The 123,985-nt window shown below is 42.1% G+C and overlaps 2 protein-coding genes and 1 long non-coding RNA gene across 18 annotated transcripts; 1 reads left to right on the top strand and 2 right to left on the bottom strand.

The window, feature by feature from the left end:
- The first annotated feature begins 14,747 nt into the window (after positions 1-14,747).
- Positions 14,748-72,474, top strand: KAT2B (lysine acetyltransferase 2B). 8 transcript variants are annotated; one of them, XM_084858345.1, is made up of 18 exons: positions 14,748-15,340; positions 32,649-32,775; positions 35,305-35,450; positions 36,033-36,122; positions 39,481-39,662; positions 40,979-41,170; positions 47,726-47,832; positions 49,875-50,000; positions 54,104-54,240; positions 56,603-56,814; positions 58,546-58,672; positions 59,840-59,950; positions 61,225-61,368; positions 62,461-62,575; positions 63,908-63,944; positions 67,085-67,148; positions 67,231-67,315; positions 70,315-72,474. In XM_084858345.1, exons 1-18 carry the CDS (start codon positions 15,011-15,013, stop codon positions 70,506-70,508), a joined length of 2,526 nt encoding a protein of 841 aa, XP_084714471.1. In that variant the 5' UTR covers positions 14,748-15,010; the 3' UTR covers positions 70,509-72,474. The 8 variants fall into 8 exon arrangements, with proteins under 8 accessions (XP_084714471.1, XP_084714478.1, XP_084714475.1 ...); XM_084858352.1 differs by having other exon boundaries at positions 67,090-67,142; positions 70,315-72,473; XM_084858349.1 differs by having other exon boundaries at positions 67,090-67,148; positions 70,315-72,473.
- On the bottom strand, positions 54,282-66,773 carry LOC146344836 (uncharacterized). The gene is made up of 3 exons (XR_014792324.1): positions 66,694-66,773; positions 58,759-58,894; positions 54,282-56,282 (listed from the first exon to the last, which is right to left on the bottom strand). It is a non-coding gene; the product is annotated as an uncharacterized LOC146344836 (long non-coding RNA).
- Positions 72,475-74,220: 1,746 nt separating the features above from the next.
- Positions 74,221-89,649, bottom strand: SGO1 (shugoshin 1). Of its 9 annotated transcripts, none has more exons than XM_084858358.1 (12): positions 89,582-89,649; positions 89,131-89,223; positions 83,536-83,684; positions 83,265-83,458; positions 82,552-82,656; positions 81,555-81,622; positions 80,632-80,662; positions 80,502-80,547; positions 77,380-78,252; positions 76,172-76,339; positions 75,061-75,244; positions 74,221-74,862 (listed from the first exon to the last, which is right to left on the bottom strand). In XM_084858358.1, exons 2-12 carry the CDS (start codon positions 89,175-89,177, stop codon positions 74,724-74,726), a joined length of 2,004 nt encoding a protein of 667 aa, XP_084714484.1. In that variant the 5' UTR covers positions 89,178-89,223; positions 89,582-89,649; the 3' UTR covers positions 74,221-74,723. The 9 variants fall into 9 exon arrangements, with proteins under 9 accessions (XP_084714484.1, XP_084714485.1, XP_084714480.1 ...); XM_084858359.1 differs by having other exon boundaries at positions 82,570-82,656; XM_084858354.1 differs by having other exon boundaries at positions 80,502-80,662.
- Between the last annotated feature and the right edge of the window lie 34,336 nt (positions 89,650-123,985).

Genomic DNA, 123,985 nt, shown 5'->3' with positions numbered 1-123,985 from the left:
TGGACAGCCGACACCAGGTAGGGTCTGCCCTGGGACAATTTTGTGGGGTGGTGGTGGAGATTGCTCCGTTCTGCCACAGACTCCAGGGATTCACTGGAGTCTGTAGCGGAATTCTCTAACATCCCTACTCTGCAGATATGCTGGACCACAACTCCTATTATCTGTGGAAATTATAGGCATTGTAGTCCAACACAACTGGAGGGCAACAGGTCAGGTTGGGGAAGGCTGCCATATGGCCATCTTGGCTAAAAGCCATTGATAGACCTATAGACCATGAATTAGCTGAATCCCTTTTAAAAGCCATCTAAGCTGGTGGCAACCACCATACCTTGAGGCTGGCAAATTCCACAAGTTAATTGTGCATTTTCTAAAGAAGGACTTTATTTTTTTTGTCTGTTGTGAATCTACTGCCAACCAATTTCATATGGTGACCCTAAATTCTAGTATTTTGAGAGAAGGGGAAAATGTATCTCTTTCCATACTCATATCCCCACTCCTTCCTTGTCTTTTTTTTTTTTAAGTCCCAAACACGGTTGCCTTTCTTTAGAGGGAGGCTAATTTAACTTTGTATTGAGCTTTTCAGCACCTCCTTTTCCAGTTCTCCAACACTCTCTTTGAGATGAGGTGTCAGGAACTGTGCACAGTATTCCAGATGCAACCACACATTTACCTAAGGTATTACAATCCTGTATATTTTATTTTCAGTTTTGCCCCCTAATAACCCTTAACATGGAATTTGCCTTTTTCACTGCCACCACACACAGAGCTGATGTTTTCATTGAGCTATTCACCATGATCCTGACATCTCTTTCTTGGTTAGTCTCTATATATGTAAAATCAGGACTTTTTGTCTCCATGTGCATCACTTTATTTGAATCATTGGCCATGGTGTTGTACATTCACCCAGTTTGGAAACAGCCTTTTGGAGTTCTTCACATTCTCCTTTGGTTTTCACCATCGTCAATGTTTTTGGTTTCAGCTGCAATCTTTGAAGAGATTAAATAGCAACAATCCTAATACAGGACCTGGAGGGACTCCATTCCTTACGTAGCACTATTGAGAGCTTTCAGATCTTGTTCTATCAGGGACAGACGACTCACCTCTACCTGGAACAATGCATACATTGGGGCACCACATTCCATGCATCTCCTCCATGATCTGGAATTTGGGACAGCTTGAAAATCTCATTTCAGGGTGGCATTAGACTTTACAAGAGATGTGAAGCTGTAGTCTGTCTGTGTTTCTTTTCTCTTCCTCATAATGTCTGGCATAATGCAGCATGTGGCAGGCCAGCATAATGTGCATTTCCCTGCCTCAGACACCATCAGTTGTGTGAGTTGGTGGCAATAACAGATGCAACACAATGATGTCATACCCACTGTTGTGTTATACTAGATCAGCCTTCTCTAACCTGGTGCCTGGTACCAGATGTTATGAAGAAGAGGAGAGAAAGGAGTGGAAGTAGCATCATATTTTTCCCCTCCAGCCTTCTCCCAGACCACAGGGTTTTCATGACAACCCTGTGAACTGGATGAGTCTGAGAGACTGTGATTGGCCCATTGAGCACCAGAGCTGAGCAGGGATTTGAACTTGAGTTGTCTTGATCCTATCACAATGTTCTGCCCACTATATTAGGGGTGGGCAGAAGGTAGATCTCCAGATGTCTGGGACTTCAGTTCCCAGAAATATCCCTGCCCGCAGGGACAATGGTCAGGAATGCTGGGTGCTGAAGTCTAAAATATGTGAAGAAATACTTTCTGCCCACCCTGCATTACATCCCATGGCCTGCTGGAGCATCTAGTCCTGCCTTAGGAAAGTAAACTTTTCAGGAACAAATTACATGTTATGTTAAACACAAAGGGTTGGATCCAGACCTGCTGTTCCATGAACAGAAAGGCCTTGGATCCAGCAGAGGATCCTACTGGATGGAGGAGGGAGGCTAATTTTGCTGATTTCCCCTTCTCCCTGTATCACCACCTCCCCTGATGTTCCAGAGGGTTCCCCAATCTTTTGGAGAAGATTTTTAGGGATACTGGGGGTTTAGCGGGGAGAGGAAATTGGCAAAATGTGCCTCCCCGCCCCCACACACTTCTGCCCACAGGAGTAAACAATTAGCGAAGTTTGGCTCTGGGCCAGTCTGGATCCAGCCCTTTGTTTTCTGATGCATACATTGTTTTGACCTTTTAATAGCAGCCATGGCAGTGAGGAAGGCAATCGAGATTATGACCGTGGTGCACAGCCAGAGGGCTTAACCTTTTCCCCATGTGCAGCCATCTTCATGAAAACTGCTCCCTCTCCAAAGTTGCTGCTTGATATGGGAGGGAAGGTTCCACTGGCATCTTGTATAGCAAAAGACAACATCCTTGTATAGCAAAATTTGAGAATGTGTGGCCAGTGTCTACAAGAGGCTTTTAGGAAATGTTGATGTGCTTTGCACAGATTATCAACCCTGATTTTGTCACACTGGGCCATTCACCCAACGCGTCTTACTGTGCAACTGTGTTGTAGGAATGGAGCAGGCCTGGGAGAGGCCAACTTTCCAGGGCATGGAAGGAAATCAGAGCTTCCTTGGAATTTTGCATATTTTCTTAGGGAAATATCCGAACACTGAACATCTCTGTATCTAGGTAGACTTCAGAGGCCACTTCTGCCCTGTAAATGTTTAACACACTTGTTTCACCTTCTGACTGTGAGCTGTCCTCATTGTGAGTTTAAATGATCGCAGGACCTTTGAGCACTTGAAATTGCTTAAAAATTAAACACAAAGGAGCATGTTGCTGGAAATGGATTTTTGCAGGCCAAGTTTTAAAAAAAATGTAACTGAATTAGACTAATTCAACTGATGTTACTGTTAGACATTTTTCTTGTTTATTTCTTGTATAACAATATCCTGCATTGCAACAAGCAGAGGATATGAATGGTGTCAATAAATCATGACCAAAAAAAGCAATGGCATGACTTATACATCTATTCTAAATATATTTACTTGGAAGTAAATCACCTACGTTTTAGTAGACATATTTCAAGGTAAACCTGTTTTTAGGATTACAGCTTGAACAGATGCATGTTGACTCACAAGTCCCACTGAGTTCAATTAGACTTCTTCCCAAGTGAGCTTACATAGATGACATTACCTTTGCCTGAGTTTCCTCTTTGTGGTTTTTCTGATCTCTTACAACTCTAATGTCTTCAGTATATCTTCTACAATGCAAGTCTGTGTTGATGCAGAAGTAATCTCACTGCATTCAATAAGGCTTTCTCCCTAATAAATCTGTTTAGAATTGCAGCCCTAATGTAGCATTAATAGAGGAAACACAGTGCAATACAAGTCTATTTGGAAGTAAGCACCATTGAGTTCAATGGGATTTACTCCCAGGTGAGTGTGTATAGGATACCAGCCTCTATACACACTTACATTAGAGTAAACCTTAGGTTTCACTCCTATACACGCTTGTTGTTGTTGTTGTTGTTGTTCAGTCGTTCAGTCATGTCCGACTCTTCGTGACCCCATGGACCATAGCACACCAGGCCTTCCTGTCCTGCACACTCTCCCGGAGTGTGCTCAGGTTCATATTCATTGCATCGGTGATGCTATCTAGCCATCTCATCCTCTGCCATCCCCTTCTCCTTTTGCCTTCAGTTTTTCCCAGCATCAGGGTCTTTTCCAGAGAGTTTTCTCTTCGCATTAGGTGGCCAAAATATTTGAGCTTCAGCTTCAGTATCTGTCCTTCCAATGAGCACTCAGGGTTGATTTCCTTTAGGATGGACTGATTGGACCTCCTTGCAGTCCAGGGGACTCGTAAGAGTCTTCTCCAGCACCACACTTCGAAAGCATCAATTCTTCGGCACTCAGCCTTCCTTATAGTCCAGCTCTCACAGCCATACATTACTACTGGGAAAACCATAGCTTTGATTAGACGGACCTTTGTTGGCAAGGTGATGTCTCTGCTTCTGACTATGCTGTCTAGGTTTGCCATAGCTTTCCTCCCAAGGAGCAAGCATCTTTTAATTTCATGGCTACAGTCACCGTCTGCGGTGATCTTGGAGCCCAAGAAAGTAAAATCTGTCACTGCTTCCATTTCTTCCCCTTCTATATGCCAGGAAGTGATAGGGCCAGATGCCATGATCTTTGTTTTTTTAATGTTGAGTTTCAAACCAGCTTTTGCACTCTCCTCTTTCACCCTCAACAAGAGGCTCTTTAGATCCTCTTCGCTTTCTGCCATTTAAATCTGTATTTTAAACTCCTGTACTGCTGCTAGGTTTTATTGTGGTTGTATTGTTATATTGTGGTTTTAATGTTCTATATATTTTAAATTGTTTTATTGTGTGTTGTTTGGTTTTAGTTTTTGTGAACCGCCCAGAGAGCTTTGGCTGTTGGGCGGTATAGAAATGAAATAAATAAATAAATAAATATTAGGGTGGTATCATCTGCATATCGGAGGTTGTTGATAATTCTCCTGGCAATCTTAATTCCGACCTCTGATTCATCCAACCCGGCATTTCTCATGATGTACTCTGCATATAAGTTAAATAAGCAGGGTGACAATATGCAGCCTTGTCATACTCCTTTCCCAATTTTGAACCACTCGGTTGTTCCATGTCCGGTGCTTACTGTTGCTTCTTGACCCTCGTACAGGTTTCTCAGGAGACAGGTAAGGTGGCCTGGTACTCCCATCACTTTAAGAATTTGCCACAGTTTGTTGTGATCCACACAATCAAAGGCTTTAGTGTAGTCAATGAAGCAGAAATAGACGTTTTTCTGGAATTCTCTTGCTTTCTCCATGATGCAGCGAATGTTGGCGATTTGATCTCTAGTTCCTCTGCCTCTTCGAAACCCAGCTTGTACTTCTGGTCGTTCTCGGTTCGTATACTGCTGAAGCCTAGCTTGTAGGATTTTGAGCATCACCTTGCTGGCATGTGAAATGAGCGCAATTGTGCGGTAGTTTGAACACTCTTTGGCATTGCCCTTCTTTGGAATTGGAATGTAAACTGACCTTTTCCAGTCTTGCGGCCATTGCTGAGTGTTCCAAATTTGTTGGCATATTGAATGCAGCACTTTAACAGCATCATCTTTTAGGATTTTAAATAGCTCAGCTGGAATACACGCTTACCTGGGAGTAAGTCCTCTTGAACTCAATGGGACCTATGTCTGAGTAGATGTCAATATTCAACTTTAATTCATATCCCTTTGTGAGAAAATTATAAGATGAATGTTATACTTGCTACCCCCAATGTATCAGCCTTCCCCAACTTGATGCCCTCCAAATGTTCTCCCAGCATTCCTGATCGTTGGCTGTGTTTGTTGGGGCTGATGGGAGTTGAAGAACAAAACATCTAGAGGGCACAAGTTTGGGGAAGACTGGTAAATATATTTTCATTGGGTTGGAACCATTTGACCCATTGAAAACAATGGAGCTTAAATAAGTCATAGCCACTGAATTCACTAGATCTACTATAACTATGATGACTATGTCTGGTTCCAACCCACAGTGTATAGCCTTTATGGTAGGAAAATCAGTCAAGATTATTGGTGTAGTCAAAGATGAACTAAATCTTAACAAAGCAGGTAACACATTGACTCCACTGTCAACAAAGCTTGCAACACGAAAGGGTTTTCAGGAACAGCACAAATTTAGCAGCAAAATTATCAGGGCTTGTTTTAGGAACAGAGAACTGCCTGACCTTGGTGAGAACTAGTAGCCAGAGATTAAAATGTCCTGCCCATGGGAATCTAAACTAAATAGTTTTACTGTCAAGATGAAGGTGCAAATGGCCAAATAATAATTTTTACATTACATTCTGGTCAGGTAAAGCCTAGCTAGCATATTCTGGATCTTTCCAAATTCTTAACACAGGGGTAAATAAAAACAAAACCATATGTTTTACCATCATATGTTAATGTAGATACAGCACCAGTAGTGTGACACCTTGTCCAGCAACCAGGAGAGCTGTATTACTGTTTACACATTTTAAAAAAAGATGCCAGGGAGGGGAGTTGCCAGAAAGAGGAACTGCACAATGTCAAGAACAGTTAACCCCCCCCCCCCAACCAACAACAACGACAGCCCCAAAATGTTCATGAAATAGTCGGGCATTGCTGTCTTTACAGTGCAACAGGATTCGTTTGGTGTGTTTTTTTTGTTTCTACTGCACTGTGGTTACTCTTCCAGTATTCTAGATCTTTCTTTCCAAAACAATGCTGTTGGCAATTAGGAAAAGGCTAGCTTTGCAACAGCTGACTTACTAGATCAAAGCAGAGCTCCAAGATAAAAGAAAGATAATATCTGCAAACAGAGCAGAACAACAGCAACAATGAAAGGGGTTCTAGTCTTTCAATTGTAAAAGACAGCGATATGAAGTATCTAACAGTGCAAACATGCATATGTCTACTTAGAAGTAAGTCCTGCTAAATTCAGTGGGGCTTACAGGTAACTGATCACAGCCTAGATGATTTTGCTTTAGAAATAGGGAGAAGATTCGAATGACCCTAATAATTAGAATATTTGGCATAATTTATGGGTTTTTTTTTCAGTATGGTCAGAAAATGCTTTAAGGCTGGGGCACAGAACCTCTTTCAGCTCTCAGGGGCTGAATTACAGTGGCAGGCAGGACCAAAGGTAGAAGTGGGGATGGGGGTAAGATACCAAAAATTACAGCATACTTTATCGTAAAGCTCTTACTGGCAGTAGGGGTGTCGGAGAAGAAATCCTCAATGGAATCAAATGAATTTTGGATTTCTATTAATCCAACCTGCAGATTCCACAGTGGACTGGCTTTTCCTGAATTGCATGGATTCCATGAACTTGTGGGCCTTTTTCTTTTTACTTACCAGAATTTTACTCAAATTTTGTAGAAAAATATGTATTAAAAAAAAAAAGGTTGAAAATATGCATTTCTCCCACAGGCTAAAGGATGAAAATGTGTATTTTCGGGGAGAGCTGAACATTTTAGGGAGTTATTTGCACATTTTTGCAAGGGCGAGTTTGTGCAAATGTGGGAAATTGGCGAATAGTCCGATTCCGCCAATGAGTGGACGACAGAATGAAAGGCACCTGACAGTCTGTGAAACACAGATGGAACAGATTTTACACAATCCATACATCCCCCCTAACTGGCAGTAGCTAAGCTTTAGGAGAGGTTGAAAGGAGAATGGGGAGAAAACTGCATAAAAGCTGGTAAACTTCCCAACAACTGGTGGTTTGGGAAAAGGATGGAGCTATTTAAAGGTGGCATGGCCATTGGGGAACCTCAGAGGGCCAGATTTGGCCAGGCCTGAGGTTCTGTACCCTTGCTTTAAGGCCTCCTCACACAGAATACAACTACACAAGTACCATGCAGAGGTGCCTTAAAAGTGTCTTCACACAGTAGCTGGTCTGCACAGTGAGCTGCTTCATGTCTGTTGGCTACTATGTGGATAATCTGCCTGATCGCAGCTTGGCCTGGCATGGAGACAGAACACACACAGTATTTACTGATCCATGTGGAGACACAGAATGTAAGAAATAGCTCAACTCAAGAAGAAGCAGTTCTGCACAGGCAGTTCTTAGCAAGCTCCACACGGAGCATAGACGGAGTGGTCCTAAACTGACCTGTTTTGGTGTCTCCAGTGGTGGCAATATGACAATTACTTACTCCTAAAGCATTAGCAGACTGACGGACCCTGAGATAAACATTTGGCAGAGCAACGCAACAGAAAAGGAGGAAACTAGGCCTGTAAACCATTTGAAGAAATCTTAATTAATCAATGAAATTTGCATAAATCTGCATACAAGGAAAAGCAATCATTTTGAAGCAGAATGCATACTTCCTTTATTTTTAGATGAGGCATGTGCGCATCAGAGCAGGCGTATTCTTAGAAGATTCTCTTGGATGTGAAAGAAGGGTAAATGACTCTTCAGAATGGTGCTTGCTCTCTGCAGTTTTCAAAGTATTTGTATTAAAATACTAGTAAATAGGCCAGGCTTCGCACAGGTTGGAGGAGCCTTTGCTTAGATACAGCGAAGCCTTCAGGCAAGTGTGCACAACTGACAGAGTTGGACGCATTGTACTCACCCCATCTGAGCAAAGCTATGCCTGTTGGCACCCTTAGGCACAGTGCTGAGGAAGACCCCTACAGCAGCTCGAGGGAGCAGTCTGTCTACTCCATTCCCCTGAGTGGGGGGCTGCCCCTCAGCAGGAGGAGCGGGCAGGTGTATAACTCTCAGTCTACTAATCTCCCCTGACTTCAAACTGTTTGGACTGCAAGGCTATGGGCTGGTTAAGGAAGTCTGGTCCTAGTGGCAGAAGATGCTAGTGGAGGCTTCAACCTCAAGAACACATTTAAGGGCACAATCCTATGCAGATAGGCAGCCGCCTCTGAACTCAGAGGCTATCGTCTATCCAATGCAGGGCAGGAGAAGCACAGAGGGGATCATTCCCTTTGCAATTCTCCGGCCCTGCATTTCTGGCTAGACAGCTGATCAGCTGATTTCAGCTGTCTAGCCATGGGAGGGCGGAGCGGGGGAGGAGGCTGCTGGATGACACATAGGATGTGTCGTACCGGCACTTCTGCCCTCCCTGCCCCAGAACACCCCATTTTGGCCACTACGTGCTCCTCTTGCAAGCGTGGAGCATGGGGCTGTTCTGCAAGGCAGTGCGGAAGTGGGGAAGGTTGGTTCTCCGGGAACCAACCTCGGAGTATGGACTTTGAGGTCGGTTCCCAGAAAACCAGATATTCTATGGCCGTCTAGCCGCTGACTAGTGGCCATAGGATTGTTCCCTCCATTAATTAAAATTAATGCATTTTTTAAAAAAATATAACTCCAAAGTTATATAACACCTCTAGGGTTCCCTTAGTATGCATGCCAAGTTTCAGGTGACTAGGTTTTACAGTCTTGACCTATGGCACACACGGACAGACACACATCATATATACATACATACATACATACATACATATATATATATATATGATGGCTACCCCAAGGCTCTGGAACTCCCTTCCCAGGGAGGCGAGAGTGGCACCCTCCTTGGTATGTGTATGGGCCCCAGGAGTGTAGTCAAATCACCTGTAGTGTTAGAGGGGCCTAGAGATCCATAATGCTTGCTTAAGTTCATTATTAGTGCAATTCCCTTATTAGTAAGCCTCTGACCATGTGAAGATGAGTCAACTAATGAGTGAGACTGTTATCAAGCACTCTGCCTGGGAAGCAAAGTTTGTTTACATGTGGCTGTGCTGAGAACCAAGTGCTGTTAGTCTATGCTGGGAATGAACGCTAGGGGGCGCTTGCTGCTGTTATGCTGCCTGATTGCTAACATGTATGCTATAAAACCCATTGTACCCCATGGCTCTGGGTTCAGAGAAGCTATCTGATCCAACCACTGGGTATGCCTGGGTGCTGTAATTTACTCAATAAAGTACTCCTTTACCAGTAAACCTGGATCTGATTTATCGCTATCTTGGCACCTCTACATTAAGAGGTTGAAGCCCATGGCCGGGGCAATACAGTATGTTTCCGCAGGCAGGCAAAAACTTTTTTGTTCTGGCAAGACTTTGGGGATAGATAGTCTAGGCCTGTGAGAATATGATGGAGTAATACTATTGTTTATATTGTTGCTGTCTTTTAAATTTTTGATATTTTATACAATTTTAATATTGATGATTTAATTATATTTTTTAACTTTTGTATATTTCTGTTTATATGTTTTAACCATAAATGTTTTTAATGTTGTAAAGCTGCCTTGAGTCCCATTATTGGGAAAAAGGCGGGATATACATAAATGTTTATATATGTATGATTCATGGTGGTACCTTTTTAGCTGCTTGAAAGTTTTTTTTAAAAAATGATTTATTTGACCAATTAACTGATTAAACACTGCAGCCCTATAGGAAACCAAGAGCATACATGGGAACCAAAAAAGCGATGAAGAAAATATCAATGTGAGATGAAGGGTTCTGGGAGCAGGAAGTGCAGGAGGCAAAACATAAATAAAAAAATGGATTTATGGCTCAGGTTTCAGAAAAAAAAACTTCAGCAGCAGATTATTGATATTTAAATCCAGCCACAGGGGGAATAAAGGGGATTATTTAGTTTCGTTTTTAAATCATGTCAATGAACATGTTGTGTTTAGTGTTCTCAACAGAAGTTCATAAAAGATATGTTACTGCAATAAACCATTTTCTTTTTTTCTTTCTCACATTTTCTTCCTCCAAAGAGCTCGGGATGGCATGCAATGCATTATGGTTACAACGGTCTTGTAAGGGGCTGAGAGAGCAATTCTATGGCCCATAGATGGCATGTGAGGGGCCATACAACGCTAGGGATTCCCACCTTCTGAGGCCATATTCAGAGCTACAGTCTCAGAGGGAGAAATCTGAGCAGGGCAGATCCCCCCTCCTCCCAGTTTTCACAGCTCCTGTCCCAAGGTCTGAAGCTCCACATCAGCTCCTCTCCCATCCTGTTCCTGTCCTCCCTATACGGGGAAAAGAGAGGCCATGGAACCACCAGATCCACTGACCTATCAGCTCCCACCCCTACCCAAGTAACAAAGTTACTCATAGGCCTTTCTAATGTTAACTGCAGTTTGGAAGGGAGGCCAGAAAAAGCCTCTGTCATTCCTCTTGCCCTGTCTGGCTCTTGCTAGCAGGGCTTGGGATAGATGGAAGGCTCGAAGATCAGAGACTGCTGCCTAATGGGCATCAGTTCAATAGAATTACACCATTAGGCTGTATGTGTGCGATTTGACAGGTTCAAAATTACCCAGGGAGCCTCATGGCAAGTGGGGACTCAAGCCCAGGTGTGTCCAGTGGAGGCTGGTGGCGCCATTGTCAGTGAGTGATGGATCTGCTCTGGATTTCAGTCAGAACCAATCAGAACTCTAAAGGAGCTATCCAAGGTGAGAAGCTCTTGCTGGCCTTGGACAGTTCCTTTAGAGCTCTGACTGAAACCTGGAGCAGATTCACAGCCCCACTAACGTCGGAGCCACCAGCCTCCACTGGGTGTATATGATCCAAATCCAACAGTCCAACTTCTCTAACAACTGCATTTCAGCCACCTCTTTAATGATAGGGTATGGACTACATTTTCCATCCCACATACAGGTTCCCAGTGTCCATACAAATGATGTCCATGCACACCATACAGTGGGTACAGGCTTAATCTTCATCTTTACTACATCCAGTGGTGTTCAATCCTTAATCTTGACACACATTAAAGTAGTAAACTGTATAGTTCAATGCTTCTTCAACAAAAAATATTTTTAAAACCTTTTAAGTCTTTCTGCAATCAACTGTTTTCTCATGGTTTGTATGGCCCACTGTTACTGGGTGAGCCGCTCTCTCTTGGCACAGAGTCCACGTAAAATAATGATTTGTGGTTCCTCAAAGTGGGCCTTTTGTGCTACGGTGTTCAGTCCTCAGCCCTAATACTGTACTCTCAGGATATGCTAAATGACAACTTTCCTCAGATTCTTTGTGTTTTATTTTGTACTGAGTGAAATTCTGTAAAAAGCATACCTCTGGCTTCTAGAAAGTTGTGTATTCTGCAGAAGCCATTTCTCTCTGTTGCTGTAGCCCCCTAGCACCGGATTGGTGTGTTTCCAGTGTTTACAGTTATTACTATAGTAACTGTATCCTTAGCCACTAAGATACTGTTCTGATTTGTCTGTTATGTGGCAAGGTGTAAAACTGCTTCCGTATTTTCTGCTGCTTTTGCACAGATTCTGTATTTTCCTAGGGATATGGCCAAGAAGTACCCTGATACAGTCATGCATCTGATGAAGTGGACAATGTTCACAAAAGCTTATGACAGAATAAATATGTTAGTCTTTCATGTGCCACAAGAGTCGTTGTTCTTTTTAAACTGTTACAGTTGCTTTGTGAACACATCCTGAGGCATTCTGCTGAGTGCATGGTAATGGAAAGTTCGGCTTGTTAAAACCATCCACAAGTGCAGCTTTGTTATACCGATTTTATTATATTCAGCAGTTTATAAATGCCACAAAGAAATACATTAATACTTCTCAGTATAAGCAATTGCAACAATCACCTCATGCTGACAAAGTGGCCATATCAATTCAATGGGCTGAATCCACATTCAGTCATACTTAGAGCAGACCCATTAAAATCAGTGGGGTTTAGTCATGACTAACTTATGTCCCATTGGTTTCAATGAGTTTACTGTAACTATGACTAACCCTGGATCCACCTCAATATGTTTTGTATCATACTTTGTTAGAACAAATGGAACTCACATTTCCTCTTAGTTAGCTGTAGTGCCACTTAAGATTATTTATGTCAGTTCCTCCTTCTGTTTCTCATTGATTAAACCAATTCACAGGAATTAATTTATTACAGATGTAACAGTGAAGACTGTTTAGAAACTGTTGCTAGTTCAGAATACAGCTTCTAGGTTATAAACTGTGGCTGGGTTTGTTTGTTTTTAAACATTATGCTACTGCTTAAAGAACATCACCACTGTTTTTGAGCTCAGTTCAAAGGGCTGGTGCTTACCTTTAAACCTTATATAGCTTGGAAGAATGTTTGCTCCAATATTAACCTGCTGATATAGCGGTTTTTAAAATTGAATGTATTGTTTTGTATTGCTTTCATCTTCTTTTGTCTTTATTCTGTACCCCACCTTGGGAGGCTTCCACCTTTAAAGGTGGCCTAAAAATAAGTACAAATAAGTAAATTTATTGAGCCCGTTCTCCAGATACCCCTATCACCTGAGAGAAGGTGAGTGGCAGCCAAAGAGAGGCCTATCTCAGTTGTTGTTGTTGTTATTATTATTATATTTATTAATTGCCCATCTGGCTGGTCACCCAGCCACTCTGGGCGATGTACAGCATACAATAAAACAGTTTAAAACAATAAAATTCTACAATAATTGTGGCACTCTGTTTATCAAATTCCTTCCCAGGAGACGTTTGCCACATGCAAACATTACTGTATTTTTGGCACCACACAAAGGCTTTTCGTGTGTGATTTTAAAATGTTGTGATTTACTATTATTGCTGTGAGAGCATTATTGAAAGGTGGTAGTATATACATCTTTAAATAATGGGAAAACTCTCCAAATTAAGGGCATCCAGAAAAGTTCACTACAAGGATGACTTCTATGCAGCGTGGTAAGAATGTATAAATTATACTATACAACATAAAGAAATAATGCAACCACCTCAACTCATGGAATCTTATGGAAATATTTATCAGGTTAAAAGGACGTTATGAACAGATCTGTACGTAAGCAGTAGGATGTACAGATGCTTGTATGTTGTAACCGAGTGGCTGATCTCATTGCGTTCCCATGTTGTACTACATCAAGTCTATCCTTTTCTGTGCTTATTTTGAACCAAGCTTATATACTCAAGAACATTGGGTGTATCTTCCTTGGGTGGTCCTGTAGTTAGTGTTTTTTTAGAATGAGATTTCCAGCACCTCAGCTCTGCTGGCCCTCCTACTCTTGGTAGGTTTTGTCTGCTTACAGATGGGTTGGGGCTTGGTGCTTCAATCCTTTCTCATTTATCCAAACTGCTGCACTTCTCAAGGGAGAATTCCAGTTATACAGTTTTGAGTTGGGTGTAGAAACTGTAATGAGAAGCTGCACATCTCCTATTACAGGGCTCCGCGAAAGAGTGCAGCTCTTCCAAGAGCTGAAACATGGACTCCCAGCAGAGACCCCCTCAACAGGAGCTGGGGCATTTACAGTCAGTGGCAGGTTCAGCCCCTTCCCATGGTCACCAGATATTTTGGACTACAGCTGCCATCAGCATAGCCAATGATCAGGGATGATGGAAATTGTAGTCCAACACATCCGGAGAGCACTAGATTGAGGAAGGCTCCAAATAAGCCCACTTACTGCTATGGATGCACTCATTTTCTCACAGAAGATACGAGTTTCTAACCCAGCTTTAAAACAAACCAAACATCTTTATTCATTGTATGTCAAGCACATTGATAGAGATAAGGAACGGGTACCATGGAATATTCTCAAAAAAGGAAAGGTGCCTTCCTTCTCCCGTCCTAAATGTCAAGCTGTCCGAAACGTGTGCACGTAGGAGCGCACGCTCGGCCTTTGCCAATCCGTAGACGCGCGCCTATCGCTAGAAACAGGTCCGCGAGGCGGTTTCGCCCGGTGGGAAGGCCTCCTGGGACCCCTTCCGCACCTGCCCCCGGCATTACTTCTCCCTTCCCCGTTCGAAGACTGCAAGTCGGCTACGCGGGCGCGCGCTGAGCAAGGGGAGAGAAGTCCCTAGGCCACCTCCGGGAAGAGGGACGCTCCAGAGCAGCTGGCACAGTCGTCTGTTGCGCACACGCACGCGCGCGCTGCGGCACCTTAAAGACTGCCAGCGTTATTGTGGCACATACGCTCGCGTGTCACAACACATCTGCTAGGCTTCAAGGCGCCAGAGGACTCTTCTTTTCTGGAAAGGATTCTTTACACCCCCTGAGGGCCGCTGAAGCGGAGGGAGTTTGCAAGCAGAACAAAATCCCACATTATCATTATTATTCTCATTCCCTCTGGGACTGTAATTCTCGGCAAGCCCGTTCACGCCACAGCGGCCACCACAGCCTTTTAAAACGCGACCGAAGCGGGGGCCAAACGGGCGGCAAAGGCGCTGGAGCGTCTTATGGCGGCGGCTGTGGTGCTAGGCTAGGACTGTTGGGGACGCCACTGCGCTGCTGCTTTGCTTCCTCGGCGGAGAAGGAGGGCTAGGCCGTGTCGCCGCCGCCGCCGCCAGGGCTTTCCCTTCTGCCGCTGCCAGACAGTGACAACCCAGCCAGGATCCCGACAACAACATGTCCGTCTTTCCCTCCCTGCTGGCTTCTTAGCGGGCGCCTCCTCCTCTCCCCGGCAGGACCCGCCCGCGGTGTGGCCTGTCCCCTCCCTCCTCGGGGAGCAGCCGGCGGCAGCAAAGCAGAGAAAGGGGAGGGTCCAGAGCGCTCGACGGGCGCACGGAGCCGGGCACCGAGCGAGCCTGGCGGCGGCCACAACGCACCCAGCGAGCCTCCTGCCGGCCGGGCTGCGGCATGTCTGAGGCTGGCGCGGCCGGGCCGGGCTCCGCCGCTGCGGCCGCAGGAGGAGGAGGAGGAAGCAGCGTCGGGGGCAGCGGCGCCGGAGCGCTGCAGCAGGGCTCCCCGGCCGCGGGAGGGTTGGCCGCTTGCGGACCCGCCCGAGCTGTTATCGCTGCAGCCGCCGCCGCTGCTACTGCTGAGAGCCCCGCAGGAGGAGGCAGTGGAGGTGGCGGTGGCGGCGGCGGCGGCCCCGGCTCGGCTCGCATCGCGGGGAAGAAGGCGCAGCTCCGCTCCGCACCCCGCGCCAAGAAGCTGGAGAAGCTGGGCGTCTACTCCGCCTGCAAGGTACCCGCCCGGCCCGGGGGTGAGGGACGAAAAACACGATAAAGATTAAGGGACGGGAGCGACGTCCGTCCGCAAACGTCGCCCTGCTCGGTTCTGTCCATAGGGGGCGCCCAAAGTTGCCGCTGCTGTTTTGCAGTTGCCGTCGGAAGAGGCGATGCGGGAGCGCCCGGCTCCGCCGCTCCCGGCTCCTTTGGAAAGCGGAGCAAATGGGAGGCCCTTCAAACGGACCGACGGGGCTGAGGTGCGTGTGCGCGCGCACGCACGCACGCACGCGTCACCGAGTGTCTTGCTGCCCGCCTTAACACTTTGTGTTAGCCTGGCAACAGGTTTCTCGGCAGGGAAGTAGAGATTTCCTGGATTTCTTCCTCCTGCGCCCAGTTTTGCTGCGTGCCTTCAAGATCACTTAATTCGGATTAGTTACCCCTGAACCCCTTAGGGTGGTCCAAAAGCGGATTCTCCCTTCACACACGCGGACACACGCCTTTTTGTTAACATCCATGAAACGGGGCTGTGGCAGTTCTAATCTGTTTTGTTGTGGAAATAGGGGCGGTAGTTATTCTGGATTAATTGGCTCAGAATGCAGTGATCAGAAGTAATATACATGCTTCAAAAGAACGGGTGTCAGGAATCAGATCTGCTTGGAAGTGAAATCATTTGGCCTTGAAATGTTTATCCTTAAGTACCACATATGTGGGACAGATTGTGGTTACTTAGCTGGTAAGGAAAAGCACTCTGCATGAGTTTAGTGCTGCTCAGTTCCTCAGTAGTGTTGTATGCCCCAGCCCTGGCACTGAAAATATATTTCAGAGCTGACTGAAATTCAGCCTTCCCTATACCTTGTCACAAGCTCTATCGGCTCTCTGTCTACAAAACTGTATCACTCAAAGCCCCGTTACCAAGCACCTCAATTTAGTTCCCTCCCCTGACAATTTGCAACACAATTGCCCGTCTTATCCCTCTCTATCCTTGCAGTTTCTTCCCCCTTAATCCCCAGTGCAAGAGTCAGACTATGTTCCTTTGTTGTAACCATTTTACATCATCCTGTGTCACCCATTTCTACATGACCCATTTCCAATCGATTGCCCTATACAATGCCCTTCCTATAACCCACAGCACCTGCCCCACTCAGTTTTGCCTGCCTAACCCTCTACTGACTACCCTCTGCAAATGGCCCTTGTGGTCCCCTCCCTTCAGCCTCCTACCTTGCCATCCCTTCTCTGTATCAATATCCCTGTAGTGCCAGGTCCACCATTTGACACATATGGTTGGTCGTAGTCTGTGTTATTTTGGAAGGAGCCTTTTTTCTTAAGTACTAGAAGGGAAGGTTTGCACAAGAGTGGAGTGGTTTGGCTTCAGTTCTCTGCACTAGTGGGAAAAGAAACCAATTTGTGGGCAGTCATATGGGGACTCAAGTCGGAGACTGCATGTCAACGAGGCAGGATGTCAGTGCATCCTTTGGTGAAGTTGATATCTAAAGAGATGGCAATAACAGGGAGACTATTGCATTTTCCAAAGACAAGAACACTCAGGCCCAGCAGGATATGCCAGCAGTTGTTTTTACTATGTTATTTGCTTGGTAAAATGGTGCCACAGCTGCTTGTCATGTGAGCACAGGATTCGGCACTGAGACAAACCGTCCTTTAAGCGCCTGCTGTGTGTGCGCGTTAAGAGATAAACAATCCCTCCTTTTTGTTTTGTTTTTTGCAAGAAAGCCATTCCAACACTCTGCATCCAGTTGTGTGCAGTGCCAGGGTACTTGGGGGAGGAGTGCAGAGAAGGAGAAGCATGGATTGGGGACTTGCTGCTGTAGCTCCTCCTGCTCTCTCCCCCCCCCCTTTCCCTCTGCCTGCTCTTGGCAACAGAGCCTTTGTTTTGACAGGATGACAGCTGAAGGAGGTGGGGACTGTGGCTTGTTCCTTCTGCAGCCTGTGGCTGACAAAAAAACAAAACAAAAAACTGGATTATCAATCATGTGAGGTCAGAGAGCTCAGCAGTCAGGGAGCACATCCCAAGGATCTTTTCTCTCTCTCTCTCTCTCTCGTTACAGTACAAAGAAGCTAGTTTAAGCGAAGTACAATTTATTATTTATTACATTTTCATTCTGCCCTTCTTCAGAGAAAGTCAAGGTGGTGTATGTGTTCCTTCCCTTTCCCATTTTATCCTGACATCAACCCTGTGAGGTAGGTTAGGCTGAGATCTGGAGATTAGCCCAAAATGAGTGGGGATTTGACCTATGGTCTCCCTGGTGCTAGTCTGACACTCTTTAACCACTACACCACGCTGGCTGTCAATGACCTGGTTCACATGTAGCATTTAACTGTAGGTTGTTTAACCCATAGTTAGTGCTGGCTGTGTGATAATTAGCAACCATGCTGCCTCCCTTGTCACTTCCACTTTCAATCAGCAACAAACCATAGGGGATTGTTGGGTTAACACCGGGTTGTTTAGCCCCTAAGCAACCCAGAGTTCTGGGTTTGGACGTCATGATAACCCAGGAACTTGGTTGAAAGCAGAAGCAATGAGTGGTGCTTGCTTGCCGCCACTTGGCTCCAAAGTTCCTGGGTTAAACAGCCCAGGAATGGTTATGACATACAAACCTACATGTATAATAATAATAATAATAATTTTAAATATATTTTAAAATAATAAGAACAATAATATGTTTAAAAACATTTGGAAGTGATGAGTACTTTTGGGTCACTTCACACACTCTTTTTAGATGTACGCTAAGATTGTTTAAGCGTACAGCTAATATTGTATTGTGTGAATGAAACACGCATATTTGTAAACAGCTGTATTATACAATTTCCACAGGGTGCCAATATTAGTGTGCCGTAGTAAAAACAACAAAGAATTTTGTGGCACCCCTAAAGAGTAACATATTTACTCTTGCATTAGCTTTCATGGATTAAATGTATTTATGTACATATTTTCGAGCAGGGGTAGGCAACATGGTGCCAACAGACCGCAGTGTGCCTTTGGACACCTTGATGCCCACCAAGGTGCCCTACCCCTCCCACTTTTTTTTTTTTAAATGACAAACTTTCTTACTGGGAGCTACAGTTGCTTCAAAGCAAAGTGAGGGCCTGTAGCTGCTCCCATCTCTTTTTTCCATGAATGCCTCTGGTTCAGAGGGGGGCTTAGAGACATTCTTAGGAAATGAAGATAGCAGGTGGCTCCAGGCCAGTGCATTCATCTGCAGTGCGCCCATGTTGTGGTGGTGCCCAGGGTAGTTTCTGAAATTGCCAAATGTGTCCACAGGCCCCCAAAGGTTGCCAAAGCCTGTTTTAGAGAGACAGGATTGGCAGCAGTCTCTTGTGCATATACGTGATGGCAAACCATGGTTTACTGCTACATAATAACTCAGAATGTTCAGTGTATGTAATGAGTGCTGTTTAGTACTTTCAGTACTCTGAAGTTTAATACTACACAAATGTTTGGTTTTTCACCGGACCTGTTTTTATTTAACAATAGCAAATGCACCCACCTTTACCTGGGTTGGAGCAGCCCTTAGTTTGATACAGTGAAGCCTTCAAGTAAAGTTACGCAGCTGTTAGAGTTCAACACACTGAATGAAGACATGCCTGCTGGCATCCCTAGGCTCACCCCCTGCCATGGTACACCCCTATAGACCCCCGAGGAAGTAGTCTGCCCACTCCATTTCCTTGAGGAGGTTTGCCCCAAAGCAGGGGGAGTGGCAGGGATATAACTCAATTGCTCAGCCTATTAATCTCTCCTATCTTCAAACTGTATGGACTGCAAAGCTGTGTGCTGGTTAGGGACGCCTGCCTCTAGTGGCTGATGGTGTTACTTAAGGTTTCAACCAATGGACACATTAAAATTAATGCATTCTAAAAAAACAACATATCCCTGAGGCACCCCCGCCCTCCAAGGTCCCCTTAGAATGCTTCCCAAGTTTCAGATGTCTAGGTTTCATGGTCTTGGTGCTATGGAGTGGACGGATGGCCTGAGAGACAGACGGAAACACATCCTTTTCCATCATTATAGATTGAAATTGCTTGGAATAAATAGCCACGTCAACATGGGATTTGGCAGCACTGAAAATCTACTTTCCAATGTACATTAACACCACAGGAAATAACTTAGACGCAGCCGCCTGATCACTGTGCTCTAAAAAGGGAAAGTAACAAATGGAGAGTTAACCTCTGTGTTTTTACCAAACGAGCAATATAAATAGAGGTATAATGTTGGTAATAATTGCATTGGCCCGGCTTGCATGTCATGGCAGTTATCGTGAATGAACCTGATAACTTTAGCTTCAGAAGCAGCTAAACCACCCACAGACCTTCCGTCTATAGTTTACTTAATGTTATGTGCAAACCATGATCTCTGGCTTGTCTCTCCCCTGACAAGCCAAGAAACAGCCCAACAGCAAACTATGGATTCTTTCTCTGGCTTCTTGGGGGAAAGACAAGCCAGAGTTCCTGGTTCACATGTTACACTAATCAAACCACAAAAGGTCCATGAGCTGTTTAGCCACTTCCATTTGTAAACAAAAAATGAGGGTTGTGATATATGAACTGGGCCATTGAGGCTGGGGTGCTAGGCAGAAAGCAACAGAATTAAATTTAATAGGGATAAATGCCAAGTTCTGCACCTAGGAAAAAGAAACCAAATGTACAGTTACAAGATGGGGGATACGTGGCTCAACAACACTACAAGCGAGAAGGATCTTGGAATTGTTGTCGATCACAAGGTGAATATGAGCCAACAATGTGATGTGGCTGCAAAGAAAGCAAATGCTATTTGGGGCTGCATTAATAGATGTATAGCTTCCAAATCCTGTGAAGTACTAGTTCCCCTCTACTCAGCACTGGTTAGGCCTCATCTGGAGTACTGTGTCCAGCTCTGGGTGCTACACTTTAAGAAGGATGCAGACAAACTGGAGAGGGTTCAGAGGAGGGCAGCGAAGATGATCAGGGGACTGGAAACAAAGTCCTATGAGGAGAGACTGAAAGAACTGGGCATGTTTAGCCTTGAGAAGACTGAGGGGAGATATGATAGCGCTCTTCAAGTACTTGAAAGGTTGTCACAGAGAGGAAGGCCAGGATCTCTTCTCAATCATCCCAGAGTGCAGGACACAGAATCATGGGCTCAAGTTACAGGAAGCCAGATTCCGGCTGAACATCAGGAAAACCTTCCTGACTGTTAGAGCAATATGACCATGGAACCAACTACCCAGGGAGGTGGTGGGCTCTCCCACACTGGAGGTGTTCAAGATGAAGCTGGACAGCCATCTGTGAGGGATGCTTTGACTTAGATTCCTGCATTGAGCAGGGGGTTGGACTTGATAGTCTTATAGGCCCCTTCCAACCCTACTATTCTATGATTCTATGAGACATCAAGAGCTAGTTAAATTAGCAGAACAGCACAATATTTAAAAGCGGTATAAAGTATTTTAAATGAATGTATGTATGTTCTTTGGTACTCTGTAATGCACCATGTAAACCGAGGGCATTATATATACTAGGGGTCCCCAACCTTTTTGGACCCTTCAGCACATTTGGGAATTTGAGAAATGGTTGTAGGCATCAAAATGTCTCCCACATAATGGCTGCCGTGGGGGCCTGGCTAATCAAAAGTGAACTAAAGAGGTGGTGGTGGTGGGGAGAAATAGTAAGGCTAGATGCTGGGGGGGAGGGGGAAATAGCAAGGCAAAGGGGTAGAGGGGAGGAAAAGGGCAAGGCTAGAGGCTAGGAAGGGAGAGAAAGAAGACAACCCTAACACTATACAGGGTTTTTATTTAAACATTTTTTGAAGGGTGCATGGAATGGAGAGTTTCATGGATGCTGTTGAAGTTTCCTGTAAGTGCCATGACTCCCACAGGCACCGAGGCGGGGACCCCTGATATATACAATGTGTGTGTGTGTGTGTGTGTATGTACACACACACACTCACCATATATACCATGCCATCAGCATGCATACATGGTGCTTTACAGAGTACATAAGGACAGTTTCTTGCCCCAAGGAGCTTCCAATTTAAAATCTGACACAGTGGAAACAGCATACGAATCAGTCTCTCCCAATTGCTGTTATGTGTCTAATATTCCAGCAAACATTTTTGGTGTGAATGGTGAGTGTTTGCTAGTATTTGCAACCCCTCTTGCCTGCTACTCTGATGCCGTTTCTCTTCTTTAACTGCTTCATTTGGTCCCTGGGATTGTGATCCCAGACAGCTGGGGATCATGTAACATGATGACATAATGATGGCATATGGCCAGTTTGATTTGCCTGTGTGGCAAAGTCATGAAGCCAGTGCAAAGTGAAGCCAATGCTTTCTGCCCTGAAGTCAATTCAGAACACGGGGAGAAAGCATTGCCTTCATTCTGAATAGGTGCCAGGGAGAGAGCCATATTAAAAACATTTTCAGGCCCCCTCCCAATAGTTGTTTGAAGGGGGGCATATTTTTTGGCATAGGGTTGAAAATGTTTGAAAAATATACCCCCTTGGGGCGTAGCATTACTTGCAAACGTTACATTCCATAGGAGGAAATGGCAAACACTGATCAGGGTTCAAATTTGTGTTGTGTTATGAACTCATAGAAGTGAGATACTTCATTGGATTGTTGTGAGGGAACAAAATAAGAAATACTTTGTACACTTGCAGCCTACTTCTAAACATGTTTATTTAAAAGTAATTTATATTGGCCCTGTTCATGTGTAATGGCGGCACATTGTGGTAAATTAACCCAAGATTTGTTGCGGGACATGCTGCTGTCTTTTTGAATATGCAACCTCTGATTAGCCCAATTGAAGGTTGTTCCATGGCGTGCAAACCCAGACACTATGGGTTAATCATGGGTTAAACAACCCAAAGTTAACCTAACAACTAATTATGTGAGAACTGGGTTATGTAGGAACCAGGTCGTTACATGAGAACTGTGTCACTGAATTGAGTATGATTGAAGTATGATACAAAGTATGATTGAAGCCTTTAAATGCTGTAGTAGATGTGCTGAGATACAGAGGTGCTCATAAGTTTGGGCAGTGACACCCCCAGTTGTGTAGACATTGTGTCTACCCCAGTTGTGAAGACATTGTGAATCTACACAATGGATTTCATTCCTCTCTGATCTGAGTGGTTAAATGTGAGATGCCTCTAATGCTATTCCTAATTTTTTTGGGAATACCCAAGGCTAAATGTCAAGTCAGGAAATCCTTTCAAACTGTTTCTTTGTAGGCTAAAGTGAAAGCAAGAAAAATTAAGGGCTGCTGTTTCTGTTTTGTAACAACTGGCAGGCATTTGTATGTATTTGTGCAATGCCTGCAAAAGATTTGGAAATTCAAATGATAACAAATGATAACGGAAGGTTTACTTTATTTGTCTTGGCTTTGGCTCTTTTGGGGGTTGATTTCAAAAGTTCTCAGATATGAAAATTTAGAGTATCTGCAATCATGCATTAAACATAAATGCTGTTGGAAATGAACTATCTGTCTGTCTGTCTGTCTGTCTGTCTGTCTAATCTTGTACCTTGTATCCTGTTCATTTGGCAGCAGCCATTAGGATGAAATATATTAAATATTAATCTTTTCAACTTTGTTACTTGCTTACTCAGTATTAAGACTTAATACAATAAAGACAATTATGACTAAAGGGACAGGACAATTCAGAGGGGATTGTGGTAGCAGGGAAGTGGTTGAATGAGTTAGCTTATTGATGGAAATTGTAGGCCAGAACATCTGGAGTGCCACAAACTGCCTGGTTCTGGCATGTCTGGGGACACAGGAATAAGCCTGAAGATAAGTCTTTCCCAAGGAGAAGTTGTGAGATATCGCAAAGACAATTTACTTTTGAAAGTGCTTCAAACAAACAATGTCCACTGATTCTGTTCTGGCTTTTTAGTAGTTTAAAACAGAGGACGTATCAGTAAGATTTTTCAAAATGTATGCGGAGAATGACAAGTGTCTCCTGAGGAAGGAAATACATTTCTGAAATGTGTCAGGCTTATTAAAGTATTTTCAGGCGCCTGAGAATATCTTCTCTCTTGTTTTTTGACACAACTTGTGCCTTTCCCCATCGTTGGTTTTGTGATCTTGAAAGCAGGCCACATGACTTGTAACTCACCAAACTGAATATAACCCACCAGCCATGTATTGTAGCTTGCAAGATGCTTGGCAACCATCTCCTTCCCTCATTTTTGCAGTTCTGAAAAGAAATTTAAAAAATGGGAGGATTATTAAAGTCCTGGTGGGCTGCGACATGGCTGGTGGGATGTGTTTGGCTTGGTGGGTCACAACCTTTACAGGCCTCCCTAAAGGGCCAATACTTTTCTTTTTGTAAAAAATACATATTGCCACATGGAAACTACACATTACTACATGTGTTTGCTGGAAGTGACAGATGGCAGGGAGATAGAGTGTAGTTATGCCAACACAGGCCTTTTGTCATCCAGTTGGACTTATTTCTGGCTTTGAGTTATGGGTGGGGGTGGGGGATAGTTAATTCACTCCCACATTTGAGTGCCCAAACAGTTCATGGAACTGCCCTCTGAACATGTATGTAGCGCCACTCCTCTTTCTTCCTTCAACTCACTTCTCAAAACCTGACTGTTCCACATGGCCTTTGGCTTATCTCCATTCTGCTCATTCCCAACAGTAGCCATATTTTCAAGAAGGCTATGTTTGCACATCACACTAAACCAACCTTCCCCAACCTGGTGCTTGTCAGATATGTTGACTACAATTCCCCACATCTCCTGCCAGCATGACCAATGCTTGGTGATTAACTGTAGTTAATCTTAACTATGATTAGTTTAAACAAGCCAGCTTCAGCAACTATGGTTTGAGGTTGGCTTGTTTGAAACTAACCATAGTTAATGTTAACTAGCTTGTTTGTCCAGATGATGTGACAAAGTGCAGTTAAGCATAGGTGGAACTGGAAGCTTTCTAGTGTCTCTCAGCTTTGTGGGAGGAGAAGAAAGGGGAGCATGAAAGCCCGAGGCTTGCTATGGCTTGTTTCTGCATGCTAAACTATGGTTTAGCACAGTTTTCTTGAACTTGGTGGCTTGCAGATGCTGGGGGTGCTGGGAGACTACAACTCCCAGCACCCCCAGCTGGCATGGACAATGGCATACCCACATTCTTCTCTCCCTACCTGTGTCTCCTCTTTCCTTCTATTATTTCTCTGTCTGTTTTAGATTGCAAGCTCATCAGGAGCAGGGGCCAGTCTATGTTGCCTTTGTAACTGGAAGTCACCTTGTACACCAGGGGTGGGCAGAAAGTAGATCTCCATATGTTTTGGACTTCAACCTCCAGCATTCCAGCACGGGCCATGCTGGCAGGGGCTTCGGGGGTTGGAGTAAAAAACATCTGGATATCTGCCTTCTGCCCATCCCTGTTGTACACTGATGGTGCAGTATAAATAAATTACAACATCAGTCATGATACTGTTCCTGAACAAAAAGAACTGTATACAGAATATGATAAAAGGCAGTGCATAAGTATATTTATCCCAGTCCATGTTGGGAATCTCACACCTTCATCTACTTTCTGATCCTGATGGTGAAGAAAAATAACTCCTAACAATTTTTATATATTAGTAAGTGATCCACACTTTTTAAATATGTGGATATGAAACTGTGAACAAACAAGCGATGTGAGTCTTGGAGGTGACCAGAAAGTGGATGACAGTGGGCGAAATTTTCTTGGAAAAACAGAGTAATAAAAATAACCACACATACAATGCCTCCTGCACTTTTACCAGGTCCCTTTCCATCATTTTTAATGGCATTCATTTAGCTGTGTGAGCATAATACAAAGAACGTGCACAAAAGTTGACAGTTTTAATCATTATGAACAGAAAAAACTCAGCCACACTTGTATGTTCATGGTGTGCTCTGTAGGCACTAGTCTCATACATTTGAATGAAGTGAACACACAAATATTTATAATCTTGCTCAGCATGACATGTCACAAAAGAATTCAAACTTGGGATGCTTACGTAGAAAGAAATAGCACTCGTCCATTAACATCCATTAGACTTTTAATAAAGATGCAGGAGGGGACCCTCCCCCCCATCCATACTTGTGTTATAGAATGAGAGGTGACAAGAATTCTCAGAATCAGATCTTTAACTGCCACTTCCTAAATGCTCAAAATTCTTCACATATATCTTTTCAGGACTTTTTCACTCACACAAAAGGAGAATAAAAGCTTCTGTGTACATTTTTGACTGAAGCTCAGTTTCCCATTGGCTCATTTTGCACATTACACTAACCTGGGCCTTCCAGTTGTTTTGGACTACATTTCCCATATGCCATGGCCAGTATGATCCATAGGCACAGATGATGGAATTTATAGTCCAAAACAACTGGAGGATACAAGATTGCGGGGGGGGGGGGAGCTGTGCTACATCATAGTTTAAATGAGAATGAGCGTTGGAATTGTGCCCTCTCTCATCCCTTCATTCAGCAAATAGGATTTAGCAAGTGGTTCAATCTTTACCAGGGTGAATGATCCCTCTCTAATTCATTTCTTGGCTCCCTTAGAGCTAAGGAAGGCATTTACAGAACTATGCTTCCAGACTATGCCTTCGGCATACCTGGATAGAAAGTATACAAGTGTTCCACCATGCCAACGCCTTTGTATATGTGGGGTTCCACAAACAGGGGACATTATTTATTATGTGTGTGCGCACGCGTGTGTGTGAACTGTATAGCAGTCCTAGGAAAAGGGTTCTTGCACCTTTGCTGGGAGGAATGTCTGATAGAACGTTGACTGAGCAGTTGTACAAACTACTTGTAGATATGGATCCTTATGTAACTAATCAAGTAGCCTTATTTGCAGTGGCTGCTAAAATATTAGAGCAACGGTCCTAAAAACTGTTGCTGTAGATTCTGCACACGAGGAACTGATTTGAGCGGCTTGTTCAACCCTTTTTTCTGTAATTGTCTCTCTTTTGTTGTGGCAGCAAAATTGTAAGAACCTGTGGTTATATATAATAAAATAAACTGAAATCATAGTTTAAATGAGAGTTTGCACTCTTGGGTCCCCTCTCCTCTTCAGGAGTGGCTATGAGGAGGAGATCAGAAGCTTTCACTTTCACATTTAAACTAGCCAGTGTTCCTTGTTATGTCCAAACTCAGAGGAACTCTAGTTGGTGTAAACAAGCCAAAATCATACTGGGGTTAGGACCGTAGGAAGCTGCCTTATACCAAAACTATCTAGCTCAGTCCATCTAGCTCACTAGCCCATCTAGCTCAGTATTGTCTACAGCAACCTTCAGCAACATGGTGCCCTCCAGATATTTGGACTACAACTCTCATAGTCCCTGACCATTGATCATGCTGACTGGGGATGACTGGAGTTGCAGTTCAAATAATCTGGAGGGCCCCAGAGTGGGTATGGCTGGTGTACGCTGACTAGTTGTGGGCTCTCTGGGACTTCAGATAGGAGTCTTCCCAGCCCTATCTGAAGATGTCAGGAACTGAATCTGGGGCCTTTTGCATGCAGATCATGTGCTCTATTACTGAGTTACAGCCTTTCCCTGATGCTGGCTTGTTAACAAACCCTAGTTTACCTAAGCACAGTTCACCGAGTACAGTTGTAATTGTGAACTCTAGGTAGTTTTGAAAGTAGGGAACTGTGGATTATCCTAACTCTTAGTTAAAGCAAATGAAGATCAAACTGTATTTTGAAATCCTGGTTTATTAATTAAATAGGGTTAGTATAAACCACAGTTCTCTGACTTCATATGTAATGAATATGAAATGAAATTATTCAAAAGAGAAAACAGGAAGAGGAATGGATGCACCCAAGGCTTGTTTCTGATTATCTAGCTCATGAGCCATGGTACTGTAGCTCTCTGATACAGACCATCGTTATTTAATATATCCCCCTTGTTATTTGTATATCAGTCTCAATGGAAATTAAAGCTGTCACAAACTGCTGCAATATCTAAGCTTATTCAAGGACATCACATTTTTAAGAGATACATCAGTTATACAGAGATAGTGATCCTGAGAGCTCCTTTGGGCAAGACTCCCGTGCCGGGAACCTTTTGAGGTTCCCTCCCCCAACAGCAAAATTAAATCTCACTTTGGTGCTTCATCACCAACTCATTTTGAAACTCCCTGGGTCTCAAGAGCAGCCTGCCAAGCAATACAGTCCCTTCTGTGCTTTTGGACCTGGATTCACATGTCTCTGGACCACAGCCAAAATGTTACTGCATTAATCTTCCTAATTATTAGCACTCCATTGTTTACTATTTATTTAAAGAAAGGGCAGTAGATAAAATTAGATGTGGCAAATATATAGATTAATCACAACAGCCTTTGAGAGTAGAATATATAATCAAGAATCCATATCTTGTATTAAAGCATACCATTAGAAAAATGTTCGTCTTAAAACAAATCCATAGTCATTTATTTTCCGGTGTGGGCTAGTCACAAGAGCCTGGTCTCCTAAATGATTAGAGTTTTAGTTCAGGGAATGTAATAATACAAAGTTATGTAATGATCCTGAAGTTAATTGTTAAATTATAGAAAGCAACAACACACACAGCATTGGATATTGTTCTAGTTTAGTAAGAAGAATGCTCCTACATTTACCAAGGTTTGGTGTCCACCGATACATCTAGGCAACCTGGCTCCCTCCAGATGTTTTGGATGAATCCCATAAGCTCCTCCCAGCATACTGTGATGGAGTGAGAACTCATCTCAGGGAGCCATTTTCAGCAGCGGTTCAAATGTTCAGCGTAATCACCCTTAGCTTGAGCATAGCTAATTTTACTTCATTAAAAGACCGGTGGACACTGCTCAAGCCAAATGAAGACTGTGGAGTAAAATAAACTATAAGCATACAGAGCCCTTCTCTCTCTCTCTCTCTCTGTATATATATAATTTGTATAATGTTATATAATGTTGCCTCTTCCAAGAAACTAAATATTTTAGTTGCTTTCCCCAACTCCCTCTCAGTACTCTTAAAGTTTTCAAGGAGGTAATTTCATACATTCTTTTTTTAATGAAAAGCAGAAGAGTGACATTTTATCAAGCACTGGAGTCAGAGAAAACATTGCAAAAGGTTCAAAGCCGCTCAACAGGATGTAATTTAAGCTTCTCAGGAATGTTCACTGACTATTGAGTGCAAAATATGTTCACTGCTGGGGTCAAGAACGGGAGGCATATGTTTCAGCAAGATTGTTGGATTTTAATGTTATTTGCTGCCTTTGAAAGCAGTTTGGAAGTTTCTGTTGGTTCAAAATACAACCACTTTCTCATTAGCTAGGGGAAAGATGGGAGCACCTGTGCTGAAAGAATTGCACTGGCTTCCAATTTATTTCCCAGCGGAATTCAAAGTGCTCATTGCAACCTTTAGATGGGTCTGGAATACCTTAGGAAGTGTATGGGCTTTCGTGTGCTCTAAGGTTGGCAGCGGAGGTCTTGCTCCAGGTCCCTTCTTTGAACCCAAGATTGATTGTGTAAGAAGAATTAGCTAGAGGTGGGGTGGGCAACATCCAGAGGCCAGGGGGCTACATTCCCCCCCCCCAAGTGTGTGCAGCATGGCAGGAGTGGGGGGAAAGCTGCAAAATAGCCCGTTTTAAAAGGACAAAGCAGCGGTTTGGCACCAGAATTCAGCAGCATGACGGCGGTGATTTTTGGAGACAGACCTCCCCTTTAGCTTTTAAAAACGGGGCTATTTTTCAGGGGGGGGGGTTACTGCTGGTGCAGCACCAAATTGTGGTGGTGATGGTACAGCAGGGGAGGACCTGCAAAAAAAGTCCGGGGGGGGGGTGCATGCCGACCATTGGCCATGTGTTGCCCATCCCTGAGCTAGAGTTATAAATAAAGCAGAGAGCAGCAACAAATGCATGTTACTGTAGGAGGATTGGTATTCATTCCAAGCAGTTTAGCTCTCCTGACTACAATATTGGTACATCTGCCTGTTTGCATTTCTGATGCTAATTATTGTGCAACAGTACATTTTTTGTTGTAGATACTTTAAGGATTTTAGGTTCTGGGATAATTATGTTACAAATGATACAAAGTGTTTGCTGGTATCTGGCTGATTCATTTTGTGTGTTTATCACAAAGGCTTTTAAATTTGTTTTTGCTTATTGCCATGATCGATACAGCATATCTACAGACCACTTAATATTTACAGACCATGGCAGCAACACCCCCCCATGTTTTCTTTACAAACAGGCATACTTAGGAAAAACAAACATTCATGCACACACATAGCCCACACCAAGGGCAGGCAAATATGTGAAGACATTGTGGTGTTCCACAAATCTTCCATGGTGCATATGCAAATGAAAAAAAAATGAAACCATTATCGGAAGTGTTGCTTTAACACAATTTCCAAATGTATTCTGTTCTGGCACATAAAATGTGCAGCTTCAAGTGCTTCTACTGCTAGAACCTTTAAAGTGGGTGGTGAGAAAAATCAGACATTAGGGGAGTGAATTCCTGATTTCCCGAAACTTGAAAATGCTTTTTCTAAGGTTGCATAATCATAGATTGTGATGTGTGGGAATTGCTGTGTAGTACAATTAGTATGCAGACCAGCATATTACTAACACAACTTATTTAGTACAGGCTATTGCAAAGTGAATGGGAAACAGTATTTTGCCATAATGTGTTACAAAGGCTCTGATGTTGCATGTTGTTATGTATTTCATTATAAAAGATATTGAATTACTTCAGTAGTGATACCAGGTTTTGTCCATTTGTTATGTTTGGGATAGAGATCCTCAAGGACCTCAGAGAAAATTCAGGGATTAATGTTACATTTTTGGAATTTTTCAGTATTTCTGTGTCTGTAATAATAGAAGGGTGAGAAAACACTGACTTGTATCATGAATACTGTAGATTAATGGTTAGGTGCACGAGACCACATGCAGTGTGGTTCATTACATATATGTTTATTTAGCATATTTGTATGCCACTTTTCTACAGCATACTATACCCAAAGCAGTTCACAATAAGCACTAATTTATCAAAAAGACAACATTTGAAAGAGACAGTTTGTTTGTTTGTTTGTTTGTTTAGTGATTTATTGCATTTCTATATTACCCAGTAGCCAAAGCTCTCTGGGCAGTTCACAACAATTAAAATTATAAAACATAATATAAAAGTTTAAAACTACAGTATTTTTTTAAAAAAAAAACACATAGCAGCTGTGCAAAAATTTAAAATACAGTAACAGATTTCAAACAACAGAAACTGAAAGGCTAAAATGACTAAAATCCCTGGGAAAATAGGAAGGTCTTTACCTGGTGCTGAAAAGACCACAATGTAGGCACCAGGTGAGCCTCTCTGGGAAGCTCATTCCACAACTGGGGCACCACAACAGAAAAGGTCCTCTTCTTAGTAGCCACGCACCTCACTTTCTTTGGTGGGGGCTGCCGGAGAAGGACCACTGAAGATTAACTTAGGGTCTGAGCGGGTATATATGGAAGGAGACGATCCTTCAGGTAACCCGGCCCCAAGCTTTTTAGGGCTTTGAATGTTAATACCAGCACTTTGAATTGTGCCTGGACATGGACTGGCAGCGAGTGCAGATGGAAAAGTACTGGCATAATATGATCACATTGGCCAATCCCTGTTAACAGTCTCACTGCCCTATTTTGAACTAGTTGAAGTTTCCGGACCGTTTTCAAAGGCAGCCCCACATATCAGTAATCCAGTCAAGAGGTTACCAGAGCATGGATAACTGTAGCTAGGCTACCTCTGTCCAGATAACGATGTAGTTGGTTAAAAAACATATCACTAAAAATTCAAAGATAAAAACAATTCGATAGATGTAAAAGCAATTCAATATTACAATGGTACTAGTGCAGAACAAACTCAGAATTAACAACCCCAAATGAACAAAGGATAAAGAGAACCCATACTACTTATACTGATCTTTCCGAACTCTGAGGGCCCAGAGCAGCCTGGCTAAATACTGTTCAGATGGGATGGAGAATTCTCACCAGGCTTGGGACCTCACAGCCCTCTCTCTTATCTCTCCTTTAGAGGAGACTGATAGCAGTAAAAGGGAAGAGCTGGCAGGGCTGGGATCAAAGGTAGGCATGATCAGGCACCTGCTGAGGGCCCACATTCTGGTAGGGGCCCACTGGCAAGAGTGCCCTGGACTTGCTCCTCCTCTTCTCCATTGCAACCTGCTTGTTCCACTGCCTCCTGCTATGGTCTAGACAACGGTGGTGGTGATAAGGGGAACAGTAGATGCCATGGCTTACTTGCTCACTGGCTCTCTACCTGTCAACCAAGCAAGCAGTAGCAATGATGGGAAAGAGGAGGAAGAGCAATATCAGCTGGTGACAATGGTGGTAGTCTCACGGAGGGAGGGCCCCCACTGAGGGGCCTTGCCCTCAAAAACCTGGAGTTGGCATTGAGAGCTGGGAACAGCAGCGATGGGAAGTCTTCCCCCAGATATTCCAACTGCTAGTCCAGGTCCTACTGCACTGGACAAATGAGCTTTCAATTACTATTCTACTTCTTTCAGCCAATGCGTCTTCCACAGCATATGTACAGCTGTCCCATGGGAACTGCTCACTTTCTAAGTAATCCTTTTGTAAATAAAACATACTGCACTGTAGGCATCTGTATATAATGGATTAGATCCAGAGTAGCCATTCCATGAACGGAGCGGGCTGTGATCCAGCAGAGGCTTCTGCTCATGGACTGGGGAGGGCATTTTCACCCATTCATCTTCCAGCCTTGCACATCACCTCCTACCGTGTTCAGAGGGTCCTCCAACTCTTTGGAGCAGATTTTTGTGGGGCACAGGAGGCTGCAGGGAGAATGAGAGAAAATTGCCTTTCCCCCTTCTGCTCACAGAATAAGCAAGAGCATTCTGTATGCCGAACACCACTCAATGAACCTCTGGATCCAACCCAATATCTGTGTATGTATGTGTACATGTGTATCATATTCATATATAAATATAAATAAAAGAAAGAAAGGTAGGTAGGTAGACTAACTACAGACTAAGGGTATATATTTGGGTTTAACTGGGTTGTATTTGCTGAAATGGTTTTATTCTTTGCTAATGGTTTTATCTTGGTTTTAGTCCACACTGTTTTTGTTCTTTGATTTAATGCTTGTATTTTATGTTTTTAATGTATACTACCCAGAGAACTTTGGTTACTGGGCAGTTAAATAAAATAAAATACACACACGCACACACGTATATATATTACAGAAAACAAGAAAATAGCTGTGTTGTAGGAATATGAAAACTCTACTTTGCTAAGATTTCTAGTAATGTACAAAACATTTACATTATTCAAACTCATAGAATTTCTGTCTCTTTCTCTCACCCATGTTTTTTAAATTACAGGCTGATGAATCTTGTAAATGTAATGGCTGGAAAAACCCTAACCCACCTCCTACTCCACCCAGGGCAGATCTGCAGCAGGCAGTTGTGAGTCTTATGGAACCATGTCGTAGCTGTAATCATGCACTAGGTAGGCTTTGCAGCCATTTCTTCTGGAATGCCTGTATATTTATTTTAAGTTACAAAGGCTCAGGAAAGGTGAATTAAACAAACAAACAAACAAACCTATGTCATTACAATGTTCACAACATGTACATACTTCCAAACACGTACATGAAAAACACACCCTGCGTGGTATATCTGAAAGTATGCTACAGCTGAGAATAGTAAAAAAACAGAAGACCAGATATTCAGTAATTCTGCAGAGGCACAAAATTGTAACAGGACACAGTTCAATTATTAGAAGTCTCTTCTAGATAGTTATGTGCTACCCAAAGAGGTGATATATCTGTTTTTCAAAATGGTTTTATTCTCTATATGTCATTTTATTCTCAGAGAAAATTATAATTAAATTAGAATCATGATTCTTATTGTTACAGTTTATTCACAATTTTAAATAAATTACTGACTGGAAAAAAAACTAGTAAAATAAGTAAAGAAATGAACTGTAAGTATGTTCAAGTAGAATGTCATAATTTATGGTGCACGTTTCCCTGATGCTGTCTATGCATTGGGAAGGGAGCTGGTGTGGGTAGAAGTGCAATCATAGCTTTTATTTTTAAAATGCTTCAATATATTGCAGCTCTCAGTTTCTGCATTCAGGATTACTCCACGTGTTACAGAATTCCTACCCAGAAGCCTCATCTGTATATAATTCCTGTATAGGAATTATTATGAAACCGACTTGTTGATTGTAATGTGCAACAATCTTACCTTTACCACCCCCACCACCCCCAGTATGTACAGTTTTTGGGAAGCTATGGCTGTGTTTGCACATCATGGTAAGCCATCAATCCTGCCTTAATGAACTATGATATGTATGAGCAGTGTGTTGATACATGCGGCCTGATTGCTCCTGCTTTGCTCCTCCCTTCACACAGGTGGGAAAACAAATCAGGAAGCTGCAACTAAACATAGCTTCCTGTTACATCTGATCAGGGGTCTATGGTTAACTGCTTCCAAACAAGCCAGGATTGGAAGTCAGCTTTAGAGCCAGGATTCTTAAAGCCAACATACATTCATCAACCAACTTCAAACCCTGGTTTAAAGTTGACTTTTAATCCTGGCTTGTTTGGGAGCAATTAGCCATGGGTTTCAGTTGTAAAAGGAAGCTATGCACAACTGTGGCTTCCTGGCTTGTTTTATCTGCTTGTGCAGAAGGAGTAGTGAAGTGGGAGCAAACAGGCTGCTTACACCAGCATGCTGGTATTGCACGTCATGGTTTAATAAGCCAGTATTCATGGCTTACTGTGATGTGCAAACATAGCTGGTGGCTTATTGTGATAATATAGGGTAGCATCCAATGTTAGTCCTATGTAGGGTAGACCCACTGAAATGAATTGGACTTAAGTTAGTCATGACTTAAGTCCAATTCATTTCAGTGGGACTGCTCTATGTAGGACTAACATTGGATACTACCCATAGGGCCAGTGAAACAATGGATTTGTATATATTTAGTTAGATCTACAGAGACTAAATGACTTTGAATCTGAACTGGTATAGAAATTTCTCATTCCTTCCTCTCCCCTTTACAAAGAAAAATTAAAATATTGAGGATAGGAGCTGAGGACAGAAGCAACCGAAGTGTCTCCACAGTTCAAACCATGCTGTCATTAGAATGACAGTGTAACTAATTTCCCAATTAGCCTCCTGCTGTTAGATAGTTATAACTGCCATTTATTATGCTTTTAAGACATTGAAACATTCACTTTTCTCAAGTTCCCTTGGCCATACTTGTAAGCTAGCAAAGAATTTTGCCCACATAACTTTGGATGGGTTATTAATATACAGCCATTGTGCATTCTGAAGGCATCCTGTTGACATTAAGTAGAATGATCCATTCAAACTATTAGTTACCCCTGAGATTATGGATCCTCTTCTGCAGATGCCTGAAAGTAAGAAATCTCACATTGACAGTACCGTTAGGGCACATTTAGGGACTCCTCACATCTCTAAACTGTTAGCCAGATTACTCTCCTGCCAGTATATATATATATGTAGATCTCTCATCTTTGAATTTATTAGGAACATTCGCACAGTGAAGATATAGATACAACCTTTGTGTCACGTGAAATTCAAAGGAAGAGCAAGGAAAGGGCACAAATTGAGACCCTACTACTCTGCTGTTTGTTTGTTTTTAACATAATGGTTGATAATACAGCTTTCACTGTTACAAATAAAGGCTTTAGGTTAACACAACGAGGGGAAAATCTGAAGAAACTATTTGGAGTGGATGTTATTGGTGAATAGCCTCTAACATGGAAAGGAATGGTGGTGCTAAGTGATTTTCAGACCCATAGCGATCCTACCAAATTTTAACTGAAGTGTGGTTACAAAATTTGTCTAAGGTTTCACCTGTAAGAAAATAAAAAAAAAGATGAATGGGCCAGATCCGGCTTATCTATGTCAGTTGGCCATTCCTGAGACAGGGCATTCTGTAAGGCGCTTTTGCTTGCTCAGTCCTTTTTTGGTAAGCTTTAGATGTACTTGTTTGTTTTAGCTGCTCACGTTTCACATTTGGAGAATGTCTCTGAAGAAGAAATGAACAGGCTGCTGGGGATTGTGCTGGATGTTGAGTATCTTTTCACCTGTGTTCACAAAGAAGAAGATGCAGATACCAAGCAAGTCTACTTCTACTTGTTCAAGGCAAGTTGCCATGTTTGTTTCCTGGAATAAATTCAGTGCTGCTGCCCTGCATAAACCATACATAGTAGTGGCAAACCATAACCGCAAACCAATCCTGTTTTGCTAGCAACTTTCTTTAGTTCTGTCCACATAGCCTTCTCAACCATAGAGGTCATGTGTTAAGTGGGAAAAAGAGAAGCATAAATAACTTGTGATCTGCTGTGAAATGGAAACTCATGATTTGACCCATGTGAGATCCATCAGCCCCAGATGGTTTTTCCATTTCCAAAATGCTGCTGTGGAGATGGTCCTTATTTACTTGCCTTTGTTTTCTCTGTATACCAGTAATCTGGCCCAGCCTTCCCCAACCTGGTGCCCTCCAGATGTGTTGAACTGCAACTCCCATCATTCTCAGCCAGCACGGCCATTACTGTGAGGATAAAATTGGGGTTGGGGTGGGAGTGGAATAACCATAATAATAATCCACCCTGAGCTCTTTGCCTTGAAGAGAAGGTGCAATAAAAATATCATAAATAACTAGATAATTTCATTTTTATTTAAAGTAATTAATCTTTTCTTTTTTAAACCCCCTCTTTTCCACAGCTTTTGAGGAAGTGTATATTACAGATGGGGAAACCTGTTGTAGAAGGATCTTTGGAAAGTCCCCCATTTGAGAAGCCAAGCATTGAACAGGTAAAGTACATACATGGGAATCTCCTATCTGTGTGATTCTACTTTTATCTGGCATTTATTTAAAATGATATCAGGGCTTCTGGAAATATGCAAATATAATTTCCTTATGTTGATAGGAAGGAAAGCTGAATATTTGAGGTTTACATTAGGCTAGCCTCCTCCTTTTTTTCATGCCAGCAGGCATTGTAAATCAGTTGCGTGTATTTCAGAATTCAACTTGCACTTTCACCTGAATTTGTTGTCGTTCAGTCGTGTCTGACTCTGCGTGACCCCATGGACCATAGCACGCCAGGACTTCCTGCCCTGTGCTCTCTCCCGGAGTGTGCTCAAGTCCATATTCATTGCATTGGTGATGCTATCTAGCCATCTCATCCTCTGCCGTCCCCCTCTCCTTTTGCCTTCAATCTTTCCCAGCATCAGGGTCTTTTCCAGGGAGTTTTCTCTTCGCAGTAGGTGGCCAAAATATTTGAGCTTCAGTTTCAGTATCTGTCCTTCCAATGAGCAGTCAGGGTTGATTTCCTTTAGGATTGACTGACTTGACCTCCTTGCAGTCCAGCGGACTCATAAGAGTCTTCTCCAGCACCACAGTTTGAAAGCATCGATTCTTCGGCGCTCAGCCTTCCTTATAGTCCAGCTCTCACAGCCATACGTTGCTACTGGGAAAACCATAGCTTTGATTATACGAACCTTTGTCGGCAAGGTGATGTCTCTGCTTCTGATTATGCTGTGTCGTTTCGCGATAGCTTTCCTCCCAAGGAGCAAGCGTCTTTTAATTTCATGGCTACAGTCACCGTCTGCGGTGATCTTGGAGCCCAAGAAAATAAAATCTGTCACTGCTTCCATTTCTTCCCCTTCTATATACCAGGAAGTGATGGGGCCAGATGCCATGATTTTAGTTTTGTTAATGTTGCATTTCAAACCTGCTTTTGCACTCTCCACTTTCACTCTCAACTAAAGGCTCTTTAGATCCTCTTCGCTTTCTGCCATTAGGGTGGTATCGTCAGCTTATCTGAGGTTGTTGATAATTCTCCCTGCAATCTTAATTCCGACCTGTGATTCATCCACCCCGGCGTTTCTCATGATGTACTCTGCATATAAATTAAATAAGCAGGGCGACAGTATACAGCCTTGTCGTACTCCTTTCCCAATTTTGAACCAATCGGTTGTTCCATGTCTGGTTCTTACTGTTGCTTCTTGACCCTCGTACGGGTTTCTCAGGAGACAGGTAAGGTGGTCTGGTACTCTCCTCTCTTTAAGAATTTGCCACAGTTTGTTGTGATCCACACAATCAAAGGCTTTAGCATAGTCAATGAAGCAGAAATAGACGTTTTTCTGGAATTCTCTTGCTTTCTCCATGATCCAGCGAATGTTGGCGATTTGATCTTTAGTTCCTCTGCCTCTTCAAAACGTACTTCTGGTAGTTCTCAGTTCACATACTGCTTGTAGCTTGTAGGATTTTGAGCATAACCTTGCTGGCATGTGAAATGAGCGCAATTGTATGGTAGTTTGAACACTCTTTGGCATTGCCCTTCTTTGGAATTGGAATGTAAACTGACCTTTTCCAGTCTTGTGGCCACTGGAGTGTTCCAAATGTGTTGACATATTGAGAGCAGCACTTTAACAGCATCATCTTTTAGGATCTTAAATAGCTCAGCTGGAATACTGTCATCTCCGCTAGCTTTGTTGTTAATAATGCTTCCTAAGGCCCACTTGACTTCATTCTCTAGGATGTCCGGCTCAAGTTCAGTGACCGCACTATCATGGCTTTCAGGGACATTAAGATCTTTCCTGTATAGTTCTTCTGTGTATTCTTTCCACCTCTTCTTAATCTCATCTGCTTCTGTTAGGTCCCTGCCTTCTTTGTCCTTTATCATGCCCGTCTTTGCACAAAACGTTCCCTTGAGATCTCCGATTTTCTTGAAGAGATCTCTAGTCTTTCCCATTCTATTGTTTTCTTCGATTTCTTTGCATTGTTCATTTAAGAAGGCCTTCTTGTCTCTTTCACCTGAATATGTAATAATTATTTTTAGTTTAAGTAGTACTTATTTTAATGTATTCTTTTGTACATGTCTGCAGAGAGGTCTTTGTTCTTTAGTTCAGTGCCCCTGGAAATTGGATGGAAAAAGCATCTTGTAAATTGGAAAATCCACCATTAGCAATACAAAGGAGGAAGTTTAAAAGGAATCCAGTAGATGATAGCAATTTGTATCACTACAAGACCCTAGGTAGGTAGCTGATATCTTTAGAAACCAAGGTCCTGATTCAGGAAGGTAACTATTGTTATTAGCTATTTGGATATATATTCACAGGTGCTGAACTTTAAGCATATGAATAGTCATCTGGACTTGGGTCTAGAATGATGCCTAAAGAATTAGAGGAATATTGAGTGTTGTTACAGATTAAGCAGCTATTTGCATTTGGTCATGTCTTCCAGTGTAAAACAAGCAATTTATATTGTAAAATTTACAGACTTAACTGTGCCTGGTTATTTTGACTATTTGGGTTATGGACAGGGAGCACTCACTAAGCTGTGTCCTCTATGACCAGCAGTCATCAGACCCAGGCACATATGGGTCTTTGGATTGCAGTCACTGGGATCCGTGCCCCCCCACCCATGTTCTCATGGGAGTGCGGGGAAGATACAAGAAAAAATTCCTCCCAGGGACAGTTCATTATACCTTAAATCATGCTGCTCTGGATGGGGCTCTTGGTCTTTGGAGAGGGCCTTTCAGGTATAGTGTGTGTGGCAGGGGGAATTCCTTGGAAGGGGGGTTAAAAACATGTGCACAAGCAGAGCAGCCCACATGCCTTCTAGAAACCAGCCACTGACTTTAGTTGTACTACAACATCTTCAGTCAAAAGACTGTGAGATAAGTTTTGTAAAATGGGATGAGAATTTGATTAGAGCCCGCAGCCTTTAGAGATGCCTTAAGGCAAATGAAAGACAAAACCGTGAATGACATTCTCCCTTGTTATTGGTCTCTGGTCCACTCCCCAAAACAACAACAAAATTAGTTGTCATGGATCTAACAAGACTGTTAGTCAGATAACTCTGTGAAACCAATGGCATGATCATTAGCCAAACTACATATCTAGGGACATCTCTGGGGAGGAAAAAAGTCCTTCCTTCCTTTATAAGAGGTGGCTTTGATTTTTCTTCTGAGGAAACAAAGAGGCATCCACACAATTTATATTCCCAGCAGCAGTCATGCCATGGTGATCTCAGCTAGTTGCTAGAGAGAAAACATAATTTTAATAAAATATATGTATTAGGAACCCAATTCTTCAGAAATAGGCATTATAATTGATTTTCTAGTTATACTAATTACCTGTCCTTACTTTCTATTTCTTCTTTAAGGGAGTTAATAATTTTGTGCAATACAAATTTAGTCACCTTCCATCAAAAGAGAGACAAACAATAGTAGAGTTGGCTAAAATGTTTCTAAATCGCATCAACTACTGGCACCTGGAGACACCTTCCCAGCGAAGACAGAGGTCACCTAATGATGACATTGCTGGCTATAAAGTTAACTACACACGGTAATCTCATTCCTGGTTTTCACTTGTAATTTATAGGATTGGGTCCTATAGGTATTGGGCGCCAATGGCCCCTTCCCATGTCATGTAATATACAAAGTAAGGCACATTGGAACAATATGAGCCACCAATGTGATGTGGCTGTAAAGAAGGCAAATGCTCTTTTGGGCTGCATTAATAGACGTGTAGCTTCCAAATCCCGGGAAGTACTAGTTCCCCTCTACTCAGCACTGGTTAGGCCTCATTTTGAGTACTGTGTCTAGTTCTGGGCACCACACTTTAAGAAGGATGCAGACAAACTGGAGAGGGTTCAGAGGAGGGCAACAAAGATGATGATCAGGGGACTGGAAACAAATCCCTATGAGGAGAGACTGAAAGAACTGGGCATGTTTAGCCTTGAGAAGAGAAGACTGAGGGGAGATATGATAGCGCTCTTCAAGTACTTGAAAGGTTGTCACAGAGAGGAAGGCCAGGATCTCTTCTCGATCATCCCAGAGTGCAGGACACGGAAGAATGGGCTCAAGTTACAGGAAGCCAGATTCCAGCTGAACATCAGGAAAACCTTCCTGACTGTTAGAGCGATATGACAATGGAACCAATGACCTAGGGAGGTGGTGGGCTCTCCCACACTGGAGGCATTCAGGATGAATCTGGACAGCCATCTGTCAGGGATGCTTTAACTTGGATTCCTGCATTGAGCAGGGGATTGGCCTCAGTGGTCTTATAGGGCCCTTCCAATCCTACTATTCTATGTTTCTATGATTCTATGAAATACTGTTAAGATTATATTTATATACTGGTTTTAAAATGGATCAGATAAATGTGTGGAGAATAAATCTATTAGTAGCTAGAAGCTACAGTAGCTAAAAGTACAGCCTGTGAGTTCAGATGCAATATACCTCTGACTACCAGAAGCTAGTAAATGGCACCAGGGCTGAAATGTTGCCATCATTCCTTGCTTGTATAGATACTTGTGGGATTTGGTTTGTCACTGTCGATGGCTAAGCTAAAAAGACCAGCGGTTTACTCTTGACCTGATACAGCAATTCTTGTATTATAATCCGAATTTAAAATAAGGTGCTAAGCAATCTTCCAGGGTACATGTATATACAGAATTTAAATGTGCTCTCTAACTGGGCTTATTTCAGCACATGGAGTAAAAACTTACGAGGTTCATTAAATGGACTGCTGTTTTAGAAGATGCAATGAATGGTTCTATAAAGTGAAGAGCTATTAAGTGAGTGGTTAGCAGATTTCCAAATTAGATACTTCTCATTCTAGTTTGGGTCGATTGACTGTGTTATTGTCTTAATTTGCAGGTGGCTGTGTTACTGCAATGTCCCCCAGTTCTGTGATAGTCTACCTCGATATGAAACCACACAGGTTTTTGGGAGAACACTGCTGCGCTCAGTCTTTACTGTCATGAGACGGCAACTTCTAGAACATGCGAGACAGGAAAAAGACAAACTGCCTCTGGAGAAACGAACGCTAATCCTCACACATTTTCCAAAGTAATCGTCCTTTTTCCTTTGTGGACTTTCTGATCAACTTGACATCTTACATCTCCCTCATTAATTTTGATCATTGCCACTTATACCTATTGCCAAAAAAGCGAACACTGCAAACTCTACTTATTGCTAAAGGGAAATATTGTCTGAAGGGAAATAGATCAGATATTAATACAGCGTATAGCAGAAATGTTGAACCTCTTTTAGCCCAAGGGCTGGATTCCATTTCAGAGACGATCCGGGGGGGGGGGGGCACAATCCAGTGGCGGGCAGGTCCAAAGATAAAATGGGGCAGAGCAAAAATACCAGCCTATTTTAGCTTCAAGCTCTTACTGCCAGTAACTGAGCCTTAAGAGAGGCATTTCAAACTTTTCGATTGGGGAAAAAACTGCACAAAAGCTGGAAAGCCACCCAACAATCGGTGGCTGGATTGAGACCCCGGCCTGAAGTTCATCACCTCTGGCATATAGGATTGGACACAGAAGAGCTTCCTTTGCTATAGGAAACTTTTCTGAATCCAACCTACAGCCATTTAACACTTCACTCTTGCTAGTTATGTAGGGTGCAGTCCAAAAATGGCTGCACAGCAGCTGCATAGAAAGCCAAGCTTCTGTTAGCCTGTATTTGTGGTCTGAAACACTGCATGGCCCACAAGCCATGCAGCAGCAGCTGGCTCTGTTACTTAGTGGCTTGGAGGCATCCCTAAGTTTAGAACAGGGTGTTCTGTACTTATATCTCTAGGTTACAAACTTTTCCACAAGTAAAGCAAACCTTCAGAGGCTTTTTAAAAGTTTGTGGGTTGTCTGGTATCTGAACTCTAGGGCTGCAATCCTATACATGCTTATCTAGGAGTTGGTCCCATTGAACGCAATGAGACTTACTTTTGAGTAGACATGGATAAGATCATGATGTAGGTCTGTTTGGAATTTGCCGGAGCGTAATTGCTAACCACAAGAACTTCACTGCAGATTTGTGAATTGTACCCTTATTTAATGCGCTTCATTTATTTATGTCTTATAATTACATTTGATTGCGCCTCAGAGCAGCCCTTTTGCAACTTTATGTTGTAACTTACCTCAGGGCATTTTATATATGAACATATAAGCTAATACAGTATGACATATTTATGTTAAAGGCTGTCTCTTGAATAATTAAAATATATTCAGATACATGGCTTGCAGCTTTGTTTGCCTAGGCAGAAATGGGGGATAAAATAAATTAAAATACAGCACTGAAGTAGACTAACTTTCATTGAATTGGATCCATACTTAGTCATACTTGGAGTAGACCCATTGAAATAAATGGAACAAGTTAGTCATGACTAACTTAAGTCCTTTGGATTCAGTGTGTCTACGCTAATTATGACTAAGTCTGAATCCAAACCAATGAAAGAGGGTCTGTCTTTCCATTAAGGGCGCAATCCTATTGGGATAAGCGGCCTCCTCCGAACTTGGAGGCGACTACCTATCCAATGCAGGGCAGAAGAAGCACCAAGGAGATCGTCCCCTCCATGCTTCAGCCGCCCTGCATTTGTAGCTAGACAGGCAATTTTGGCTGTCTAGCTGCGGGAAGGCGGAGCAGGGAAAGCAGCTGCCAGAACGACACATAGGATGCGTCGTACTGACACTTCCGCCTTCCCCGCCCTGGAATACCCCCTGGAACACCCCGTTTTCACTGCTCTGCACTCCTCTTCCGAGCTCAGGGCCAATCCAAGCTGCCTGCAGGGCAGCGTGAGCGGGGGAGGGGGGTGTCAGTTCTCCAGGAACCGACCTCGGAGTGCGGGCTCTGAGGTCACTTCCCGAAAACTGACGTATCCCATGGCTGTCTAGCTGCTGACTAGCGGCCATAGGATTGCTCCCTAAGTGACGTTAAATGCTTGAAATGCTAGTACTCCATTTGTCTATCCCCAGTTTAAAAATATGTTTAACATTTTTATATTCATATATTTTAATCATTGTATTTTTATTGTACATTACCTTATTGAGTGGAGGTGATTCAAAAATATTCCAAATAAAAATAAATTAAAAAAACATATTTCAGTGCTAAACTTTGTCTTGAATCCTAAGTTTTCACTCTGTAAATGGAAGGAGCCTCCACTCATGAAGAAGAATTCCAGTCACAGAAAGAGGTTCTACTCAGAGAAGGGTTCCTTCCATGAACAGAAGGTCCTTCCATTCATGAAACAAGGACTTAGGATCCAAGTTAGAGGATTCTGGGGTTGATTTGCTGTCAAAGTTGATGAATTTCACAACTCAAGATTAACTCCCAGATGCCACAACTGACTTCAGATTGTTCAAAGACTCAAAATGAGCCCCAAAGTTCCAAAATCTTCACAGCTGGAATATTATAGACTGCTAATCCACCAATGCCTGTCCAAAACACTTGTTCGTCATCATGAGCTATTTAAGCATTACTGTCCTATAGTAGTGTTGGGATATGTTGAAATAATAAATACATTCGAAAGGCTTGTGTCAACTTTCTCAGCTTAGTTCAACTTAATATTGATAGACAAATTCTCCACATATGTATTTAATCCATTCTAAAGCAAGTGTGTGTGTGTGTGTATGTGTGTGTGTGTATATATATATGTGTATATATATATATATATATATATATATATATATAGTCAAAATTATTTTTATCAGCATGCTTTATCGTATCAAGATCAGCAAATTAGACATTACATTCTGGAGTTATTAATGAAGATATAATTTCAAGCATTTTAGGGAATTCACTTGGCCTTTAACATCACTTAATGAAATAACAGGTTATATTTTGTCATATACTTTAATGTATTTTGTATTATTCAAAAGACAGCTGCAGTAATATAAGTACTTCATACTAGATTAGCTTATCAGTTTGCAAGATATGTTGAAGGTGGACTTTTGTACACTGGGGAGTTTAGGTGTCTACCATTTCACTTTTGGTTGCATTTTCGCTAACAAAATAGCATTGGTTTGCCTTTTTAGAGCTTATTCATCTCAACATAGTGTAGAGTGTTAAGTCATTTGTGACTTTACAGTTGTGTGTTGTGCTATGTAGTTTGGTGGTAGAGCCATGAAGATGTCAGTTTACATAATCATGGTACCATAATAGGAGTAAGTTATTCATGATTTCTTGTATTTCAAACACATTAGTGGAACAATAGCAAAAGGTATGTAATTACTCCGCCGGCCCTCCCCAAGCTTCTTGTTTTAGCAAAGAGCAAATGGCTCAGCAGCAAGATGCTGCTGTTTACGTTGGCAAAATAGTACCTTTGATGAGACCAGTTAAATATATAAGATGTTAAATATATAAGAGAGCCAGTGTAGTGTAGTGGTGAGAGTGACGGACTGGGAGCCGGGAGATCCGGGTTCTAGTCCCCACTTGGCCATGGAAGCTCACTGGGTGACTTTGGGCCAGTCACAGACTCTCAGCCCAACCTACCTCACAGGGTTGTTGTTGTGAGGATACAACGGTGAGGAGGAGGATAATGTAAGCCGCCTTGAGTTCCTTGTGAGAAGGAGAAAGGCGGGGTATAAATGCAATAAATAAATAAAATGTTACAAGGTTCACATGCTCATGCAGAGGTCATTATGAAAAAATAATTGGATAATGAGAAAGTAGATGTTGATGGCTGTCTAGCGAGGTTTGCTGCTCTCAGAACTAATGGTATGGGAGCAAACCGTGGAAATAGTCTGGCTAAAATTATTCATTTTTCAAGTCCCATTTATTTCATTGGGAGAGGTAAGCATGCACTTTATCTCCCACTGGGGATTCACAGGCCCTCTGACCGTCTTGGGTTCTCATTCTGACCCTCTGTGGTTCCCCAGAAGGCCATGCCCTTTTTCCCCTGACTACTGATCATTTGATGGTTTTCCAGCTTTTTAACATTTCCCCCATTTTCACAGCATGAAATGCCTCTCCGAAGGCTCAGTTGCTGGCAGTAAGAGCTTTAAGCTAAAATATTTTTGGTGTTTTGACCCTGCCCCTTTTGCCTTCGGCCCCACCCACCACTGGAATGCAGCCCCCCCTCCCAGAGTTTCTTCAAAACTGCAGTCCTGTCCATAATTACCTGGAAGTTAATCCCATTGGACTACTTCTGAGTAGACATGTATAGGATTGCACTGATACTCTCCTTGATGAAAACCAACAGAATTAGCCAGTACTTAAGGACTGGTGCCCCACTATAATAACAGCTTACCTAAAACAACAACACGACATCTGCATTCAGTTTGATTTGCATGGTTAGCCTTCTCGGAGCTATCTGGGAGCTTTAACCAGGAAGCATAATCTCTTCTCTATCTATGAGCTTTCTACAAGAAGAAAAAAAGGTTATATGTACAATATATGGGAATTATGAATGAAATGTTAAACTATTTTTAGTATTCCTTTTTGCTGAGAACAATGTTTTCACTCTGTGGCTGCCTCCTACTAACCAAAACCGTTGGCTTTGCTGGTGAAACTGCAGTTTAGAATTCTGAGTGGGTTCTTATTTTTCAAAGCAGTGCTCTCAACAGACTTCCAGGAAAGGATTATTAAGCAGTCATAGCTTTAAAACAGTAGGAGGGGCTTCCTTATATTCCATTATTGTCCCCTTGATGAGTTAAAGATACTTGTGAACCCTGGACAAATATAATGGTACCTCCATAATATCATTCCCAAAATGTGATCTGTTGCCTGACATGCTCTGTACCATCAGCATAAATGTGCAATGTTTGTTTAGATGATTAGAGATAACACATGAAAGTTACATTACTCAGGTAAATAGCAAAGGCTTTCCAGTAACCATTGCCATAAACATTGTTTGGGCTTGGTTGTTGTTTTTTTTGTCACAACTGTATTTATTTACAGCCTTCTTACCCTGCTCGACAACCAAAAAAGGCTCCCAGAATTGCTTACAAAAATTGATATTAAGAGAAGTGAGAGCTTATAATCATTGTCATGGTAAAAGAAGGTCTTGGCTGTTCATCTAGTTTAACTATTTCTCTATTTCTATACCACCTGTCAGATATGCTTCCAGCATGGTTTGTTTGTTTGTTTGTTTGTTTATTTATTTCATTTCTATACCGCCCAATAGCCGAAGCTCTCTGGGCGGTTCACAAAAATTAATTAAAATTAAAAATGGTTTTCATCAACTTCTGGATGTCCCTAAATTCTGAAACAATATCCTTGTAAAAGTAGTATTATTACTACTGCGTTCACTTGGAAGTATTGATTAGATTTTACTCCTGTAAGTGTGCCTAGGGAATTGTGGTTTCAGGGTAAGCCTCTACCTAGCTAAGGGCAGCCCTAGGCATGACCTTTCATTTAAATTTCATTTAACTCAGTAAATTTCATTTAACTCAGTGGGACTTACATCTATGTATGTGTGTATAGGGATTGCAGCATAAAGCACACTTACCTGGAGTAAGTCCCATTGAAATCAATGGGACTTACTTCTAAGTAGGCATGTATAGAATGTTCTGCATTGATTGTTTCCATCTTCTGTGCACATTGGAAGGCAAAGCTGGTACTGGATTTCCCCATACTCACTGTACTGCAGATAAATAATACCTACAACTAGGAAAGTATACAGCTCAGCAGTTCTGCCAGTTTGGTGCTAATTACACTACTTAAAAGAGTGATTAAGGGTGCAATCCTGTGCATGTTTAGACAGAGAAAAGGCCTACAACTCCCAGCATTCCCCAGCCAGCTGTGTCTAAACATGCATAGGATTGCGCCTTAAGCTGTAGAATAAACACAGCCCATATGATATTGGCAAGAAGTATCAGGATTGGAGGCTGATGGGCTGTTCTGCCATCCCATATAGATATAGATTATATTTTTGAATATAAACAATTAAACAATGTTTAGAGAAAGGTAATCATTTTTACAGAATTGATATCAGGTGTCCCTAACCTCTCAGTATATATAGTTACAGTCTAAGGACTTTGGTCTACCATTCCTACCCAAGAATGCCCATTAGTTTGGGACTATTTCCATCATAGCAGAGTATTGGTCTAGAAGCATAGGAAATATGCCAGAACAAACATCTGAGTTGGTAATGGTCCAAAACTGTAGGTTCCTGGAAGGGTGTCCCAGGAACCAAAGGATAGATTAAATCTCCTCCCTCTGAGGGAAGACAGAGAGGCCCAACCCCAGAGAAGAAGGTGCGACTTCAGAACCCCTCTCCCAGCTCCTGTGGAAAATTCTGCAGCCCTTACCTCTCTAACATCAGAGTAGGGGGGAAGGGGCAGATTGATGGGCGGTCCCTGGGCATGCTTCTCAGTCCCCTGGCATGTCCCCAACATGGAGAGTAGTTACAGCAACCTTTGTGCTGGTGTAAATAAATTCCCTCCCTTCGCTTGCAATAGAATATCTCAGTGAGTGATGTCATATCAGCTTAGTATTCATTTCCCTCAATTGTTTTCATGTTTTATCACTAAAAATCTGCAACCTGACCATTTTGCCAACAGCGCTGTTAAATTTGCTCCCGTTTTGATATTTGTCCAAAATTATCGCTATAATGGAACAAGACATGTTTCTCTTGGGAGTTGAGGCTCCATATATTGATGTTGCTTCAACTTCTTTGTTAAGGTTCCTGTCCATGCTGGAGGAAGAGGTGTATAGTCAAAGTTCTCCCATCTGGGATCCAGATTTCATAGCATCTTCTTCTCAAAGTGCCCAGCTAGGCATCCAGACAGGTAACTGTAATATAATGCATGGCTGAATGAAGGCCAAACTAGACATGATGCAATTAATGTGTGCATTTGGGGCAGGGTGGGGCAGGGGTGGGGGACTGAGCGGCCTGGACTTTGTGGGTTTTGGGCGAAGGGAGAGTGTAACTCTCTCTCCCTGCTATGGTCCCATGAAAATGTTATTTGCATCTCAGGGGAAGCCTCCATTGGCACCCGTGCCTGCTTCCCTAGAGCTGCAAATAGCAGCTTCACAGCTGTGATTTTTTGGTAGGACCATGGCAGGGAAAGAGTTAGACTCTCACTCCCCAAAATACCCAGGCTGCTCAAGCTTCCACACAGCTGCTATTTGCATAACCAAAAATATGCATGTTAATTGCATTCATGCACTAAACATGTCTAGTTTGGTCTTAACAGTAAAAATAAAAGGACAGATTTGCACCACACATAAATAACATTCTCCTAAAATACAACTGAATGTTGTTTATCCAGGCCTCTCCAGTTGTGATTCTTTGATGTTGCTGTTATTGTGTCTGCACAAAATATTGTAGATAGTGTATTGGTTCTTGTTCAGTAACACTCAGACGGGAGAATGTGTAACTAGATTTATATATACAACTTTTGTTTAAAAGCAGAGGAACGGGTTCCAGTGAACTTACAAAATGCAGCTGTAAGCCTGACAGATTACTGGAAACTGTATCACAATTACGTTTAAATAAATTAGCAAGCATCTGGTAATAACAACAGTTAATGATACTTAATATTTATATATCTTTTTTCCCCTCTAAGAGCTCAAAGCACTATACATGCATACATTCTCTCAGTAATTCTTCACATCTGATATTTTAGACCTCTGTGTTTCAGTTGTCTACATCCTGCTGATTCTCACTCAGTTATTTGGATTGTTCTCAGGTTAGGTCAGGTTGAGATGCTGCTTTTCAGTGGGAGTGCCTTAGAAAAATAGTGGAGTCCAAAGGTTTAAAGCCAGGGTGGGCAACTTGTGGTCCTCTAGATGTTTTTGCCAACAACTCCCATCAGCCCTAGCCAGCATAGCCAATGATAAGGGATGCTGGGAGTTGTAGGCCAAAAATCTGGAGGGCCAGAAGTTGCCCACCCCTGGTTTAGAATATGGCAATTTCTAAATGGGGGATGGAGGAAGTAGGGTGCTATCCAATGAATCAGCCTTCTCCAACTGGGCACCCTCCAGATGTGTTGGACTATAACTTCTATCATCCCCCAGCCAGCATGGACATGCTGGCTGGGGGTGATGGGAGTTGAACTCCAACGCATCTGGAGGGCACTGGTTTGGGGAAGGCTGCAGTAAACATATTTATTAGGGCTGGCTGGCGGATCCAGCATTAAGGGCTTGTTCACAGAGTCCTATGTACCCACACTGCCAGTGCCTGAATCGGGCATGCTGATGGGTTCAGCATAGGCTGGCTTTCGCCACAAGTCTGATTGCTGCCTTCAGTCAGTGTTGACAATACTGGGCCAGATGGACTCATGGTCTGGCTCTGCTTAAGGCAGCCTTTTTAGGAACACAGGAAGCTCCCTTATACTGAATCAGGCCATGGGTCCATCTAGCCCAGTTTTGTTGACACTGAGTGGCAGCAGCTCTCCAGAGTTTCAGGTAGGAGCTTTTCCAGCCCTACCTGGAGATGCCGGGGATTGAACCTGGGACCTTCTGCATGCCAAGCAGCTGCTCTACCACTGAGCCATGGCCCCATCCCGTTTCTTGGGAGGGGCCACAGCAAAGCACATGTGTTATGTGTAGGGTGTTCCAGCTTCAAATCTTGGCATTTCTGTTTAATAGTCTCAGCTAGAAAGACTGGGAATGATGTTGTCTGAGACTTGACCTTGAGAAGGGCTGCTAGTTGGGCCTCTGGGAGGTACTGGGCTACACAGGCCGTTGGTTAGGGTTGCGGCAGCCACTTATCTCACACTTGGATGAATGCTGTAAGCATAATTCTTCCAAGGCATTTAGTGCTGAGCCAGCCATGCAGCCTGATTTCTAATGCCTTCAACCTTGTTTTCTTTGTATGTGTTTGCAGTCATTAGCTGTCCTCCTGTGGTGAGGTCTGTTTCATACAGTGCAAGTCCCTCATCTCTAGATCAGCCCAGTGGAGGAACCATGAGTCCTGCTTGCAAGGCTGCTTCTGGCCTGGACCCAAACCTAGGTAACATAAAGAATAATGAATCGTTACCCTGTTGATGTTGTTGTTGCTTACTTTTAATTAGCATGGGCTCAAACTGCAGAGGGTTTCTGCTGAGCAAGTCCCTTGGAAGTGCATGGGAGCTTAGCAGGAGATGAGCTGCGGATGGTGCCCCATATTGCTGTATTATGCTGTGGAAAGATTCTAGTCGGTGGGTTGGATCCAGAGTTAATCATTCTTAGAGGAGGCCCATTGAAATCAATGAGGCCTAAATTAGTGAAGTCCCCTGATTTCGGTGGGCGTACTCTTAAGTATGACTAAATCTGGATCCAACGCAGTGGCTGTTGTTCGTTAGTTCTGTTCAGAGTTATTTAGAGGGCTTAATTTGAACCGGGGTGACCAGGACTCCGCCTTGGAGCTCAGTTTCATGGCCCAGTTTCAGGCCTTGAACATGTAAAGTAATGATGTCACTGTTAGTAAGGCATTGTTCTCTCAGCAGTGACTAACCAGAACCAGCCGCCAAACACTGGGAATTGGGGATAAAAGCGCCTAGGACAAAGGAGGCCCTTCTCAGCTCAGGCAAACTTGAGCCTTAGAACTTCTGACTGGAGAATGCCACCCTAATTATGTTGACTAGGAGGTATAGGCCATGGAATGTAGCAGAACTAGGATTGGGGTTTGAGATTTCAATTGAAATGGTCTTCAAGGGGAAAACAGTACCCAGTGCTTCTCAAAGTGATCTGTCAATGAGCACGTGTTTCCTGTGTCTCAAATCAGCACTGACCCATGGTAAAACCCTAGTGCACTGCAGACAAGGCCACAAGTCTACATTTTCTCTGACCCATAGGCAAAAAACCACCTAAAGAAAGAACAGAGCCTGGACTGGTTGTCCTGTCCCCATGGCTCCCCAATTCATACTTGAAGCCCACTTTGCAGTCAAGTGTAACTGCAGAAATTCTAGCTACTCTAAAAATGTTGACAAAGCTTTTTTCCCCTTCAAGTTACTTGATTCTACAACAGTCACTGCCGCCACCCGCAGCAATTAATGAGGCAAGTCAAAATATAGTTATTTTTAGCTTATTCTGGGCCTAAAGTGTCAAGCTGTCTCCCTGCAGCTTTTAATGCCATATGTGCAAAAGGTTCTACAATGAAAGTTTAACTGCCAGATTTTTGATTCATGAACCAGAAGTGACCTCTATCTTATCTACTCAATACAGCCTTATAACTATCTTTTCCCCAGAACAGCTTGGTGGGTCAGGACAGCAGGAAGAGGCATGTTCAATGGCGGGGGGTGGGGGACAGTCCAAGGGGTCAAGGTTAAGGGGCTCAGCTTTTCCCCACACTGATCTTGTAGCTCAGCAGCTGCTCATATGACCAAACCAATTTTTTAAAAAATCGAAGAAAAGAATTGCAGCACTACACACAGTTCTGCTCTTAGCATCGTTGGTGTTACAGAAGAGCAAGGCAGCCAAATGCTAAGGTAATTCTAAGGTCAATAAGCAACTTTTGTTAAATTACGATGCATACGAATTGTCCACACACCATGGGACTAACACCTTGTTGGCGCAAACTAGTCTTTTGGCGCATTTTTAATGGAAAGCTATTAGTAATGCCAGGATGTTTATGAACACTACTTTGTGAACAGTCACTGCAGTTATTTTGTTATTGTTGTTCAGTCGTTCAGTCATGTCCGACGCTTCGTGACCCCATGGACCATAGCACGCCAGGCCTTCCTGTCCTCCGCTCTCTCCCGGAGTGTGCTCAAGTCCATATTCATTGCATCGGTGATGCTATCCAGCCATCTCATCCTCTGCTGTCCCCTTCTCCTTTTGCCTTCAATCTTTCCCAGCATCAGGGTCTTTTCCAGGGAGTTTTCTCTTTGCATTTGCTGGCCAAAATATTTGAGCTTCAGCTTCAGTATCTGTCCTTCCAATGAGCAGTCAGGGTTGATTTCCTTTAGGATGGACTGATTAGACCTCCTTGCAGTCCAGGGGACTCGTAAGAGTCTTCTCCAGCACCACAGTTCGAAAGCATCGATTCTTCGGCGCTCAGCCTTCCTTATAGTCCAGCTCTCACAGCCATACGTTGCTACTGGGAAAACCATAGCTTTGATTATACGAACCTTTGTCGGCAAGGTGATGTCTCCGCTTCTAACTATGCTATCTAGGTTTACCATAGCTTTCCTCCCAAGGAGCAAGCGTCTTTTAATTTCATGGCTACAGTCACCATCTGCGGTGATCTTGGCGCCCAAGAAAATAAAATCTGTCACTGCTTCCATTTCTTCCCCTTCTATATGCCAGGATGTGATGGGGCCAGATACCATGATTTCAGTTTTTTTAATGTTGAGTTTCAAACCAGCTTTTACACTCTCCACTTTCACCCTCAACAAGAGGCTCTTTAGATCCTCATCACTTTCTGCCATTAAGGTGGTATCGTCTGCGTATCTGAGGTTGTTGATAATTCTCCCAGCAATTTTAATTCCGACCTGTGATTCATCCACCCCGGCGTTTCTCATGATGTACTCTGCATATAAATTAAGTAAGCAGGACGTTTTTCTGGAATTCTCTTGCTTTCTCCATGATCCAGCGAATGTTGGTGATTTGATCTCTAGTTCCTCTGCCTCTTCGAAACCCAGCATGTACTTCCGGTAGTTCTCGGTTCACATACTGCTGAAGCCTAGCTTGTAGGATTTTGAGCATAACCTTGCTGGCATGTGAAATGAGCGCAACTGCACGGTAGTTTGAACACTCTTTGGCATTGCCCTTCTTTGGAATTGGAATGTAAACTGACCTTTTCCAGTCTTGCAGCCATTGTTGAGTGTTCCAAATTTGTTGGCATATTGAGTGCAGCACTTTAACAGCATCATCTTTTAGGATCTTAAATAGCTCAGCTGGAATACTGTCATCTCCGCTAGCTTTGTTGTTAGTAATGCTTCTCTTGGCAAAACTCTATTAGCCTTTGTCCTGCTTCATTTTGTACACCAAGGCCATGCTTCCACTACGCTATTTGCGTTCCCCTTTTTTTCCTCTGTTTTATCTTATGTAAATATTGACGTAAGATAAGTCAGCGAGAAATAGGCCACGCAAATGGTGGCCGCCGTAGCTGCCATTTGCGTACACTGCGTGTGTGTGTTTTTTTTTTAATGTTAGCCGTGATAGGCTACATAAATTCTTACGTAGCCTATCACGGTACGAGGATGGCAATGGCGGCGGCAGCCATTGACAGGAGACCAGCCAGAGCCGCCGCCGCCGAATCTGCTGCCACCGCTGCCGCATCCGCCCCAGGTAAGTGCCACCCTGGGGGAATCCGCGGGGGTGGGGTGGGGGGCAGAAGGCCGTTCCGCCACGGATTCCGGGGGGCCAGATTCTATAGAATCCGGCCTCACTGGAATCCGTGGCGGAATTCTCCGCCATCCCTAGCTGTTCCCCAGTAGTATATTGGACACCTTTCGACCTTTCATTTTATCAGTCCAGTGGAGTTCTTGGGAAAGCAGCAAGGTCTAAAATTCTCTGCACATTTGGACCGTGGAGAAGCGCTTCAAAACAGTACATCTGATGTCCAGAGCTGCATCCGCCCTATCAGCACAGTATCATTCACAGCCTAATTTCTGTCTCATTGTAAATTCTTAGTTGTTAGCCGCCTTCTTTTTTTATGGCTTGTATGAATAGCATTGCTTTTGCAAAAGTCCATCTTTTCAATATCTACTTTTCATTAAGTAGATATTAAAACAGTAGCTCCTCATCTTAGGGAAAAGAAGCTTCTGTGTCCATGGCTTTAACCATTCATGTTTACCAGTGGCTTGCCTTTTTTTCCCTTCACACTGCTGCAAGGTGCCTCCAGGGGCATGTGGTGATGGAGACAAATCATATATTGAGGGCTGATTCACGGTGAGATAGTATCACAACTGTGCAGGGCACATTGTAGCTGTATCATAAGAAACAGTCATTATGTAAGCTCATACTGTTGTATTGCTCAGCAAACGGCAATTTTTCAGAACTATAAGTAACATCATTAGACTATTTCCATTCTGATAACTTTGAATGTCTGCCTTTTGAGAGAATATATATTTTGGACAACTTATTTAATTGTCAAATATTTTTTTCCATTTGCTGTGGTTCATTACCCAGGAGAGAAGAGAAAAATTAACGAGTCTTATTCTGTGGAGGATGCTAAGAAGCCAAGAGTTGTAGGAGATATTCCAATTGAACTAATCAATGAAGTGATGTCGACCATTACAGATCCAGCTGCAATGCTTGGTCCAGAGGTGAGAAATGTAGCTTTGGCAGAAACATTCCACTCAGCTTTGAATATGGCAAATTAACTTTATTAACTACAGATTGTCAATAAGTTTATTGTCACACCTACTGTTTTTATTTCAAGCCTTTTACATCATTTTTCTCAGCTGAAGGTCATAACTCAATACAATACTTCATGCATCCTGCAAAATTGAACATATGAAGCTGCCTTATACTGATTTAGACCATTGGCCCATCCATTCCAATATTTTCTACTTTGATTAATAGCAGCTCTTCACGGTGTTGGCAGACATCTTTCCTGTCATCTGCTTGATCCTTTTTGTAACTGGAGATGCAAAAGATTGAAACTAGGACCTTTTGCAAGCAAAGCTTATGCTTCACCACTGATATATGACACTGCCCCACTCCCCGCCACTCCATGGGGCCATAATTGTTTTCAATTAAGAATATTTTAATACATGACTTTAAATATACGACTGAACGACAACAACAACAATTTTTATTTAAAAGTTTCACCATGCCCTAATCTTATAACACTCTAGGTAGTTTACATATGATATCATTAAGAATTCTTCAACTGTTTTTGAAAGTAATGAAATTCCAACAATCAAGAAATATATTAAAATCATCATGTTGTTGCTCTTTGTAGCATGCACAGTGTTTGATAGACTATGACAGTTAAGAAATGCTTTAAGTTAAAAGATTTCTTTTATAGAAAAGCTGGTGTAAAATTAGTATACCTCTAATGGTAAAGCTTTTAAGTGTGAATTCAGAACTTCATCAGGGCTCATTTTTAACTTTTTTTTTTTAAAAAAAGTTGCTAATACCTAGAAAGGGAGCTCATTTGTTCATCTTCATTCAAATAGCCCTTTTTATTCAAGAGATGACACTGGATTACACCATGCCTCTAGTCACATGCAGAAAGAATCAGCAAATGTTTGTCAAAACTGAGTCCCATTTCAATTGAATCCCCTTGTTTTCAATGGGATGTAGAATGGTTTACGAGACCGTGACTGTAGCATGGCCGATCAACTATATTTGCCAGTGGGCCAGGCTGAGGATTCATAGTGGCTGGCAAATGGTGTCCTCCATCTCCTCGATATGGTTGGTGGACCCTTTTCTCCTCTTCCGTTCATCTCAACTGGTCATGTTTTGTCCACCTCCACCTCTGTTTTCTTCTTGCCAGACCAATTGTCTGAAAGCCAGCTGCCTGATCTTAGAGAGAGGAGGGAAAAGTGAAGACTTGTAGACCGTGGGTCTGAATGCTTCCCTATTGCTTCTAGGCAACCAGGAAGAAGTACGACAAAGATGAGACCGCTTGTCTCTAGTTCCCGTTTACCAGTTGCTAGATTTTTTTAAGCCCCAAGTGACCTGTAGCAGCAATGCAACAGAGGAGGGAGAAGTGGGAGGGGAGGAATGTGTGAGTTAGGTGCTTAGGAACACGGGAAGCTGCCTTATACTGAGTCAGGCCATTGGTCCATCTAGCTCAGTTTTGTCGACACTGACTGGCAGCGGCTCTCCAAGGTTTCAGTCAGGGCTCTTTCCCAGCCCTACCTGGAGATGCCAGGGATCGAACCTGGGACCGTCTGCATGCAATGCAGGTGCTTTACCACTGTGCCACAGCTTCCTTTGGCCTGTGAGATACCAGTTGCCAGACACTGTTCTTGTCTGCGTTCTCAGACAAGGTACAGCGTGGATTGTCCTGCTTGCTCTTTCTATGCTTCAGTCTTCTTCTTTGCGCTGTGGCATGCTGTGATTGATGCCAAGCCACTGAATGTTGCTCCATCAAATGCAAAACAAAACAGTTGACAGATGTCTCTGTAACACTCAGTCAAGTTATGATGCACCTAATTTTGAACAGAGTGCTTTTCTTGCTTCCTGAATGAAGATTACAATTATCTTGATATTTTGTTCCATGTGAATATGGGCATCTTTCATACCGAGGGATTTTTTTTAACACACATTTAAGATCTACAGGAATATTCCTTCTTACAGCAACAGTTGACAGTAGCTTCTCTTGGTTTCTCATGGTTTTTCACATGGCAAGCACCTAGATAGATAAAAACTGTTATGAACTTGGTTTGAATTGTTCTATACTTTTCAAAGTCTTAGCAAGTGGATAGCTATAAGTGCTACCCAAAACACACTTAGAAGGGTGCTCCATCAAAACAAATGGGACAGATTTTCAAATTTGTGTGCTGATCATATATGAAAACAAAGTAATAAAGAGTGCAATCCTATGCATGTTTAGACAGAAAAATGTCCTACAATTCCCAGAATTCCCCAGTCAGTATGGCTGTCTGGGGAATTCTGGGTCCAAAGACTCTCAAATGTGTACTGAACCCATCTTCACACTTTTCTTTCATGAAGCAGACAAATTTTCTATCGGCACACTCAGCCCGGGATGAAGCAGCCAGGCTAGAAGAGCGCAGGGGAGTGATTGAATTTCACGTCGTTGGAAATTCCCTAAATCAAAAGCCAAATAAGAAAATTATGATGTGGCTGGTTGGCTTACAGAATGTATTCTCACATCAGCTACCCAGAATGCCAAAAGAGTACATTACTCGTCTAGTCTTTGATCCGTGAGTATCTTCCGTGTTTTCCCCCATGGGAAAGGTAGAACAAGAAAGATGATACCTTTTATTGTTGAACTAGTTTCTAGAAACTGAAAGCAAGTTGTTAAACTATACATGGTGCATGGATTCAATATGCAGAGCAACTAAACAAAAAAAGGAAGATGATTAAAAATAAAAGATGGCCAGACAGTTCTCAGCTTGACTGAGTGTAGTCTCTGTAATCTGTTTTGATTTAAGATAGAATGAAATGTGTAGGAAATGAACAAAGAAGGCTTGAAGTATCAGCTGACTGCTGCCAACATCAAGAAATAGGTTGAAGGAGATTGTGGCAAAATGGGTAATCCCACAAAGCTTGGCTGAACTGAAAGGTGAAGCAAAGGACCATTTGATGGGCTGGTTCAGATGTAATGGTATGCTGGGAACCAACCTTGTCTTATGATTCTGGCTTGTTAGGACAGCAGTAAACCAGGGATCTTGGTTTGGACATAACGTATGGATGGTGGTTTCCTGGTTTGTTTAGTTGCTTCTGCTGACAAGCAGAGCCAAGTGGGGGCAATAGAGCAGTATGAACCAGCATGCTTGCTCATTCCCTTATTGGTAACATCCAAACCAGGCCATTCATTCACTGGAATCAATCTGTGAAAATCTATTCTAGACTACTACATTCTAGATAATGGGATGCTATGTAATTGGTGTCCCTCTGCTGATGGAAGGCATTCATCAATGAAAAGGGGAGGGGACAATATTTTGGTGAGTCCCTGCTCCAGACATTTGGGGAACCCTTTGGAATATGTGGTGCCAGGAGCTGCAAAAGGGAGGGAACATTGCTGAAAATCACCCCCTCTCTGTTCCACTGACAGATGCCTTCCCTCAGCAGAGGGACACCAACTGGATACCACTCATGATTCTCCAACATTATTAGTCAATAAAAATGTCTACTGTGCTGTTCTTGGAAAGCCCCTGTCCATCCACTTAAAGTCACCAGTACTTAAATTTTTATTATGAGTATTATGAAATACCTTCACCAAGCTTGGGTTCCCAATCACAGCCCTTTGACTGATCTTTTTAAAACAATATAATTATTTAAAACAGGAAATAATGAACCAAACCCCCTCAATACCTTAGATGCTCTAAACTATCTGCTAACAAGTAAAGGGGGCAAAGAAACAGAGCAGAAGTTTGCCTCACATGGCTTACATGATTTTCCAATTGATACATGATCAAAATAATTTCTTGTGCAGTTATGACAAATTAATACAAGATTTCTTTTATCTCTGCAAGAGCACTGTTCTTTGTATATGTGTATCTGTGATTGTTACAAAAGTTAAAGGATAATTTAGTGTTGGAAATGTATTCAATAAAGATTCAATAAAGAAATGAATAATTCTTCAATATAATCTAGAAACCAATTTATTATATAATGGGGCATTCAAATACTCGTTTGAAAGGGGGCTTAGAAAATGCAGTCAAAACATCCTGTGTTAAAAAATGGACCCAATTTTCTGGGCAGCTTCTCATTTAAAAATGCTCTACTCATGTCTGATGAAACATTTTGCTAAAATTGTGCATTTATTGTCCATGTAGAACACAAGAGATCAATGCATAACATGTATTTATGATTTATTACTGCTATGGCTACAGAGGCACCTGTGATGGTACACTAGTGTATATATTGCTCCTATGATGTATATATATGAACTGTGAAATAAAAACTGACATAAATGTGTATAACTACAGGAAGCACAAGACTCTTGCATTAATAAAAGATGGCCGTGTGATTGGTGGTATCTGCTTCCGGATGTTCCCGTCTCAAGGATTTACCGAAATAGTTTTCTGTGCTGTGACTTCTAATGAACAAGTCAAGGTAAAGACAATATTGGGGGCAATATAAGACATGGACTCATTCTGTAAAATGCAAGCATAACTGGATTCGGTAGGGCCCCATCTCACCTGATTAGAATACAGCCTTTCCCCTGAACTCGATGCAATGGAGACAACTGTACCTCTACCCAAATGTGCTTCCACAGCAGGCTCACCACTGAAATTTTATGTGCCTGGATGCCGAAATAAATTCTGGCTGTTGCACCTATAGAAAGATTGTCAAACATTGCTTGTTTAAAATAATGTATATTATATTTTTGTCTCTATTGTCATGTCATTCTTATAAGTATAGCCTGGTTCTCAAAAAGAGCCAAAACTGATGAATACACATGTGTCTAAGAGGTGTTCCATTGTACCTCTTATTGCATAAAACGAATCGCATAGGTGAAACTGGACTTTCTATTTCAGTCACTGGTTAATATAGCATCTATGGAAATCTTTATCTTATTTCCAGCTGAGTCCTAGTGTAGATTACGAGAGGAGAGAAATGTGGGGAAAGGCGTCAGGCAGGAAAATAACATTGCAGAATTAGAATTTGCATTTCATCTTTGCTAGTCTTAGCTGATATATTCCTGGTCTATAAAACCCTTTAAGTAGGACATCTCTTGTGGAAGGCATGTGTCGGGGAATCATAACAATATGAGCTGCAAAGCTGGAAAATCCCTAGCTGAAATCTCATTTCAGGCATGAAATTGCTAAGTGGCCTTAAGCAAGTTACTGTTCTCAGCCTCCCCTATAATATTGGGATAATAATAGTGCTTCTTCTACCGAGATGGTGAAACAATTACTGAAATTCTGTATGTGATGCACTTTGAACACTAAGGAAATACGCTAGGTTTTCAGTTTGGGATCCAAATGGCTATGTGAAGACTCAGGCTCACAATGGAATTTTTACAGTCCCCCTCCCCTAAGGCTGGGCTCAGAAGCAAGATCCAACATTTCATGTGCAGCTGAAAAGGGAAATTGGCAGTCCCCTCTCCCTGCCAGCAGAAACGTTTTCCACTCTCATGCAAGGTTCTTGGGGTCCCAGCCTGTTTCTTTGATTGGAAAGTTATTTTTTTGTCCAGATTCTAAAATATGAGCTAAAATATGAGGGTTTTAGTGCTCTGCATTCCTCTGAAGATAAATTATCCTAATAATTTCTATGCAGGGTTATGGAACTCATCTAATGAATCATCTGAAAGAGTATCATATTAAGCATAATATTCTGAACTTTCTAACATATGCAGATGAATATGCAATTGGCTACTTCAAGAAACAAGTAAGTAGTCTGAAGTAGTCTGTTCAAGATATTGAAATTTTAATAAATATTTACAAACATAGGGAAGATGGTTAGGTGGATGCTCATCAAAGGTCTGAGGAAAAACAGCCATTATCCCTTGCTTCTGAAGAGCATTATTTGTAAACCCAGACTCTGCCTGCTTCTTTGTGGTGATATTAAATTCCGCTGCTGTGTTTTCTAGTATGTTTGCCATTGCTTTACATCATTTTAAATTTAGCATTAAATACTGTTTTAACTGAATTTGTTTGATACTTCATTGTAAATCACCTTGTGAACATTTTTGTTAGAAGGCAGTCTAGAAATAGTGTTAATACATTAATTTGCCTAGGAGACTTACAGTGTAGTCCGATTATCTATTTAAAAGTAAATTCCACTGAGTTCAATGGGACTTACTTCCAGGTAATGGTTTATATGATTACAGCCTTAGGCAATATTGCTAGCAAATGGAAACCTACCAAAATTTGTGGGGCTTTTACAGTTTTGAAATGGGTACTGTATTTGCTCAATATACTCATTTCCCACCCCTGGTGAAGCGGATGGCCTATTCCCAGTCTTTCTTGTTGAAATGGCACTCTGCTGCTCCTTTGAAAAAATTTGGTAGGTGATCACTCTCCTTCCTCTGTGTAAGGCTTAGTCACATGCTCTGATTCTTCAAAGCAGCAATGCTACTTTCAAGTATATGCTGCTTTCAAGGAGATCCCATTTCGAAAGATCAAGGCGAAGAGAAGATAGCTGAGCCAATGTTGAAGCTGCGTCTCTGCTTTTGGTTGGCCAGGTTGCCCGCCCTCTTTTCCTTGTAGATATGTTCTAGATATGGAGCGGTGTATAAATATTGTAAATAAAAATAAATAGTTCTGACCCAACAGCAGCTGTAGTATCCACCATGCTACTGATGCATCATTACAGCAAACTGTTTATCTGAACATCTGCCATGTGGTGTTTTGTTTTTTGAGTAACAACTGTCTTAAGTCCAGATGTGAACTGCAAGATGACTTTGTAAAATTGATGTAGATGTAAACTGTATCTAAAAGAGTGTTGTGGTGTATAGTCTGATCGTGGGTATGTGATTAATTCGAAAATATATAGGTTGGTGAATTATACATTAATCTATGCCAATCTGGCTGTAGAATTGCTGCTGCAAAGCATATGATGGAAAAGGTCACTAATGCATCCACAAAAAAATCACAATGGTTTTATTAGAAGCCTGCTGAAGCAAGCAAGCCAGTGAAGTACATTGACTCTTCTTTCCTTAGGGTTTTTCAAAAGATATTAAAGTACCAAAAGCAAAATATGTTGGCTATATCAAGGATTATGAAGGAGCAACTTTAATGGGATGTGAATTAAATCCAAGGATACCATACACTGAATTTTCAGTCATCATTAAGAAACAGAAAGAGGTAAAAAAAAAAAAGTGGTCTTACATATTAATCTAATGTTTATTGTAAAATGCTAATGCACTCGTATTTCTCAGTAATAAGGTTTATTACAGAAATGGGATATAATGAGTTGTTCTGAGTGGCTTTGGGAAACAAAGCAATTACTGTTATGGATCTGGAAAGCTGATATGACTTCTTTGGAAGTATTAATTTGTCTCACAAATATAGATGCTTTTGCTCATTATATTACAAGGCAGCCAGTGAGTGTTCCACATAATTTTTAAAGATCCCTTTGTCTAATCTGCAATCTGATTGTAAATAGAATTCTTAACAGTAACAGAAAAGCTTGTGGATTTGGTTTCTGCAATCTTACAAATGTTTACTCAGATGTAAGGCCCATTGGGTTCAATTGGACTTACTCCCTGGTAAGTATACAAAATGGCAGCTTGAGTAACCTAATCCAGCAATGTGTTGAGTGACTTTTAACAGAGGAGGCAGGTCCAAATGGAGAGCTTCTGTTGCCATTGTGGCAGCCCATACACATATCACACATGGCGAACACATCAGGGAAATGGGCAATAATTGAAAGCAGTGTTTAAAATAGAAAACTTCTGTTCTAGTTTTCATCCAATGAAGTAACATGTCAGGTTCAGTAGGATTTGGCTAAGTAACATGCTGCAGATTTGCATCTGATGTGTGAGGAAGACTTCTTACATACATAGCTATCTCAGGTGCCTGAGTGAAGTCATCTTAAGACTCTGACCATGCAGAGATCATAACTTCAATATCATGTTGGCCTTTTTTCCCCTCCAACTTCCACCACCCCTCGCTTTTTGTATCATCTTGCCTGATGAAGAGATCTGGAGATCTCCAAAGGTGACCATTAAGTTGGCCTAATAATGGTATTATACTAATATGGATTTAGGGTATCTGTGTTTCTGCCCATGTTTTCATACCTTTATTCTGAAGACTCTATCTGTATTCGTTCAGTGTAACAACACAGTCCTGTGCATGTGTACTCTGAAGTAAGCCCCATTTAGTTCAGTGGGGCTTACTCCCAGGTAAGTGGGTATAAGGGTACATTTCATAATTTCTATGCTACTTTTGTTACAGATTATTAAGAAGTTGATTGAAAGGAAGCAAGCTCAGATTCGGAAAGTTTATCCTGGTCTTTCTTGCTTCAAAGATGGAGTACGACAGATTCCCATAGAAAGTATTCCTGGAATTAGTATGTACTATCTTCCATCAATTACTCTTTGATTAGATTAAAAAAAATGCTCTTGTCACTTTTTGAATATACTTTAGGGTGTAGTCCTAGGCATGTTTAGACAGAAAAAGCCCAGCAACTCCCATGCTGGTTGGGGAATGCTGGGAGTTGTAGGACTTTTCTCTGTCTAAACATGCATAGGATTGTCCCCTTAATGGTTTACCTTAAGAGACTGAATTTTCTTCTGTTGAACTGTTGTGCTTCTAGTTTATACCACTTTATAAACAATAAAGTATAAAGTAAGTTACAGGTAGTTTTGTAGTTACAGGTACCTTTCATGGCTTACTGTGTAATATGCACTTTCTCTCTGACTGTTTTGTGCTCTACTATCCAACACACAGATTTTTTCAGTGCAATCCAACGCATATTTACTCAGATGTAAGTCCTACAGAGTTCATTGGAACCCAGGAAATGTACAGAGGAATGCTGTTACACAGCCTGATCCTATTCACATAGTAACATCCAAAATTATGCAAACAGAAGTCTGCTTGTGCAGACCCCCCACTCCCCACTATAGCCCATTGCCCCCCTCCCAGCTTCTCCTGAAGATAACTCTCAGGAGGAAAGGCGTAGGAATAAACGCAGCGGCTGCAGCAGAAGGCAGGGGGAATGGTCACCACAATTCAGTGGGGCTGCATTGTGCAAATGGAAGAGCCTTTCTGCTCACTTATGGTGCCTTGGATGCATCTGAATGAGTGAGTTCAATGGGCTTACTCACAAGTAGATGCATAGGGTTACAACCTCAGTTTTGTAAACAGAGACACTTGAGTAAAAGCCTCAAAATAGTCTTCCAGGGTGAATCTTTAAATTGGGGCAATTACTGGAGGTCTGGGGGCCAATTCTTCCCTGCCCCCTACGGAATCCACCAGGGACAGCAAAGAATTTGCTGCTGAAATTCAGTGGGACAGCAGCCAAAACAAACAATTTCCCTTTAAAACAAGGGGCCCAGGGGGCAGGAACCTTGTTTTAAAACAAAGTCGTGACCACCGGAGAATTCTGGGAGTGCGTATTTGCTTTGAAACCACGTGCGTGCTCCCCAGGTGCCTTGTTTTGAAAGAGTCTCCACAGTTTTTTGCCACTGCACTGCCCAGTTTTGGCAGCAAATTCGGCAGTGGGTCAGTGTGGGCCACAACATCAACTGGGGGCGGGTGTACATGCAGACTGTGGGTTGCCCACCCCGGTTTAAACCAATCAGTTTTTTTAATGTCCTGTTTCATTCTGTATTGGTGTGCCCTCTAAAACTAGTTGGATTTAGGGTTGCATGCTATAACTATTATTTTGTTTGCTGTATAGGAGAGACTGGCTGGAAACCAAGTGGTAAAGAGAAAGGGTAAGCATTGTTTGGATAATGAAGAAGACCCCCTAAAGTAGAGAAACCACCTGTAACTTTGAAATATCTGCATCTGTTGCTCAACTGCAAAATACCGAAGTACATTTTTAGTAATTAACATTTTAAATCTGTGTGCTGTTGCTTTTTAAAAGCACCAAGCAAATCAGTGGACCCTCAATGTGACAATGAGAATATGATTGAAATATATTAAAAATATGCACAACAAACAACTGGCTATAACAGGTAGAAGCATACCTTGCAAATAATTACAGTTCAAAATGTCTTAGTATTAATAGCAAAAATACAGATACAAGAGTACATTAATTCAAGAATAATACTGTTAAACAGATGGAAATGATAATACGCAGTAGTGAGTAGCTTTGAAAGTGATTACAATTCAAAATTGTTCTTAGTATTTAACAGTAGCAAATATACTCATACACAAGTAAATTTACCTGTACAGAATAGAATTCAAGAGTAAATCTATTAAGCAGATAATAATTATAGTAAGCTGTAATAAATTGACAGCTACTCCGGAATTTATTGTTGTTTTTGTACTGCATCAGAAGAGGGAGATTTTGTTAATGGCCATGTTTGGACATTAAGTTAAGCCATGGTGGCTTAATAAACTACTCACAGTAGCTTATTTTTTAAATAGTCCACAATGCCCCACCACACGAGCGGGCTAATAAGCGACTGTGAGGTTATTAAGCTACTGTGCGTAATCTGAGTTATCCCCCCGCCCCTGTCCTGCTGCAGTTCTCCTGCCTGAGCAGTGATGCTGTTTCACCCATTGACAACATCGCAGCAGCCTGTTTTAACCTTCCGTGATATCCCAATGAGAGGGGAGAAGTGTGGCGGGGAGAGGTGTGGGGTGAAGTACGGGGTACATTTCCACTATCAGCCCGGCAAGGGGGTGGTGTCACTAAAGTGCTGGAAGTTTGCAGGATCAGGGCCAAGCTTCATACACAGCCTCGCCTAGTGAGATGGCACCCAACACACCATCAGAACCCTGTGTGATTATTCACAAAGGAGCAGAAATCCTGTGTGCACCAAAAAGTGGGTGGCAGCTATAAAACCTTGGAGGTTTGCAGGATCGGGACCAAACTTCACAGGCAGCCTCTCCTAGTTGGGAGGCAGGTGATGCACCATAAAAACTCTGTGCAATTACCCTACAGGAGGGAAAATCCCAGGTGCACCAAAAAGGGAGTGGCACAAATTAACCTTTGGAGGTTTGCAGGATTGGGACAAACCCCTCAATTGTGCATTTCCCCATAGCCATTGCTGGCATAGATGCTTTTATTATTCAAAATCGATGACAATAAAGTGGAGTTGTGTATTTTACCTCCCCCGACATTGCTGGCAGTGCTGCTTCTGTTCACAGTAGTGCTTTAGCACTGAAGCAAAACTGCGCAAAAGCAAAATTGTGCTTCTCCCCTATAGCCATTTTGCTTCTTCATGGGAAGTGGCCAGAGAAGGAAAAAGGGGGTGGGAGCTTTAACTCCTTAACAGTTTGCTAGAATGGGGTGAAATTGCACAGACGGGGTGCCTCCATGGGGAGCCTCCAGATGCTGTAGTGGATTATTGGGGAACTGCGCTTCTTCATGGAAATGTGGCTAGTTCTTTCCCTATTTCCCAAGTTGTTCAGTTCCACAGTAGGGATCTGGAAAGCCTGTCATTATGTAACCACTGAAGTGTGATAGCATGAGGCTGTCATTGTACTTGGGGAAAGCTGTCATTTTGTAACTGTAGCGCAGTATCAAGAAGGGCTGAGTTTGTTTGGCAGTGGTTGTCCCTCAGCTGCTTGTCAGATCTTGGAAAAAGAGCTCTGCAGGCTGGAGCAGAGCAGCCACAACAGTCTTGACTGCTCTTGCCAGGCAACTTCGTCGGCAGTTGGAATAAGCCACACTGACTGTCAGATGACACAATCCACGGTGGGTTAAATAACCCTTACTGCAGACCATGGGTTATCAGAGTGGCTTATTTTGCCCAATTAAGCCATCGTGGATTAAAAAATTGCCGACAGATGACGCAATAAGCAATGATAACCATGGTGGCTTATTTAACCCATCGTGGGTTATCATATTGTCTGAACCCAGTGAATAGGTAATCATTATGTTTAGGGATGTTGGAGAATTCCACCACGGACTCCAGTGAGGCCGGATTCTGTAGAATCCGGCCCCCCAGAGTCCGTGGCGGAACGAAGCAATCCCCACCACCACCCCACGGAATCCTCCTGGGACAGAGCCTACCTGGCGGCGGCGGCAGCTCCGGGTCATCTTCCAGCCACCGCTGGGCTGCAACCACAAATGGTGGCCACTACGCCGGCCACCATTTGTGTCCCTGCCAAGCCGTGATAGGCTACGTAAGTATCTACGTAGCCTATCACGGCTCGGCAGGGACGCAAATGGTGGCCGGCATAGCAGCCGCCATTTGCGGCCGCAGCCCGACAGTGGCCGGAAGTCCAGCTGTGGCCGGCCCCAGCCAGTGGCTCTGTGGCCTTGCCACGGAGCGGAGCTGGCTGGGCAGGATTCTGGGGGGAGGGACGGATCGCCTCCCCCCCCCCCCCGTGGATGCCCCTCAGCGGAGCAAGGTAAGGGTACATCCCTAATTATGTTGCCTTACCATGTTCCTCTCAAACACACACCCCATTCTAAAGAAACAAGATAAAAGGTGAAGATAATTCTCACAAGAACCCAATGGAGATATCAAAAATAATGATAAAATTTACTTGTGCCAAAATTGGTACCTGGGAACTTGAGAAAAAATATTTTTGAAACAATTGATTGGAGTGCTTCAAGAGCTCCAGGAGAGTATATCACTGTTGCCCTAGGATAACAAAATAAGGCATTATTTGAAAAACAGAACTGGTCTCAGTCGCTTGAAACCTCCTAGATTTTAACACCCAGAAGATTTAATCTTACCAGGTATGTTGCTAGGAAAATCCTGGTCCTGATAGAAGATAAATATGAGCATGTGGGAGCTGGTCCGTGGCTTGTGTGAGAAAGAGCGCCACAGCAAAGCATTTATATAGTCTGATCAAGGTCAGCTGCAAGTAATGTGGAGCTTTTGGTTGCTTTTTTAAAGAATATTACAAAAACAAACCATACATTTTAATCTTGTCTGCATTTTCTTTCAAGTAAAGAACCCAAAGATCCAGATCAGCTTTACAGCATACTAAAAAACATTCTACAACAGGTCAAGGTATTAATTTTCAGTAAATATTTTGAATTTGTTTTGCTATGGGAACACTGATCCATGATACTTTTTGTTTTCTTTTCCAAAGAGTCATCAAAGCGCTTGGCCTTTCATGGAACCAGTGAAGAGAACAGAAGCACCTGGATATTATGAAGTTATAAGGTTTCCCATGGGTAATGCTATTAACCTTTTAAAAAGTAGAGATTTAAATGTTTCTCAAAAGAAGAAACAGGCTCTTAAATTTGATATAAAGGCTTTGAGCCCAAAACCATGAGCGGAAGGAGAAAATGTGTTAGTGCTGCTCTGTGTTCTTGCACAGGCACCAGCAAATAACTTCTTGCAGTGCAGTACCACAATGTAGCAGTGCTTGCGTTATAGTATGATCAGGTTAAAAATAGCCCAATTAACCTTGGACTGATTCGGAACCCACATAATTCAGGTTGAGGGCTGCATCCAAATGTTAATACAGAAATCCAAAGCTTTATGCCTCCTACTGACTATCAGTGGAAATAAATAATTATAACGTTTTTGCTGTTCGACAGAATTGGATGAAATTTGCAGACATAATAGCCCCTTGTGAAGGGATGAAACTAGCCAAATTTCAAACATCCAGGTGCAGGGGTGTTGGTGCAAGAGCAGCCCTTACAGTTTGAGGGTTTCCAAAAAAGATGAACTTATCTATCCTCCCATGTTCTTTGTGGGCAATTGTTTTGAACATAACATACAGCATAGAGGTCGCCTAGCTAAGAAATCCGCAACAGTTCAGAAGGATAGGAGCAGCAGTTTTTGTGGGAGTCTTCAAATTTGTGATGGATGGGAGTGATTAGTTTCCTCCCCCCCCCCCCCCGTGGATTTTTTTTTCCTAGGCAATTGGTAGGAAAATGGGGCATGTCATAAAGAAACTGCAACATTTCAGAAAGATAGATAAAAAACCGTTTCAGGCTACTTAGTTTTCTGCTCCATTGGCACCAAGTCACAGAGAGTGTAATAGGACCAGAGTGGATAATGAGTGGAGGATTACAGTGGCAGAAGGACTTGAGCATCTAGCATTTTTCCAGGAAGCACCCAATACCGAAGTCTCTCATGTCCCACAGAATCCACAAAAGCTCTTTAATGCTCTTGCTCCTGGGAAGGAGAAATAGGAATGAGCACTAAACACTGGAACAGTCGTGCAGTGTATTATTCCAACATAACAAAGCACTGGGATTGGAGGGCCCGAATAAGACCATCCGCTATAATTGGTCACAAAACTACACTTCTGGTATTTTCCTTACATGGAGAGCTTGGGGTGAAATATTTAATTTTTTACAGACAGACTGAGTCTGTCTCCCCTGAACCTGAATCACTAAGTTTCAAGAGGATTCACATTTGGATTTAGTCCACTTTGGAGGAGCCCCGCTTCAACTCTGGTATCTTCCAAATCTTGCTAAATCAGGCTAATTCTGTTTGGCATTTGGCCAGATCCAAAATACACTCCTAATAATTACCTGTACTAACAGAACTTTGGGCAGGACAATTATGATTTATATAAGACTGCCCCTCCCCAATAGGTTTGGCCTATTGGGTGGGGCATATTGCCCCCCCAAATGGGGTGCAATTTCAGGAGATGAGAGAGCTGGTATACTATTTTAGATGCAGCCTATGGTTGTAGCCAGATCACCGCTCTTCCCCGCTCCCCCATCAGTTGGACCTCTTTTGCTCCCCACCCTGAAAAAGTGTCAAGTGACCACCCCAATTCACCATCTGTGAATGGGTATGTTAGCAAGCATCCCTATTGCACTATGCCTGAGTGCAATTTCAGACATCTAACCATGACACTTGAGGGAATCTTTTAACATTGAGCACTGAGCGTCCCAAAGCTTGGCACCTTAAGTGGGTAAGAGAATTTAGAGATTGAAGACACAGTTGCTTAATTTAGGAGTAATTTACTGAAAATAATTAAAAACATAGAGATCAGATCATGGCAATAGGCATTATATTGGATTACTGTATTTTTACAGAATACCATTTATTAAAACAGACACATTGAATGCAATGGTTTGGCCTAATTGACTAGCAGAGGGTGGTGTAGGGGAAGAAGTCCTGGCAGTGTGTGGGGGGGTTTGATGCGGGAACTGGCAGGGGAAGGAAAGAGGCTGGTAGCAGAGCTTGTAAGCAAAGAGAGGCAGCTAACAAGTTGCTTATCCCTGAAGATACACAACTAAGGGGCTGAGAGAAGAAACAGGGAAAGTTAACTGGGTTCACCAGCGAAGTGCAGGTAATGGCAGAAGAGAGATCTGGGAAGGTAGTATACGTGTTGGGAATAAGTTAGTAAAGGGTTTGTTACCTCTCTATATCTGCGCAATCTGGGTTGCGAAGAAATTGGAGGCAGTGGGTGCCCCTTCAGCAACGAGGACAGAAAGAAAGAGGGGCAGAGGGAGGAAGAAGGGGGAGTTTCACAAGATTCTTCTTGTGAGAGTGAGGCTTCTTTTGGTTCAAAGAGACCAACTATTGGGCTGTCCCGGAGCTCGTTATATGCCCCAAATTGGAGTTAATCATTAAAACGCAAACAGTGGCCAGAGTCCCGTTTCTGCTGGCTTGTCAAAACTAAGATGCATGCTAGCTAGGAATCAAAGTGGCCATCTTTCCTTCTTCTGAGCTCAAATAAACAGGTAAACATTAACACCTGATAAGTAGATTTTCCTGGTGACTGTCTTGGGCTGACATTTTAGGATCAAAGGAGGGTGAGAGGTCAAGGCATCAAGTCTGAAGAATCATGGACATGACAGGGGGAGTGATGGCTTTGTATGACATATACCATTCTGCTTTGAGTGTCAGGCCTGGCCTTTAGAATGGCAGATTTCTCTAATGCTTTCTCAAGCTGGAATGAAGCCTTCCTATCTCAAAATCAGCAGAATATTGGGGTGCCTGGCAACAGGTGACTGGTTTGCTACAGCCCTATTAGACAAATACAGTCCGAATACATATTACAGCTTAATATGGTTATGGCTTATACAGGTATTATATGGTTAATAACATAGGTGCAAGTACCATCTTAATTATATACAACTGAAATAACATTTGCCAAATTTTCTATGAATTAGGATCTTTCCACTAAGGAAGGGGAAAATATTAAAACATCCAAACCTAGGGCATATTATTATGGGAATAAAACGTGATATTTGTTCTACAGACTTGAAAACTATGAGTGAACGACTTAAGAACAGGTACTACGTGTCTAAGAAGTTATTCATGGCAGATTTGCAGCGAGTCTTTACCAACTGCAGAGAGTACAACCCACCTGAAAGTGAATACTACAAGTGTGCCAATATACTGGAGAAATTCTTCTACACAAAAATTAAGGAAGCTGGATTAATTGACAAGTAATAATTGTCCTTATCTCATGCAATCAAGATACTTACTTTAAGAGCAGAATATGCAGTTAATCTTTCAACGGAACGTGTGTTTTAAAGAAATTTGTTTTATTAACTAGCACTTTTAAAACATGTAATATAGAAGAGTTTATTTTATTACAGTCTTTTTAAATGTACACTTGCATGCCCTTTTGCAGTGTATTCAATTTTTATTAGATGTATTGCACAAACTGGAGATTTGGAAAGGGAATTTATTCCAAGCAGTGAATGTTTAAGCTTAATGCAATGCAGTATCAAGTTGTAAAATAGCTTTTTATTTTTTAGAGCAAAGATGCCGATGAAGGGAAAATAAGTTTTATATATATTTTAATGAAACATTCAAACTAAGAGAAGGTGCTATGAAAGGGTGAGGAAGAACAGTTTTAAGCTATAAGGATGATAATCCCTAAATAGATGCAATCTTCCTCTATGAATTTGTTGCTTGCATTTGTAAAGGAAATCTGATGTGTAGCGTCATGCTAACTTTAGCTGTATAGGTCATGTTCCCAAAAGGACTTCAAAATCTGTGGTAGTCACAAACTACTATTCTTTAGTCTTTCATAGGGCCAACAGAAGCATACTTCAAGTAAACCATCAACTTTTCTACTACACCCCAATCCAGCAGTTGTTTGCCTCCTTAGGTTTTTGATGCATGCAGCGCCATTCTGCCTCAGTCATACTAGGAGATGCAGTGTGTGGGTGAAACAGACAAGAGTTCTGCTTTTCATATATATAGACTAGCACTAGATGCCACAAGTAATTTGATTGCTGCACATACATCTGAGGCACACATGCATCTGACTAGCACAATGTGATCTTTGGTGTCCCTACCCAAGAGTTGATGTGCGTTCCCATCAAACTTGATGCGGATGGGAATGTGTTACTTCAGCCTATAGGGCAAGTGCTGCTGCAGTTTTGTCTCACAGAGTGCTATTTGCACACAATGCCTTGTTGCATGCAACGTTTTCTGGATTAGGGGCATATTTGACACTTGTGAAACTTCATAAAAGCAATTTTGAGCATACCCTCCTCTCCCAGTGTTAACATGTTAACTTCTGTCTTGTATATTAGATATATTAAACTAATTTTCAACCAAAGTTCTAAAACATTGTTTTTACTAATTATTAATTACCACATCTATATTTGAGCTACCCCTTATATTATACATAGGAAATGCACGTCCATTCATGCAAATAGTTGTTCGTGTGGCGTGAAAAAATATCCACTAACCACTGAGTTCTACTACAATGTCTCTCACAACACTGCGGGGAGAGGAAGAAAATGTCATCACATTGATTTCTTCTCCCTAATTTATATTTCTACAATGACATTGGAAGACTAGAATTTTATGTTGTTTATATTTACTGAAATATTTCACTAGTAAACTGCTGTAGAAAAGTGGCAAACTGCATTACAAAAGGATTTTTTTTCAAGTCCCCTATAGTAGTGTTTATTCTAATTCTAAAACTAGATGACCCTTGGTAGAAGGAAATGGTACAAAAATAGTCAAAATGGTAACATAGAAATGCCTTAGTGCTTTATATAAAATCAGATTTGGCTTTGTATTTAAAGGTACAATGATGCAACTGTGTATTAGAGTATTTAAGTAGTAATTTTCAAGTATTTTGTAAACTGGGCCAACAGAATCACCTCTTAAGCTTGATATCCTGTGAAAGTGTTATTTTCAAAGATTCTTATTGTCTTGAAATTAGAGTCTCTTCTATATTGAAAACATTTGGTTTCTAATTTAAAGATTATTTTCATAGATATTGTGCAATAAAGCTATATATAGTACGATGTGTTTTTAAAATGCTTTAACTGAAATTTTACATTTGTAAAATTATTTATTGTACTGGCATAAAATGGTTTTAAATTATATGTATAAAATTAATCTTGTGTGCTATTTTGTAATTTGCTTATAAAAAAACCTTAAGTATTCATCATGTGTGGGTAGCCTTTCATATATTACCTTTGGATGTGCTAATGTTACTAGCGCTGTGCTGAAATTTTCAACCATTCAATAGGGGGAGGGTTGAAAAGAAATCACATAAGAAAATAGTGGGAAAGGCATAAGAATTTTCTGAGAAATTCTCAGGGTATGAGGCTTTGGCACTTACCTTACTGTTGTCAGGTGGCCAAGAAGTATGAGTTTGCATTTTCTTTTTACAATCTACATGCTGTACATCCTGCACTTGTGAAGGCTCTTCTCTTCCTTCCTGAGCAGGCAGAGTGCTTTGCAAGTACAGCAAATGCTGGTTATAGTCAGCGCTCCTGCACTTGCAAATGTCCTTCTTTCCCTGCTCGGGCAGGGAAGCAGCAGCAGCCACCTCTCTGCCTGAGCAGAGAGAGAATGCTGCAACCAAGGGTTTCCCGTGCTGCGAGCAGGAATGGGCCTTTTCTGAAGTTTTAAAAGCTTTAGAAAAGGCTCGTTTCTGCTTCCAGCAGCAGAGGCTCTTCACAACACAGGCTTTCCACCCTGCAGCACTTTCTCAAACAGCCGTGTGACCACACAATATTAGTCATCCCAGGAACTGCTGCTGAGCTGAAAGCCTGTTGTGAAGAGCCCTGCAATGCTGGAACCAAGCACGTGGGGCAGAAGGCAATTTAAAAGTAAAAAATTAGTAGAAAACTCCTCGGCCGCCTCATTCACTGAACAAGGTAAGCAGTTATGGAATTCTCATCTCCCCACACCCCATTAGAACTTCCTTTGAAATTCTCCCCCTCCCTACAAAAGGGGCAGAAAAAACAGTATCTCTCTCACAGGGAGGGAAGAACTTCACAAAAGTAGGGGACAGGGTTCTGCACAATTACATAATATGTTAATTGCACTCTGTCACCTTTAGATGGTAAAAGCAGGTATTCACCATGCCAAAGCAAACCCCATGCAGCTGCGTGTGGTTACTTGTTTTCCTGTAGACATAAGATTTTAAAATTTGGTCTGAAGTAAAATTAATCCAATGATTGCCAACAGGCTATAACCAGCTTTAGGACTTGTTAGGGGCTGTTTTGTCTTCTATGCTTATTTTGAAATATTTTTCCCTGCTCTTGGCCAGAAAAGGCTTCTAGAGCAGCTTATGAAGAATGATAAGACAGTCACTGCCCTCAAGTTTATAATCTTAGACATAACCCAAAAGGAAAAGGATTGGCAGAAGGAAAAAGCACACTCAGGCATTTGTGTTTAGTTATAAGGTTCTTATAACTACCAGCTGGAAAACACAGTTTAAGGAGGAAGAGCCAAAGATTGTTGGTCTCTCAGCAGATGATGCAATGGGCCAGCCTCCCTTCGCTTCTTCTGTTACAGCCTACCGGAATGGCTGGACAGTTGAGGGAAGAACCTGATGAAACTGGCTAGATTGAATGAGCTGCATGAGCAAACGTTTACTAACTGAGAGTTCTAATTTATTTATTTCATTTCTATACTGCCCAACAGCTGAAGCTCTCTGAGTTAATGCATAACTCAAAACATCTCAAGACAGAAATGTGGTATTAGCCTATCCACATTTACTCAGAAAATAAGTCCCATAGTGTTCAGTGGGGTTTGCTGCCAGATAAATGTGCATACAACAGCAGCTTGCAGTGTCATAGAACAACTGTGCTATTGTCTCTGCAACTATGAACTGCCAGAACTGCAAGTGAATGGATGCTGGAATAATAGTACTATCAGAACAGCAAGCTAAAACAGAATTACCTTTTTCAATAGTATTAAACATTTTATTATAAACTTCAATATAACTAGTCATTTGGAAAACTACAAAGAAAGTCAACAATTGTGTTTGTAATCAGGCTTTACTGATAAAATGATCTACATTTGACACTAAGCATTTAATAAAACCTACATTTCAAAACAAAAAATCATTTCTGTGTTCTACAAAAGAACCCTACCATGTTCACAGGAAACAGAAGTAACTACTGAAAGTACACCGAGACTCTGTTTACATCTACTAGTTTAATCTGTTATTGTAAGAGATAGTTTAATATATAATCTAAAAGTTACATAGACTTTCAGTGTATGCATGCTGTGGAGCAGTTTTACCAAAGAATTCATCATTCTAAACCATAAGTAAAATAGTTATATGTACAAACATATACTTACAAATGTCTAGCAACAGCATTTTGGCTAGTACACTTTACCTTTATAGCATAAGAATACCGAAACTGAGAAGTCAGGTTTTGCTCCATAAAAAGTTTCTTAAAGACAACCAACAAATGCCTCATTGTATCTGGACAATGATTTCTTTTTAACAGACTTGCACTTGCTCTTTTTCTCTTTAAAAATAGGAGAATTCAGAAAACCAGTGTCTGTAAAAGGGTCTCCTCTTCTGAGCTTCCTATCAAAACAAATTATCAAAATATTACATGCTCAGTTTTGAAAGTATTATTGTAGTTCTTTCTTTGCTTAATATAATTAAATTGATAAAATCTCAAGTAAGATTAGAAACATATTCTGAAGATAAAATCCAAACTGAATATACAACTAACTAAAGGAACTGATCATGACCCCTTGAACTGGGAACAAAAATACTAACCCATTGATAGTTGGTTCCTTATAGCTCACAGAAACAGTACATCTACGTTTGTGGTGAGAAGTATCTTTTATTTCCGTACTGATGGGAGGGTGAGAAAGTCTAGTTTGGCTAGATGATGAAGATTCAAGGTTGGTAATATCACCAAGATGGAGACGATGTTTTTGAAGAGCCCCAGATGGTCTATCTGATGAAACAATTCATTATTTGTCTGGTTTTTGGTCATAACCATTTAAACAAGCTTATCCCCCACACCCCCAAATCCAGCTTGATATGGCTTCAAACAGCACATTAATGTTGGTCAAACTTTATACTTGAATCCAGCAGAAGAGAGAGTATATTTAGTTTTAAAATGCTAGGATGACAACTACTAATACAACAAAACTTTGTTCTTGCTGGGACATTATCACCACCATTGATACCCTAAGTGCCACAATTTGTGTTTCAGATGAACCCTCTCCACAAAAAAGTCTTTTCACATAAGGACAATTTCATAATTCCGCATATAAAGAGGAAGTCATAACGTTACCACCCACATTACCCTTTACTACCTCAAACATGACTGGTGGGCCCAGACAACAGGCAGGCACAGAGACAAAGCTTACTGTGTGGCATCAGCATTATGAGGAAAGGTGATTATCTAGTTAAGCCCAATATTCTCCCCAAGGAACTCTAAAGGACATAGCTATGTGGTTAGAGGTGAGATTACCATTGTCCCATGCAATACAGATGGCACGCACAAAGCTTTCAACCCACAGCTCATAGTTGAATCCACTCTTTGTATCAATAAAAAGTCTACAATCCTGTGTACAATTGGAAATAAGCCCCACTGAACACCATGGGGTCTGCTTTTTAAGAAGTCACGATTGGGCTGTAAGATTAATAGCATCATAAAAATACAAAAATTATGTGTACTCCATTAGTCATTTTTATCATTTATGATGTGTAAATCAGTCTTTTTGACAGGCTGCCTACCTCCAAAAAAGTTGGAAATACCCTTTGAATGTACATTTAAGTAACATGTTTCCTGTGTATAAAAAGCCATTCATATAATCAACTGAATGGAATAAAAGTACTAACAGCTAGCTAACAACAGCAAGTTAAAACAGACTACCTTCTTCAAAGTTGCAATTTTCATAGGAAGAATTCCTACTGCATTCTTCTTCATCCATTACAACAGGAGCTGAACATGGTACAAGTGCAGTGACTTTCTTTGCAACATTAGATCCACTGTTTTTCTTAGCTACAGAGGCACCATTCCTTCCAGCATTTTCATGGGTGCCTGTATGATTATAGAGGGAAGCACAACAACAGTCCAAATGTGTGAAATTAGTATACCAATGTTCCATCTGCTCTTGTTTGCACCTGATGTCAAGAGATTCTGTCTCCAAGCATGGAATTTCCTTTTAGCTGTCATGACTAATAGCCACTGATATGCAGTTATCTAAGCCCCTTTTACAGTTTTTAAATCTAGTAAACACATCTGATTGTACTGTTTACAATACAGATTCTTACAATACTCTACTCCTTACTTTCTTTAATCTATGAATGCTCAGCTTATCCCAAGATTTGCCAGACCTTGGTGTCACCATATGAAGTTTCAGGTTGAATTGTGATTTTCTTCTGTATTAAGGACTAGTAGCCAACTAAAGCAAAAGGAATCCAAAAGTGGCAAGCTGAGATGGCAGGGCCAAGCCCTGGCTAGTAGCTCCAGGAGCACCTTGCTGCATTTCCCAGGTGGGAAATACTCATCATCAACTGGCTGTACTTTCTCCCCTTGGGAGAGGATGAAAGGAGGAAAACATGGAGTTACAAGCCTCTCTTAACCCTCAAAAGCTACAAAGAGGAGAATGGGTGCAAGCACAGTAGAACATATGGATGGGAAGCATTGGAATGGCTACTACTCCAAGATATTATCTGCCACAGTGAAGTTATTTTCATATAAAATGAACAAGTGTAACCGCCATCCTGAAGACAGATTGCCGCTCAAACATTTTTCTAATGTTCTTTTTTACATGAATAATCAGTTTTCAGTTGTTCTTTCATAAATACAGTTAGGAGAAAAAGATAAGCATCTTACTACAGATATTTATGTTGTAAGGGCAAAAGCAGGATAATAGGTATTGTAAAATTTATCTTTATAAATGTTGGAAAGCAAAATATTTGAACATCAGTATGTTTATGTCTAGTCTGTCCTGCTAGCAGTTCTGGAGTGAAACATAAAGCAAAACGATATTTCTAATCTTCTATAAAGGTTAGTTGTATGTGGATAAGTATACAATCCACAATATCAATTTTTCAAAGCATAATAATAGAACCTACCTACAGTTTTTTTATTCAAAGAATTCTCAGATTTTTTAGTATTCCTTTTTTTCCCCTCAGTATTTTCATCATGTTGCTCATACACAGTCTTCTTCAATCGTGGTCTTGTGTGTACTGGACTTATGCCAGATGTACAGCTTATGTTTGTCCTGGATTTTGATTTTTTGCTGTAAGGCATGTAGAGACTATCATCAGAGTCCTCTTCTGAAATGAATGATTCACCACTAGATGTTTCTGTTTGTTCTACATAATTTTTCTCTTTAGTGTTATTTTCATTTTCTTTGTTTTGTCGAAAAGGTGTAATGTGAACACTCTCCTCAAAAATAAAGTCGTAAGCATCACTGGGACCAAATGATGTATCTGTTTTTTCTTTGGAACAGCGCTGTTTATTACAGCTTCTATCTTTTTTGGATCTTGTCCTGGACAGATTTTTCGTTGTTTCCAGTTTTCTCTTCTGACCTTTCTCTTTCTGTGTTTTAGAACTTCCAGTGCTATTAAAATTAGCTTGCTTTGGGGCTGCCATCATGGTGTTTGATTCAATCAACACATTTGACTGTCCCAAACTTTCATCAGTGTTTATGTCATGTTTGTTTTCTTGATAAAGATATGTTTCTTCATATTGTTCATTATTCTCCTCTAAACCTGTCTCAGGGCCATTTTTGACTTGCTCACAAGGACTGTTTATCTGCATGGTTGTTCCTGGAATGCTGCCATCAGGTAAACAAAGTTCATTCTGGGGTCTGATCCTCAAACAGCGACGACGGGTAGATACGTTTTTTGATAAGGAATTACCAACTTGCATATCCTCTTCAGTCAAAGAAATATTTGTGCTCTCACAGTCTAGGTAATCTTCATGAGAACTACCTTGCCGACCTGAAAATTTAAAATAACATGCATCAATGCCAACTGGTACTGAACCTAAAGAGGGCTAGTTTGATAGCTGTTTCTATACTGAAGCCAAAAAATGCATTGGGGATTTTCAAAAACATACATTTCCACAATGATTAATAAGAGGTACTAAGGTAGCATGGAATAATTCTGGAAATAACAAATATAGCCAGTAAGGTTTGGCAGAATGGTTCATTACATAGAACAGTTATAATGAACGTAATCTTGATATAGAAAAGAGTGGGTACAATCTGCTAAGAAATACAAATCAATTGAACCTTGTTTTCCCCACTCTGCCTACACAATCATAGGCAACACATCAGGTCATTAGGAAATCAGGGAACTCTGGTCTTCCCATATCCCCCGTGAAAGTTTTCCTTTCAGCTCAGTAGAAGTTACTTGTGCTCTGGAGCACAAGTTAACTTGCACTGGGCAGAGATGGGAAGCGCAAAACAGAGCTCTGAAGCCTTCCAACGCAGTACGTAGACTGTGTAAGCCAGGAGGGAAGAGAACAGGGCTATATTATGCCCAATATGAATCTTCTGTATGAGCATATACATCTCTGCGTATAATTTATTTATATTTGTATCCAAGCATCTTGTGCCCGAGCACCTCAAGGTGGCTAATTTGGGTTAAGAGGAAACTTAATGAAACATCTGAATAATACACATGAAGTTGTGACAAGTATCACCATCTGCAGGGAAATATCACCATCTGCAGGGAACAGTTTTGCGTGTGTAGGTTATGAAACTACTCTGGAAATACTGGAACAAACAAGCAGTACGAATTACCGGAGAACAAAGAAAAAGCCACACGATTATTATGCAGGGAGCTCAATATTTGATTGTCAGAAGGAAAACTGATGAGAGATGGCAACACAGTGTATTTTTTTTAAGTGAGAAACATACAATGAAGAATACCTTTTTGGAGGAGTCAGAAAGGGGTAAGCCCCAACAAAGCCAGTCAGATTAGATAGTCTGGAATTATGTACACTACTCCCCAACAGATACTGCTTGTTTCATCTGTGTATCTTATGACGTAATTATTGGCCCCAAAAAGGAGTGGGGGGGAGGCTGCCATGTCCTAAACGCCCCAGCAATTGCTCATAACGGCTGAGGTTTTGGAGATGTCACAACTTGTGTAAGGTGTCCAGATAGTCACACCTTTTGTACCTTATTTTGACACAGGCTCTTGGACTACTAGGTCGTTTCCCTAGATAGGGTGGCAGGCGACATACCTGGCTACTGCTGCCACCTGTGCTTCCAATAGTCAGCGATGACTCGAGAAGGACTCCCAAGCTATGAACTCGGTTCTCTAAATCCTACCAGCAGCACTAGCTTCCACTGTCCCTGGGAACACAGCTACCCTTCTAGAAATTTTTAAGAATATCACCAGATTTAGATGAACAGAGCGGAAATCCAATGATCTCATGATATACTTGCTGACTGAGGATTACACTTCATGCATCTGATGAAGTGGACTCAGGTCTAAAAAGCTTATGTTATAATAAATGTGTTAAGTCTTTAAGGTGCCACAAGACGTTGTCGTTTTTGCTGCAGCAGACTAACATGGCTAACCTTCTAGAACCTAATTATTATGGTGCTTTGCCCCTTCCTCTTGTTTATGCATAAGGAATCCTTATGCGTAAGGGGGTAGGACTCGATGGTCTTATAGGCCCCTTCCAACTCTACTATTCTATGATTCTATGAACCCTAGGACTGGTAGCTCTTGAGAAAGCATGTCACATAGGAATACACAAATCTCTCCGTCTCTCTAATGAGAAGTCCTAGTTTAACTGCATAAGCACACTCCCACTGTTCTAGACAAGGGCCTGTTCACTGTTCAGAATGTTGCTTCTTCTGCTCTAACACTGCTTCCAATTAGCTCCAGCAAATCTCACAAGATCTGGATAGAAAGAAGGTACATTTATTACAAAGAAATAAATTTCTATAAATAACTTCAAGCATAATTCTTAGCCTCATTTTTCTGATAAAATAGGATGGCAACCTTGGCTGGGGGCCCTGAATCTCTAAACCCTGGTAAAGTATACCTTTCCCTTCCACCTTCCCATCCAAATGCTTGGGTCCTGCTTACCCCTAAATAAACAGGTAGAGAGAGGTTTGCACTGAAAGTTGCACACAATCAGCTGCATAGTTCTTTGGATTCCAGCTAATGTTCTTCAAAAATTAAACCTTTAACCCAAGTTTTAGAAACTTACATGTAGGATAACCTACCTGTACCTGTCTGCAGTGTTATGGCTGGAGATGTGTTTTCAACACCCTGCCAGGGATCAGATAGAAAATCTGAATTGTTATCCATGTTACCCTGCATTTCGGTTCTCAGTACATTATCTTGCTTACTTACATCTACAGCAAGGACATGCCTTAGAAGCGCCCTATGAGAAACAGATATAATAGACTGAATTATTTCATATTAACACACACTCCAAATTAAAGCTTTTTCCACTTTTCCCAAATATTGCTTCCTAAATTAAATTTGAATGAATAACTCTGTTAACAAAGATATCAACCAGGAATATGCCTTTAAGAGAACGAAATACATAGCAACTCAGTAGCTTCTTCTCAAAAATGTATTTCAGAACATGTCTAAAAGACATTGCCAAGTTCAGGGGTTGTAATGTATGGTTGTAAAGTACATATGGTTCTGAAGAAACGACTGATGCATTTTCTGCACTACTTAGGGAGAAAATATGGCTCTGGGATATGGTTGGATTCATGGTAGTCTATTGCATTCCATTAAATTACAATTTCATAACCATGCAGTGATGAGTGTGCAGTGTTATAATTGTTGTCTGGTTGATCTTCATAATTCTGATAATTCCATTTCAATATTAATAAGACATGGGAGCCTAAGGAAGGTCTTCTAGCCTACCCTTCTTCCCCGTTTTGAGATCGGTACTATCAAAATTTTGAGTCAGTGCTGGAGTAACAAATTTATCACACACAGATTATAATTTTTAGTACATGTGTTCATGGAATAATTTTCATGATTGAAGAATAACACTTCTAGAATACAGCTTATTAGAGGAGGGATCCTTAACTTTTTCTTTTGAGGAAGATAAAATTCAAGTCAAAAGAAAAATCTATATTTGGGCAGGGGGGAGGTTGAGGACCCACTAAGTTAATAGAAACAATTTTCAGTCATCTTACGTCTACTTCCAACTAGATTTATTACAATATAAAATGCATTTTCTTGGTACAAGTTTCCTGATTTTCTTTTGAAAAGAAAAAGCAACTGCTTTATAAACATGTGAATATATGACTTACACAGAATTTTGGTTTCTCGAACTACTGGACGCATCCTCTGCAAGGTCCGAGACACATAGAATCTGATTCTGAAGAAATTAAAGATATTATGCTGAAGATCTTATTGAATGAAGCATACATAATGAAATCAGGGGTCTGAAAAGTAGGACTATGATTTGCAGCAGCAGCTTGTGAGGTGGTTCACTGAAAGGTAATAGGCTTATGCTGTCATTTGCTGATCAAGGGAAAACCAAAGCCCTTACTGGAGACTATTGTGAAGAGGCAGCATGGGAGCTGCTAGCGCAGCACTGTGCAGGTGCACAATGACTGAGTGCCTAGCATCTGCCAGTGCAGTTCATGTATTGCAAGCCGTTCAGCAAGCACCATGCTTTCACTAGTGCCCCGGTGTCTTCTCGTAAGGGCACTGGGTTTCTTCTCTGGTAACTACTCAGCAGCGGAGCCTGTTCCCCTCTGTCATACCACTTCATGAGCCGTGGTGAGCGATTCCTACTTTTTTGTTTTACTCTGTCACCACATTATGAAACTTACATATAATGCTGTGACATATGAAAGATGTGTAAAATATATCCTATGACAGCATTCCCCAATCTGGTACCCTCCAGATATTTTGGATGACAACTCCCAGTATACCTCACCATTGGCTATGATGGCTAGGGCTAATGGGAATGGATCCAAAACAGTTGGAGGGCAGCACCTTGGGGAAGGCTGTCCTATATAATCAGGGTGTTCTGTTATGAAAATAAACATTGTGAAAATGGTAAGAGAGAATAACAGGGAACAGGTATGAAGAAAAAAACTGGAGATTTGTCCTGCCTGGGGTCCAACAGGCTTTCCAGCAATTGTTAAGTAAAATATAAAACAAACAATATTTTGTTATTAAGATTTGGGCAACAACCCTGCTTGTCTATAAGCAAATATTTTCATGGATTCAGAATTGATAACCGTAGTCTACAGTCCGCAAATGCACATACAAAAAGAAGGATGGGAAAAGACTTACACAATCTGTGGTACATACATCTTTTGCTGGATCAAGAAGATTTGTTGCACAGAGTAGGTCTTGAACAACTTTAGAAATAATCTTCTTCAAAGCCACCAATCTAGTCTAATCAAAAACAAAAAGTCGTTCTCTGCAGTTGTAGAAAGTACACTTTGCCAGATGGTTTTATTACCTATATCTAATAAAGTGCTACAAGCACTAGCTTCACCAATAGCCTGAAAGGTTACCAAAAACATAATAATAATCATGAATATCCCTAACCTACTCCTTGCTGTAATGGTTAAAAATCTACTGATGAGTTAAGGATCCACTTGTTTATTTTTTGGAGGCTACCACAGTCTTTTTATGTTTACCACAGAACCCATCTCCCAGAGTTCCTCTCTGGGGCATCTTAGAGGAGTCCATCCAGTAACCAGCCCTATTATGTGTATATATATGAGCACTCTGAGAAAGACTGTACAGAGGTATGGCACCAGCTTCTATCACTATGACAACACTACATAGTTGCCTTCTTTTTAATCACACACAGGTCATACCATTTCAGTACTTATTCAGTGTCTTCCCCTACTTGAGAACTGGATTAAAAAGAATTTTAATGATTTCTTCACAAGAGTTCTCAATCAAAACGCTATCATATGTGTGCGTTTATTCTGTAATGAAATTTATTTTTACTAGGACATGTATATATATAAAACCCAAATTGACAGAAATACCTCAGCATGTTCTTTTCCTTGTTGCAACTCCAGCTTTCTTTGCAAGACAAACATCTGAAATTTCAAATGCTGATATTCTTTCTTTAAATGCAGGATAATATCTTGTGCTTCCTTCATTTTGCTCTTCTCTTCTTCTAAAGCCATAGCTAATGCTCGATTGTTTGCTTGAAAGCTTTTCAGCTGTGAAGAGTTGTCTGGAAGAAACTGGAGACATTTAATTCCTAAAATTTCTATTTCTGGGAAAACATGAATAGAATATTAAAATATTTACCTGCAGTTTTACCCTTGACAGATAAAACTTGGTTTGTTTTGCCCAGCTTCGCCCATTTTTGATTTCTCTTCTCTTTCATTCTTTCTTTTATATCTTCCAGGCTATCCCTAAATGATTTTTTCAAGCACCTTTCTCGAGCCATATTCCACCTTAAAAAACACAAGAACTGATTATGGTTTAGAAAATATTTATTAAAAAGTTTTCCTTGATCTTGCCGCTATGAAAATGCCCTGTTTGACCCACATCCTGCTACCACCCATACCTAAATTTTACAGTAACGTAATACTCTCTATTTTACTTTTATAACTGCAAAATATCAAGACCTTAAAATGCTACTGGAAGATTAATCAGAAAGGGGTGGTCTTTTCTTCAACTATATTTACCAATCTAATGTAGCAGGCTCCTCTTTAAAGTTAGGATTTGAAGGATACTTAGTTTTATTTGAACCAGTAGTCTTACAAGGTTTTACAAACTACAGCTTATTAAAATTGATGGCCAAAACAAGGCTTTATTAAAACAAACATGTCCAAATTAACTCATTTACAGATTGGCAGGCTGAAGTTAGCCAACAACTGTCAGATAGCAATCTCACACCCATCACATACTGCTTAAATGCAGTAGTGTTGGTTCTCTATTTAATATTGAATGCACATACTTACCACCCAATTCTTTTCTAATTGTACTCCTCTATTATTTTGAAGTAGTTAATTGACAGATTGTTACATTTTATTATAATAAAAAAACTAATTTTATGAGAAACAAAGAATGCAACAAAAATATAAAAGTATTGTTCATACAATAAAAAAGCTATTTTTAAATACTGGCTGGGTTTGCATGACACAAGGGTGCTTAATAAGCCATGGTGGCTTGTTAACCACCCCACAGATGCCGGTTGTATGCTGGCTCATTTTCCTAATTACCCTTGCCGGGTGTGGGTTGTCATGATGTCTGAACCCAGCAAAGGTAGTTTGTTGGGGTGGTTAACAAACCACCCCAACAAACCCATGGCCTGCTCTAGGGTAGTTTGTTAACCACTTGAACAAGCCAGCCTTGCCAGGTTCAGACGACGCAAGAAGCTGCAGTGGGGGTGGGGACATGAATCAGCAACCTGGCATCCCTGCGGGCCACAACCCACCGTGACTTAAATAAGCCATGGTGGGCTGTGGTGATTGTACGAACCAGGTCACTATGTGTGTTCTGATTCATGTGTCTCTTTAATTTCATTACAAATTCAAAAGCCAATTTTAGAATCTCTCCAGAATATACCCTAAGGCAAAGATGGGAAATGTAGCCCTCCATTGGACAGCAACTCCCATCATCCCTCACCATTAATTATACTGAGAAGAGCTGGTGGGATGGCAGTCCACACATGGCCTAAAGGTAACTTTTCCTGTTATGATTTTCGTGTCACAAGAATGTTTACACAGATAATTCCTGTGAACTAAACCATGGGAAGGTTTTATTCATATCTACTACTAATTAAGCTAAAATTAACTAACACAGCAGCCCTATGGTCTCAGACAGCACCTGGGCCCCCATAGGATGCTATGGATTCCCTCTTTCCCAGCTGAAGACAGAGAGCTGTGAAGGAAGGGATTCGAGCCCCACCCCCACATACTTTCCACAAGAGTTCCACAGTGGCTACCTTACCAGAGGTCATGATGCCAACTTTGGGTAAGGGTGGAAAGGGGAGGATTGCTGGCCCCGCTCATGATTCCACTAGGCAGGCTCAGAAGTCCATCTGGTGGAAAACAGTATATAAAGGAGGACGAAGAGGTGACCACTGCCTCTGTCACTCCTCCTGCCCTGCTGGTAGGAGCACGGCAAGGGACAGGATTCTTGGAAGCCTTCAAGATCAGTGGCTTTTGTCTAGTGGGCAGCAATCCAGTAGGATTGCGCCTTAAATGCAATGGATGGAGAGCCAAACCCTACATTTTCAGTCTACATAATATAGAAAAAACTAAATCAAACTGCAGCAGAATTAGGCACACTGAGAGTAACTGATTTCAAGAGGTTTAAGATTATCTACAGCATAGAATTTTTAAAAATATAAAACAGTCATGTTCTTTAGTCTTGTGCTGATAATCTATCAAATCATTTTATCTGAGCATGAGGCTGCTCAGACATAACAACCCATCAGTTTAAAAACCCATGGGCTGTCATACATGAGCAGAAGAGAACAAGTGCGCTACCTGCAGAGCTCTTACTCCATAACCCACTATTGGCTTCTTTGTAGGTTGTGGAACATAACGTCCAAACCCAGACTGCTGGGTTGTTCAGCTCCTAAACAACCCAGCATTCCAAGTTCATACGTTGCACTCCACAACCTACAAAGGAGCTGTTTGTGGGTTGTGGAGTAAAAGTGCAAGAGGCAGGCGCGCTGCAGGGAGTGCAACTGTTCTTTCCTGTTTGTGCATGACAACCCATCGGTTTTTAAAACAATGGGTTCCTGTTACATGCAAACCAGTTAATATCTCAATTGATATGTAATGCAGGTTTGATCAGTCATGAGCACTTGATTTTTTAAAATAAGACATACCTGCCGGTCAGGATAACCACACAGAAATTTTATGAGATAACATCTAGCACACATAAATAGATAATATTGAAGTTTACATCCATTCTCCAAAATAATGGAAAGTTCTCAATAAAATGTATTTCTTGTATGAATGGTTCAATTGCGCTGTGGCTACAAGGAAGGTGAAGGAGGCTCACCACAGCGTAACTGAGTGGAGCAGCATAACCCTAGGTCTTGTATATGCAGAATCAATGGAGATTACCTTTCATTAAAACAAAAAATTCTTTAGAGATCTCTCAATGGTGTAGCAATGTTCAGAAAAAATGGCTTTGATAACACAAGCTCTAAAGCAGGATGTAAAGAATCTTTCAAATTTCATTTGAAACCATATGTAAGTATGAATTGGTATGACATTTCCTAAATATTTGTGCAAAATTACAAATGAGCATTTTTGGATTGCCACTTTCCACCCCTTCCTTAACTGTTTTTTTTATTTCACTTGCATCAAATTTCATTTCAGAAAAACTCTCAGGGGCTGCCTTCCAGTGGTGAGAAGGGCTGATGGGAAAAGGGACAAGCCCCCCCGTCCCCACTAGCATATTTTTGCTTGAAGCTCTTACTGCCAGCAACTAAGCTTTAGGAGAATGCAAAGCACTTTACACTTTCCCTCCCTTTTGACGCACAAACTGATAAATTAACAAACACCTCAACCTCACAAAAAAATCTTACTAAAATGTATGATAACTTCAGTCTGCAGCTTTGTTTTATTTTTAGAATATTGCAAATATTACAATACAATAAAATTTTTGAGAAGTTCCCGTACAGTCCATAGTTCCCCAATACCCTCCACACTATTATAAAAAGAACAGTTAAGGAAGGGGTAGACAGTGGCAATCCAAAATTTGTAATTTTGCACAAATATTTAGGAAATTTTGTCATATCAAATCATACTTACATATGCTTCAACTCTCCCTATGTACCAGGGACAGTCATCGTCTCTGGTAAATCACTGACCCTATTTTTGCCTTTGTGGTTATTAAAATTCATGTTGGTATGAGCATCAATGGCTACTAGTCCTGATGGCCATGTGCTACCTCCAGTATCAGAGACAACGTGTCTATGTACACCAGTTGCTGGGGAAACTGGGCAGGAGGGTGCTATTGCACTGATGTCCTGTTCGTGGGTTCTTGGTCAACAGCTGGTTGGCCACTGTGTGAACAGAATGCTGGACTAGATGGACCCTTGGTCTGATCCAGCATGGCTCTTCTTATGAGCTGCTAAACTCTACAGTATTTGTTTATTAAACTGTTTATATTTCAGCTTTTGACCCATAGGGTACTACAAAGCAGCTCACAAATTTAAAGTTCAACTAAATTAAAACAAAAGGCAAAGTAGCCAAAACACAATAAGCAAACAGCAGAGAAATATAAATCCTAACAAATTAATTCAGAAGCAGTAAAAAGCAGCAAACTATTCTCTTTAAACTCAGGATTGTCATTGCTCAAGTCCCCCCCCCCCCAAACATTAAATCTCTTAGTGGGGGCAAGGATGCCTCTTCTCTGTAGGGATAGCCTAGCCACTGAGGTTCATGCACTACGTAACCTCACAATTACATTACTCTAAGGTCCATGGGGTCACGAAGAGTCGGACACGACTGAACGACTGAACAACAACAATGCATACTATGTGGGCCTGCACTTGCACCTGGTTCAGAAACTGCAGCTAGTGCAGAATGCAGCAGCTAGGGTACCCAGTGGGGCACCCAGCCATGTATACATTATATCTGTGTTAAAAGAACTGGACTGGCTGCCTATTCACTGCCAAAGCCCCAAATAACTCAGGACCAAAATACCTAAGCAGGCCGTCTTCTGCTATATACACCAAGCTGACCTCCAAGATCTTCAGAGGTCTTGTTGGCCGTTCTGCAACCAAGAGAATGCCACCACATAACATCACAGAAGTGGGCCTTCTCAGTAGTGGCACCCAACTGCTGAAATATCCTCTCCTGTGTGGATCAGGAGGCAGAAAATGTGATGTGTTTTAAATGCCTCCTGAAAACATACTTGTTTACAAAAGGTTTCTGTACTTGTTTACAAAAAGTTTCTGCTGCTTTTTGCATCTCTGCTCCATTTTACTGGATTTTATTTTACCTTTCCTATTGTAAGCTGCAATTATTTAGTGTTATATTGTATTATATATGTATGTTAACAGTGATTTTCAATATTTTCTATGCAAACCGCTAACATATTTTATTATATTATGTGGAATACAAGTATTACTACTACTAATAGTGCACATGCACCTAAATTCATGCGCATAAATAGACAACCTGCCATTTCATACTCTGTAGCTGCCAGGCTATATTCCGCACTATTAATGGCATGTTGCAGGGTAATTATGTTTCCTAAATATGCATTTAACCCAGAGTTCAACAACCTACCTAGTTTAAATCAGTGAAGGGTGGGCCAAAGAAGAGTAAATTAGCTCATTCCATATTATTATTGTTTTTTAAAACTTTTTAGCCATCTTTAACATTTTATGGAAAGGCAAGGTAGAATTAATAATAAATGAAACAATACATAATGGTGGTGAGGTCTTGGGCTGTGTTCCTACGGAGACACACTTGAAACATTTTTCATCTGCAAACTGTGGGCCAGTTTAGCTTTACTGGTGGGTTGGTGACATCAGATCCCAAGAAGGCAGCCTTGAATAAGGTATTTTACAGTGCAATCCTGTACATGTTGACTTGAAAATATGTTTATTCTTAGATGGCACCCTGGTTGTAGAATTCCCTCCTGAGAGAAGTTTGCCTGGAACCTACGTGGTTGTCTTTTAGGCAACATTAAGCCAGTTCTGTCAGGCATTTATTTATTTTTTTAAAAAAATTTAGATCTGAGTGAAATTATATTATACTAACTGCGTTACCCACTCTGCCCTCTGAATCGGTTCTAAACTTGAAAAGGGCGTATGTCTTGCGTTTTCAGCATTATTTCAGTTACGTAACAGCATTTTATTGGAAATTATTTTTTTCTGAAGCACCCTGGGATATACTGTCTGAAGGGTGGTATACAAAATACCTTACGGGTGCAATCTTATACACACTTCCCTTGGGAGCAAGTCCCATGGAACTCAGCGGGTCTTACTTCTGCGTAGACATGCACAGGAGCGCACTGCACAAAAGAAGGAAATGAAACAAGCCAGTCCCCGTGAGTGCAATGGGCGTAAGAGCCCTGCCTTAAAAATGATAATAGTTTTAAAAACCCCAGGTCTTGTGCTGGTTTTGGTGCAACAGACCACCTCTCCGAAAGCCTTAACAACAGGCGTGAAACGAGGGGGCCCTGAGGAGACGCGGGCCGGCTCTCCGCTCGTTTTGAGCTGCGCACTGTTCGGCATGTAGCACGCTCCCCTCAAGGGCCGGTGGCCAGCGGAGCGCACAACCTGGGTCCACAGGGCCTTCAGCAGCCTCCCACCCACCAGCCGCTGGGGGACCCGCCGCAGCCGTTAGAAACCAGTAAGTAAAAATCGAACCTGATGAAGCGCCCCTCACGGGCGCGCGCTCGTCGCTCGTCTTTTCTCCCGCGGCCTTCAGCTGCGCCGGCGCGAGGGAGCGCGCGGCGAAGCGACAACCCCAAAACCGTTGGCAGCTGTTTCTATTTATTTATTTATTTATTTTTGAGCTTGTATCGCCCCCGGTCAGCTTCGCTTCCCGCTTGTTCGAAAATCTCCGCTGCGCGTCCTGATTGGCTGCCTGGGCCACCCGAGACGGGCGGCATAACGTCACCACGCACTTACAGCGAGCGAACACAGGCGCGCTCTCCTTCTTCGCTCCGCCTTCCGCTCCTGGCCGGCAAGTTGAACTCTGAGAATTCCCTCCCATTGCCTTGCACTCCCTGGAGTCTTTTGACTCCTTTGGTTTTCCGTCCCTCTCCTCCCCACTCTCTCACGAAATATCACGCCCCGCTTGCCATCCATGGTTGCGCCCGTAGTCGACAGCGAAGAGATTAATACTCTTGTAGTGGATCTGGGTGGTTGTCAAAAGCTGTGTTCTCTTGGGGCGCAATCGTGTGTATGTTTAGCAGGGGGGGGAAAGTCCTACAACTCCCAGCATGCCCCAGCCAGCCATCCTTGCTGGGGCATGTTGGGAGTTGTAGGACCTTCTTTCTGTCTAAACCCGCATAGGATTGCGTCCTTAGCGAGGGTGTTAAGTCTCGCGAGATTTGTAGTTTTTGGACGGCTGCCCTTCTGATCCTCGTCTCCTGAAAAATATTTGGGGCTTGTAATTCTGAAATAAAAGGTGGGTGCAAGTAGAAAGAGGCCCTTCACCTTCGCCCTAGTAAATGTAATTTGCACGTTGATCAATATTTTTGTAGACTTTTTTTTCTTAAAGACTATTAACAATACCCTAAAAATCCCAGCGAAAGGGATGTATTTTAGGGCGCAATCTTCTGCATGTTTAGCCAGAAAAAGTCCTACAACTCCCAGCATTCCCCAGCCAGCCTCATACTGGCCGGGGAATGCTGAGAGGTGTAGGAAATTTTCTGGCTAAACATACAAAAGATTGCGCCCTTATACTGTCTTTATAGTGAGGGGAAAAAAGAAAGTCACTTTTCTGTGAGGGTAGTGGTAGCTATCCTAGGGCACAGGGGGAAAACCAATTTGCCTATGTTGTTCTTTTCCCTACTTTTTCTTTTCTTTTTTTTAAACCCTTCAGAGTGGGAGCACTCTGAGTATTCTCAGAGACACTCTGTTCTTATGCTGATTTCTTTGAAAAATACCGCTCAAGAGAAAGGCATTCTACACAGATCTGATGTAATATCTTTCTAGCTGTCACGGTTTGTTAATAATGAATTAATTATGCCTGAGCTGGAGAAGCACACTTTTCCAGGTTGAGGATTCTGCAGTGTTCAAGACCAGCACAAGGGCACTGTATGTGGTTTTCTTGCTCTTTGTGTATGTGATTTCTCAAAGAAAGGTGGTATAGAAATATTAAAAAATAAATACATATGTGTAAGAGATCATTCGGGCTCTGATCCAATTCTATTTGTACTTAGAACTTAGAATCTCCATCCACATTCTAGCACAATGTGTTGTTAAGCTTAGATAACCTTTTAACAACACATTGTGCTGGAATGTGGATGGAGATATTCATCCCATTGAAAGCAATAAAGTATGGACAGATGGCAACAGCATTTGAATGCTCATTTGGAGGCACATTATATTTATAGATCAGGGATGGGGCAGAAGATTTTTGAGCTTAAAATAAGACTTGGTTGGGATGATGTTTAATTATTACAATTCTATATCGTAGGGTTATTCTTTTTCAATCACAACTGCCACATTTCTGTTCTAGGTAGGATTACGATATTGCTATTATTGGCAAGGTCTAATTTTGTCAATAGTATAATTTATATATACTATATACACAGCAATTTTACCTGTGTTTACTTGGAAGTAAGCTCCATTTGTTTCAGTGCAACTTTGAAGTACTTATGCTTAAGATTGTAGACTTAGTCTACACTAACACACACATTAAAAAAAATGCAATACAAAATATAGAACTCCAGAACATTTTTCTTCTTCCTAACAAAACTATTACTTCATAATTTAGATATTGTGAAACTAATGAGCAAATGGGTTTTTAAGGGACCAATCCTACCGGGATAGGCGGCCACCTCCAAACTCAGAGGCGACCACCTATCCAATGCAGGGCAGGAGGAGCACGGAGGGGATCATTCCCTCCATGCTTCAGCCACCCTGCATTTGCAGCTAGACAGCCAATTTTGGCTGTCTAGCCACAGGAAGGCAGAGTAGGGGAAGCAAGTGCCAGACAACACTTTGGATGTGTCGTATTAGTATTTCTGCCTTCCCTGCCCCGGAATGCCCCCAGAACACCCTGTTTTTGCCTCTCTGCGCTCTTCTTCCGAGCGTGGAGTGTGGGGTCATTCTGAACTGCCTGCGAGGCAGCGCGGGAGCGGGAGAAAGTTGGTTTCCGGAAACTGACGTATCCTATGGCCGTCTAGCCAATGACTAGCGGCCACAGGATTGCTCCCTAAGTCAGTAAAATGTATATTCTGTTTTCACGTTAATCTTGCTATTTCCCTACAGAATATATGTCATTAATTTCATTTGACTCATTTGTCAAAAAGCTAGCCTAAGCATCTCTGTTGTGCAACTGCAAAAAACATAAATCCAGAAGCTAAAATGTTACCTGTGTGAACCAGGAAATCCTTCTTTGTATAGTGAGGGATGAGAAGAGGTCAGGAAGGGTTTTATACAGGGCTATATCCAATATCTTTTTTGCCAGTGGAATGAACACCGCTGGTGGATCAAATTTCCCCTCCTCCCTGCAGCCCCCACTTGCCCCCCATATGTGCTCCAGAGGGTTGGGGGATCCTCTGAAGCAGATTTGGGATGTGTGTAGTGGGAGGCTACAGGGGAAAGAAGGAGACGGGAATCTTCCATTAAGAACATAGGAAGAGCCATGCTGGATCAGACCAAGGGTCCATCAAGTCCAGCATTCTATTCACACAGTGGCCGGCCAGCTGTCAACAGGAGACCCACAAGCAGGACAGGAGTGCAGCAGCAGCAGCACCCCCCCCGCCCATGTTCCCCAGCAACTGGTGTACATAGGCTTACAGCCTCTGATTACTAGAGGTAGCATAGAGGCATCAGGACTAGTAGCCATTGATAGCCTTCTCCAGGAATTTGTCTAACCCGCTTTTAAAGCTATCCAAATTGGTGGCCATCACTGTGTCTTGTCATAGCGAATTCCATAGTTAAACTATGCGCTGTGTGAAGAAGTCCTTCCTTTTATCTGTCCGGAATCTCCCACCAATCAGCTTCATGGGATGACCCTGGGTTCTAGTATTCTGAGAGAGGGAGAAAAATGTCTTCCTAGCCACAATCTCCACATCATGCATAATTTTGTAAACCTCTATCATGTCTTCCCTTGTTGTTGTTGTTCAGTCATTCAGTCGTGTCTGACTCTTCGTGACCCCATGGACCATAGCACGCCAGGCCTTCCTGTCCTTACTGGCCTTTTTTTGAAGCTAAACAATTCCAGCTGTTATAATCTTCCATCATAGAGGAGATGCTTCAGCCTCTTGATCATTTTAATTGCCATTTTCTGCACTTTTTCCAGCTCTACAATATCTTTTTTTAGGTGACCAGAAGCGTACTCTGTATTCTAAGTATGGTTATACCATAGATTTATATAAGGGCAGTATGGTGTTGTTGTTTTTCTCAATTCCTTCTCTAATTATGCCTAACATGGAGTTAGCCTTTTTTTTTTTACAACAGCTGCACACTGGGTTGACATTTTCATCGAGCTGTCCACCACAACCCCAAGATCTCTTTCTTGGTCAGTCACCACTAGTTCAGATCCCAGCAGGTTATCCTCAAAGTTGGGAGGTTTTGCCCCAGTATGCATCACTTTACACTCGCTTACATTAAACCGCATTTGCCTTTTAGATGCCCATTCTCCCAGTTTGGAGAGATCCTTTTGGAGCTCCTCACAATCCCTTTTTGTTTTAACCACCCTAAGTAATTTGGTGACATTGACAAATATGGCCACTTCACTGCTTGCTCCTAGTTCCAGATCATTTATGAACAAGTTGAAAAGCATTGGTCTCAATACAGATCCCGGTGGGACCCCACTACTCACATCCCTCCATCTACCATTTATTCCTACTCTCTGCTTTCTGTTCTGTAACCAGTTACTGATCCATAAGAGGACCTGTCCTCTTATTCCATGATTGCTAAGTTTGCTCAGGAATCTTTGGTGAAGAACTTTTGCAAAAGCCTTTTGGAAGTCCAAGTAAACAATGTGTACCCTGTCTACATGGTTACTGACACTTTCAAAGAACTCTAAAAGTTTGGTGAGACAGGACTTACCTTTGTGGAAGCCATGTTGATTCTTTTTCAGCAGGACCTGTCCTTCTATATGCTTGCTAATTTTATATTTAATAATCCTTTCAGCCAATTTACCCAGAACAGACGTTAGCTAACCCACCTGTAGTTTCCTGGATTCTCCCCTGGATCGCTTTTTAAAAATGGGTGTTACGTTGGCCATCTCTGGTAAAGAGGCTGATCTCCGGGACATGTTGCATATTTTGGTTAGAAGATCAGCAATTTCCTATTGAGTTCTGGAAAGTGCAATCCTATGGGGATAGTTGGCTACCTCTGAACTCAGAGGCGACCGGCTATCTGATGCAGGGCAGGCAGAGCACAGACGGGATCTTCTCAATGTTCCAGTTGCTCTGCATTTGCTGCTACACGGCTGATTTCAGCTGTCTAGCTGGGACGGCTCTGAGTGAAGGGGGGAGGCTGGATGGTGCATACTGGTGCATCCGCCGTCCCTACCCCACCCCCAGGAACACCCCCCCTTTCCCCCCGCTCCGCGCTGCTCTTCGAAGCACGGAGCTGAGAACAATCCGCACCACCTATGAGGAGAAGGGGAGGCAGCTTTTTGGGAACCAACCTCAGAGCGCTGGCTCTGAGGTTGGTTCCCCCAAACCAAAAAAACCTATGGCCATCCATCCACTGTCTAACGGCCATAGGACTGCGCCCTTAATAACTCTAAAATGGACACCATCTGGGCCTGGTGATTTATTTACTTTCAGTTTGTCAATGAGGTTGAGAACTTCATCTTTTGTCACCACTATTTGCCTCAGTTCCTCAGACTCCCTTTCTGAAAACTGTTCTGTCCTATATCTTCTGCAGTGAAGACAGATGAGAAGAATTCATTCAGCTTCTCTTCAGTCTCCTTTTCTTCCTTTAGTACTGCTTTAACTCCTTTGTCATCCAGTGGTCCAACTGCCTCCCTAGCAGGTTTCCTGCTTCTGATATATTTAAAGAATTTTTTATTGTTGGCTTTGAAGTTGTTAGCGATATGCTTTTCAAAATGCTTTTTTGCAGCTCTTATTGTCTGATTGCATCTCCTTTATGCAAGCTTGTGCTTCCTTTTGTTTTCCTCATTTGGACAAAACTTCCATTATTTGAAGGAAACCCTCTTTTCTCTAATAGCTCCCTTGACACTGTTCATCAAGGAAGTCTGCTCGTCCAACCTTGAATTTAGTCCAGAGAGATTTGCAGTGTAATGTGGCCTGCCACAAAGACAACACAGTTTCCAAACAGCCCAGTCCTTGGAGTCTTTGGGCAAGCAAATAAATATGTTCAATTGAGCATAAATGCTGCTGTGCCAGTGATGTGAGGTAACAAGGCTTGTGCCAGCATATCAGGTTGGTTTACTCCCATTGATGTGGCAAGTCACTATTGTCAATTGTAACAGGTCAAACTATTACATGGCAGAAAAGTTGGGGGAGAGCTGGCATGGCTACAGGAGGACTGTTCCAAAAAGGCCTTTCTTCCTTGGCAAACCAACACACTCTTCTAGACTTGAATAGGCGTGCACAGCTATTGGATTGGGTTTTTCTATGATGGGCTGACCTACATCCATTGCACCCTTATTGCACTCTTTCTAACTTTAAACAGACATCTGTTGGGGGAATTGGGAGGCAGCCCATTGAGATACTAGGTAAACAGCTCCAGAAGAAGAAATATACCCATCTTCAGCCTCTTTGTGTGAAAGCACTTTTTAAGGTGACACTGAAATCCTAAGCATATTTACTCAGGCAAGACTTACTGAGTTTTTCCAGTTGAAAAAAAGCCCTCAGGGGAAATGTCACCCATCTTTTCCCCCTTGTGTCTTCATATCAAGGATCTGTAAGCACAAAAAGCATATTAGAGACGCAGAGCAGATTTATCCTGCATTTGTTCTGAAAGCATGAAAATATAAATATTACCCTTGTTCCAAAAGCACAGTCCCTTCCGTAACTTACAGGCACAACTTACAGGCCAAGACACAATGGGCCAGTTCACACATTATGGCGGCAAATCATGGGTTAATTTGCCAGAATGTATGTTGCTTGTGAGCCGGTTCTGGTTTTTGTAAACAACCTCCGATCAGTGCAATCAGAAGTTGTCAGCAGGACATCTGAACCCGGACTGCTGGGTTTAGGGGCTAAACAACCCAGCAGTTAAGTCAAAAATAAACCATGAATTAACTGCTGGGTTGTTTAGCCCCTAAACAATCCATTGGCCTGGGTTCTGATGTCATGCTTACAACCTCCAATCCCTTATCGGAGGTTGTTTACAAAAACCAGAACCAGCTCACATGTGGCACGTGTCCACACAAATCGTGGGCTAGAACCCATGATTTGATGTGGTGACATGTGAACTGGGTCAGTATTAACTATCCCATACCTTTAAGGAGGATGCCTGCCTGTTCCAGAAACTGACGGGGAAATTATATATCAAAAAGGGTAAAGTGTGTAGTTTTAATTCAGAAAAAAAACCCTTGCCCTGCATAACAAACGTTTGGGAAATATTTTAATAAGCTTACCTGAGGACATAAGGATACATTTTCCTTTGGGAAGGGGCTAATGCAGGGTTGAGGACCAAATATCGCAGGCCAAATTCAGTATCGGAGGACCTGCAGGCCAAATTCAATATCGGAGAAACTCTTGGGCACCGTATTCTATGGGTGGGCTGGGCCCCAAATACAAAAAACACCGGCCTCTTGTAGCTTAAAGCTCTTACCACCCGTCACAGCCTTGGTTGGAGGAAAGTGGCTGGGACCAGGGGAAGGGGGTGTAGCGGTCTGGAAAATCCCGGGTGGGCAGATTGCGACCCTGGGCCCAAGGTTCCCCACCCCTGAGCTAATGTGTTTCTGCGAATGCTTTGTGGGATAGGTAGGGCCTGAAGTCATGTGGTTCAGTATTCAGTCAATGCATTTAATATGAATGGGAAATTGCGATTTGTATTGGTGATATTACAGCGGTGCACAAATGGTCTCTTGAAATTCTCCACCTTGCTTGTTGGCAGAGAACTTTGGGAGGCAATTTCGCCAAATTTCTCCAGGGGGAAGAGAAATTCTCAACAGTTTCTTCCAGAGAGGGCTCCCCATGGGCAGGGCTTGTAGCACAGCTTCTTTCTTTTTCGGTAAGGGTTTTGGGGGTTTCTGTGCTGCAACATCGTCAATTGTCTTGGCAGGCTGGCCCCGGTTTGCATCCACTGCGATGCAGGTGGGGGCAGCGCTGTGTCCAGATCCAGGGATGTGGTGGAGTTAGTGCTTTGTCAAAATCAATTTCCTGGAAGTTTTCTTCCCCCATTAAAGGGGTTTCCATTGTTCTGCCTCATTCTTAGGGTGTTTTATAATTATTTTTGTAGTGTTTTTGAGCTTACCTAGTCATAGCTAGCTTCCGCTGGGCAGAAAACAACAGAATGACATTTAATAGGGATAAATGCCAAGTTCTGCACCTAGGAAAAAGAAACCAAATGCACAGTTACAAGATGGGGGATACTTGGTTCAACAACACTACAAGCGAGAAGGATCTTGGAATTATTGTCAATCACAAGCTGAATATGAGCCAACAACATGATGTGGCTGCAAAAAAGGCAAATGCTAATTTGGGCTGCATTAATAGAAGCATAGCTTCCAAATCCCGGGAAGTACTAGTTCCCCTTAGGCCTCATCTGGAGTACTGCGTCCAGTTCTGGGCACCACACTTTAAGAAGGATGCAGACAAACTGGAGAGGGTTCAGAGGATGGCAACAAAGATGATGATCAGGGGACTGGAAACAAAGCCCTATGAAGAGAGACTGAAAGAACTGGGCATGTTTAGCCTTGAGAAGAGAAGACTGAGGGGAGACATGATAGCGCTTCAAGTACTTGAAAAGTTGTCACAGAGAGGAAGGCCAGGATCTCTTCTTGATCATCCCAGAGTGCAGGACACGGAATAATGGGCTCAAGTTACAGGAAGCCAGATTCCAGCTGAACATCAGGAAAAACGTCCTGACTGTTAGAGCACTACAAAAATGGAACCTAGCTGATATAGGACATTGAACAGAGGCTTCGACTTGGAAATGGAAGACTTAGATTCAAAGTCCATCTCTGTTGTTTTTCTCAGCCTTTTTATTCCCCCGAGTATAAAAATGAGAACAGTGAACTTCTTCACATCACTCTTGGAAGTGTGAACAAGATAAAAAAGATGGTAAAGCAGCACTTTGAGAATTAGGAAGTGCTAGGGAAATTATAAACAGTAATAATATAATGAGAACAATTCTTGTTCTTGAAAGGTTGCCTGACAATCTGAGCCTACAGGGCTGTGTATAAACTAGTCTGTGTCTAAAATCGCCTCCTTCGATATATTTTTCTGCCTGAACGTCAGGCTGGTGTGTAAAAATGATCAACTCAAGGGCAAAAACATCAGTCTTTGAAGCTGAGCGTTTGTTTTTTTTAAAACCCACACAATAAGCTGCACACAAAGCCACAATGAATGAGGGAAAGTCTGGCCTATTCAAATCCACAGCCTTGCTTAGACAGAAAAGGGTAACAGCAGTGCTGAAGTTCTATTGCTGCAGTTAGCATCAAAATGTCTGGGTCACAGTTGACTACCTTTGAAAGGTCTGCTCTCAGCAAGCACGGTGCAAAGCAATTTTTTTTTTTGACAGACAGTCATTTTGTCATTCTGCACAGGCGTCTGGTTATTAAAGTACCCTTCGATAACTTGGGTTTTACAAGATAAAAAAATTATAGCTAAAAGGTAAGAGATTATAAGAAGGAGAAAGGGACAAAAGAAACCATTCACACATTTCTTGAAGCCTGATTAATCCAGCCCTGTGGATCAATGTGAAGGCCTTGGCGGCTGTCCTGTCTTTTCATCGCCTCCCTGCTCCAAACTTAGGATATCGTATAGGTGTAGCAAGGTGGAGTGGCGTAGGTATGCCAGGAACCACTGTCATTGCAATTTATTGCCATTCTTATGCAGTCATTCTGTGGAAAGAAAGGGGGTGCAGAATGGAATGTGCTCTATTCTAGAGGCATTTTGGTCACCAGCAGGGCTGGCGTCAAGGGTCGGCATAGACAAGCACCTGCCAAGAGCCCACACCTTATCAGTGGGCCCACTGAAAAGAGCCTTCTTAATCTGCCCCTCCTCTTCAGCACTGCAACCTGCAGGTTGACCCACCTCTCACTCTGGCCTAGAGGGACTGAGCAAAAAAGCAAGCAAGCAAGCAAACTAAGAGCAGTGGTGAGAAGGACTAGCAGTAGCTGCCACTGCCTGCTTGCTCACTGGCTCTCTGGTTGGCAAGCAAGCAGAAAGGATGAGGAAGAGGAGCGGCAGCAGAAGCTGATGACAGTGGCAGCAAGGGAATGGGCTGGCTGAGTGGGGGGGCAGGGGCGTTGTGGCCATATGGCCCCATGGAGGCTGGTGGCTCCTATTTCAGTGGGGCAGAGAATCTGCTCTAGGTTTCAGTCAGAACCAGTCTGAACTCTAAAGTAACTATTCATGTGGGGGATAGGGTTCAGCACTTTGGATATCTCCTTTAGAGTTCTGACTGAAACCCAGAGCAGATTCACTGTCCCATGAAATAGGAGCCTCCAGCTTCCACTGGTACTGCCTGAGGGACACCCAAAACCTGGAGCCAGTACTGGACTCCAGAATGCCAGTTATGTCAACACAAACCTGATATGCAGTAATAATTCATTATTTTGCTTCAAGCCAGTCATAACACAGTCAAAACGTATCTGCCCTCTTTGGCTCACAAAGGTTGCTGCAAAGATATGTTTGACATGCCACCCCAAAGCAACGTGTTCCTTTAGGACTGGGGTGCTAAACCGAAGTCAGAAGGACAGCAAAGACTGAAAACACTTTGCATAGTGGAGCACCCGGAGTAACAAGGTCAAAACAGGGCTTCCTGCTCTGGGTTAGAAATCACTTTTCACCATACACTAAAATGAACCCTGCAGGCAGGAAAATGACACCTCCTCTGGAAGCTATTGGTCAGAGCTACTGCTTCATATTGTGCGGTAAGGTTGGCCTAGCATTTTACAAGCAGTGCTTAAAACGTTACTTCTACCATAGTTACAGAGCACTCCTATACTTTACAGGGCACATTGTTTGTTACTTTCTACTTAACTGCTAATTCACCTCAGTTGCGATTGTAGTAAGTCTCCGTGTTGGCATATGTTAAAAAAAAGCCCTTCATGGTAAGGTAACTGCTTAAAAAAAGATATGTAACATATTGTCAGTTTGAGCACTGCCATGTCATTTTCCTAGCAATGTCATTTGCTCTTTTCGTTATCACTTGAAAATATACCTCATCAAAAGGTTTGCCACCGAAGACATATTTGGCGTTATAAAATATAAACATAGAACAGAATAATGTTTTTGCTTCTATGTTGTTGGTTTATCATTTGACTATATTTTATCTTGTTCTGTTTTGTTTTGTTTTATATTGTAGGCTTCCCCGAGTGAATATTTTGCCTAGAATGGTGAGGTATAAATTTTATGCTGACAATATTGTGGAAGTAAAGTATTATGTTCTTCATCAGAATGTTACATTAACAGTTCAATCCTATACAAGTCTATCCAGAATTAGGTCCCATTGAACTCAATGGGGCTTACTTCAGAGTAGATATGCTTAGGATCATACTGTAAGGCTGCAATTCTAATTAAACCTACTAGTGAGTAAGCCCCATTGAATATAGTGGGACTTACATCTGAGTAGCATGCATAGGCTTTCACTGCACAAAAATAGGAAATTAGATGAATCAGTGATACGGGTTTTCTGGAAAATGCTCTCATGCTCTAAATTGATTAGTTTTTATCTTAGGCCATTTCATTCATTCACTTATCAATTAAAAATTACCCACTTTTCATTATAAAATAATCCCAAAGCAGAGTACAAAATCAACAAGGCTCTCAGAGAGGCTTACAATATGAACAATAATATGTTATTACAGCAGTAGACTATTTAAAGAGGTGGGAAAGATGACAATTTGCTTCTTCTTCCTCTCTTGCTCACAGGGTGTATACCCTGGGCTTCCAGAATTTAGAGGTGCCAAGAAAATGATAACTCAGGTCCTGGTTTACTTGCACGGAGATTGTATTGACTACTTACAGCACACAGGTGTACCCAATCATTGGATCAGACAAAGGCTCTGAACCCAGAGCTGTGGTGCAAGATGGGTTTTATTATTCAGGCATAGCAGTGAGGCAGTATAACAGGTGCAAGCGTTAATTAGAGTTCATCTTCAGCTTTCCCAACATAGCCTCGCAGCGCGTGGTAACATATTTGGCAGAAGCAAGACTATCATTATATTCCCAGCACAGACACCTGTAGTTTAAGATAAACATGTCTTCACTTCCCAGGCACATCTGAGACTCTGATAAGATAAAGGGTACCAGAGCTTGTGAGCATGGAATGTGATGAGGCAGCCATATCAACCTAAGACTCATCTTTCAAGCCAAGAGGCCCACCTGCAAGAGAATTACAACTAATAGTGAACCAAAGCAGCTAGCATTATGGATCTCTAAGCCTCTCTAAACTGCCATTAGCTTGCCAGGGGCCTTACACAGGGCAGTTGCTTCTCATAGCATCTGGGAGGAGAGGAGGACCCCAGTCTCAGCTTCGTGATGTAGCAGCAGGTAGAGAAAGCAGGAATGGCAGTTCACCTCACTGGCTTCTTCCTCTCCTCACTGAGGAGTTGGTTCTAATTTAGATCTGATTTATCATGTTTCACTTATAGTGAGCACAACTAAAACAAAGACAACGCTCTGTTAATTTTGCATGCTGTACATGCAAATTTATTGGTTTAAGTTCTTCCTTAAATTCCAGCAAAAAGTTACTTTCTTGCAAATTATATTGTCATTGCATATTTAATCAAAACAAATGTTTAGCATCGTACAGTCATGGAAAAGTTTGCATTTGCATTATAGTACAATTTCTTAAGAATTAAGGAAGATACATTTTCCCATGTGAAATCAGGTATGGGTCGTCCGTCCTCCGTCCTCCATCTCTCTCTCTCTCTCTCTCTCTCTCTCTCTCTCTCTCTCTCTCTCTCACACACACACACACACACACACACACACACACACACAGGTTCAGTGAGGGGGATAAGCTTTTATTCACGAGCTTCTCAAACTCAACTTTACATTAGGTTGATCTCAGTTACAGAATAGCAGTTGCTAAATGGGTCACTTGGTGGAGCTAGATTATTCTCCAAACAGAATGTGTTTTCACAGCAGACTGACTGCCTAAGAAATCAATGGCAGGGCTGAAGGGTTGGTAAAAGGACTTTCACAGCAGATTTCAAAGATGCAATTCAGAAATAGCTTGATAGCACTGGCAGGGGGTGGGGAAGAGGCTGGTTCTCTCCTTGCCCTGATGCTCTTCCTGAGGAGAAGGGAATGCAACAGCCTCCCAGTGGCCCTGGATCTATCTGCAGAACCAAAGGAGAGCACACTCTGGCCCAGCTAGGTTCTGTGCATGTATGTTTGGTTTGGGGTGGGGGTTATATGCATTTGTATTGTGTTGTAAGCCACCTTGAGGATCTTTTGACTGGAAAGCAAGTTATAAATAGTCAAAACTAAATAAATAAAGCATGAAGGAAAATACCTAGAATGGAGAAAATTAAATAAACATTATGGAAGAATTAGAGTTTAAAATATTTTTAGGGAGCAATCCTAGGCCACTAGTCAGCAGCTAGACGGCCATAGGATTCCCTGAGAACTGACCTCCCCCACCCCCTGCGCTGCCTCACAGACAGCTCAGAACAGCTCCGTGCTCGGAAGAGGAGTGTGGAGCAGTGAAAACGGGGTCCCTGGGGGCACTCTGGGGCGGGGAAGGTGGAAATGCCAGTTTGACACATCCTATGTGTCATCCGGCAGCCACCTTTCCCACTCCGCCTTTCCATGGCTAAACAGCCGAAGCTGGCTGTCTAGCCGCAAATGCAGGGTGGCTGAAGCACAGAGGGGACGATCCCCTCCATGCTTCTCCTGCCTGGCATTGGACAGGCGGTTGCCTCTGAGTTCGGAAGTGGCCGCCGATCCCGATAGTATTGTGCCCTCTATCACCTTGTTTTATCCCCCTGCCCCCACCACTGGTTATGAGGAACTCCTTCAGTTCTGTGGTAGGAAAGAGAGTGCTTCTGCATCAATATGGTTGATGGTGAGCTCTTCCTGCCTGCTTGGACCTTCTGCCTGGCATACTATATGGTTTGTGGTAGAGCTGAGATTTGAGACCTGTTATTTGTTTATTTAAATAATTGTTTACCCCACATCTTTAGCCTAAAATGGCTCCCAGAGCTGCTTACCCTAAAAAGGCTCCCAGAGTGGATCAATAAAAAAGACAGCCCTGAATGTCTGCCATCCAGTCACTAAACTTGAAAATTAAACCCTCAATTCCAACTATGTTTTGCTTTAAGTGGATAAATGGTTCATTGAAATTACTTTTTCAGAAAAGATGCTTTAAAATTTTCTAGTTTGACTCCCATTTAAATTGATAGCGACAATCCAATTGTTTGCAATGGGAAGCTTTGTGTCCTTGGTTGTTTATTTGGACTTCCTATGTTTTAAACACTCCAAGTAGACCGAATGTTTAAACTGTAGCAAATAATAACAAGAACACTCTAGTATTTCGTATTCAAAATATATAAAACTCAGCTTCTGCAGTTCTTTGCTTAGTTCATATTGTTTCGATTTTATTTTAGTATGTTTGCTGCATATCTTCCCTCCCAGTTTCATGTCACCTGAACAATTGTGACCACCTGGGTGACAATCAGATTCAATTCTTGTCAGCTAGAGGGCTTTAAAAGGGAATGGGTTTTATTTATTCTACTTGTACAAGGAAAAGTTGCATTGCTATGGGAATATTAATGCATATTTGTTCCATCTTTTTTTTTACTTTCTCACACTGAATAAAGTAAAACAAACAAAAAAAGCTTTGATTTAGTAATAGCACTGTGTTAATCTGCAGGCCCTCATTTCATGTGACACTTTAATTGACTTGTGAGAGTGAGGAATCAAGTCCTTGTTCTCCCTCTTCCCTTTTATGCTGCCCACCCCAGGTTATTATCATAAACAAATGCCGCCTATTCATGCACACCTCTTCATTCAGGTTAAAAGGCAGAGACAGTTAATCAGTCAGCAAATCCCTAGTCTCTTCATATTCAGTCAGTTCCAAAGGCAGCTCAGTTAAACTTGGCACTTGGGTGGTTCACAAGAGAACATCCAGGCATGCACAAATTAATCAAACAAATCAGCTTTGAAGGGTTTTAGGCTGCAATCCTGTACACACTTTCCTTGAACTCAGTGGGATTCACTTCTTAGTAGACATTAATAGGATTGTACAGTTAAAATATTACGAAAAATAAGCATAATCAGAAATTAAGTATATTGTCGTTTCTGGCAATAGCACATAGGTTTTGAGTAATAATTACTGTATATGTGGGATCTGCAACAAAATGTTGCAGTATGGCTTACTCCTGTTCAGGATTCCAGCCAGCCATGCTCTCCAGTCCATCTCCACTCCCCCAGTTTTCCATTTTTCCTTGCAAGAGACATTCAGAGCATTTCTACACGTGGCTTTTATTGCACAATCGTGATTGCCACTCATGGATGTTAGCTGGTCCTTTACATGATGTCATCAACCTCTAGAGCATCTCCCGCACTTTTTGAGCTGAATCCCGCTTTTAAAAAGATCAGAGATCAGATGAAATAAAAATTTAACCCGAAATATTGGCAGCCACTAGATGATGCTGTTTCATTGAACACTATAGAGCATTGCCAAGAAGGGAAGTTTTCAATTCCCAATCATGTGCTCACTGTCTACTGAACCCATCCTGATCCTGCAAAGAAAATGGAAGCAAAACCTGCGGTAAGGCTGCAGGATTTTTCCTTAATGTAGAGACGTCCTCAGTATTCTATGACCACGGAGTATGCTCAGCCCTCATTGGGCTGGTGTGTGTGTGTGTGTGTGTGTGTGGGGGGGGGTTGTCCCCTGTGGTGGTGATTATGATGATGATGTTGTAAAGTTTTTTGTATTCCTGCAAACTTTGGGGCTCCCCAGAGCATGCTGGTATTTCCCTCTTATTTCTCGGTGGTCCCACAATCCTGTCAGCACTCACTAGCTAAGTTTGCTATTAGAGGGATCTATGAAACATAAATGTGGATATGTATGCTCAGATTTGGCATACAGACAGATGCTGCTATAAGACCTCTGAAAGGTTTGAGGATATAAATGTAGATTTGAGCATCTAGGATGAGCTAGACATGGTTTATGGTTTTGGAATGAGGTGCCTTTTTAGAATCAGAACATAAACTGACCATTAGGGTCTGTCTGTATGGGAGCTTCCCATATTTATGGTTTGTGCTTTAGCAATCCCAGGGGGAAAAAAAAAACCAATTTGACAGAGGGTTTCTTGTGCACCTTCATATAGATTGTGGGCATGTGCACACTGCCAGAATTCTTTGCATCTGCTGTGCAACCTGGACAGCCTTGAACAGTTTGTGCAAAGCTGTTGTGTTGCTTTTGACTTTCAGGAGCACAAGATATAAACACAACCAAGAGCAAAATAAATGAAAGAAATATTCCTCTGAGCAGAAGGGAGTTTAGCCTCTGGCATTTACGCATAATGGCAACTAAGAGCACAATCCTGTTTTCAATGGGGCTTTCCCCCAGGAAAAGTGTGTACAGGATTGCAGGCTAAACTAGAAATTGTTCTAGTGCAAGAATGGAGAGAATTTCAGAGTCTTTCTCTTCCTTCCTCTCTGCTTGAATTTTTTAAAGCCATGGTGAGTCAACTGGGACTTCTCACTGCACAAGGTGGTAGTATTGCAATTGTGAAGACACCTCTGAAGTGTGGGCTCAGTCAGTGGAGGTTGGTGGCTTTAATGTCAGTGGGGTGGTGAATCACCTTGGATAGCTCCTTTAGAGTTCAGACTGGTTCTTACTGAAACCTGGAGCAGATTCACCGCCCCACTAACATTGGAGCCACCGGCCTCCACTGGTTTCGGTTAATGTGCCCTGCCTCATTTTGTCCTCCCTCCCCACCCATACCAGTGGCTGTTCCTGCAGGGGGATGAGGCTTTAAGTGCTGATTTCCTCTCATTTTGTTTTCATTTTTAATAGCAAAATAATGCCATTTTGCTATTTTTTCAAATGAAAACATGAGGGGAAATTAGTAATAAATCTCATCCCTAAAGGAACAGAAACCAACGCTGACTATAAGATCCATAAGGGCACCGGAGAAAAAGTGATAGAGGCAATTCATCATCATAACAACGAGAACCAATAAAATGGGCAGGAACTGTAAGCAGGCAGTTTTTAATTAAAGGCACAGGGGCATCAATAGCACTTTTCCTGTCCATGGTTTGCTAGACCCAATCCTGAAAAGGATGTTGTTCAGTCTGAGCACCTGATACTAAATCCTTATTTTTTCATGATTTTTTTCTTTCTGAGCAAAAGTAAATTGTGTCAAAAATCTTGTGCAGAACCCCTTCCCATTTCTTTATTCTTTTATATTTATAATGACACTCATATCCTGCCTTTTCTCCAAAGAGCTCAAGGTAGCGGTCATAATTCTCCCCACCCACCCCCCGCAAACACACACACACACACACACACACACACTCATTTTATCCTTACAAAAACCCTAAGAAGTAGGATAGACTGAAAGACTGTGACTGAGCTGGATATTTGAAACTGGGTCTCATCCATTCTAGTCGGACACTATCCTATGGAAAAAAAGCACCGTCTTTCATACAGCTTTATTACTGGCTAACTGATTGCATGCCCAGAGTCTTTGGATGTCTCTACATTAATGGAAAATGCCCTACTGGAGCATTTTGAGTCCATTTCTGTGGTGCGATTAGGATTGGCTCTGTTAGATGATGAACGTGATATGGAATTGAAAACGCCCTTTCTCAGCAGCCATACTTGGGCTTTCTATAGTTTTCAGTGAAACAGTGCCATCTAGTGGTGGAATTATTGCAGTATGCTGGCACTACACACTGTGGAAATGGCGTTTTGTAAAAAATATTCCAGCCTATCTCCAATCTTTTTTAAGGTGGGATAACGGGGGGAAAAACATTGAAGATGTCCTGGAGGTTGACAACGTTGTGTAAAGGACCTGCAAACATCCGTGAGTGGCCAATCATGAGCGCACGATAAATGTCTTGTGTAGAAACGGCCTTTGTGTATATTTATGCACATAGCGATTGTACAATCTAATGAATGTGTGCAGTTCAGAGGGACTGCTGCCGTGCTCCTTCCCCTGTCCATACATGGTCACTGTATGCATGATCATGATCTGAAAAGTCCTATTGCTTTGCAGGACTGCAGTTTAAAGAAATAAAGAACAGTCTGCTGTTGTCATATAACAGCCTTCCCCAACCAGTTGGCTAGGGGATGCTGGGAGTTATTAGCAACAAGGAGGCTCTGAATCCACTATGGATTCAGTCTGTCTTAAGTTGAAATATATAAGAAACATAGACAGACTAACAACTGAGTAGTTATATATAGTAAGCTCCCTGTATATCTAATAGAACTTCAAATTTAAGGCTGTAATTTTCAACTGTCTTTGAGCAGGGAAGATGTCATGATGCAAAATCTGTTCTTCAGCAAATAAACACACACACTTAACTTGGTTTTGAAGATCCTGTTCTTATTTTTGACAGGCCTGGCAATAGTCAGCAGATGTTCTCTGTAGGAAAAATGCTGATTATAATTTGCAGAATTATCCATGTTGTGTGTAGACTTAAATTCAATCATCGTATTGTCTGATTACAAAAAAAATCTTCAAAGTTGTTACACAGATGGAGCTTTAACTGCACCAGGCAGAGAGGAAGGTAAGGATAGAAAATACACAGCCACGGTGAACAAAGACAATGTGAAATTAAAATCAGAGCAGTAGACGTTACAGCAATTGATGTCCTTTCTTCCCATAATAGTTTTTAACAATTACCCTCTAGTTAATAGTTCTTGAGATTCTACCAGTCAAATAACTGCTTATCTGTAAAAGCCTGAAGATGGAGATTTAACTGCCAAGATCATTAGCTTTCATATCATTCCTTTCCAGATTAGATTTAGAGGCATTGACCATCAAGTCTCAGGAGGTCATGAGCAGATGAGAGTACTTTCAACTCAAACACTGCTACAATTAATTTACTCCTGCAAATCTGTAAGCCAGCTCTAAAGGCCAATAAAGTGTTTCGAGCAACCGTAAGAACATTAGTTAGTCTTAATGAGAACATTATTGACTGCCGACACACTGAGGAATACGTTAAGATGTTGGTTTTGTAACCATCATTTGCTTGCAAAGGTATTGAAAATAGGGCAGATAATGCAAGAGACCAAGCCTTAACAACCCATACTCGATTTGCTTCAGGACCTCAGAATCACGATTCACACTAGATCTGCACCATCAGTTGGACAATGAGCTTCACAGCTAATGCTATAATCTAGCTGTTTTGGAATTCTTCCAGTCAGGGTCATTTAGCTGGGCCCGACTGGCAGTTATGAAGATTGCAGCTTGCATACTTGGATGGCATTAGAGGCTTCCGGCTCCTACTCTCCTTAACAGGAGTAGAGGCTTTGGGGAGGAGCAGTGGTGGGGTGTGTGCGTGTGGGGAGAATGGTGCCTCCTGACTTCTAAACAGAATGAAGCCTGGGCCAATCATTTTGGAGATACACAGCTCCATTTTGTGTACATTTCAGTTGTATACAGACTTTGTGTACATTCAGAGTTTGTGTACATTTTAGGCAATTACACTACTATCTATTTTCATTGCTGCAGCAGCTGAACAGTTTCAGATACTGGTGCAACAGTACCAGTTGTGGTGACTATAAAGAGGTGGACTCCAATATTGGATGAAATGCTGCTGCAACATTTATTGACTATCACAGCATGAGGTTAACTGGGGCTGGGCTGTTGAAAGTGGGGTGGGTGGGGGGGTGGGTTAAGTAAGTAAATGTGGGAAGGGCTCGACCCCTAACCTGAGCTCCCGAGGAAATGGCATGGTTATCCATGTTGCATATGCCCCTTGGATGCCATGCTCATGCTTGAACCTAAAACTTGTAGTAAAAAATCCTTGTGCATCACGAGATGGGTTAGGCTGCAAGCAGGTGCTGCCTCCAATTGCTATCAAGATCAGCTGGTTGGTCCTTGCCACATAGCCAAGTAAAGGGGACTCCACCCATCACTTGGAGTTCCTCTTGTCCCTTGGTGACTAGGGCTGGAGTATCTATCAATATTATGGACCTTAGTTACTTGTCCTGCCTGCCTGCAGTGAGTGAATACCTGCCCATTAAATATTGTACTAAGGAAAGGATTATGCTAAATAGAGCCAACCTAATCAAAGGAAGCCTCGCATTCTAATGACTAATAAACTAAAAAGGTTACCTCAAGGAAGATGAAAAGCGTGCCTGTTTGAAATGTTCATCATATTAAGGTTGCACCCTATGCACATTGGGGTCCATCAGACCCACTGAATTCAATGGGGCTTACTTAGGGGAGCCAATTATGCATCACCAAAACAGAGAGGAAATGCATCACTTAAAAAAAGGACAAAAGAGGGTGCCAATTTACATATGTTAAGTCATGTGTCTAGATGCTAATTTAGAAATAATTACTATAATTTAAATAGTAATAACATACATCTCACCATAGTGGAGAAGACAGTGACCAGAGGCCTGTCTTCACAGGTGATTTGCTGAAGATTGGGACCATTTGGAGGTCCTTTGTGGCACATGACATCGTGGCCAGTCCACAGCCACCCCGAAGTTACCTGTAGGGAAGCTGCATTTTTGCACAGTACTTTTACTCCACTGTTTTTCGTTAATTTGGCTCCCCTGCAGTTCTGTTGCTGTGTGCCCATCGCTCTGCTTTAAATTCAGTATGATCAGGGCATTCTTACGGCTGTGTTTTTGACCTGGCTGTGACCTCGATAACTACAGTAACCAGCCTGCCTTTCCAACACATCAAAGCATTAGAGCGCTCTTTTGAGCCTTCAGAATTGTACTGCACTTCCTTTTTTGCCAGTGGGAGTAACTAGTAACTAGTGGAAGTAACTCTGTGATTATGTACTTCTCTGATGTTGTGTTAAGTCGCTTCTCTGATATTGTGTTATTTATTTATTGCATTTATATCCCGCCTTTTTTCCTCTTGCAAGGAAGCCAAGGTGGCTTACATTCTCCTCCTCCTCCTCTTCATTTTATCCTCGCAACAACAACCCTGTGAGGTAGGTTGTGACTGGCCCAAAGTCACCTAGTGAACTTCCATGGCCGAGTGGGGACTAGAACCTGGATCTCCCGGCTCCAGGTCCAGCACTCTCACCACTACACCACGCTGGCTCTCAGGGTTGTGTTACTTTGCTGGCTTGTGTTACTTTGCTTCTCTGTGCTGCTTGCAGTAAAAATGGGTTGGGAAGCATTAGACAAGTAAGTGTGAGGGCTTTATCACAGTAGCGACCTACTGCAGTCTGAGGATCACAGGAGCAGAGGAGCCTGTCATTGCGAGCAGCGAGAGAAGGAGAAAGGGGGGTTGGGAGCTATAACTCTGTGGCAGTTTGCTGGAATGGGGTGAAACTGGGCTGGTGAGGTGCTCTCACAGGGAACTAGTCTCTAGCCTGCCTTTAAGTGCTGTTTTCAGCCTTCAGAATTGTGAATTAGCTACTCCCCATTCATAATCATGTTGTAGCAGGGGGGAGCCTGGACAGGGGCAGGAATCAAGCACCTCTCTTTTACTGAGCAGCCCCTGCTGGGTTGATGATGTTCAGTTCAACTCCTCCCAATCCAGCCTGAAGTATGTTCCTTTCAAGTGCTGTGTGGCCTGTGAAAAATGGATTTTAAAGGTACGGTACACTTGGCTTACCTTGTCTCATGTGTCCCTGATGGACGAAAGCCAATTCCATGAAAATCCAGGTAATACTCCAATGCACTTCTCATTCTGTTGTCGTGAAGATTCCCCTCTAGGTGACTTGTGTTCCTTGGTCAGTCTGCTGTCCAGCTGCTATCTGTTGATGGGCAATGTCAAGGCCCTTCCTGCTCTCCCTTTATTTTTAAAATGAATTTGGACTGGACAGTCCTTCAAATAAAAGAGGACACCTTCAAATAGAGAGGTGTCCTCTGTCAAGTAGGACAAATGGCCACTGTCTAAGCAGACAAGCATAGCATTGTGTCCTCAACGTATTAGGTTTAGCAAAGCCATTAAACTCAACGCAATTCTGGAAAACTGAAATGGCTGGCCTGTTACATTTGAACAACCTTAATTAAAGGTGTTTCACTCCCCCCACACAAACACCCCCCCCCCATCAAGATTTTTCAAACACTGGACCATTTAAAAGAACAATGCATAAAAGCATCACTCAGAAGATATGAGGAATGTGTGGTTTGCAGTGTACATTTTTATTTATTTAAAGCATTTAGGGAGAGCAATACTATGGCCGCTGGACAGCATCTAGACGGCTATAGGATTTCTTGGTTTCTGGGAACCAAGCTCGAAGCCAGAGCTCGTAGCTGGTTCCCAGAGAATGTGCTCCCCGCCCCCTCCTCCACTGCCTCATAGGCAGTGGAGTTCTTTCCCCTCTCCCCTGCTTGTAAATGCAGCACAAAGCAGGCAAAAAGGGGGCATTCCAGGGGGCAGGAAGGGGAAGAGACTGTGGAAGCATTGTTACAGCATTTTCTGTGCACCGTGCAGCCTCCCCTCTTCCTGCTCCAAAGTCCCCAGCTAGACAGCCAAAATCGGCTGTCTAGCTCCAAATGCGGGGCAGCAGGAGCACAGAGGAGAGGATTCCCTCTATGCTTCACCCACTCTGCATTGGATAGTTGGCCACCTCTGAGTTCAGAGGTGGCTGACTATCCCCATAGGATTGTGCCCTTATCCCATTCCTCAGCCAGAAAGTTTCCAAGAGCAGCTTACATGTAATCAGTACAAACAGAGAGTCCCTATCCACAGGCTTACAATCTAAGAAGACACGACACAAAAGGAAAGAGGGATGGGGAGGGAAGAGGAAAAAACCAAGTGGTCTTTCAGCAGGGCTGGTGGAATGGCCCTCTTTCCCATCTCGTCTCCTTCGGGTGTAGCCTGCTGGAATGGCTGCTGCTGGTGACACTCGAGGGGGGAGCCTGATGGAAATGGTCCTGACATACTGAGATAACTGACTTTCTGCCTTTAGAGTTATTGTGCATTGGCATGAGTGGAAGGCAGACATTTTCAGCACAATAGCATTTGTCGAAGAAAGTTATGTATCACTAAAAATGTAAGGCCTAAATGGGAATAATATATTTTTTTTCTTTAGTGGTAGTGGTCAGTGTTTGGATTCTAAAGCAGTTTGAACTATGTTCTCAAGTGAACAGTAATAGAGGATTCTGGTTGAAAATTAATAGACTGTCAAGTACTTTTTATGCATGATGAACTGTAATTGCAAGGGAAGGCTGAATGCTAACAGGAAAATGTACACACACACACATATACACACACACACACGATTTATACCGTTGTTATTTAGTTGGTTATTCAGCTGCCTTCTCAAAGCTTGAAAAGGCTTAGGTGAAAATGTATTAGGTATGGCAACACCACTAAACTCACCACAATTCTAACAAACTGAAAATGGCAGGCATATTACATTTGAACAATGTAAGTGAAACTTTAGAAGGCATATTTTTGGATTGAATTCAGCCATGCAGCTGTATATGGGAATGGCACTGAACCAAATCCATGCTCTTTGAACACTTGTTTTCTTCCTACCATAAATTCTTCAAGTACTTCAAGTGACACTATACTGTTTACTCTTTGTACATCTTGATTCACTGCACATGCAAAATCTGGTATCTGGCACAGATGTTGCAGGTGATTTCTCTGTGTACTGAGCCATAGAAACCATTATTCTAAGAATTTATCTCATTTTTGCTGGCCAGATGATCTGATGAGTGAGTTTTCCCATAAGGGCAGTATCTCAAAAGTTTTCATCAAAAAACCCTTCAAGTTTCTAGGCCTCGTGGTTGTAGAAATAAGCTTGGAGAGGGTACAAAGCCTGGTGATGTCTTAGGAAACAACAACAACAACAACAACAACAGGAGGAAGAGATGAAACGGTAGTCTGCACATCTCTATCTCTACCCTACAGTTAATATTCTCTGCCTCACTATCTGTCACGTTACCTATTTGACCCCAATTTTCATGCCCTTTTTCTTGCCATGCTCCTATTGTTACTCTGTTCCTTGCAAAGGCAGACTTCATTATGCAAAAAAGTATATGCATGGTAATTGACTTCATTTGCATAATTCTGATAGCATCATTGGAGTTGATGCAACATTTCGATTTGGGTAAGACAATACCTACTTCTTGGCTACAATCCAAAGAGCCCTATGGCTGACATGCTTCAACATACAGAGGGTTTGTCGGTTTTCTCCCCTTCTCATACAGCACGCCCAACAGCATCAGATGCTCCCCTAGACCTTTAGCAGGGGTTTTCAGGGAGTCAGGGAGGTACAATGGGAAGAGCAACGAGGAAATTTCAGTGCGCAGATGGAAGCATACACAATGGACCTTTGGATCCGGCCCCTTAATTATTAGCATATGTATATATCATATGGTGATTCCAGAGTCTGGTTTAGCCAACCTTTCTTCCCCACATTTTTTTTTTTAGAAATTCAGGAATATTTATAGATTAGTTAAGGACATTGTCAAACCTACTTTACAAAATAAATTGATAACATGTTTAAAATTGGTAATGAATTCAATCACCATGCTAAAAATGTGTGTGCTACAAATACTGTCAAACTGACATTTCTCTAACCTATTTTATTGACTTAAATGAACTTTATGTAAAATCTGTTTTTTTATATATATATATATATATATATATATGGAGCATTGTTGCACTTAAATTAGGAAGGGGTTGAATACCTAAGGGCACATTGTAATAAGTACACGGAACTTTCAAATGCATTTGCATTTCTGCTGTAGATATTAGGGTCACATCAGCAAGTATAAAATCACTTGGTGTCTCTTGGTAAGATTAAGTTTTTGAAAACTGTTAATTCTGGTACTTGATTAGTCATGGAAAATGATTCAACTGACTCAACAGTTAATAACAAAATTATTACTTACATTTGTCACTAGGGACACAAAGTGAGTGGCATCTTCATAAAAAAAAATCTAACATCTGAAAATGTTGGTATTTTCTGGGAAGATGGATCATGTGTACCAATGATAGGCAGCAGAAGATGTGCCGATTTCTGCAGCCAGCTACCAGCGAGAAAGACATTGTCCAAGAAAGGGCACAGGAAACAGTATTAAGGAATGAGCCATTCCCATTTGTTAGGATCAAACATTTCTATATGGCTACTCCACTTCTGGTGCTTCCTAGACATTATGCGGGCACCATCAGTGTCTTTCTTATATGTGCGGCAACATGCTTATGGCTACTTATGGTTTGGGGTTTTTTTGGCCCAATGCAAGATGACAGAGGAAGCCTATGAAGAAGACTGTGAGGTGGGAGTGTCCAGTTGACAAAGAGGATATTTGCTTTGGTGAAAAATATACTAGAAAAACATAATTGTCCTATAAAATATCAATAGTTTGAAATAAACCTCACCACCTGCAGCCTGTAATGTCATGGCAGGTTATACACTACATTGCGCCCTTATGTTTCTCCCAGTATGAATCTACCTTTATACTATGCTCATCATCTGAGGCTCGGAGGATGGCAAGAAGGGACAGGACCTTCTCAGTGGTAGCCCCCTGATTGTGGAATGCTCTCCCCACCAAGGTGTGCCTGGTGCCAACATTGTCATCTTTTCAGCTCCAGGTTAAGACTGTCTACTCCCAGGCATTTGATGGCATACGATGGGTTTTTAAATGTCAATTGTTTTGTCAGGTCCTGGTATCTTATTGTAACCTTTTAAAGCTGTTTTAAATTGTTTTTAAATTTTGTATGTTCAAGTTTTGATATTATGTTTTTCTTATATTGTATTTTTGAGTTGTAATTTTTATGAACTGCCCAGAGAGCTTTGGCTATTAGGTGGTAGAGAAATGAAATAAATGAATCATAGAATCATAGAATACTAGGGTTGGAAGGGGCCTATAAGACCATTGAGTCCAACCCAAATGAATGTTCATGAACATACATGTGCACTAGAGATGATGCATCTAGTCACACCTCCTGCTCAGATATTTAATCTCTAGAAAACTATTGTATATATTAATTGCTAACTCAGGTGCTTAGTTATGATGCTATATAGCCAAATAAGAGGGGAGGTATCAGCATGCTTGAGGGAACCCCTGGGCTTGCAGAAGTAGAAAATTCTTTAAGAAAAAACCTAAGGAGGAAACTCCCCCCCCAAACCAGCTCAATGAGGACTGAGCATGCTCAGTGGGGGTGTTGGGTTGAGGAATGGATGGGGGATGGAACGAAATATCCTGGAAGAGGACATGGCATGTTGAAAAGAGCACTTCACACTGTAATATTTTGTTACAGGTTCCACCTACAATATAGAAAGATGGCATCATAGAGTTGGAAGGAGGCATGAAGGCAGGAAACCCAGAGTTAGAGCATAAGATCATGATTCCAGCAGGGCAAGGTCACTTTCCCCCAAAGTTCCAGCTACTTTAATCTCATTGACCAACTCTTTCCTATTGGTTAAACATCGAGTTGAGGATAGCTGATCTCTTAATTTCTTCTTCCACCTTATAGAAGAGGAAGTTGTTGGCAAGGCATGCCAGGAATTAATTAGAGATTCCATGCTTATTGGCATTAATCTCCCAGAGTTTGATGCTAGGGTAGTTGAAGCCCATGATCACTCCTTGCTTCCCTGAAACACTGGTAATTTGTTTCAGGAAAGCATCACCCACATCCTCTGGTTTGGCAGTCCATAGGAGACTCCAGTGACAATGTCGTTTTTTATGTCTTTCTCCATTTATTTTTACTCAGTTGCTCTCCATAGAGAGCTTCAGTCTCTTGAATTTCTGTGCAGGTACACACATTTTTGACATTCATTGCTACCCCCATTCCCTTTGTGTCGCATCTATTCTTCTTGAACAAGTTATATCCTAAAAACATGGACTTTTCTACATGAGGTTCCTAATCTATTGCAACTACTTTTGGTTTTGTCGCAGAACCTCTTGGTGGCACTGTGGTATAGTGGAATGGTGCAAATACACACATGGAAACAGCATTTTCTTTCACTTACTTTAAATGATACTGCATTTTCCCTGCTCTAAAAAAAAACTTGCCACATGTGCTGTTTACAAACAGAAGTGAAACTGGAGGATCATGACATCTTCTAAAGAATCTATAAATAACCATGAGTAGGGAAAAATGAACGCACAAAAACTGCCTCATGTCAAAAAGCTCCATAGAAGAGCCATAGTGAATCAGATCAAGGATCCACATGGTGGCCAAATAGCTGCCTGCAAATCCCGCCCCCCCAAGTATGGCTCAACAGCTTGTGTTCTCCTGCTTGTGTTCCCCAGCAACTGATTCTTCAGTTGCTCTGTTCCAGTCATGGTAGAAATTCCACCAAGTCTCAGTTATGCCCATAGTATTGTATTCCTGTACTACCAGAGAACTGAAAATTGAAGAATGGCAACTCTTGAAACTCATCCTAGTAATTTTTTGTACTAGGCAAAGCATACAACATACCAAAAAAAAAAAGCAAAATAGGGGCAAAATAATTTTATGAAAATTTCATTTGTAATACATTTGGATTAATCAAGCTATTCTATGTTTGTTCTACTTCTGCTCCAAAACTGCCACGCTGGCAAAATATAGTGCCTTATAAGGAAGTCAGGAATGCCAAGAATGTATCATGCAAGAGTACGTGACTAGCTTTCTGTGCATGCTTGAGTGTCGAAAGGCGATGCCTGCTTCCCACTTCTTTTTCAGCCAGACAAAGAGATTAACAAAGCGCAGGCGCGAGCCACCAAAGACTTTGCCTTGGAATCACACTGCCTGATTGTCGTCCTTGTTTTGGTGCACTAGCCCCAAGGACTGCCGTATCCTGCAGAATAAAATCGTGTTGGACCAGATCTCTGCCTCCTCTCGTTCTTGGTGAACAATTGGATAGTCTACCAGGAATACGAACACAGGTTTTGTAACAATAGGATTGTACCAGGGACAATAGAAGAAAATCAGGATTAGCCTTAAAAACATGGCAAATACTTAGGCACATAGAATTAGCTGCTTTGTAGAAACTGGGCCCATGGTATTTCTGTATTCTCCTGCACAGTTTTAAATAGGGATGGGAGAGAAATCTTCCACGGACCCCAGTGAGGCCATATTCAAAAGAATCTGGCCCCCCAGAGTCCGTGGAGGATCGGAAGACTTACCTTCGCCTCCAGGAGGAAGCCTCGCCAGCTGGATCCTCCCCACAGGCCGGTTCCGGAGCGCCAGCGATACAGCCGCCATTGCCGTATTGCTGGCTGGGCGGATTGACTGCAGCCGCAAATGGCGTCCAGGATGCCATTTGCAGCCATAAAGGCCTTAGTTTAAAGTAAATGCAGCTGTAAATGGCTGCATTTAGCTTAAACTAAGACCTTTACAGCCGCAAATGGCGTAGTGGATGCCATTTGTGTCCATGCTTTTTCATGCGATAGGCTATGCGCGTGAAAAAGCATGGATGCAAATGGCATCCACTATGCTATTTGTGGCCATAAAGGTCTTAGTTTAAGCTAAATGCAGCCATTTACGGTTGCATTTACCTTAAACTAAGACCTTTACGGCCGCAAATGGTGCAGTGGACGCCATTTGTGTCCGCAGTCAATCCACCCAGCAAGGCTGAGCCAGCGATACGGCAATCAATGGCGGCCGTATTGCTGGTGCTCTGGAGCCAGCCGGCAGCTCCACGGAATTGCCGTGGAGCGGAGCTGTCTGGCTAGGATTCTGGGGGGAAGGGACAGATCGCCTCCCCCCCTCTGCGGACACCCCCTCCCCGGACCCGGAGGTAAGCCTTCCACCCATCCCTAGTTATAAACCATGCTTTTGGCACTGTAAGTGACTATTGAAACAATATTAGTAAAAAAAATTCTCATGCATCCCAACTTGTATGTCTAGAATCGTTTTATTCCTCTAGGTATTGAAACAACAACAAATCAAAAGCACATCATAATTAATCAGTATATTTAAAATACATCTTTCATGTAAAATATTGCTACTATTTTACTGTGACACATATGCTATCATGCAATACATTTATATTTGTACATAGTAGAAATCCTGACATTGAACAAAGATATTTCAGATTCATTTTATTGATGGAAATCATTTTGTTTCAGAAAGCTGTGGATTGTTTTGTACTGTCCAAGCCTTTCTGAGGGGCAAACTGCACGTCATTAAATGTCTTTGCATCTAATATACAGTGTGTGCTTTTTAAAATGAAGATGGCACCCATTAATTATCAGGCCCTCTCCCGATGATACAATTTGCATTTTAAACAACAAGTACTATGACTCCTGCATATTAGATGCAAAGGCATTTGTGTGTAATTTGGCCAAGTTTTTCTACACGAGGCAGTTAATTAGATGTTAATCTGCTGTAATTACTTTCAGTTTCATAGCAGAATTGAGGTCTGAGCACTACACGAGCAGCATTTCCTTTCCTGCTTTTCTGCTACATAACCCCTAGGTGGCACTGTGGTATAGTGGAACAGCAGAAATACACCAGAGGAAATTGCACTTTCCATTTCACAATTAAATCCTGCATTTCCCCTGCTGTAAAAGAACTCATCGAAAGGGCTGGTTAGACACAGAAGTGAAACTGAAGGGTCACAATGAACCTGTAAACAACTGTGAGTAGGGAATGAAAAGTGCACGATAAATGCCTCGTGTACAAAAGCCCTAAGACCAGAACTAGCTGCTTCATGGCTGGAGGGGGTGGGGTGCTGGGGGAGGAGAACCTTACACCACTGCCACTCCTCAGAAGTTCCCTTTGGCTTCTGCCAGTGCCTTCTTAAGGGGGAGTCAGTCAGGGGAGTCAGCTGTGAACTATCTAGCCTAGTGAGAAGATCCTGCCCCCAAGATTCCAAAACTGTATGTCTTTGAATGGTGATAATGTGGCCAGTGGTGTATTTCGGGCAGGACCTTGGTTCTAAAGTCCAGGGTTCCACAGCTCAGCCCCCCACCCCCCATGACCAGCCAGACAGTGAGAAGTGATGGGGGCAGCAGCAAACAGGCTCAGTGTCAGTGTTGGAGTAAAGCAACAACACTTGTGATAAGTTGTCTGAACTGGGGGCGGGTGGGGTAGACAAAAGGGAACTTGTTTTCTTTCTCAACCAGTTTCTTCTTGTAACTAGTCCTTGATGGAGATTGCAACTCTCAGGACTTCCTTTCTTCCTCCTTCTTCATCAGTAGTAAGTGTTCCTTTTGCCTGAACAGTTCACCTATAATGGCTGCACTCAACCTTTACTTCCAAAATTATTTGTTTTCCCAGGAGCTATGAACTCCCAGAACAATGCTGTTTGCTTCTGAAGTAGCAGTGTGTGTGTGTGTGTGTGTGTGTTTCTTTCTATAGCATTTGGCTTGCACCAGTTATACACTGAAACTACGCAGCTATAATTTACCAGACAAATATAACTTAACTGTCAGCACCTGCACTGGCATGAACATGCCAGGGCCCATGGGTCCAGCACCACTGGCCCTAACATCCTTTCCTTCTTATTATTTAAATAAAAACACCTTTCATAGTCAAGGGGTGGCCGACCAGGCATCTATGTGATTGCAGATGCTCCTTTTCCAGTATCGTATCTTAGTCTCTTAGCCACTATGCTACATCAGTTCTCAGTTAAAAGCTTTGGATTGCGAAGTCCAAATTGTGTGTGTGTGTGTGTGGGGGGGGGTGGAATTGTGTAGAGGACAGTTGTGCAAGCTGTCTGTGCATCATCTTTTTCCAACTTCCTCCTCAGTAGTTTCCTCTTCAATAGATGCTGGTGATTATGGATCAGGCTCTGAGACAAGATTTCACATGATAGTACAGATGAACCTGCAGGCATTGTGACTGGTCCGCAGATGAAATGGGACGGGATAGCTGCTGACCCAGAAGGCAAAGTTGAAATAAGGTTAAAAAACTTCACAGCAGTTCTGAAAAGCCTAATCAGATTTCTCTTCCGGCCCGAATGAAAGGGGAGAATCCCACACGCAACACAAATAGACACACACAGACCTATTATCAACATAGTGATTATCGGCATGGCTGCATTACGTTGTTGCAGAACCCAGAGTCAGAGAGACCACGGAGTGAAGGAAAAAGAGATTCTTTATTTAACGCGCGGGCTTAAGGCTGGAATCGTTTCCAAAGAGCCAGAAGCCCCGATTTACATCAGCACATTGGTTTTATAGACATTGTGACACATATGAAACGGCTCCTTCTCTCCCTCCCGCATGGGGTTGCAATCCTCAACATTTCTTCTCTTAGCACTATTGTTTATAATACAAGAACTGGGTTATAGGGTAGCCATGATAAGGGAGAACAGAAGAGAACAGCAGAGAACAAGATATACAATTATATGACCTTTGACAAGATAAGGAATTTCTGTGTCTCGTCAGCTTACAACAATATATTCAAGGGAGAAAGAGCTCAGCAAGAACATGAAGCATGAGACTGCATGAGGCTACTTAGTCTGACCCCTGATATGGCTGCTACAACGTGAGGTATTTATTGAGACATACAAATAAATCTGTCTTCATTTTTCTCTTCCTTCACTGTCTAGGAAGGAGATTGAAGCATGAATTTTGGTATGTTTAGATGTAATCTAGGGATAGTTCTGTTAAGAAGGTGCAAGCATTCTGCCCTTAAAGTAAATTTATTTGCTGTACAAAGGTCAGAATCTAGTGGTCTGAAAGAACCAAATTCAACAACTCCTTCTTCTTTAAATATTATTTGAATTATATGTGGGATATAATGCATCATCTTTCAGGAGACTATTTATCTAGCATATCCTGATGCGTTTAGAGGCAGAAGAACCAATAGTCTTTTCTCTGGTAAATTTTTCACTTACAGAATCACTAGAAGTTGAGTTCATCCAATAAAATTGATTTCTTGTACACATAGGACCAGAAAAAAAAACTACGTTATCACATGAGGCAGAGTTAACTTATGGAAGAAGTCATTGCCACATGCTGTCTTGGGGGCTACCAGTTTATATGGCTTTTAAAAAGGACCAGACAAGGTCATTATCAAGGTCAAGCCATAGACAGCTGTTGGAGGTGAGTCAATGGCTGGTAGTCAGCGCATAAGCTAGGAAGTCAGAGCCAAGGAACCGGACCTTAGAAACACACACAGCACTAGGAAGACCTTGTTGCTCAGGCAAGCTCCCAGTCCAAACAGGAAGACTTGTATAGCCCTTCCTATCCAGGAGGAGCCAATGGAGGGGCCAGTCCAGGGCTTGAGCATGCTTCACTGCTGGGAAGATGTTCCAAACTGATATTCTGATAGTTTGCCGCATGGGGCAGTCATCCACAGAACAGAAGACTCCTGGTTCCAGCCCTGGCAGTCCCTGACAGTCAGGATTGATTGCCCCACCAAAGACTATTATCAGTAATAAGTAACAGTATGCCTCTGATTACTATACGCTGGGGTCAAACAACAACACATGGCTAACTGTATTTGTTTTGCTTGTGGAAGTTCTAGGAGCATCTGGCTGGTCAATTCAGATGCAAACCCTGTTGTCACCTTGGCTCCATGGATTCATTCAATGCAGCTTTCTCCAACCTGGTGCCCTCCTGATGTTTTGGACTACAACTCCTAGCATCCCTGATAACTGGGCATGCTGCAATGGAAGATGGGTGTTGAAGTCCAAAACATCTGGAGTGCACCAAGTTGGAGGAGACTTGACTCAATGCATGAACGGGGAACAGGATTGCACTCGGTGGCTCAGTTCCCATTCTCTATGCATTGAGACAAAGGTCTATGCATACACAACTCTACTCATGATCAGGCGTCATAGCTGAGGTTCCCATTTGTGTGTATAGGCTCTTTGCATGTACAGCTATATATGCACAGATGCCATCCAAGATATTTTGGTGTATGAGGCAAGAAAAAACAAAAACAAATTGTTGTATCCTTAGAGCTGCAGTTCCTTGCTTGTTTGTTTTGCAGATGTTTGTCCCAAGGAGATGCTACTACAAAGAGGAAGGATAAAGAAGGGAGAAATGAGACAAAAGCTGCAGGAAGGAAGAGTATGACAATAAAGAAACAACTTATTGGGGTCCAAGTCTTGCCCACTGTGTCCTCCTAATCAGGTACTAGACTGAAAGCAAATGGTCCCCCTTCTCTGGTGCTAAAAATACAATAAGCTCTTCAGTGGTATCCCCAAAATTTGCTATCTGAAGAATGCTGCCTCACCCTGTCTTACAGTAGGACCACCCCTTTCTGGGTGGTTAATGTTACTAAGCTACAAGCTGTGTATGACAGGTGACATATCTCCAGTATTTGGTGTCATCATGTCCTTTTATTCTGTCATCTGGTGACCTCACAAGAGGCTGTAATGTGTGTTCTGAATCATCTATTGATTTTGAGAAGTAGGAGAACAGCTATGGACTCCTAGAATAGTCCACATACCTTGGAATACATTTGATATCACTAAAACAAATATTAAGGACTTAATTTGCTGTCGGGTGCATAGTAAAATATAATTAGTAAGGAAGAGCTAAACAACAACCACTGCCATCTTGTTTTCATATCAGTAAGTCTAACAATGACTAGATTAATAGAACCAAGAAGAAAGGTACTCAGTCGGTTATGAGAGCATAATCCTTAAAGATACGAACAAGAGGAAACCGGCACTTATGGAGCATGTATTTGTTCTGCTGAGCTTGTACAATGCAAATAATTGATCAACACATCCTTAATGTTTGCCCTCCATTAAGCGTAGCAAAAGTCAGTGCTTTTGTTTCATGGAGACCCAGACATATAGTTTGGTTGAAGTGTAACATACCTGTATATAGAGTGCTTTGCTTTTCCCTTTTCTAATTCTAAGCTGAATTTCAAGTGAACAAATTAGTAAATTTATCATTTTCCCTCTAATGGTGTCATATGGACAGTTTGATGAAATAGCTCATTATGGTCAATGAAGTGAAATATGAGTTCCATCAGCACATTTTCATTAAACAGGGTTACTGGAATTAGTTTGCTGTTATCAAGGACCATGGGATACAAAAATAAAATTAAGCAGGCTATTAGCAGATAAATTCAAAGAATGTCCCAACAGAGTTAGTGTGCAATCCACTATATTCTGTGACTGTTCTAGTCTCTGTTAAATGAGTAAATGCTGCACAGGAATAGTGCCTGGTGGATTGTGTCCACAGAAAACAACTGCCATTGTGAAGCTCAAAAGGGCTATTGTATGCTTAAATGAATTGGGGAACACCACTATTAAGAGATTATAGTGAAGACATTACATTTAATTCAGATTCCCCAAACACATGAGTATACTTAAACGCTGCACCCTTCTCTTGCAATACAACTTCACTATCAATTTATGGGCCGCTCTATAGCTGAAGCTCTCAGGGTGACATACACAGCAAAAAATAAAATACAACTAATGATAAAACCAACAGTAAAACATATTAAAAAGTATTGTTCTGGGTTTTTGTTTCAGCACCGTCGTTGCTAAGGCTCCATTGTGCTCAGTAAGTCTTTCATTGACAGTGAGAAGTACAGGTGAAAACTTCAATAGGGTGTGAGGATTAAATAGTAAAACATCCATATTATACAAGCTTTGGTTCCTTAGAGGAAGGGCAGGATACAAATATTATTAATGAATAATGAAATACAAAGCTGGGGTTACAGCTGTACAGATGAACCACCCGCTAACAGTATCACAATCTTGTCTGGACTGAGTCTCAGTTTATAGGCCCTCATCGAGTCCATTACCACACCCAGTCAGAACACCCACTGCCTCACTTGGATTTGATGAAAAGGAGAGATAGAGCTGGCTGTCATCCACATATTGCTGACATCTCAGTCTACATCCTCATTTAGCATTTATTAGCAGTTTCATGTAGATGTTGAACAGCATAGGTGACAAAATAGAACCCTGTGGAACCCCATATTACTGCCAAGAGGTAAAGCAGTAGTCTTCCACATTCTGGAAC

The sequence above is a fragment of the Heloderma suspectum genome, chromosome 5, assembly GCF_057233095.1.
Source record: "Heloderma suspectum isolate Gila_16-S chromosome 5, 16-S_ref, whole genome shotgun sequence".
NCBI classification, from domain to species: domain Eukaryota; kingdom Metazoa; phylum Chordata; class Lepidosauria; order Squamata; family Helodermatidae; genus Heloderma; species Heloderma suspectum.
The sequence above is the reverse complement of the archived record's forward strand: the minus strand, read 5'-3'. Positions and strand labels throughout refer to the sequence as shown.

What these genes read in the sequence shown, in the direction of transcription:
- KAT2B (XM_084858345.1), top strand. Translation starts at nt 15,011, where the DNA reads ATGTCTGAGGCTGGCGCGGCCGGGCCGGGCTCCGCCGCTGCGGCCGCA. An exon ending in TATAAAGTTAACTACACACG is followed by an intron (nt 39,663 to 40,978) that starts GTAATCTCATTC and finishes CTTAATTTGCAG; the next exon opens with GTGGCTGTGTTACTGCAATG. An exon ending in ATCCTCACACATTTTCCAAA is followed by an intron (nt 41,171 to 47,725) that starts GTAATCGTCCTT and finishes TTCTTTGTTAAG; the next exon opens with GTTCCTGTCCATGCTGGAGG.
- SGO1 (XM_084858354.1), bottom strand. Translation starts at nt 89,177, where the DNA reads ATGGGACTTGCTCCCAAGGGAAGTGTGTATAAGATTGCACCCGTAAG. An exon ending in TATAAGATTGCACCCGTAAG is followed by an intron (nt 83,685 to 89,130) that starts GTATTTTGTATA and finishes GTGTTTTTTAAG; the next exon opens with GTGGAATATGGCTCGAGAAA. An exon ending in AACACTGCAGACAGGTACAG is followed by an intron (nt 78,253 to 80,501) that starts GTAGGTTATCCT and finishes TTAAATTTTCAG; the next exon opens with GTCGGCAAGGTAGTTCTCAT.